At 35.6% G+C, this 140,171-nt stretch overlaps 16 protein-coding genes, 4 long non-coding RNA genes and 2 pseudogenes across 92 annotated transcripts; 8 read left to right on the forward strand and 14 right to left on the reverse strand.

Annotated features, from left to right (window-relative positions):
- Positions 1-7,869: 7,869 nt before the first annotated feature.
- LOC104771598 (uncharacterized) lies at positions 7,870-19,576 on the reverse strand. Of its 50 annotated transcripts, none has more exons than XR_015592436.1 (11): positions 19,311-19,527; positions 19,153-19,204; positions 17,417-19,032; positions 17,228-17,276; positions 17,018-17,115; positions 16,845-16,943; positions 16,614-16,741; positions 16,443-16,539; positions 16,249-16,344; positions 8,493-8,623; positions 7,870-8,270 (listed from the first exon to the last, which is right to left on the reverse strand). It is a non-coding gene; the product is annotated as an uncharacterized LOC104771598 (long non-coding RNA). The 50 variants fall into 50 exon arrangements; XR_015592419.1 differs by having other exon boundaries at positions 7,870-8,233; positions 8,479-8,519; positions 16,614-16,771; positions 17,228-17,315; XR_015592400.1 differs by having other exon boundaries at positions 7,870-8,233; positions 8,479-8,623; positions 16,614-16,771; positions 17,228-17,315.
- A 2,296-nt stretch (positions 19,577-21,872) lies between these two features.
- LOC147919644 (berberine bridge enzyme-like 26 pseudogene) lies at positions 21,873-22,538 on the reverse strand (annotated as a pseudogene).
- A 214-nt stretch (positions 22,539-22,752) lies between these two features.
- On the reverse strand, positions 22,753-23,576 carry LOC104771600 (berberine bridge enzyme-like 26). The gene is made up of 2 exons (XM_087504265.1): positions 23,083-23,576; positions 22,753-22,990 (listed from the first exon to the last, which is right to left on the reverse strand). The coding sequence occupies exons 1-2, from the start codon at positions 23,574-23,576 to the stop codon at positions 22,753-22,755; spliced, it is 732 nt and encodes a 243-aa protein (XP_087360391.1).
- On the forward strand, positions 22,863-23,812 carry LOC147919645 (uncharacterized). Its single transcript, XR_015592437.1, has 2 exons — positions 22,863-22,996; positions 23,172-23,812. It is a non-coding gene; the product is annotated as an uncharacterized LOC147919645 (long non-coding RNA).
- Positions 23,813-26,617: 2,805 nt separating this feature from the next.
- LOC104771601 (berberine bridge enzyme-like 24) lies at positions 26,618-29,218 on the reverse strand. 2 transcript variants are annotated; one of them, XM_010496149.2, is made up of 2 exons: positions 28,535-29,218; positions 26,618-27,863 (listed from the first exon to the last, which is right to left on the reverse strand). In XM_010496149.2, the coding sequence occupies exons 1-2, from the start codon at positions 29,041-29,043 to the stop codon at positions 26,747-26,749; spliced, it is 1,626 nt and encodes a 541-aa protein (XP_010494451.1). In that variant the 5' UTR covers positions 29,044-29,218; the 3' UTR covers positions 26,618-26,746. The 2 variants fall into 2 exon arrangements, with proteins under 2 accessions (XP_010494451.1, XP_087359488.1); XM_087503362.1 differs by lacking the exon at positions 28,535-29,218 and adding an exon at positions 27,961-28,236.
- Positions 29,219-39,533: 10,315 nt separating this feature from the next.
- On the reverse strand, positions 39,534-40,040 carry LOC147919646 (uncharacterized). The gene has a single exon (XM_087504034.1). It carries the CDS (start codon positions 40,038-40,040, stop codon positions 39,534-39,536), a length of 507 nt encoding a protein of 168 aa, XP_087360160.1.
- A 4,273-nt stretch (positions 40,041-44,313) lies between these two features.
- Positions 44,314-46,646, reverse strand: LOC104771602 (berberine bridge enzyme-like 25). Of its 2 annotated transcripts, none has more exons than XM_087503511.1 (2): positions 45,954-46,646; positions 44,314-45,746 (listed from the first exon to the last, which is right to left on the reverse strand). In XM_087503511.1, the coding sequence occupies exons 1-2, from the start codon at positions 46,460-46,462 to the stop codon at positions 45,431-45,433; spliced, it is 825 nt and encodes a 274-aa protein (XP_087359637.1). In that variant the 5' UTR covers positions 46,463-46,646; the 3' UTR covers positions 44,314-45,430. The 2 variants fall into 2 exon arrangements, with proteins under 2 accessions (XP_087359637.1, XP_010494453.2); XM_010496151.2 differs by having other exon boundaries at positions 45,954-46,592.
- A 9,517-nt stretch (positions 46,647-56,163) lies between these two features.
- On the reverse strand, positions 56,164-58,886 carry LOC147919647 (uncharacterized). Its single transcript, XM_087504035.1, has 3 exons — positions 58,364-58,886; positions 56,815-57,026; positions 56,164-56,748 (listed from the first exon to the last, which is right to left on the reverse strand). The coding sequence occupies exons 1-3, from the start codon at positions 58,884-58,886 to the stop codon at positions 56,164-56,166; spliced, it is 1,320 nt and encodes a 439-aa protein (XP_087360161.1).
- Positions 58,887-60,137: 1,251 nt separating this feature from the next.
- Positions 60,138-64,520, reverse strand: LOC147919648 (uncharacterized; annotated as a pseudogene).
- On the forward strand, positions 62,134-62,693 carry LOC147919649 (uncharacterized). The gene is made up of 3 exons (XR_015592562.1): positions 62,134-62,202; positions 62,302-62,377; positions 62,595-62,693. It is a non-coding gene; the product is annotated as an uncharacterized LOC147919649 (long non-coding RNA).
- Positions 64,521-69,954: 5,434 nt separating the features above from the next.
- Positions 69,955-71,782, forward strand: LOC109131115 (phospho-2-dehydro-3-deoxyheptonate aldolase 2, chloroplastic-like). Of its 6 annotated transcripts, none has more exons than XM_087506539.1 (5): positions 69,955-70,389; positions 70,510-70,626; positions 70,742-70,898; positions 71,004-71,249; positions 71,351-71,782. In XM_087506539.1, exons 3-5 carry the CDS (start codon positions 70,812-70,814, stop codon positions 71,597-71,599), a joined length of 582 nt encoding a protein of 193 aa, XP_087362665.1. In that variant the 5' UTR covers positions 69,955-70,389; positions 70,510-70,626; positions 70,742-70,811; the 3' UTR covers positions 71,600-71,782. The 6 variants fall into 6 exon arrangements, with proteins under 6 accessions (XP_087362665.1, XP_087362662.1, XP_087362661.1 ...); XM_087506536.1 differs by having other exon boundaries at positions 70,593-70,626; positions 70,729-70,898; XM_087506535.1 differs by having other exon boundaries at positions 70,593-70,626.
- Positions 71,783-74,682: 2,900 nt separating this feature from the next.
- Positions 74,683-76,209, forward strand: LOC104771606 (senescence-specific cysteine protease SAG39-like). Its single transcript, XM_010496153.3, has 2 exons — positions 74,683-75,371; positions 75,574-76,209. Exons 1-2 carry the CDS (start codon positions 74,921-74,923, stop codon positions 76,152-76,154), a joined length of 1,032 nt encoding a protein of 343 aa, XP_010494455.2. The 5' UTR covers positions 74,683-74,920; the 3' UTR covers positions 76,155-76,209.
- Positions 76,210-80,891: 4,682 nt separating this feature from the next.
- Positions 80,892-86,985, forward strand: LOC147919650 (uncharacterized). The gene is made up of 16 exons (XM_087504036.1): positions 80,892-81,020; positions 81,125-81,392; positions 81,465-81,561; positions 81,655-81,676; positions 81,759-81,768; positions 81,926-82,010; positions 82,118-82,253; positions 82,345-82,526; positions 82,659-82,740; positions 82,821-82,979; positions 83,066-83,201; positions 85,104-85,235; positions 85,323-85,508; positions 85,605-85,735; positions 85,984-86,108; positions 86,244-86,985. The coding sequence occupies exons 1-16, from the start codon at positions 80,892-80,894 to the stop codon at positions 86,983-86,985; spliced, it is 2,622 nt and encodes an 873-aa protein (XP_087360162.1).
- Positions 86,986-87,123: 138 nt separating this feature from the next.
- Positions 87,124-88,448, forward strand: LOC109131243 (uncharacterized). The gene is made up of 3 exons (XM_019241940.2): positions 87,124-87,169; positions 87,272-87,739; positions 87,976-88,448. The coding sequence occupies exons 1-3, from the start codon at positions 87,124-87,126 to the stop codon at positions 88,446-88,448; spliced, it is 987 nt and encodes a 328-aa protein (XP_019097485.2).
- Positions 88,449-93,237: 4,789 nt separating this feature from the next.
- LOC104771608 (uncharacterized) lies at positions 93,238-98,382 on the reverse strand. 3 transcript variants are annotated; one of them, XM_019241626.2, is made up of 7 exons: positions 98,070-98,382; positions 97,670-97,761; positions 97,311-97,584; positions 97,140-97,230; positions 96,928-97,052; positions 96,752-96,833; positions 93,238-93,787 (listed from the first exon to the last, which is right to left on the reverse strand). In XM_019241626.2, exons 2-7 carry the CDS (start codon positions 97,700-97,702, stop codon positions 93,754-93,756), a joined length of 639 nt encoding a protein of 212 aa, XP_019097171.1. In that variant the 5' UTR covers positions 97,703-97,761; positions 98,070-98,382; the 3' UTR covers positions 93,238-93,753. The 3 variants fall into 3 exon arrangements, with proteins under 3 accessions (XP_019097171.1, XP_019097170.1, XP_010494460.1); XM_019241625.2 differs by having other exon boundaries at positions 97,670-97,813; positions 98,070-98,370; XM_010496158.3 differs by lacking the exon at positions 98,070-98,382 and having other exon boundaries at positions 97,670-98,021.
- Positions 95,518-97,705, forward strand: LOC104771607 (uncharacterized). 8 transcript variants are annotated; one of them, XR_015592985.1, is made up of 5 exons: positions 95,518-95,617; positions 95,809-95,919; positions 96,026-96,088; positions 96,189-96,316; positions 97,392-97,705. It is a non-coding gene; the product is annotated as an uncharacterized LOC104771607 (long non-coding RNA). The 8 variants fall into 8 exon arrangements; XR_015592986.1 differs by lacking the exon at positions 97,392-97,705 and adding an exon at positions 96,644-96,808; XR_015592987.1 differs by lacking the exon at positions 97,392-97,705 and adding an exon at positions 96,644-96,808 and having other exon boundaries at positions 95,560-95,617; positions 95,750-95,919.
- Positions 98,383-98,697: 315 nt separating the features above from the next.
- On the reverse strand, positions 98,698-100,739 carry LOC104771609 (uncharacterized). Of its 7 annotated transcripts, none has more exons than XR_015592983.1 (5): positions 100,458-100,739; positions 100,097-100,164; positions 99,406-99,444; positions 99,173-99,331; positions 98,698-98,949 (listed from the first exon to the last, which is right to left on the reverse strand). XR_015592983.1 is itself a non-coding variant. In XM_087505227.1 (5 exons), exons 1-5 carry the CDS (start codon positions 100,461-100,463, stop codon positions 98,936-98,938), a joined length of 234 nt encoding a protein of 77 aa, XP_087361353.1. In that variant the 5' UTR covers positions 100,464-100,739; the 3' UTR covers positions 98,698-98,935. The 7 variants fall into 7 exon arrangements, 2 of the variants coding, with proteins under 2 accessions (XP_087361353.1, XP_010494463.1); XR_015592984.1 differs by having other exon boundaries at positions 99,173-99,279; positions 99,406-99,913; XR_015592981.1 differs by having other exon boundaries at positions 99,406-99,913.
- Positions 100,740-101,161: 422 nt separating this feature from the next.
- Positions 101,162-103,570, reverse strand: LOC104771611 (berberine bridge enzyme-like 26). Of its 2 annotated transcripts, none has more exons than XM_010496162.2 (3): positions 103,373-103,570; positions 102,527-103,097; positions 101,162-102,450 (listed from the first exon to the last, which is right to left on the reverse strand). In XM_010496162.2, the coding sequence occupies exons 2-3, from the start codon at positions 103,030-103,032 to the stop codon at positions 101,334-101,336; spliced, it is 1,623 nt and encodes a 540-aa protein (XP_010494464.2). In that variant the 5' UTR covers positions 103,033-103,097; positions 103,373-103,570; the 3' UTR covers positions 101,162-101,333. The 2 variants fall into 2 exon arrangements, with proteins under 2 accessions (XP_010494464.2, XP_010494465.2); XM_010496163.2 differs by having other exon boundaries at positions 102,527-103,100; positions 103,373-103,525.
- A 2,762-nt stretch (positions 103,571-106,332) lies between these two features.
- On the reverse strand, positions 106,333-108,051 carry LOC104772788 (berberine bridge enzyme-like 27). Its single transcript, XM_010497363.3, has one exon. The coding sequence runs from the start codon at positions 108,002-108,004 to the stop codon at positions 106,343-106,345; it is 1,662 nt and encodes a 553-aa protein (XP_010495665.2). The 5' UTR covers positions 108,005-108,051; the 3' UTR covers positions 106,333-106,342.
- Positions 108,052-115,953: 7,902 nt separating this feature from the next.
- LOC147919651 (uncharacterized) lies at positions 115,954-118,110 on the forward strand. The gene is made up of 7 exons (XM_087504037.1): positions 115,954-116,197; positions 116,277-116,284; positions 116,516-116,830; positions 117,022-117,063; positions 117,158-117,540; positions 117,597-117,720; positions 117,820-118,110. The coding sequence occupies exons 1-7, from the start codon at positions 115,954-115,956 to the stop codon at positions 118,108-118,110; spliced, it is 1,407 nt and encodes a 468-aa protein (XP_087360163.1).
- A 2,151-nt stretch (positions 118,111-120,261) lies between these two features.
- Positions 120,262-121,925, reverse strand: LOC147919652 (uncharacterized). Its single transcript, XM_087504038.1, has one exon. The coding sequence runs from the start codon at positions 121,923-121,925 to the stop codon at positions 120,396-120,398; it is 1,530 nt and encodes a 509-aa protein (XP_087360164.1). The 3' UTR covers positions 120,262-120,395.
- An 8,219-nt stretch (positions 121,926-130,144) lies between these two features.
- On the reverse strand, positions 130,145-133,832 carry LOC104771612 (uncharacterized). Its single transcript, XM_010496165.3, has 3 exons — positions 133,457-133,832; positions 133,172-133,350; positions 130,145-131,029 (listed from the first exon to the last, which is right to left on the reverse strand). Exons 1-3 carry the CDS (start codon positions 133,742-133,744, stop codon positions 130,372-130,374), a joined length of 1,125 nt encoding a protein of 374 aa, XP_010494467.1. The 5' UTR covers positions 133,745-133,832; the 3' UTR covers positions 130,145-130,371.
- Between the last annotated feature and the right edge of the window lie 6,339 nt (positions 133,833-140,171).

A 140,171-nucleotide genomic window follows, 5' to 3' on the forward strand; every position in this document is an offset into this window, starting at 1 on the left:
TTAAATTTTTTTTTTTTTTTTTTTTTTTTTTTTTTTTTTTAGATATTAAAAGTAAAAGAGGGAGTTCAAGAAATCTTCTCTCTACAAAGAATTCAGATCTATCTCTCCAAAAGCTCTCAATATCCTTCTCTCAAAAACTGCTAGAAAAATAGCTTAAGGGTTTCTAAAACCCAAAAACAATATATATACATCCTAAAATACGTCCAGGGGCTTATGTTGCAATTATAGAAGACTTAGGGCAAATTTGTAAAACTTCCAAATTTGTTGTTCTCTCGTCGGGTAAACACGAGTGTCGATCGATGCTCCTTAAGTGGTGTCGATCGATGCTTGGTCTCTGATCCGACTTCAACTTGATTTCCTTCGGTAAAGTGCTCCAAAATGATCCAGATTGTTCCATATTGCTCCATTCGTGCCAAATTCCTAAATAACCTGTTAAGACTCAAAAATAACCTAGAAACAAATCAAAAGACTCAAAAAGCACACTTATATCATGGCTAAAAACCGTAAAAACCATGATATATCAATGGTGGTGGTGAGTTTGTCAGCAAAGAGTTCACAGCTCATCTGCAGAAGCATGGTATCCAACAGCTCATCTCCTGTCCACACACACCTCAACAAAATGGATTAGCAGAGAGAAAACACAGACATATTGTGGAGTTAGGGCTATCAATGATGTTCCAAAGTAGCATACCTCAGAAGTATTGGGTAGAAGCATTCTATACAGCAAACTTTCTCATTAATCTTCTTCCCACTACTGCTTTGGATCAAAGTCGAAGTCCATATGAAGTCTTAACAGGTCGAACTCCTTCTTATACTGCTCTTCGGGTATTTGGCTGTGCTTGTTATCCAACTCTCCGTGACTACACTGCAACAAAGTTTGATCCTCGATCTTTAAAATGTGTATTCTTGGGGTACAATGAGAAATACAAGGGTTACAGGTGTTTACTACCTTCTACTGGTCGTGTTTATATTGGCAGGCACGTGATCTTTGATGAAGAGGTTTTTCCCTTCTCAACCATGCTTTCCAATGCCTCACAACGATGTACTCCACTCATGACTGCTTGGTACAAGAGTTTCCCTCAACAAAACCAGAAAAAGGGATCAGAAGCAACAGAAGATGAACAACAAAGCAATAAACCACTGTTTTCACCAGAAGATTTTCCACCATTACCTAGCACAAGATCGCAGGTTGTGTCTACTGAAGGATTGGAGGAAAGTCCTGAGTGTACGACAGGCTCCGATCCTGACTCTATTGGCAACAGCTTTTCTTCCTCTCCTATCAGGATGGATACTCCACTGCAGAATTCTCAGTGCTCTGACGCATCTGCACCTTCCACTCCCTCCGCTACTTCTCAGCAAGATCCTCAGGGTGCTGACACATCCATGGTCTCTACTCCATCCTCACCTGTGACTCCTTCTGTTAATTCTCCTACAATCACAACTGATCAAGCTCCCGTGACACATAAAACACCGAAATCAACAACTAAGAGTTTGAGTACACCCACCTCAGTTTCCTCAAGCTCAAGCTCTCCAACTCAAGTCCCAAGCTCCGTGGCATCTCCTGCATTATCTGTTCAAAGTTCTCAAAACACTGCAGAAGTGGTTAGTAAAACTATGCCAAGCCATGGAATGACAACAAGACTGAAAGATGGGATACGAAAGCCAAATCCGAGGTACGCCCTATTGTCTCATAAAGTATCTTATCCAGAACCAAAAACTGTGGCTGAAGCTCTTAAACACCCTGGTTGGAATAGTGCAATGGGAACTGAAATGGGAAACTGCAAAGTAGCAAACACTTGGGACTTGACACCTCCTACACCAGAAATGAACGTGTTAGGAAGTAATTGGGTGTTCAGAACAAAAAGAAATGCAGATGGGTCATTACAGAAACTCAAAGCTCGGTTGGTTGCCCAAGGTTTTAATCAAGAAGAAGGAATTGATTACCTGGAAACATACAGTCCAGTAGTCCGCACAGCAACAGTCAGAGCTGTCTTGGATATGGCTACCAAAAGAGGTTGGGACATAAAACAAATGGATGTTGAGCACGCCTTTCTCCATGGAGACCTCACCGAGACAGTATATATGAAACAGCCGGCTGGTTTTGTTGACCCTGAAAAACCAAACCATGTGTGTCGACTGAGAAAATCACTCTACGGGCTAAAGCAAGCCCCGCGAGCTTGGTATGACAAATTCAGCACTTTTCTATTAGAGTTTGGGTTTACCTGCAGCATACCAGACCCATCTCTCTTCGTTTACAAACGGGATGGAGCAGTCATCGTGCTTCTGCTCTATGTAGACGACATGCTTATCACAGGAAACAGCTCTCCTGCTATGACCACCTTCCTAGATTCTCTCAACACTCAGTTTCGTATGAAGGATCTAGGCCAAATGCATTACTTCCTCGGCATCCAAGCTCACTTCCATCCCTCAGGACTTTTTCTGTCTCAGCAGAAGTACGCAGAAGATCTATTGATTGTTGCAGCTATGAGTGAATGCTCCTCTGTTGCCACACCCTTGCCTGAACAACTAGAAAATACAAGGGCTAAGAATAAGGAACCATTCACAAACCCTTCGTATTTTCGAAGCCTAGCAGGGAAGTTACAATACCTGACACTTACAAGTCCCGACATTCAATTTGCGGTGAACTTTGTATGTCAGAAAATGCATGCTCCAACGTTTGCTGACTTTCATCTTCTCAAACGGATCCTGCGTTACATAAAAGGTACAATCACTATGGGGCTTAACTTCAACAAACACACAAGCAGCACCTTAAGGGTTTACAGTGACAGTGATCATGGTGGTTGTGCGGAAACAAGCAGATCAACAGGCGGATATTGTTCTTACCTTGGCACTAATTTGATCTCCTGGGCATCTCAGAAACAGGACTCTGTGGCTCGAAGTTCCACCGAAGCTGAATACAGAGCTATGTCCGATGCTGCTGCTGAGATCTCCTAGATTTGTAACATCCTCAAAGAACTGGGAATTCCTCAGTATCAACCTCCAGAGTTATACTGTGATAACTTGTCCGCAGTGTATCTCTCCGCCAATCCTGCTTTTCACAAAAAGAGTAAGCACTTCCTGAATCACTACCACTATGTGAGAGAGAAGGTCGCACTTGGAACAGTTTTGGTGAAGCACATACCTGGTCATCATCAGATCACCGACATCTTCACGAAGTCGCTTCCTTTCCGACCGTTCAGTGAACTCAGGTACAAACTCGGTGTGGTCCTCCCTCCCACACAGAGTTTGCGGGGGAGTATTAGTAAGACTCATCAAGCTCCAAACAAGATCGCAGCAACACCGATCGCTCGAGCTCCGACTCTCCCTGTCAAGATCGCAATAAAGAAGGAAGGTGAAACGATAACTTCAAGGAGTGAAGAAGATAAAACGATAGCGGGCTCTACCAAACATCAGTCCGTTATCGATAGGCCCATTAAGCCTGCTGAAGTGATTAAAACAATAACAGGCCTTACCACACATCAGCCTGCTACTGTCAAGCCCATTAAAGAAGAGCCCATTAACACTCCAGCTTCTCTACCTTTCCAACGGTCTCCTCCACCTGCACAAGTAGACAAAACCAGTAAAGCAAAGAGGACAATTGACTGCACGGAACCAATGCAATTGAAGAATAGATTTGAGTGTCTCAGCCTATGTGATGAGTGAGCTGTCATATGAAGGAAAACCCTAATGATGTAATGTCTATATAAAGACAAGTGATGTAACCTTAATAAATCAAGGAAATAAGAGGAAATGTTTCTTACCCTAAAGAGCCGCTGAGCTTATTATTTAGTTTCTTTCTATTAATCGGTAAAGAAAGTTGAACAAATCTATGCAGGTTTAGAAAATACGAGTCGGATGGAAATTTGGGTTAAGACAAGGGAAAAATTCGATTGAAGTATCACAATAAGATTTCTCGTAAGTCCTATGTTTACTTTAATTAATCATGTAATGATGCAGAGATAATTTAAGTAAACACAATTATTAAATTAAAAATAGTCAAACATTACATTTATAATATTCTTAATAATCCCTAAACCTAAACTGGACTTCCATCTCTATTTCCGGTGGTCGCGCTCACAACATCACTGACACCATCACTTCTCACTATCCTCCTCCATGTCGTTCTGAGCATTTCTTTGAAGATCCACACCAACGTACCTCCAAGAGCCACGATTATTGTGCCGATTGCCAATCTTCCCCACTTATATGCATGTTTTTGTGATAAATGTTTTATATGTTGAAGCCTAATTATATGTGATTATAGTTTTTCGTATCATGGGTTTTTATTTTGTTAACTAAAAGAATTTAAATTTGGTCATGAATGGATGATGTTTTCTATTTCGGTTTTAGGATTTGGTAGACCATGAATGGAATGATTTTTGGATTTTAGTTTTTGGTTTATACATATTTGATTTTTGTTAAAAGGTTTAGAAAATTAAAAATATGTATATAATAAAAACTGAAAAATTAAAGAAAAATACTAACGAGAGAAACCAATATAAAATGGTTTTGATTTTTCTTTGAAAATGGGTAAAATCTCCCAAAACTTAGATTCCTTTTTTTTTAAAGATTCCTTATTTTTTAGGCAAACCAATTTTTAAAAAATCTTAAAATGGCAATAAATTAGATTTTTAGTCAAATCAAAACTAAAATCTACTTTAAAAGTATTAAAATTTCAAGGCTTTAGTTTTTTGGATTTCAGATTTTAAATTTTGCTTTTAGATTTTTGTATCAAAAAAATCTAAAAAAACAGTTTTTGATTTTTGAGAAAAATAACATAGTTGAAGTAAAAACTAGAGTCCCTAAGTTATAAAATATCTAAAATCTTGAATGGAGGAATGGCAAAAGTATTTTGCTAAATTTTTGAAAACTTGATGGATATGACAATGAGTTTTTGAAAAACAGAAACCAAAAACTCTTCCAGAACTTGATAATGCATTTAATTATTATTATTATTTTTAAAAAAATTCTGAGAAACGGATCTTATTTTCTTATTGGGTTCCGTTTTTTTTAATTTTTATTGGGCTTCATCTGAACATAGGCTCTGATTGGGAGAGACTTTTAAGACTTTAAAATTAATTTGAAGTCTTAAAAGCCAAAATTTTACCAATCATGCTTTTATTGCTTAATTATTTTTAAAAGTCAAGTCTAACTGCCCACTTTTTAAGTTTGTACGTACACATTTTTTTAAGTCACAAATGTGAGACTTTTTGGCTGTAAAAAAATAAATCATATATATAAAAGTAAGGTTTCACTCTCTCCTTATTAGTCCACTTAACAAAAAAAATTATTTATATTAAAACACAAATTTAAAAATAATTAATTTTCACATTTAACTCACATAATATAAAACTGAAATCATATAAATTCTCCCTATAAATTATGCATTTACTTTATTTCTCCACTAAGTTGTATTAATCAATTGTATTAAAACAAAACAATAAATTAGAATTGTAATTCTCATTTTTCTAAATGTAATTTTTCATCATTTCTCTTCCTAATACTCATTATCTTATTCTCTTAGTCTATCACTCTTTCATTCTCTCATCTTCTTCCACTACTCTCAAATCTCTTTTTTTTTGTTTTTTTTTGTTATTGTTGTTGTATGGGTTATAAAAAATCAAATCAAATATCATTGTAAAAGCTTAGTTTTAGAGTTTGTATGATATGTATATCTTATATATATTTTTAAATATTTTAAAAGGTTTATCTCCATTTTCTATTTTATATTAACATCTTATAAGTCATTATTTTCATATTTTCTTACAATATTCACCACACAATAAGATCATAAAGTTGAAATGATCCATATCTAATTATCTATTATGTCTCTGGTTATCTCACATATTCATGTATCATTTCTAATAATTTATAAAGATCAATATAATATTTAAAGATCAATATAATTATCCATTTATAAAGACTATTTTGTTTTGTGATCCAATTGATAAATCTGCAAAGATCAATATAATATATATATATATATATATATTTTATGATTTGAGGTTTTTGAAAAAAAAATAACATAATTAAACAATTGGTTTTTTGTGTATTTAATCAAAATAAAAAATGATTCAAAAAACAAAACATATTCAACTGGAACTTAAATATAAAAATAAAATATCATTTCACTAAATTCTCTAAAGATAAAATCATTAGTATGAAATCTAGCACTATAAATTAAATTGATGAGTGAAAATCAAAAAAATATAAGTTATCCTTGGGGTTTTAAAAATTATTGAGATTGAAGAATTCATATAATTTTTTAAGAAAACTAATTTAGTTTATCACTTCAAAAGTAATATTTTTTATTTTGAAATATTATGTGTAAGTGTTGAGTTTATATCAACAAACAACCAAATCATGTGAATTTTGATTTGGCCACTTGGTATTCCTTTTATTTTAGGTTATAAAAAATTAAAATATTTATTTATAATTAAAAACATGTAACTCCATTTAACTTAAATGTAACTCCTATCCAATAATTGTACATTAATTCATTCCTCCTACTAACTTATTTATCGAGAAAATATTTTTGGTTAAATTTTAATATTTTTATTTATTTTGGTTGGCTAAACTTATATTCATATTTTGGTTGGCTAAATTAATATTTTCTCATGTAAAATTATTATTTATAATATATTTCTCATTTCAAAGTTTAAAGTAATATATCATATATATAAAAGTAAGGTTTTAGTTTCTCCTTATTGGTTGATTTTCTTTTAATGTTTTCTAATTTTTTTATTTTTTATTTGCTTTCTAATTGCTTTAAACAATATTTAAAAACACAATACATTGAACTCACACATTAAAATAAAATTATAACTGAAAGTAAAATAAATTATACATTAATCATATTCTTCCACTCAATTTTATTTAAACACAATAAATTACTATTGTAACTCCATAATTCTAAATGTAACTTCCATCATTTCTTATCATATAAATAAGCATTCTCTCATATTGGCATTCTTTTACTATCCATTTTCACATTCTCTCATTCTCTTCTACAATACCTCAAATCATTTTTCATATTTTTTGTTATTTTTGATTTCTTATTGTTGTTGTATGGGATGTAAAAAAAAAATGAAATATCATTGTAAATTTTTAATGCTAAATTTTAATTTTAGAGACTACATGATATATATTTTACATTGTTCTTATTTTAAAAAATTTATCTCCATTATCTAATTTGGATTATTATCTTATAAGTAATCATTCTCTCCTCCTCTCCCACCAATATCAAATGTTGTTATATCTCATATGTGTTGTAAGAGTTTGATTCTATATTTTAATTTAGACAGTATTATATATATGTATATATATATATATTTTACATTGTTCTATTTTTAAAGATTCATCTCCATTATCTAATTTGGATTACCATCTTATAGTAATCATTCTCTCCTCCTCTTCTACCAATATCAAATGTTGTTATATCTCATATATATTGTAACTTGTAAGAGTTTGATTCTATATTTTAATTTAGAAAGTATTATATATATTTAACATTGTTTTCAATTTTTATTTTATTTATATAAAAATAAAATATTTCTTTTATATTTCTTGTCTTTCTAATCTATTCATATTTATTTTTTAAATTTGCATAGTTAAATTTAAATTCACATATGTTGGTTTTAACAAAAAATCAACTTTATTTGAGAATTAGATGTTCCTATTCATTTTTAAACGATCAATGTGTAACATAATATATATAAGCATTTTGTCTTGCAATCACAAGTTCCATTTCCATTTCTTAACTCCATGGTTAAACTATAATATATGTTGTCATATTTGTAGGAACAACAACATACTTATTTAATATATTTAAAAGAGCAGATGATTAATCGAAATAAACATTTCTCCAAATTTTATAATTCAATCAGTGTGAGTGTACTTATTACTTTGAAAAACTTTTACATTGAAGTTCATAAAATCTATATATACATTTTCAGAAACATTTATAGAATAAATCCTGGACTTCCAACTTATTTACAACCCTGCCACAGTCTTTAATACCTTACAAACAAATATTCTTTTTGGGTCACACGATTTGTTGATTACAAAAAACAATTGGGCCAAGCCCAGCCTCTATCGAAAGTTGTAACATTCTCAAGAACACGATTACACCTTCTCCTCTCACCCGTTTATTCGTAACAATTAAATGACAAAGATTTTCTTGCCTTACAATCTTCTCCACGAATTCTGTTTAAACTGCTTGATTTCCAAAAATCTGCTCCAACAATTACGCTACTCAAATATCAATCAACCTAAACAGAAATAAATTTTAAATATAACATATCCCCTAAAGATTCCATAAAAAAACCAATTGACAAGATTTTCTCTCTAATTATCGTCTCATCATATCTTCTTCATATCTTCACAAATTTATTCTATGACCTAATCGGGTTTCTTTATAAATAATACCCACCTTAACGAAAATTAAACATAAGCAAACACATCAAAAACATCACTCACATTATGGCTGCTACCTTTGCTTTCTTGAAAGACGTTCGCCCCTACAAAACCTCATGGAGGGTTCAAGTCAAGGTCATCCATTCATGGCATCTAAATGGTGGTGAAACACTTGAGTTGGTGTTGTCAGACTCGATGGTAAGGTCTACTGTTTACGTTATCGAATGTTACAATTATTTTCTATTACTAATGGATCTTATGTCTTTCATTGATGCAGAGTAAAAAGAATCATGCATCTGTGAAGAAGGAATTGCTAAACAAATATGTCAATAGACTTCCTATTGGTAACTGGGTTTTCATTGAGACATTTTCACTCAGCTATGCAACTGGTCAATTCAGACCAACCTCGCATCTGTACAAGATGTCATTTACCAATGGAACTATGGTCATGGACAGTGACTGTAATACCCCTCCCCGGGGCCTAAAATTATGCGGAATGGCCGAGGGACGGCTATCGCGTAAGGATCGATCAAGACAAAGGGTAATTAATTTTTGGAGCTGAGCCAAAGTCTTCTTAGAGAATTATAAAGCTTTTGGTCGAAGAAAAATTGAAGATGAACGGGGCAAATCGGATTTTGGTACGGGGGTGAAGTTTCTGGCCGATGGCCGGACGTGATCACCAGCGTACCGTACCGTCCGCGTCCGTTAGCTACCAGGCAGGCAGCTCTACCAACGGGAATGGATAAGGACGAGAGTGGATAAGGATGGACGGGGAGATAAGCTTGCCCAAGCTTATCCGATAGGCGAGGATAGGGTTGTGGATAAGATCGGACAAGCTTATCCGATAGGAAAGGATAGGCTTTTGGATAAGTTCGACCGATCCTATCCGCCATGTGTCGCTGTCCGGAGCTGGATTAGTGTCCGCACATGTGTCGCGCTCCGGTGATGCCTATCCGCCACCTCATGCTTCCACCACCGACCTTGGGCACCTATATAAACCCCCTCACCCCTTCATTTGTTTCCTCACACCAAAATCAACCCAAAACCTTCCCGCTAAGCTCTAGGCCGTAGGAGTTCGAGTCGGGTAGTCCGGGTAGTCCGAGAAGTCCGGGTAGTCGGGTAGTTCGGTAAGTTAGTCCCTCCCTTAGTTTTATTTTATTTTTAAAATATTTTTATAAGGGTTTTGGTTCGGTCCAAGCTTAGATTTATCGCGTCGGCGAAAGCTTGGTCGGATCGGGGCTAGCGTAGGCGTCAAGGGTAGAATGTCGTTCTCGCGACATTAGGCCAAGGTGAGTTCTGGTTATGTGTGTTGCATGTGGTTGCATGTTGTTCGAAGAACGCATGTAACCAGCTTGTTTGTTTAATTGTTTGATGCGAACTAGAATTAAATAGGGATTTAATTGGTTGCTTGTGGGTCTTTTATTTATTGCTATAGGCTAGATTAGATTGAGGTTAGGTAGTATTACTTAGAATTATTTAGTAATGCTCTTAGGTTGGTTGTTTGCTATATTGTTTGTTGTGTTGCTTGTTTGCATTATTGTTTGCTTACATTGCATGATTGCTTGTTGATATAGTATCGCGATGGTATAGCCGTGATGCTGGACGTTAAGTCGCATTGCCGTTATGCTATCCGATTGCTATATTATTGATTGTTTGCATTATTGATTGATTGCATTATTGCTTGCTTGCATTGTTGTTATGCTGCTTGTATGATTGTCTGATATAACTTCGCGATGGTATAGCCGTGATGCTGGACGTTAAGTCGCATTGCCGTTATGCTGTCCGATTGTTATATTATTGCTTGGTTGCATTGCTTGTTTGCATTGTGTGATTGCGTGTTGATATAGCATCGCGATGGTATAGCCGGGATGCTGGACGGTTAGTCGCATTGCCGTTATGCTGTCCGGTTGCTATATTATTGATTGCTTGCTTGTTAGTTACTAGTGTTGCATGAATAGTAGATCGTGCATGTTAGTATAGTAGCGTACTTGATGCTTCCCAAAGGCCGTAGGTTAGTAGTGTGTGCATAGTGGTTAATCCCTACACATGAATGATACAATGACTCGGAGATGACGGGGTCGCACCCTAGGGCCGAGTTGCTGCATGACGATGTAGCCTGAGTTACCACCACAATATGGAACTCGGAACGAGTGATGTTCTGTACTTGTTTAGCCTGTGTGGCTACTCGTATAGGTGTTCACAAATTATGGGAAGGGAAGGTCAATACGTAGGGCCCTAGGTTGATTGATTGAGTAGATGATTGCATGCATGTTTAATTATATTGTTTGCGTATACTCGTTGTAGTATACTTTGCTTGTTGTTTGCATTGCTTGCTGTGTGTTGATTGTTATTTTGGGTTTTTGGGGATGGGATTGATTTCATGCTTAGGGGAGCCCGAACTCACTGAGTGATTAGCACTCATCCCTTACTCTCTTTTGCAGGTAACCTTAGTGGGGAGACCTTAGGGGTTCAAAGGACGTTAGGCCAGCCGGTGTAGATTTCCTTGCCTTTGTAAGATGTAGTTTTTTTGTATATATTATGTATTACTCGATTTAACATTATCAATAAAGCGATGTTTTCTTAAAACCCCGTGTCTCCCAATGATATTTATTGGTCTAGTCCGGACTAATCACAACTCGCGCATCGCGGTACGGGTTGCAAAGCCTTAGGCCATGGTACGCGAGGAACGGGCATCTGCGGTTGGACGGCTTGGGCGATCGGATGTGTTCCGGGGACCTCGGTCGGCTGACTGCGGGCGTCCTATACGTGATGCTCTCGGTCTGTTCTAGGCCTAGAACGGGTCGGGGGTGTTACAAGAGTGGTATCAGAGCATGGTTCGTCATGCTTACGGGACGCACAGTTTTCAAACATTTTATCGAGTAAATGAGTCGCAAAGGCAAATTAGGAAACCGGTACGTCCTTTAGTAGCTAGATATATAGGATAGGATGGGTTAGGTTTTACCCTTGGATGTTGACTGCAGATGTCTATTCAGAAGGTTGAAGAAGGACGACTATGGGGACTCGGCTCAATGGAAGAATCAGATACTTCCATTAAGCCATTGGATTAATGGATGGATGATCAAGAGTTGGGGCCAAGTAATATGATGGACCAAGGACATGATGAGTTGGAAACTCAAGAAAATCAGTCACTGGAATCATCATACAACCTTATGATGAATTCTTCGATAGAGGGAAATACACAACCTAGTGTATCAAGGTCATCTCAGTTCGTAGAGATTGCAACGATAATGGAGAATCTGGGAACAAATTATTTTAAAGGTGGAAGGAGTACATTCGCAGCTAATTCATGGTTACAAAGCCTAGAGAAGAACTTCTCCGTAACGGAATGCCCACCAGAGTACAAGAAGGACATTGCCGTATACCATTTGAAGAAAGATGCAGATAATTGGTGGACCAACTTAGAGAAACAGTACGGAGACAAGGAGCCAACGTGGGAAGACTTTAGAAGAGATTTCAAGACGAAGTATTTTCCACAAGAAGTAAGAGAGAAGTTAGAAGCCAAATTTTTGGAGCTAGAGCAAGCTAAGAGGAGTGTACGGAAATACGAAGCAGAATTTTCGAGACTTCAGAGATATACATCTTATGGTGATGAAGACAAGGCAGCCATAATTCGAAGATTCATGCGTGGCCTAAGACCGGAGATTCGAAGCAGACTACAAGCAGTAGTTTTCTCAAGTCTGCCTGAGTTAGTCGAAAGAGCAGTGAACGTAGAAGAAGCCGTAGCCGCAGAGAATGATGCATTACCGCGAGAAGATGGTGGACGTAGTTCGAGATCAAAAGGAGGCCAGTCAAAAATCAAGAAGAATGATAAGAACAAGAAAGGAGGTCGTAAATCAAGAATGAAGAACATCAAAGTCGGATGTTATCTATGTGGCCAGTTTGGGCATTCATATCGTGCGTGCCCAAGTCTGAGATAAAATCAACCATCTGCCCCAGTGCTTAAGATATGGTCATTACAAGGCACCCTACCCAACTACGCATCCATTCCATCAAGGGTTGTTATCATCTCGTCCCCCACTGGTCTGTCCTCAAGAAAGAGATAGATAGGCAGAAGGTAGAAGTGAATCGCAAGATTTTCCCTTAGGATTAGATTACCCAAACCTTCATGGCCTGAAAAGGTCCCACACCAGGTAAGTATGGGTTCTAACTATTCCTCTGATTGTGTGATTGTGTGGTTGTGTGGGAATTGCTTGCTTGCTTGTTTATTTTACTTGCATAGTGTAAGAGTAGGAACATTTGGGAATTGGTAACCCCAAGTGTGTGTGTTAGCTTAAGAGGTCGTTTTATTTTTGGGTGATCTGGGTAGGTAGAATGTTAGGATTGTAATTTTTGGGTACTCCCAAAGATTTAGGAGTCTAGTTCGGAACCTTAGAGGTTAGGAAACCTTAGTTGTCTAGGAAACCACCCTTGGGATGTGTGGAAGTGAGGCGTGTGGAAATGAGGAAAGTGGAAGTGGTTAGGCTACCAAGCGACATACAAGAAAGACCAAAGATTGGTCTAAGGGGAGGAGCCGCGAAGCCGATCAACAAGGAATCCAAAGAGGTTGCAAGAAGATCATGAAGATACTAAGGAACCAAAACTGATGAAGCTGACTAGCAAGGAGTCCAAAGGAGTTGCAAGAAGATCATGATTGAAGCTCCAGAAGAAGAATCCTGACCGGACGGGTAACTTTCGACGGGCCACCAGACGGGCAGTTTTGGTAAGTGGTCGATAGCGAGCGGTCAGGAAACCGGATGTAGGAGTGGTACGAGGACGTGGGTGACTGAGCCAGACGTGTTGATGGGTTAAGTGAACGCGTGGACCTTGTGTGGTCACGGTTCTACGAGATCATCACCGTTGGTAGCGGGAATGTCCCATAGGGTGTGGGATATGTTTCACCCAGTACCGTAGCCATTACTTCTCATCCCTTACTAGACGCTGCTTAGGTACCATTACCGAACAAGCCGCTACGTGTTCGCCAAGCTTTACTTGTGCCTAACGGATTGGTTGTCGGATCGATGATTCTAAGCCTTAGAATTCGAGGACGAATTCTTTTAAGGGGAGGAGAATGTAATACCCCTCCCCGGGGCCTAAAATTATGCGGAATGGCCGAGGGACGGCTATCGCGTAAGGATCGATCAAGACAAAGGGTAATTAATTTTTGGAGCTGGCCAAAGTCTTCTTAGAGAATTATAAAGCTTTTGGTCGAAGAAAAATTGAAGATGAACGGGGCAAATTGGATTTTGGTACGGGGGTGAAGTTTCTGGCCGATAGCCGGACGTGATCACCAGCGTACTGTACCGTCCGCGTCCGTTAGCTACCAGGCAGGCAGCTCTACCAACGGGAATGGATAAGGACGAGAGTGGATAAGGATGGACGGGGAGATAAGCTTGCCCAAGCTTATCCGATAGGCGAGGATAGGGTTGTGGATAAGATCGGACAAGCTTATCCAATAGGAAAGGATAGGCTTTTGGATAAGTTTGACCGATCCTATCCGCCATGTGTCGCCGTCCGGAGCTGGATTAGTGTCCGCACATGTGTCGCGCTCCGGTGATGCCTATCCGCCACCTCATGCTTCCACCACCGACCTTGGGCACCTATATAAACCCCCTTACCCCTTCATTTGTTTCCTCACACCAAAATCAACCCAAAACCTTCCCGCTAAGCTCTAGGCCGTAGGAGTTCGAGTCGGGTAGTCCGGGTAGTCCGAGAAGTCCGGGTAGTCGGGTAGTTCGGTAAGTTAGTCCCTCCCTTAGTTTTATTTTATTTTTAGAATATTTTTATAAGGGTTTTGGTTCGGTCCAAGCTTAGATTTATCGCGTCGGCGAAAGCTTGGTCGGATCGGGGCTAGCGTAGGCGTCAAGGGTAGAATGTCGTTCTCGCAACATTAGGCCAAGGTGAGTTCTGGTTATGTGTGTTGCATGTGGTTGCATGTTGTTCAAAGAACGCATGTTAACCAGCTTGTTTGTTTAATTGTTTGATGCGAACTAGAATTAAATAGGGATTTAATTGGTTGCTTGTGGGTCTTTTATTTATTGCTATAGGCTAGATTAGATTGAGGTTAGTTAGTATTACTTAGAATTATTTAGTAATGCTCTTAGGTTGGTTGTTTGCTATATTGTTTGTTGTGTTGCTTGTTTGCATTATTGTTTGCTTACATTGCATGATTGCTTGTTGATATAGTATCGCGATGGTATAGCCGTGATGCTAGACGTTAATTCGCATTGCCGTTATGCTGTCCGATTGCTATATTATTGATTGTTTGCATTATTGATTGATTGCATTATTGCTTGCTTGCATTGTTGTTATGCTGCTTGTATGATTGTCTGATATAACGTCGCGATGGTATAGCCGTGATGCTGGACGGTTAGTCGCATTACCGTTATGCTGTCCGATTGTTATATTATTGTTTGCTTGCATTGTTTGTTTGCATTGTGTGATTGCGTGTTGATATAGCATCGGGATGGTATAGCCGGGATGCTGGACGGTTAGTCGCATTGCCGTTATGCTGTCCGGTTGCTATATTATTGATTGCTTGCTTGTTAGTTACTAGTGTTGCATGATTAGTAGATTGTGCATGTTAGTATAGTAGCGTACTTGATGCTTCCCAAAGGCCGTAGGTTAGTAGTGTGTGCATAGTGGTTAATCCCTACACACGAACGATACGATGACTCGGAGATGACGGGGTCGCACCCTATGGCCGAGTTGCTGCATGACGATGTAGCCTGAGTTACCACCACAATATGGAACTCGGAACGAGTGATGTTCTGTACTTGTTTAGCCTGTGTGGCTACTCGTATAGGTGTTCACGAATTATGGGAAGGGAAGGTCAATACGCAGGGCCCTAGGTTGATTGATTGAGTAGATGATTACATGCATGTTTAATTATATTGTTTGCGTATACTCGTTGTAGTATACTTTGCTTGTTGTTTCCATTGCTTGCTGTGTGTTGATTGTTATTTTGGGTTTTTGGGGATGGGATTGATTTCATGCTTAGGGGAGCCCGAACTCACTGAGTGATTAGCACTCATCCCTTACTCTCTTTTGCAGGTAACCTTAGTGGGGAGACCTTAGGGGTTCAAAGGACGTTAGGCCAGCCGGTGTAGATTTCCTTGCCTTTGTAAGATGTAGTTTTTTTGTATATATTATGTATTACTCGATTTAACATTATCAATAAAGCGATGTTTTCTTAAAACCCCGTGTCTCCCAATGATATTTATTGCTCTAGTCCGGACTAATCACAACTCGCGCATTGCGGTACGGGTTGCAAAGCCTTAGGCCATGGTACGCGAGGAACGGGCATCTGCGGTTGGACGGCTTGGGCGATCAGATGTGTTCCGGGGACCTCGGTCGGCTGACTGCGGGAGTCCTATACGTGATGCTCTCGGTCTGTTCTTGGCCTAGAACGGGTCGGAGGTGTTACAGTGACCCTGTTTCTGATGCTAGCTTCCTTACCTTAACTAAGTTCAAATTCATCCACAGTGGTCGAGCTAATCCCCACATATTTGTTGGTAAGTATCTATATAGATACATCTGTTTAATTTGAGTCAATATATATTTATATGTTTGATTATGCAGAGGTTATTTGTCAAATTGTGAGTATGGATGAATTGGAGGACCTCGAAGCAAATAACAAGCCTACCAAAAAACTCTATTTTAAGCTACGGGACGAAACGTAAGTCTTATATGCTAATATGTCTATATGATTATTATTTGGGATAACATATGTAATCAATAAACTAACTTACGTGCGGGTCTGATGTGGGATAACATTTGTAATCAATAATCTAACCTATTCATTTTATATGATAGAGATGAAAGAATGTCATGTACCTTGTGGAGTCCCTTTGCCGAGCACGTATGGCAATCCTGCCAAGACTCTGATGGAAGCATCATCACCTGTGTCCTCAGATTTGTGAAGATAAAATCCTTCAAAGGTAATAATATTTAAATATTAGAATTGTAGAAATTTGAACAAATGCAAAATACCACATACTTAAATAGACTCGATGGTTTACGAAACATACAAGTATTTTAATGATCCATGCATCTTATGATTTTATTCTGTCAGGTGTAAACTTTTTGACTAATTCATTTGATGCATCTCAAGTCCATGTGAACCCCCTATTCGATGAAGTTGATGTTTTCAGACACGCGTAATATTATCTATTCCATGAACATTTTATTATATGTCTTACCATAATTAGTGAGTTCGAATTGTAATCACTTAAACATATATAATCAAATTGTCACAGGCTCCCAGATGATGGCCTGTCTCTCATATTTCGTCAGAGACAACCAAGGTGGGGGATGGCTGCTGTCCAAGCTGAAAATGCAGAAGAGTATCCTAGGAGAACTATTGAAGAGTTGAAGAGTGCTTTTGAGGTATTAAAAGCTTATGTTAACTCTATTGATTTATGCAAACTAACCAATAAAAAATATCTATCTACAGATTGGAAAAGCAAGGATTCATTGCACTGTCTACGCCATTGACACAGACTGGGCTTGGTACTATATTAGTTGTCGTTCTTGCAATAAGAAAGTAGAGAAAGTCAACGATGGGGATAATATTCAAAATCTACTTTGATGGAAAGCTACAAACCTGCGCAAAGAAGAGTCAATTCGATTATATATCTCGAAGCTCCACTCAAAAGCTATAATCAAACATCTTTCATTTAGTGTTCTTCATATTTCTCCTGACTTTTAACAAAAGAAAATAATTAACGAAACTTTGAACTTGAAAAACAACTAAACAGGTATCCATGTCAACCACAATAATATTCAAAATCTACTTTGATGGATAGCTAAAAACCTTTAAAAGAAGACAATTCGATTATATATCTCGAAGCTCCACTCAAAAGCTATAATCATACATCTTTGATTTAGTGTTCCTCATATTTCTCCTCATTTTTAACAAAAGAAAATAATTAACAAACGATGATGACTCTAAATTATTTGATAACTATGACGCAGAATTATAAACAAAAGATAGAGATATTACCTTAGTGATCCATTGTAGGAAAAATATTTCTCTACTTGCAAGGAAAAAGAAATCCAAAACTATATGGTAAGTTTTACGCCGAAATTAAATCCAATTGTTGTCTCTACACTTCTTGTAACATCCGCGAACCAATTTTTAAGGTTTTGGTGTGGGTGTCGATCGACACCCTTGGTGTATCGATCGACACCATGTTTTCTGGTTTGGTCCGGTTCGTTTTAATTGCTGTTTGGTTTGGTTTGGTTCAAGGAAAATCCCTAAATCGTGTTATAAGTGGAGAAGCGACAAATTAAGGTTTTTAGGGTGTCTTGTCGCCGTTTTTAGAGATAGAGAGAGAGGAGAGAGCCTATTGTGGTGTGAAGGAGATTAAAGGAGAAAGAGCAGAATCGTTAGGGTTTGGGAGGAAACAGTTTCGGCATATCAAATCGTTCTCAAAGTTTCGTGAGACACGTTTTCTCAGACGCGAGTTGGGACCATCGGAGATTGTAACTGAGATCGTGGTCTCGTGTGGTGCCTGATCGTGCTGAAATTTTGTGGGAAGCGTCGTGACGTCTAGGGGTAGCTTTTCACCGGAGCGATTTGATAGTTAACGGGTGTTTCTGGGCTGTTTCAGACGTTAGGAGGGTCTCAACTGGTTGTATTGGTTGTTATAATCAGTTGATAAGGTGAGTGCATGACCATGGCTTATCTAAGCCTGAGAATCCTTTGTTGTTCTTGCTTGATTGGTGGTGCTTTGTGGTGTTGTTCTTGCTTGATTGGTTGTGTTAGTGGTGTTGTTCTTGCTTGTGGTGGTTGTGTTATGGTTCTTATAGGTTCCTGAAGGTTTTGGGTGAGGTTGGAACGGATTGGAGATGATTGGAAACGGAGGTTCGTCGTTCGGATTCGTGCAGTTCGCATCTGCGAAGGGAGTGTCGATCGACACCAGTTAGGTGTCGGTCGACACCATGTTTGGTCAGTGTCGATCGACACCTCTCTGGTGTCGGTCGACACCAAGTTGCTTGTTTCGTGATTTTTCCTGGTTTGTTGTGTTTGGTTGTCATTTGTTAAGCATTGGAATCTCAGTTGCTTGTGTGTATAGCCCAGTAGATGGGAGGATTGCCTCACTAAGTATTTGTGATAATACTTACGCATCTCAATTGTTGTTTGTGGTGTGCAGGTTTGTGACGTAGAATCATGGCAATGAGGAGGAGGATGATTTAGGGTCTCGTTTGTGTGTTATTGGATTTGTTGGTTATGTTGTTGGAACCTTGGTTAGTGTTATGTTAGGTTGCCGGATAGAATGGTTAGGAATGTTATTGTATTGATGATGTTGTTGGTTTTGTATTATTGGTATGTTTCCGCTGTGCTTAATGTTATTGCTGGTTTAATGTTGAGTTGTGGTTTGGGTTGGTTAATTAAGTAGTATGGGATGCTTAATTATACATTGTATTTAATTGTTAAAAAAAAAAAGGGGGTCGGGTTGTTTCACTTCTTCTTAATGAAAGTAATTTAACCCTGACCAGGTAATATCAAAAAACAAAAAGATTAGAGTTTTTAGATAGAAAAGTCATACGTATTTACAAATCAAGAAATGGGTTTAGGGTTACTTATCTTTGGTTGAGTGGAAGTCATTAGAGTTCCTGATATGTTAATAAAGCCCAAAATTATTAGAAACAAAAAATTCAATATAAATCTAAACATTAGAAGATGAAAACAACAAAAAAAATAAAAAAAAAACCGATTTAGATTCAGATTCTTACCTTATAAAGAACACCCATATTCGTTTATAGATTTCGCTGCTCAGAAGAAACGCTGGAATCAGACATAAAAGAGCAATTCAAGCAGGTTTATTATATTCAGAGCTATAATCAGAAAAAGTTAGAACAAATCGGGATCTAAACAGTTTTTAGAAGATTACCTCTCTTATCAATTGAAGACGACATCCGGTACTCCATTAAGACAGATTGATGATGGATCTTACTCTGGGTTTTTCAATTTGGAAATAGAGGTTGTCTGATCCGAAAGAGGATTGAATCAGATCTATGATGTCGAATCGCTTTTTTCTCTTCAGACAACCTTTTTTTTTTTTTTTTCATTTTCTGTTGTTGTTGTCTTCTATTTTTCTTTATTTGGCCACCGATCAATTGTTTTGGTTAAGGAAAAAAAACACAATGGGCCTGATCTGATTTAGAAACCCATCAACGTTAATTTATAAGATTTACTTTTCCGGGTCCATTAGTATTTTCCAACAAACTTTATATTTACTGAACAAAATTAACATTTCAACTAATTATGAAAAATCAAACAGATATTTAGAAGACAAAAAAAACTTATGCCCACACAAAATATGGATTTCAAATTATGGTAAACTCATCTAATTATTTAAACAATAAAATTAAATTTATATTTCAATTACATTGTAAATACAAATACAAAGAAACATAAACAAAAAAACAAATAGTTTTTCCAATAGAATTATACAGAAGCAAAATTATGGTAAACTCATCTAACTATTTAAAATAATAGTATTCAACATATATTTAAACTACATTGTATATACAAATACAAAGAACCAAAAATAGACTACCCAAAAGAATTATAATAACAATAATGGTATTTTAAATTATTAACCCGTAGTCAAACAATAGATACACACAATATGAATTATACAATATATTAGAGCTGTGAAATTTAATACTTTATAAAGTATAAAACTAATTATTTACATATATAGAAAAATAAATCATTAATTTAATTTACGTATTCCTAAACAAAAATATAGCCCCGCGGTGTACCGCGGGTGTATACCTAGTCATATAAGAAAACTAAAATACTATGTCACTTCAAATTTGGAAGGAAACACTTGGTATTCCTTTTAAAAAAAGTTAAGACACATATAAAAATTTATTAATATTTAACTCACTTTAAAGACATTAAAGATCATTTAACTCAAAAATAACTACTATCCAATAATTCCATACATTCCTCCCACAAATAAAATACATATATATATATTTATATATATGTTCAAGATTATATTTAAATATTACAGAATTTTGTAGTTAGCTAAACTTATATTCAAATATATACAATATACATACATAAGAATTTATATTACTTATTAACAACATAATTCGACCCATTATTTGCGTAACTCAAAATTGGTTTCAAATCCAACTAAAGAAAAACATAAACAATCTTATTGATATTAGACCAAAACATGGGCATACAAACATAATCACTTACACGGAAGATAATTATTTTTAAAAAATAACTTATTATTTCAACATCAACGTATGAAGGGATTACATAAGCAGTTAGTTAGAAAATCTATAATACAATAAATGTATTGGAAACAATATCAGTCAATGATAAGATTGGATCCTCAAAAGCAAGAAACAACATCCTCATAATTCATAAAAAAATAAATGTCACAATGGTACACATCTAAACGAAATGGTATAAACATATAGTGTATAAATACAAGTGATGGCAAAGCCCGTAGATGCCTAACTAAAACAAAATAATACAAAAGAGAAAATGAAAAAGACCAAAAAAAAAAAAATACCAACTACACCACAACCCACGCGTTGCGTGGGGAAGCACCTAGTAATAATAAAACTATAGTTATTTTTCTCTTTCTTATTATCCATGATGATTAAAACATTCATTTTCAATCTATGTTTAATTTATCACAAATATATTATAATTCACTAAAAATAGATTTTTTATTTCTGTTATTTTGAGATCCATTTTTCAAAATTATTTTTGCATCAAAAACCATTATAACACATAATCAATTATATCATATCTTTATATTTTTTAATTTGTTGAAAATATTTATCTATTAATTTTTTATGATTTTTTGTATTTTAATTTTAAAATTTTTATTTTTTAAATAAAATTCATTATATTGCCACATAAATTTATTTTTAGTATAATTTATATCTATGAAAAACATACAATAAAAACAACAACCACTAAAGTTTTAACAGTTAAATTTTTACAGCAAAAGTCTCTACAGCAAAGTTACCAATCAGGGCCACAGTCTCTGCTATGAAAAAAACACTTTCATCTGTTTCTTCAAATTCATTGAATACATCTGAAGAAGCTTCGAGGTGAAACCCAAATCCAAAGACAATGGCGGATTGCTCTCTCGCACCGTTCTTCGTTCCTCTTCTGCCACTTTCAAATCGTCTCTCTGTGATTACAAAGAAGGACTCTTACCATCTCGGAATCGTACTGCAGGTATACAGAACTACCGATTCTAATCGAGAACAAGCCTTTGAATACGATTCTAGGGTTGATTGATGAATTGGGTACCAAGAAAACAACATTTCGATTTTTTAGGTGAAACAAAGTATTATTACACGCATGTCTTTATATGATTAGCTACAAGTACAACCGTTTGTGAAATACACAAGAATGATTATTATATGATTTCTTCTAGTTTATTCTTATTTGATTTATGTAGCTGTCGTTAGTGCATAAGTGGGATACTCTGCTCGTGTCTGAAAAAGTTATCTGGATCAACCTTTGTTTTAATCCTCACCAATCTATTGAAATTGTCTTTGAAGTACTTACCTCCCCATACTTGAGCTTTTTCATAGCTCGATCTCGCGTTTTTCGTGTTCTTTCCTAGGTCTAGATCACGGTAGTTCACGTAAGCTTGCCGTGGATTACTTGAGACATAAGGTTTCATGTAACTGTAAAGATCTCTGATCCAGTTGATGTGCTTGCTTGGTCTCTTATCACTCTCTGGCCAAACGGTTAGATACTGAATCTTGAAGATGACTCCTTTTCTATGCGGGAAAGGGATTTCGGATTCAGGGATCTTCGCCATCATTCCTCCGTAAGGGTTCCATATCATCAATGGGTTATCTTCTTTGAGAAACTTCTTGAAGATACCTTTGAGCCCTGATTCAGGAATCGGGGTTTTCACGAAATCTGATTTGGCTTTGAAGCTGATCTTTGGGAAAGGCGACTTCCCTTGAAGCAAAACATTAGTAGGAGTGCCGCTTGGGAAACCAGAAATGTAAACTATGGATTCAATCCAGCTCATTTCAATACAATCTTTAAGTGTTAGCCCTAGCTCTGGAAAACTGTTCTTCATAACTTTCATCAACGCGTCTTTGCCGCCAAGAAACAGGGCGTTGTATGACGTTGTCACAGTCTTGTTCCCATTGTTTCCAGCTACGTTAATGACCACTCTGATGAACAGCTCTTCAACAAGCTTGTCCGCTGCGACCACTTGCCACTTGGAAAGAATCTTGTTGCCAACGTCTTGTTCTAGCGTTTGGTGACTGTGAAGACGGTTACAGTCTTAGGAACAGGAACAAGTTTGATCTTCCATGCTAGGATTACTCCAAAACTCGCTCCACCGCCTCCTCTAATCGCCCAAAACATATCCTCACCCTCATGGTTCTGTCGAGTAATTTACCATTGGCATCAACGATCTTTGCGTCTAGCACATTATCTCCACCAAGACCGTATTTTCTCATCATTGATCCGTATGCACCACCTGTTATGTGCCCTCCTATGCCTAAGCTCGAGCACAAACCCGCCGGGTACCCATGGAATTTGCTCTTCTCTGCAATCCTACAGGTAACAAAACAGTTTCTATCAGATATACCACCAATGATTTAGTTCTTGTAAGATTGTATTAGTTTTTGTTTCCTTAGTCTATGTACCTGTAATAAAGTTCACCAACTGTAGCACCAGCCTGAACCCATGCACTGTTGTCTTTGATGTTAATGTTGACCTCTCTCATCTTTGACAGATCCATCAATATAAACGGTTTTTTAATCTGTGAGACAAAAGACAAGCCTTCGTAGTCGTGACCACCGCTTCTGAAACGCAGATGGATTCCGAGTTTCTTGGAACATATGATGGAAGCTTGGACATGAGACTCATGAGTAGGTGTGAAAATGAATCCCGGTTTAGGCATGGATTTTGTTAAGAACCGGAGATTCTGAGCCGTTGACTCGAGGACTTCGTTGAACATAGAGACGTTTTTAGCAGGAGCAAAGAACGGGAAATCAACATTTGTGTTTCTTTGGAGACAGTTGATGAATTGATCTTGCAGGGAGGCTGAAGAAGAAGTTGGTGTTATGGTGTAGAATGAAAAATATAGAGCTAGAAACGAAACAAAATAAATTGCAGGGAGTGGCTTTGAGACTCTCATCCCTGCAGCCAACAGGATATAGAACAGAGAAGCCAAACACACACACAATTAGGCTTCAAGAAGATGGAAACTATGTATATGATTATGAAAGGCTATGTGATAAAACAAGATCCATTAAAATAAGACTGGTGGTATGTTTACATTAATTAAGACCTTTTTTGTTCTCTTAATAATATATGAAAAATTGTAAACCGATTAATGATAATAATACGTGACATCCATCTTTCACGTGTAAAGCGTTGACTTTGTTTTAGTTTGTATCATAGGAAAACTAGAAAATAATGAGTGGACGATATAATGCAAATACTGTAAGTTAAAAGACTCATATGGATTCAGATTAGCTTCTTGTTCTGATAGTTACTTGTGATAAAATAGCTTAAGACATAAATTAACCTCTTTAAGATGTTGTCAGAGTCTTGTTCTGTACGATGTGGACGTCCGTAATGGCGCAATGTCATGTTCTAACGATGACCTTGAAGGCAGTGAAGGTGTAGTTTCTTTTAATGTATTTTTGTGTAAATCAGGGCACAATAGTTGATCGAATAGACTACAATATCAAAAATATTTATTACATCGATTGAGGAAGGCTATATAAAACAATTACAAAAGGTTTGACTCTTTACAAAAAATCGTAACGTTTCGTGAATATCACAGATTTGCGACCTTCAAGAATTCACATAAAAATTGTTTTTTTTATCGATGCTTGAATAGGCAGAGAGAACACAAAGATTGAATGATAGTGTTCTGTTCTTTTTAGGCAAAATTTTGTTGGCACGTAAAACTGAAAACGTTTGAAATAGCTACATCATCATATCAAATTAAGCTTGCATTATTTTTTAATAATAATACATGCATCAAGGAAAAGTAATACTAATAATAATCTATTAAGGAGATCAGTTCATAATGAAAATGAACTTGTATACGAAGAAATCTTCATTACATTTATTACTTGAAGGATCTATCTTCACCTCGTTCCCTAGACATTCAGCTTCTAGATTGTGCATTTAAAAGAGCAAATGTATGTGTCTAAGGTTCCAAGCATCTTTAAGATGATAGGGTACATACAATACAACGAGAGTTGCACGTAATGCAAAATGGGCGAGATACACTATTATTGAGAACCACCTCAAATGATTCGTCCGTAACCTTTATTATGCTTCTTGGCATGATCCCTGTAAAGTCTCCTAACACACACTCCAAATGCAAACTAGCTCAGTGGTCATTACATGTGTAAAACCATATCTTTGGATTGGTTACTTTCTCACAAATGTCACACCAGTATTTACCACTTGCTTTTTCGCCATAGCATAGTCAAAGTAAAAATCTTGCTAGAACTTAGAAGATATAAAGAACACATTTTCTTTATTGATTTAGAAATTCTCTCAAAACTAAATCTTTCTCTAAGTCTTGTGGAACATCTCTCCATAAATTTTGTATTTATAGAACTAAGCTACTCCTTAGTCTATTAAGTTTACACAAACTTATTTGGAGAACGCCCTTATTTGTGATTCCTATTTTTTTCATTATTTCTATTTCATTATTTCTATTTCCCTATTTCTAGAATCTTCTTACTCAAGAAATAGCTTGCTCTTCAAGTCTTGGAATTATCCAACACATAGTATGAGAGGCTGATCCTCAACTCTATGCTTTACCACTTTTGGTAATGTAGCACATCCAAAATCCAAGGAATATCCGCAATCATCTTTAATTCATCTAAGCATATCAAATGAATACTCATTGCAACAATTCCATTGTCTTCTTTCATTTGGTAAAGTGCAATATAAGGGGTGATGGGGATGACTTGGGTGGAAAAATGGCTCAGAAATTGAACCGCACCAAACATCGAACACCTTGTTTCCATCATGATAAAAGAAACCGTTGGAATTTCTATGACAAACATCACAAATAAAGAAGGCCTTGTTTGTAACTAGCTAGAGTTAGATGCTCATTGTGTAGCACATCCATTTTCTTCTAGGAGATTTAGCGCGGTTTTGGTGGAGAAAAAAATCACAATCAATACAACTATAGAAGGATTGAAGACATATTGGACGGGTGTATGCGTAGCAACGCTTGTTGTCCTCACATAGAACACCATCATAAGATGCTTGTGGATCGATGGTAGTGACACTCTCTCAGAGTCCATGATCGTATACTACGAGGTTAGGGAGAAGAATAAGAAGAAGAAAAGTTGGATCTGAAATACACTTTTCAAGTCTCTCTCTCTCCCAAAAAGAATTGGTTAATCTCAAAGATAGCTCTCTTAATTTCGACTATTGGTGGTCGTACATCAACGATTAAAATTATTATTATGGTTGAATGACAGTGACAATATAACTAAATTATCATTAGAAAATTCACAAGTTGATTAAAATATATAAAATGAGAAAGGTGGCTATTTAACAGTCTTGTCCTTTGGTAAATATTTTACAAGACTTTATGAAAGAAGCAAATGAAATGATCATCATATATACAAATTGACGAAACATACAAAATCTGACGAATATGACACAACACTAAAAACCAGCCAAAAAAACTGACGGCGAAGACTTGCTGAATCAAAATTAGGTCTTTCAATTGTTGTACAGTATAGTCCACTCCACATCAGACTAAAATCGAACCAATATAATCCACTTTTTTCCAGTAATGATATAGTTTCCCATATATTCCAGACCAACTTTAGACTGACTCCAAACCAATACATTATATGTTAAATTGCGTACGAAAATGTTGGTTCCTCTAGTCTAATCCTAAATTCCTACACAACTATTCAAATCATCTTTTCTCGACAAATTTCAGTTATGAGGTAAACAATATATTTTTATTACTGATTCCATCATTCAAAGTTCTCCACCGATGAACAAATTCAAATATATAAAAAGTTACTTTATTATATATATATTTTTGTAGTACATTTCCGTTTTCTCTTCGGAAACTTTTGCTCCTCTCTTTTATGGTTACATTTCTCAAAGATATATGTTTTTGAAAGCGAGAGTATGGCGTCTTCTTTCACCAAATATCTTGTGATTTTAATAAAAAATATATTTCGAGGAACACTTTTATTTCTCATGCATGACTTGATTATTTTTGGTACAACAATTTGAGAAATACACAAGAATAATTATTTGATTTCTTCTAGTTTATTCTTATTTTATTGATAAAGTTGTCGATCGTTACACCATAGGTGGAATGCTCTGCTCGTATCTGAAGAAGTTATCTGGATCAACCTTTGTTTTAATCTTCACCAGTCTGTTGTAATTGTCTTTGAAGTACTTAGCTCCCCAAGTTTTAGCTTCTATGGAGTTAACCTTTGCGTTGTTCATGTTCTGTCCCAGGTCTAGATCTCTGTAGTTGACATATGCTTGTCTTGGATTACTTGAGACATAAGGCGCCATGTAACTGTACAACTCTCTGATCCAGTTGATGTGTCTACTCGGTCTCTTGTCATTCTCTGGCCAGTTCGTTTGATAGAGAATCTTGAAGAGGATTCCGTTTCTATGCGGAAATGGGATCTCAGATTCAGGGATTCTCGCCATCATACCACCGTAAGGAGTCCAATTCAGAAACGGTGTGTCTTCTTTAATCAATCTTTTGAACATTCCTTTGAGTCCTAAAGGAGAGATAGGTTCTTTAACGAAATCAGACTTGGCTTTGAAGTAATTTTTCCCTAAAGGAGACTGGAGCTGAAGCAAAATATCAATAGAAGAACCATTTGCAAATCCACCATTGCGAAGGGCGGACTCAATCCAGCTCATTTCGGTACAATCCTCCAGAGTTAACCCTAGTTCTGGAAAAACCTTATTCATAACCTTCATCAAGGTGACTTTCTCGCCAAGAAACTGACCTTTGTAGGACATCATCACAGTCCTGTTTCCTTTGTTTCCAACGGCAGTAAATTCAACTCGGATGTGTAGCTCTTCCATAACATTGGATGCAATTCGTTGCCACTTTGAAATAATCTTCATCCCTGGGTCTTGTTTTGGCGTTTTGGTAACGGTGAACATGGTTAGGGTCTCAGGAACAGGAACAAGCTTGATCTTCCATGCTAGAACTATACCAAAACTAGCTCCACCGCCTCCTCTAAGGGCCCAAAATAGATCCTCACCCATCGAGGTTCTGTTGAGTAATTTACCATTAGCATCAACCATCTTCACGTCTAGAACATTGTCTCCCGCAAGACCATACTTCCTCATCAAGGAACCGTATCCACCGCCTGTCATATACCCACCTATGCCTACGCTCGTGCATAAACCCGCGGGAAATCCATGGATCTTGCTCTTCTCTGCAATTCTGCAGTTATAAGTAAAAAGGGTAACGTTAATTAATAATAAGCTAAGCGGAAATAATATGAACAAATAATTTTGTTTAAAAATAAATAAATACATACAAAGAGTTAAACACAAAATCCACTATGGCCCGTGGATTTCGGACCAGCAATAATTTATTCGGCTTATGCCATAATGCCATAGGCCGGCCTACTAGCAAACTCTTGTTCTCATGCATGCCTCGGCTAATTAGCTTATTTCTTATTTGATAAAAATGAAACTGAAAAGCATAATATATTTGGTTATAAATATATCTGTTTCGTAAATAATTCTAGTTAGTTGTTAAGTATAAGTATTTTTGTAATATGAACATGTATTTTTCTTGTAAATATATATATAGAGAATAATTTTCAATTAATTAAATAAATAATTGAATTGCTTGATGATGGCCTTTGTCAATATCATACAAGTTGTAGATGCAGACAACGACAGTTTTGGTCTATTGTGCGGCCAAACATATCTGTTTGACAGCTTATTCTGTAATCTTTTAGCATTTTAAACAAAAAATATTTCGTTTGGAGAGTTACGTTGACATTAAGAAAAGAGTATAAATTCAAACTAGAGAGATATTAAATATATCACATGATTGTACATCGAAAGATATCATATTATGCGTTTATTAGCCAATTGTATTACCTGTAGTAAAGCTCTCCAAGCGTAGCACCAGCTTGAACCCAAGTACTATTGTCTTCAATATCAACATCGATTTGTCTCAGTTTCGAAAAATCTATCAATATAAACGGTCTTTCAATCCGCGAAACAAAAGACATGGCCTCAAAATCATGGCCACCGCTACGAACACGGAAATGAATCCCGAGTTTCTTGGAACAGATGATGGAAGCTTGGACTTGAGACTCATGAACCGGCCTGAATATGAACCCCGGTTTAGGCATAGATTTTGCCAAGAACCGGAGATTCTGAGCCGTCGATTCGAGGACTTGGTCGAACATAGAGACGTTTTTCGCGGGAGCAAAGAGCGTTGTCTCGAGTGGGAAATCAACATGCGTGTTTGTTTTGACACAGCTGATGAATTCATCTTGCAGGGAGGCTGATGAAGAAGAGGTTGGTGTTATGCAATAGAATGAAAAATATAAGACTAAAAATGATATACAAGAAATTGTAGGGAGTGGCTTTGAAATTCCCATCCTTGAAGCTAAAAAGGTTTTGCAAGAGAGAAAGCAGAACACACAATTAGACTTCAAGATGGAAATGGATGTGTTTTAGTGTCAATGAAGAAAAATGTGTGTATATATATATATACACTTTATAAAGACTTATCAAAATAAGATTCATTTAATCATTGTGATCGAAAGAAGACCCGTTAAAATTAGTCAAGACTAACGTGCTTTAGTTAACACTAATGAGTAATGACGATTAATTTTTCATGATACGACCGGCGTTGCGTAAAGACGACTCGGCGGGCTATGTTTACATTATTTGACAGGTTCCGTGGTCAAACGATTCTGTTATGACATTGACGCGAAATTTTTTCGTCATAACTTGAAAATGTTGACTTTGTTTTAGCTTTTTGTTATGGAAAAATTGTAAGTTGACGAAAAAATGCATTCAAGTCAAAAAAATTCGTACAGATTAACGGCAGGCCCGGCCAAACAAATTTAATTACCCTAGAATAGGTCTTTTTCTCTAACTTTTTATTTACCGAATTAAGACTCGGTAAAATGGATTCTTTAAGGAAAAAGTTTCAAAAGAAATGAATCCTACTAACCCAACTTGAGAGAGTTGCCGGTCTTTGAAGCAATACTGGTCCATGAATGGGATATGTTTAAAGCAACAAAAAAAAAGACAAATTTAAAGCCCCTTGAGAGAGCGAGGGGAAAAGCCTGGTCTAAGCCTCCGACTTCGGTTTATCCGGACGATATCGTTTGGTTAGTTCGGTTGTTATTCGGTTATTATATATATCAGTATTAGCTAATTTAGTTTTTTTTCTTTTTTTTTTGTTTAAACATATGGATTCATTCATTCAAAACAAATCACATACAAGAAGGGGGATCAAAGCCCCAAGGTTTAAAAGGTTACAAAGAAGGGCTTTGGCGCAGCGTGGGAACCGGATAGATCAGCTCAACCAAGGAACTCATTAGAATCCTCGCTTGGAACCTGCTTCTCGTGAGATGAATCTAATCAAATCTGCACAAGGCTTCTTGTTTTGATGAACTTAATCGAATCAAGACAAGGGACAGAGAATAATCTCGTTTTATTAATTATCAAAAAGCTGCATAACAAATAAGCAATAGCAACACTTATATAGAGAACGATAAAAACCTAGCTACCCAAAGCAAAGGAAGTAATGATAATTCAAAAATAGAAGTTAAACATAACACCCAAAACCCAACGACAAAGAAGAAAAGGAAAATGGTCTTTTATGCAACACTTGATGCAGCAGCTGCATCAGGTCCCACCGGGTTGGAAAGATTCGACCTCGAATCAGAAGACGGATCTGGAGGAGCATAACGAGAGAGGTAACGAACATTAAAAACATCTGAAGTGTTGATACCATTAGGTAGACAAAGTCGGTAAGCATTATCATTGATTCATTCAAGAACTTCAAGAGGGCCGATCTTTTTCGCTTTTAACTTATTGTAGGCACGTGCAGGCATTCTGTCTTTAGTTAGAACTGCCCAAACGAGATCACCCACTTGAAATATCAAACGGCGACGATGAGCATCTGCAGCAGTTTTATACTTGACGGAGGAAGCATCAAGGTTGGCCTTTGTGTCTTCATGTATTTGAACAATATTTTCAACAAAATCTGAGGCAACACCATGAAGACGCGAACGATCTGGAAGATTGGAGAGATCAACTGGACCACGAGGAACAATGCCATAAATAACCTGAAATGGGCTGAAGCCAGAACTACGATTACATGCATGATTGTGAGCAAATTCAGCTTGAGGGAGCTTTGAATCCCATGATTTGATTGAATCACCAACCAAACAAAGTAAAAGGTTTCTTAAAGAACGATTTGTGACTTCGGTTTGGCCATCAGTTTGAGGATGATAAGCTGAACTCATATCTAGACTTGTATCCAAGAGTTTCCATAACGATCGCCAAAAATGACTCAGAAAACGTGAGTCCCTATCAGAGACAATAGATGTTGGCAAGCCATGTAAACGATAGACCTCTCGGAAGAAAAGAGTGGCAACCTGAACAGCCTCTGTTGTTCGTTTGCAAGGGATAAAATGCACAATTTTGGAAAAACGATCAACAACCACAAAGATATAATCAGAACCCCTTTGAGTACGAGGGAGACCCATAACAAACAAAATCCATACTTATATCAGTCCACGGCTGCGTCGGAATAGGCAAAGGTAAGTACAAACCAGCATTACTAGAATGTCCCTTGGATCGTTGACATATGACACAACGTTCGACTAAACGTTCGACATCACGACGTAGTGAAGGCCAAAAATAAGAGGTAGACACCAAAGAAAGAGTGCGGTCACGACCAACATGTCCTTCATTATGTAATTGCGTAATGAGTTGAAGCCGAAGGCTACATTCCGGGATACATAAACGTGAACCATGAAACAAGAACCCCTCATGAAGCGTATAATCAGAATTCAAACCAGCTTCCACATCATTCCAAATACGACCAAAAAAATCATCTGTGAGATAAAGATCAGCAAACGAGCTAAATCCCAGAACCGAAACATGTAGAACAGCGAGAATGGAATGACGACAATTTAAAGCATCTGCAACGCGATTGGAGACACCAGAAGTGTGTTTAATAACGAAAGTAAACTGTTGCAAATAAGCAATCCAAGAAGCATGTTGAGATGAAACTTTTTCTTGGCTGTTAAGGTGTTTGAGTGCGTCATGGTCGGTGTATAAAACTAACTCCTTATGGAACAAGTAATACCGCCAATGCTTAATGGCCTGAACAACAGCATAAAATTCCACATCATAAGTGCTATAACGAGATCTCGCACCAGCCAATTTTTCACTGAAATAAGCAATTGGCCTATTACGCTGGCTCAAAACTGCACCAATCCCAGACTTTGATGCATCACAATGCAATTCGAAGATGATACTGAAATCGGGAAGAGCCAAAATTGGAGCCGAACTAAGCTTCTTGCGAATCACGTCAAAGGCTTGTGTAGCTTCGGGAGTCCATACAAAAGTACCAGCTCGTATACAATCTGTGATTGGAGCCATGAGACTACTAAATTGAGGCACAAAACAACGGTAAAAAGATGCTAAACCATGGAAACTTCGAGTTTCTGAAAGCGTCTTTGGTAGTGGCCAAGATTGAATAGCGGAAACCTTATTAGGATCAACTGCAAGGCCCTGAACTGAAACGATTTATCCTAGAAAATGCACCTCAGAAGCACCAAACTCACATTTTTTTAAAGTGGCGAACAACTTATCTCGACGTAGAACAAGAAGCACCTCACATAAATTCTCCAAGTGAGCTTCCACGGAGAGGCTAAAAATCAGAATTTTATCAAAATAAACCACAACGAATTTACCAATGAAAGGGCGAAGAGCTTGGTTCATAACACGCATGAATGTACTGGGTGCATTAGACAACCCAAATGGTATAACCAACCACTCAAACAAACCCTCACGCGTTTTAAAGGCAGTCTTCCATTCGTCACCGGGACGAATGCGAATTTGGTGATATTCACTTTTCAGGTCAAGCTTCGAAAACACCGAATCAAACCGACAAGTTCTCAAATATCGTCAGATTTCAAGCCAACCCAAATTGCCATACCAATTTGATCCAACAAATCATCTAAACGTGGGATAAGAAATCGGTAACGCACTGTAATCTTATTAATAGCACGACTATCAACACACATTCTCCAAGAGCCATCTTTCTTCGGAATGAGTAACGCAGGGACTGCACAGGAGCTCAAACTCTCACGCAAAAATCCTTTTGTAATTAACTCTTCAACTTGCCGCCGTAACTCTTCGTGTTCATTTGGACTCATACGGTAGTGTGGTATATTAGGAAGAAACGCATCAGGAACCAAATCAATCCGATGTTGGATATCACGTAAAGGAGGCAAACCTGTAGGTAAGTCTTCAGGAAAAACATCAACAAACTCATGAAGCAATGTAGTAAATGCATTTGGGACAACAACTGAGACGGAAGATGGTACAATGACTGAAACAGGAGGTGACACGACGTCTGACACAGACAATATCACAGGTGATGAAACCATGGAAAGCTCAACCAACGAACATGGACGTGAGCAGCAGCTTGAACCAGAGGAAGCACCGGAGGAGCAGCTTGTACCAGCGGAAGCAGCGGAGGAAGCACTAATCGTTCCGGCGGGTCCTATAACAAGGTCACGGTCCAAGAGGTTCAACCAAGCCATCACTGGACTACTCAAGGAGCTGGACAAGAACCAAGAAGACATGGCTCAAACCACTATGACGTTGCTCACAGCTCAAGGTGCTCGGTAAAGGATAAAGTGTTACTTTGGTGCTCTTTTTCCCTTGGTCAAGTTTTGTCCCATTGGGTTTTCTTGACAAGGTTTTTAATGAGGCCTAAGTAACATTTTTAAGCCCCTTTGCCAGCCCAATTCGTGGTCCAAGGTTCCCCACAAAGGCCTTGGCCCATTTTCTATCTCTTTCTCATTCAAACTTTGCATTTATTGCTTTTGTAATTTTCTAGACATCTTGCATGAGCTTGAACTTGAACTTGCAAGTTGTCTAGGGTTTTCTCTCCTCTATCTCGTCCTCCCCTTCTCCTATTTAAAGACCATGTATCTCTTCTTTGTTTTTCATCAAACATTTTAATCAAAAACCTTTCTTTTACTTGTTTGATCTGAGAAGTGTGTAATATCTTCTCAACTTGTTTTCTTCTTAGTGTGTAATATCTAAGTTGGATTCGAGCCTGAAGTCTAAGAGATTTTCATCTCTCTTGGAAGTTCACTTCAATCCCCCTTTTCATCCGCTGCATCATTTCACCATTCTTCATCTTCGATCCGCTGCATAAACCACCCTTTCACCTTCCATTTCGTGGATCCATTGCATCTTCGGTCTCTTGATCTTCATCAGTCCGATCCATCTCCTTCAAAACCTTGCGAGTGTGTTCTTGGGAAGCAGATTCCTCACCAGGAGTCTATCATGTGGTATCAGAGCAACCACTATGCAATCAGGTTTTGAATTCCAATCGTCACTTTCTTTTATTTTCAGATCTGTCGTTCATCTTGCGAGAATTTTATTAAATGTTTTACTCGTTCAAAAATTATAAACTCAACTGTTTTAGAACCAGGAACGAGTCTAGTATTTTTGAAAATTAATTTGAGAATTTTTGGATTCGTTTTCATAATTTTCCCAGATCTGTTTTCATTTACGTGTTTTTAGAACTATTTACTGGTGGATCTTTGTTTTTCTTTTCAGGTACCATGGTGACATCAGAAGAGGAAGAGTCATCTACATCTAGTCTTGAAAGGAAGATCCTTAAGTCAGTCACCGCAGCCATGACAACCATGCTTGATGCTAGACTTGGCACTCTACACTTGAATCAACCAAACCCGGAAGCAAATCAGCGTCAAAGGCAGAACCAGGAGGGACCAAGGCAAGACGACGAAACCAGGCAGTACTATAGCCACGGTTCTTCATACAGCAGTCAGCGGAGGCATCGACGTGAACGTCCAGTACCAAGAGATCCATTAGGAGGTCTTAAGTGCAAGATCCCAGCCTTTCACGGAACCAGCAACCCGGATACCTACTTGGAGTGGGAACAGAAAATCGAGTTAGTGTTTGTTTGTCAAGAGGTCACCGAGGTCAACAAAGTTAAACTTGCCGCAACCGAGTTCTACGACTATGCTCTAAGTTGGTGGGATCAACTTGTTACCAGCCGCAGACGTACCGGAGACATGCCGATCGATACATGGAACCAGCTGAAAACCGTCATGCGAAGGAGATTTGTGCCGAGTTATTATCACCACGATCTTCATCAACGTTTGAGGAACTTAGTTCAAGGAAGCAAGACTGTCGAAGAGTACTTCAAGGAAATGGAAACCCTATTGCTAAGAGCTGATGTTCATGAAGATGGAGAAACTATGATGTCGCGATTCATGGGAGGTCTCAACCGCGAAATCCAAGACCGTCTAGAAACCCAGCATTATGTGGAAATTGAGGAGATGCTTCACAAAGCAGTCATGTTCGAACAGCAAATCAAGAGGAAGAACTCTCGATCCAGCTACAGCTCCGCTAAGACCAGCTACAGCTCAGGTAAGTCAAGTTATCAAAAGGAGGACAAGACCGGCTACCGGAAGGACTACAAGCCATTCGTCAAGCCAAAGCCATTTGAGTCAGACCCGAAAGGAAAGGGTAAGGAAGTGATCACGACGACAAGGGATATTCGTTGCTTTAAGTGTCAAGGACTTGGGCATTACGCAAGCGAATGTGTCAACAAAAAGATCATGGTTCTTAAAGATAATGGCGAGGTAGAGTCTGATGAAGAGTGTTCGGAAAACAACTCTGTGGAAGAGGGTTTGGAAGCCCCAGCTAAAGGAGAGCTGCTTGTTGCTAGGAGATCGTTGAGTGTTCTAACCAAATCAGAGGAGCAAGCGCAAAGGGAAAACTTGTTCCACACGCGATGTATTGTCAAAGACAAGGTATGTAGCTTGATTATTGATGGTGGAAGTTGTACTAACGTTGCAAGCAGGACTATGGTGGAAAAGCTTGGCTTAGAAGTGCTCAAACATCCAAAACCATATGCGCTTCAATGGCTCAACGAAAAAGGTGAGATGTCCGTTAAGGAGCAAGTCAAGGTGCCGCTTTCAATTGGTAAGTATCAGGACGAAATCCTGTGTGACGTACTTCCGATGGACGCTAGCCACATTCTTCTTGGACGTCCATGGCAATCAGACCGACAAGTTCACCATGATGGCTTTACCAACCGACACACCTTTGAACACAATGGCCGCAAGACGACTCTCATTCCCATGACGCCGCATGAGGTCTATCTAGATCAGCTTAGCATGAAACAACGAACCGCCAAACAAACTGAACCAACCGATAACAAGGGTAAGAGCAAGGTAAGTCATAATAGTTTGCTATTTGTTTATAAAGAAACTCTTGCTTGTTCTACTATCCCCGAACCGGTGCTACCGAGTAAAGTTGAGTTGGTTTTGCAAGAATATAATGATGTGTTTCCGGAGGATAATCCCATTGGTCTGCCACCAATCCGAGGGATCGAGCATCAAATCGACTTTGTGCCGGGAGCCGCTTTACCAAACCGACCAGCTTACCGCACCAACCCAACCGAAACCAAGGAGCTTGAAAGACAAGTGAATGAGCTGATGGACAAAGGACATATTCGAGAAAGCATGAGTCCATGTGCCGTTCCAGTGTTGCTAGTACCTAAGAAAGATGGGAGTTGGCGAATGTGCGTGGACTGCCGAGCCATCAACAACATCACGGTTAAGTATCGCCATCCTATCCCTAGATTAGATGATATGCTTGATGAATTGCATGGTTCTAGCATCTTTTCTAAGATTGATCTTAAAAGTGGATATCATCAAATCCGTATGAAAGAAGGTGATGAGTGGACAACAGCTTTTAAGACCAAACAAGGGTTATATGAATGGTTAGTCATGCCGTTTGGTTTAACTAATGCGCCTAGCACTTTCATGAGATTGATGAATCATGTCCTTAGGAAGCATATTGGCGTATTTGTTGTGGTCTATTTTGATGACATTTTGGTTTATAGCAAGAACTTAGAAGATCATGTCATGCATCTTAGACTTGTTTTGGATTTGCTTCGCAAGGAAAAACTTTATGCGAACTATAAGAAGTGCACCTTTTGCACAGATAATCTTGTTTTCCTAGGCTTTGTTGTGAGTGCAGATGGAATCAAGGTTGATGAGGAGAAAGTCAAGGCAATCAGAGATTGGCCAAGTCCTACCAATGTGAGCGAGGTGAGGAGTTTTCATGGCCTAGCAGGGTTCTACCGACGGTTTGTCAAGAACTTCAGCACTATTGCCGCCCCACTCACGGAAGTGATTAAAAAGGACATTGGTTTCAAATGGGAAGCTGCACAAGAAAATGCATTCCAGGCTTTGAAAGAGAAGCTCACTAATTCCCCTGTTTTAATTCTTCCAAATTTTATGAAAACTTTTGAAATTGAGTGTGATGCCTCAGGGATAGGCATTGGAGCTGTTTTGATGCAGGATCATAAGCCCATAGCTTTCTTCAGTGAGAAACTTGGAGGAGCTACACTCAATTATCCGACCTACGACAAAGAGCTTTACGCTTTGGTCCGAGCCCTACAAACGTGGCAACACTATCTCTGGCCGAAGGAGTTTGTCATTCATACTGACCAAGAGTCTCTTAAGCACCTCAAGGGTCAACAAAAGCTCAACAAACGTCATGCGCGGTGGGTCGAATTCATAGAAACTTTCCCATATGTGATCAAGTACAAAAAAGGTAAGGATAATGTCGTTGCCGACGCATTATCTCGCAGGTATGTTTTACTTACTTCTTTAGATGCAAGATTGTTGGGTTTTGAGCAAATAAAGGACTTGTATGCTGATGATTCTGATTTTAGCAAAATATTTCAATCTTGTGAGAAGTTTGCTTTTGGAAAATATTATCGCCATGAGGGTTATTTGTTCTTTGAAAATAGACTTTGTGTGCCTCACTCTTCTTTGAGAGAATTGTTTTTAAGGGAAGCACATGGAGGTGGTCTAATGGGTCACTTTGGAGTTGCTAAAACCTATAAGGTGATGCAAGAACATTTCCACTGGCCGCACATGAAACGAGATGTTGAACGACTTTGCGAACGGTGTGCGACTTGTAAGCAAGCTAAGGCTAAGGTTCAATCCCACGGTTTGTATACCCCTTTACCTATTCCTTTGCATCCTTGGACTGATATATCTATGGATTTTGTGGTTGGATTGCCTAGGACTAGGGCAGGTAAGGATTCTATTTTTGTGGTGGTTGATCGCTTTTCTAAAATGGCGCATTTTATTCCTTGTCATAAAACTGATGATGCATCTCATGTTGCTAGCTTGTTCTTTAGGGAAGTTGTTCGATTGCATGGCATACCTAAGACTATAGTTTCTGACCGTGATACTAAGTTCCTTAGTTATTTTTGGAAAACTTTGTGGTCTAAGCTAGGAACTAGGTTGCTTTTCTCTACTACATGTCATCCGCAAACAGATGGTCAAACTGAAGTTGTCAATAGAACTTTATCCACATTGTTGCGTGTGCTTATCAAGAAGAACCTTAAGACTTGGGAAGATTGCTTGCCGCATGTAGAATTTGCTTATAATCATTCTATGCATTCTGCGACTAAGTTTTCTCCATTTGAAATTGTTTATGGGTTCAACCCCACTTCTCCTTTGGATCTAATGCCTTTACCTTTGAGTGTGAGAACAAGTCTTGATGGCAAGAAAAAGGCAGATTTAGTTAAACAGGTTCACAAAAAGGCTAAGGAGAATCTGGAGGCAAGGACGAAGCTTTATGAGAAATATGCGAACAAAGGGCGTAGAGAAGTCATCTTCAATGAGGGTGATCAAGTGTGGGTTCATCTTCGGAAGGAGCGTTTCCCGGAGGAGCGAGCATCCAAGCTAATGCCGAGGATTGATGGACCATTCACAGTGCTGAAAAGAATCAACAACAATGCCTACCAACTCGACCTCCAAGGTAAGTACAAAGTTAGTGGCAGTTTCAACGTTTCTGATCTTCTTCCTTATTGTGCAGATAATTCGGATTTGAGGTCAAATCCTTTTCAAGTGGGAGAGGATGATGAAACCATGGAAAGCTCAACCAACGAACATGGACGTGAGCAGCAGCTTGAACCAGAGGAAGCACCGGAGGAGCAGCTTGTACCAGCGGAAGCAGCGGAGGAAGCACTAATCGTTCCGGCGGGTCCTATAACAAGGTCACGGTCCAAGAGGTTCAACCAAGCCATCACTGGACTACTCAAGGAGCTGGACAAGAACCAAGAAGACATGGCTCAAACCACTATGACGTTGCTCACAGCTCAAGGTGCTCGGTAAAGGATAAAGTGTTACTTTGGTGCTCTTTTTCCCTTGGTCAAGTTTTGTCCCATTGGGTTTTCTTGACAAGGTTTTTAATGAGGCCTAAGTAACATTTTTAAGCCCCTTTGCCAGCCCAATTCGTGGTCCAAGGTTCCCCACAAAGGCCTTGACCCATTTTCTATCTCTTTCTCATTCAAACTTTGCATTTATTGCTTTTGTAATTTTCTAGACATCTTGCATGAGCTTGAACTTGAACTTGCAAGTTGTCTAGGGTTTTCTCTCCTCTATCTCGTCCTCCCCTTCTCCTATTTAAAGACCATGTATCTCTTCTTTGTTTTTCATCAAACATTTTAATCAAAAACCTTTCTTTTACTTGTTTGATCTGAGAAGTGTGTAATATCTTCTCAACTTGTTTTCTTCTTAGTGTGTAATATCTAAGTTGGATTCGAGCCTGAAGTCTAAGAGATTTTCATCTCTCTTGGAAGTTCACTTCAATCCCCCTTTTCATCCGCTGCATCATTTCACCATTCTTCATCTTCGATCCGCTGCATAAACCACCCTTTCACCTTCCATTTCGTGGATCCATTGCATCTTCGGTCTCTTGATCTTCATCAGTCCGATCCATCTCCTTCAAAACCTTGCGAGTGTGTTCTTGGGAAGCAGATTCCTCACCAGGAGTCTATTAGCAGACCTCGACGATTACGTGTTGGACAAGCAGACTGCCGATGACCTGATTCTCCACAAGAAAAACACCGCAGAGTGCCCGAGCGATTAGGATGCAATGCGTCTTGAGGCACAATAGCAAGCTCACCTTTCGGTGCTGCAATATCAGAAACAAAAGTTGAAGAACTTGGAGGCAGAGAATTACGAAACGGTCGTGAAGAACTCCAACTTGAAAAATTTCCACAAATTTGTGCTTCAATTGTGAGTGCTTGTTGATGAGCTTCAGCAACTGTAAGAGGATTGAAAAGGTTGATTGTATGGTGAATTTTTTGTTTTAATCCACCAACAAAACGTGCCACAACTTGTTGTTCTGTATCGTTGATATCAACTCTTGTGATAAGCAGAAAAAAATCAGTGGCATATTCTTCAACAGAACGAGGACCTTGATGTAAATTGTGCAAACGCTGAAACAGCAAGTGGTCGTAGTTGTACGGGAGAAACGTCTTGCGCATCTGCTTCTTTAATTTATCCCATGATTCAATTTTTTTTCCCTAATCGAGCTCGAGATGCTTTCAATTGTGTCCACCAAGCGGCCGCTCTATTGCGGAATCGCATAGCTAGCACTAGAACACAACGTTCTAGAGGGACATGTTTGAATTCTAGAATCTCCTCCACATTAACAATCCAATCAAGCAGCTCCTCTACAGCTTGTCCACCATGAAATTCTGGAATTTCAGACTTGAATCCATGTTCCCAACGAAAGTCTTCTTCATCGGCGTGTTCGATCACAGGAAGATGGTGCTTATCATTGTGATTCAGTCCAGCAAAAAGGTTTTCATCAAATTTGTCATCATCTTCTTCTTTCACGACTTCCTCACGTGGTGTGGGAACCTGGCGCGAATTCATAGACGTGATTGCTAACGTGAGGTTAGCAATTTGGGTTTGGAGATCAAAAATTGCTTGACGAGTGATCTCAGCTTCGGTGGGAGGTGTAACTTTCTTTGCTCTCGGAATCGTAACTGGAACGTAGCAAAGCTCTGATACCAACCTGGCGCAGCGTGGGAACCGGATAGATCAGCTCAACCAAGGAACTCGTTAGAATCCTTGCTTGGGACCTACTTCTCATGAGATGAATCTAATTAAATCTGCACAAGGCTTCTTGTTTTGATGAACTTAATCGAATCAAGACAAGGGACAGAGAATAATTTCGTTTGATTAATTATCAAAAAGCTGCATAACAAAGAAGCAATAGCAACACTTATATAGAGAACGATAAAAACCTAGCTACCCAAAGAAAAGGAAGTAATGATAATTCAAAAATAGAAGGTTAACATAACACCCAAAACCCAACGACAAAGAAGAAAAGGAAAATGGTCTTTTATGCAACACTTGATGCAACAGCTGCATCAGGCTTTAAGCATAAAAGTAGAAACATAAGACATTAAGTAGTAGTCCATGAGAATTGTGATACAAATGCCTAAAGGTAGTTTGGAACATGTGAGGTCACGGTTACTTGAAAGCACATCCTTGAGGGACTTGACAGATGATATGTATGTCATGGTCATTAGACTCTTTGACGTTGAAGAGGGAATCATATCCAAGGGTCTCCGAGAGAGAGCTTTGTCAATGATGTGAGTACGGTTGATGGTGCTCAGGTTGAGGGTAATAAAAGGTTTGGTTACGGTTTTTGGAGCAGCTGTGAGACACTTAAAATTTTTGTGGTTACCCCAACTCCAAAGGTTTAGGATCATAATGCCACTAGTCTTCAAATGTTTTGGCGGAGACTTCAAAAAGTTGATAACTTGCAATTTAAATGGTTCGTAGGGCATAAGAGATAATGAAGGGAGCTTGAAGACACATCGGTAACCACAGTTCCGTATGTATTGGATCATAATGCCGACTGTATTCAAGCTACTAACTTCAAAAGCATACTCCCAAGGTGATACTTACAGCAGGTTGTCTAAGGAAACTTTAACCAAACTAGAATCAAAGGTAGTTCATTGTCCAATTGCAGTATTCAAACAAAAAGTTCCATAAATCTACACAAAGATTGGCTAGAGTGGGAAAGCTTGGAGTTCCGATCGTACCTGGATAGAAGCGAAGTAAGCTCTTGTGGGACACCTTGTGTTGATGGGCTCAAAAGCCTTAATGGGCCGAGATTTTGTAAATCCGTCAGTGGATACCCTAGTTTTCCAGATGGAGGCGGAGGATTGCTCATGCGGCGGCCAGGTTGAGACGACATCTAATTCAGGGGATCAGGCATCTCAGTCGCGGGGGAGGATGCTCGGTGAGGATTCATTGCGGGGCTGGAGACATCGGAAGGGGACACAGGGATCTCAAGATCTCCGGGACTCGAGGGCAAAACCAAGGTGAGATGGCCGTCGTGTGCCGTCAACGACTCCACCAGGCAAGGCACCAATGATGGACCAAACGGATCTGCTCCTGCCATCGCTCATACCTGGTCTGAGATCTCCTTCTGGTGAGTCAAGAGCCTAGATCTGAGGGTTGCTGGTTCTTCGGATACCATTTCCGGGTAGGAGGTGGTTTGCGGGTAGGAGCTGCGAAGCCCCAACCAACAGTGGACCTCCTTGGCTTTACAAGCGGCTATTTGATGCATGTTGTTGGTGGGGGTTCGGGAGGAAAATAAAGGAAGCACAAGCATAACTATAATTAAAAAGAAGAAAGAGTATTGAGTACAGGAAACAGGAAGAAGAGATCGTGATATGTCCCGACGCCTGCAAATTTTTCTTTCGCCGGCGTCGGAGAAAAGCAGTGGTGGGAGTTTCTCGATTCTTGTGTCTGAGAGAGAAAAGTCGAGTCAGACAATAGCTAATTTAGCTTTGTAGTGTTTTGTGTGTCTGAAAATGTTTAACCCCCTTCATACATACATACATACATCTCTATATACTTATTTTAACCAATGTTGTTAGAAGTTTAACCCTACTACATATTACAAAAAATGTCATTATATTTTAATTAATTTCATAACTAATTTATATTGGTTTATAAAATAATAAAAATTATTTTCAAAATTATTTAACAGATTTCAATTATTGTTTTAGAAATTTTCGGAAACAAAAAAACTATTCATAACTATTATAAAACTTAATTTTATTTATAAAACTAAGATAAAATATTTGCATCTCTAAATCGTTTAATAATGACATATATATTGTAAAACTAAGTTACAACATTGCTTATATTTAAATATATATAATATTATACCTAATTTATTAGATATTTTTTGCACTGCACATCGATACAATGATATCTTATTAAAATCTAAGGAATCACAAATGTTATATTTTATTCAATATAGTATATACAGTTAAAAAAAATAAAAAAGTCAAATCGAGGTTTCTAAACACGACCGCTTCAATACAGGTTTTGTTTTATTTTTTGGATTTTACCAAATTTAGATAATTCATGGATTTAAACATTATATCATGTACCAAAGTCGGGTTGAAATCAGAGTATCAAACTAGTAAATTAAATGTAAAAGGTTATAAAATGTATAAAGTAGATCAAATAAAACTTTTACTATTATTTATAACTAACAAATTACAGTATATTTTACGTAGATATTTTCCCATGCTATACAACACGGGTAACCATCTAGTATGTATATATAATTCTTTTCATAAAATTTTGATTTAATCTCACAATCATATCAATAAAAGCATAATTTTTCTTTTGCATATGCTATGATTTGGGATTTCAAAACGAATAAAAATTACTTATAAATGATTGTGTGTGTTTTTTTTCAAATTGAGAACTTGCCACTGACTGATAAGGTCTTAATCAGTGTTTATAAAAACACTAGACTTTAAATTTTTTTTCATCGTAAGATTATAAGTATTTATACATGTCAAGGGTGAAGATCCTAGAATAAAGAAGATGTACATGAGTCAAAGATTTAACCTAATCTACTCTAAACGTAAACCAACAAACATAATCGACTTAGTTAAGGAGACGTGAATTTGGCTTCTTAGCACATATGAGGTGTTGAGATATCTATGGCCCATCAATACTCCACCCTCCAAAATAACTTTGTCCACAAATTTCTAGAGAAAAGAACCTGCATCTTCGTGGATAGCTTCTTCCCATCTCCTCTGTCCATGTACGTCTCCATCGCAGCTTGTCCACAGTTAAAGGGTCGCTTCCCATTTCTTTCAAACGAAGACTCCTTAACACGACCAAAGCTCACATGGGATGAAACACTATTATGTTTCTTCACCATCTTCATCTTCTTCATCTCATCATGTAGGCCACGTTGAAGTGTAACAACATCTTCCATGATTGCATATAGAACAACCATATCGCTAGTTTTTTTTGTTTTTTGTTTTTTTTTTAAAAATACTGAAAAATAAAGAGTTTGATACCACAACCATGGTCTGAATCAAACAGAGAAAAATGATTGATACCACAAAAATGGTCCGGATCAAAACCAAGATAGATAGTGGATGGAATGTTGCTTTTGATACCACGAAGTGGTCCAGAACAAAAGCGAGATAGCTTTGATACCAATTGATAAGGTCTCAATCAGAGTTTATAAAAATACTAGACTTTAAATATTTTTCAACATATCTTTCATCAAAAAATTATAAGTATTTATACATGTCAATGGTCAAGATCCTAGAATAAAGAAGATACATTATACATGAATCGAATATTTAACCTAATCTACTATAAACAAAAACAAACAAACACAATCGACTTAGTTAAAAAGACGTGAATTTGGCTTCTTAGCACATATGGGTTATTGAGATATTTATGACCCATCACTGACAAAAAGAAATTATAGATTTTTAACAACTTGATTGAAAACAAGAACTAGCTTTAAGCACAATATTAATGATTGGGTCTAGGAAGGGTACAAAAGAACCAGTTGAGTGACTCATAAGAAGAAGCAATGTTTCGAAACTTGAAAATTGAAATAAAACAACTTACCTCACTCTGTCACAACAAGCATGCCTTTATATTATAGGTAGAACATTTTCTGAAATACAGAATAATCATTGTCTGATTCTTCTAGTTAATGTTGTACTCTTACCTTTATTTTTATATTGATGTGGTTATCATGTGCTTAGCTTCGAACGGGCCAAGTTGGGATACTCTGCTCGTGTCTGAAGAAGTTCTCTGGATCAACCTTTGTTTTAATCCTCACCAATCTGTTGAAATTGTCTTTAAAGTAATTAGCTCCCCATGGTTTAGCTTCTATGAAGTTAACCTTTGAATTGTTTTTGTTCTGTCCCAGGTCTAGATCTCTGTAGTTCACATATGCTTGTCTTGGATTGCTTGAGACATAAGGTGTCATATAACTGTACATCTCTCTGATCCATTTGATTCGTCTGTTTGGTCTCTTCTCGCTGTCTGACCAGCTCCTGTAATATTGAATCATGAAGATGGTTCCTTTCCTATGCGGAAATGGGATCTCTGATTCAGGGATTTTATCCATCATTCCACCGTAGGGAGTCCAGATCACTAAGGCTGCGTCTTCTTCAAGCAACTTCTTCATCATGCCTTTGAGCCCTACAATAGGAATAGGTTCTTTAGCGAAATCTGATTTCGCTTTGAAGTAAACTTTTCCGATCGGTGACTTCGCTTGAAGCAAAATCTCAACAGGAGGAGGAGGGCTAGTTGGGAATCCAGAGTTGTAAATAATGGATTTTATCCAGCTCATTTCTATACAATCCATCTGAGTTAGCCCTAGTTCTGGAAAACCCTTCTTCATAACCTCAAGCAAGGTGCCTTTCTTGCCAAGAAACTGACCTATGTAGGCCATCGTCACAGTCTTGTTTCCATTGTTTCCAACTACGCTAAAGAACACTCGTAAGAAGAGCTCTTCCACAAGCTTGTCCGCAACTCGTTGCCACTTGGAAAGAATCTTGAAACTTGCATCTTACTCCAATGTTTTCGTGACCGTGAACACGGTTAGGGTTTTAGGAACAGGAACAAGTTTGATCTTCCATGACAAGATTATCCCAAAACTCCCTCCACTGCCTCCTCTAATGGACCAAAACAGATCCTCCCCCATCGCGGCTCTGTCGAGTAATTTACCATTAACATCAACGATCTTTGCGTCAAGAACATTATCTGCAGCAAGACCATACTTCCTCATCAAGGAACCGTATGCACCCCCTGTTATATGTCCACCTATGCCTAAGCTCGGGAACACACCTGCAGGGAATCCATGAATCTTGCTCTTTTCTGCAATTCTACAGTCAACAAAACAAAGATTCAATAGTGAAATATTGTTCACTCTTGTTGCAAGTACTAGTTAAAAATTTGTTACCGAATACTTTGTTACACGTTAATGTGTAACACAAGGTTTACAAACTTATAAACCTCGTTATATAATTTAGAAATGTGATATTTGTATAGAAAACTATAATATATAAAATCAAACGACTTAATTATATTACCTGTAGTAAAGCTCACCAATCGTAGCACCGGATTGAACCCAAGCACTATTGTTTTCAATATCAACATTGATCTGTCTCAATTTCGACAAATCAATCAATATAAACGGTGTCTCGATCTGTGAGACATAAGACACGCCCTCGTAATCGTGACCGCCGCTTCTAACAAGGAAATGAATTCCAAGTTTCTTAGAACAGATGATGGAAGCTTGGACGTGAGATTCGTGAACCGGTTTAAATATGAACCCCGGTTTAGGCATTGAGTTGGTCAAGAACCGTTGGTTTTGAGCCCTTGATTCAAAGACTTCAATGAAGATGGAAGCGTTTCTTTCAGAAGTGAAGAACGTTCTCTCAATTGGGAAACCAACATTTGTGTTTCTTTGGAGACACTCAATGAAACCATCTTGTACGGATGCTGAAGAAGTTGGTGTTATAGTAGCATATAATGAGATACATAGGGAAAAAAACGAGATACAAGAAAATTTAGGAAGTGGTTTTGAAATTCCCATCATTGCAGGTTGCAGCCAATAGTATATGCATGCAAGATAGAAGCCAAATACATTAACTATATAGGCTTCACGCTTCAATATGGAACTAGACAACTAGTTGTTTTTTTCTTTTTTCTTCTTCTTCTTCTTGTCAACGAAGAAATGAGTTTACATTTTTTTTTTCTAAATATAAATGATTGTTATATATAAAATCAGATCCACTGATTTTTGTTTTTTATTTCTACACTCAACGATATTAGGTGGAAAATGATAGGAGCGTGACCACCAATTTTCACGTGTTTTGAAAACGTTAAAATACATCGCATTAAGATGGAAAAAAATGTAAAAAAATCATATGGTTTCAAGTTGTTTCAAATTCACCAGGATTTACTTTATTGTAACATAAAATCAGACAGAAGAAAAGAAAAAGTAGTTTACTTTACTTGTGATCCCGTGATAAAATAGTTTTAGACATTGGAAAAACATGTAATTTGACAAGTATGGCAACAGATAGCAAAACAATGTCAAGTAGGTGAATCTAAGATTCTAAATCCGAAATATATGATTAATGATAAAAATCTTAGATGGTTTTTCGATTTTAAGAGATTAAAATATTTATGTTTTGTAAGTTTGCCAGCTAAATGTAATATAGATATGCTTATTTTGGTTATCAAATGGTAGCAATATTAGTACATATCACTATATTGCATGACCAATTATCTCCATTTTTGTGTATATATATATATATATATATATAGAAGTGATTCTAACAAAATCTGATGAATTAAGAGAAAAAAACACATATGTATAAGTTTGTGTAAACAAGTTTATTAGTTTAGAGAAATATTTAATAAAAACCTACAGTTTGAGAGTATTATCAAGTATCAATTTTTATAAGACAAAAGCAAGATTAAAATACTTAAAATTTATATCCAAAAGTTTTATTGTCATCTTAAATAAGACATGGATGAAAGCCGGTTTACAAAAATTCAAATAAAATAATTCATTCAGATAACTTGATTCCCTGTCATTCAGATAACTTAATTCAAATAAGATAATTTCATTCAGATAATCTGATAAAAATTAATTACAACCTTAAAAATCTTTATAATTTTTGTTAAAAATTATTTAAGGTTTATGTGGGGGTCCGAGAAAATAAATGTTCTAAATTATCTCGGAAATTAGAGTGAAATCAGTTAATTTCACTAGGTTTATTAAGTTGGTCAATTTATTAATTAAACAAAAAATGGTTTAATTAATTATTTGTTTAGCTAAATCTTGATTTGGTTAAAAATTTAGGCCTGGACATTCGGTTTTTTCGGTTTAATGGGTTTGGTTTAATCGGTTTTTTAGTTTTTCGGTTATCTAAAAATCTTGCCGAATTAAACCGAATAAAAATTTGGTTCGATTTATTCGGTATTCGGTTTATTCAGTTCGGCTATCTGCTCTAAATTCTATTCCAAATAGAACCGAATTAACAAAAAAATTCGGTTCATTCGGTTAACCGAATTAAAATTACAATTATGCGTCCTCTAAGAAACGCATAGATACAAGCGAGAAGCCGTATCAAGGTTATAGAAATTTACCATGTACAAACAATCAGTGGCGGACCCAAGAAATTTTTTTAGGTGGGTCAATAATTTTTTTAAACAGTTGAAAAGAAAAAAAAACAACTTTTTAATGTGGTAATGGGGAATCGAACTCGGGTTTGGGGTGTCACACTTAGAGGGGAAAACCAACTTGGCTGCAGAATCTTCAAGAGTTTATATGCAAAACTACATATTTCAATAATTTAACCAGGTCAGTTGACCCACCTATTTCCTATGTAGGTCCGCCATTGCAAACAATAAAACAAATGAAAAAGGATTTAACATCAGACCGAACAAATCCGAGTTTCCAACACAAAAACTCGGGGTTGCAACCAGAGTTGGCGCTACATCTCTTAAGGACGCTTATCTTCTTCTCCATCTTACACCCCGGGGTTGCAAGTTGCAACCACCAACGGAAGGGGGAAAAGGGATGGAGTCGTTGTGGTTGTTCAGATAGTTCAGTGGTGGTGATAGAGGAAGGGAGAGTGAAGCTTCGGTAGTGGCGAGAGAGTAGAGAAGGCTGAGGTTGATTTCGGTCGAGAAAGGAAAGGGTATCAAGTCGATGTTGTGTTGATATGCTCATGTCATTGTGTGTTGACGACATTTGTTGTGAGTAGAATGACAAGGAGTTTGTTTTTATGCTTATTTTTCCGTTACGGCTTTGTGGTTGTTGCTTCTTTAACCTCAAGAATCATAGATCTACGGAATCCACTAGAACAAATGCTCAAGCTCGAGCTTTGTCTCTCTACAACTGTTTCTTCTTCTCTCTCACTTTCTCTCTCAAGAATCTAACAACCTTTTTCTAATGAGGAAGATGAATGATATATGAAGAAGATAAAAAACAAAGAGAAAAGAGACGATTGACTTCTGTTAGTCGCAGTCGGTCTTGATCAGCCCACGTGTCACAATCTGGACCGTTTATCCACCAAGCTGAAACCTTCTATACTCATTAGAGTCTTCGCCACACTTAGTATAAACGTCATAATACCACAAAACCTCCCCTTGACGTTTATACGACTTGTTCTAGTCTTCCTCTGGATTCTTACTCTGGTACCTGAACACACTCGTTCACCACACTCGTTCACCTGACTTCATATCTTCTGAGTAAACCCACTCAGCTGTTACTGGAGCTTCAGCTCCAAACTAGTTCTTAGTAACTCTGAGTAGTTCCGAAGCTTCTTGGAACTTACCCACTGGCAATACCTTAGTGAAAATATCCGCTGGATTGTACTCTGTTGCAATCTTCACCACTTGCACTACTCCGTCGCTGATCAACTCCCTGATAAAGTGATACTTCACGTCAATGTACTTGGTTCTATCGTGATACACAGCATTCTTCGCCAAGGCTATGGCACTCTGAGAATCACTATGAATCTTTACTGATCCTTGATCGTATCCAAGCTCATTCATAAGACCTTTCAGCCAAACTGCTTCTTTCGCAGCTTCTGCCAAGGCCATGTACTCAGCCTCTGTAGATGACAGCGACATTACCTTTTGTAGAGGCGATCTCCGACTGATAGTGTTACCTCCCAAAGTAAACACCATTCCTGTAATAGACCTTCTCCTGTCCTTATCTGTAGCATAGTCCGAGTCACAAAACCCTTGCAGTATGAACTCTCCTTCCTTCTTATTGCACAGTTTCCTCTCCAGAGCTCCATGAATATACCTTAGAATCCACTTCACTGCTAACCAATGATCTTTCAAAGGTTTACTCATAAATCTGCACACCAGACCAACTGCATAAGCCAAATCCGGTCGAGTTCCAATCATCGAGTACATCAAACTTCCTACTGCACTCTAATACAGAACCTTCATCATCATATCTTCTTGCTCCAGGTGCTCTTCCTCTGCAGCTGCTCTCAACTTGAAATGTGCTCCCAGAGGTGTATCCACACAATTCACTTGGTCCATTCTGTAGTTACCCAATACCTTCGACAAATACCCTGTTTGAGATATATGAAGTGTACCTTTCTGCCTATCCCGTGTGATCTCCATTCCCAGTATCTTCTTAGCATCTCCTAAATCCTTCATTTCAAACTCTGAACCCAAAAGAGCTTTCAGCTTGCCAACTTGTTCCTTGTCCTTCGAAGCTATGAGTATATCATCCACATACAGTAATAGATAAATATACTCACCACTTGATAACCTCCTGAAGTAGATGCATCAGTCATATTTACTCCTTTCATACCCATTACTCTGCATGAACTCATCAAATCTGTTGTTCCACTGCCTTGGAGACTGTTTAAAGCCATACAGTGACCTCTTCAGGAGACACACCTTCTCTGGGTACTTGCTATTGACATAACCTTCTGGTTGATCCATATAAATGGTCTCCTCCAAGTTACCATGTAAAAACGCTGTCTTAACATCCATTTGTTGAAGCTCCATATCAAAATGTACCACCATCGAAAGAACAAACCTTATAGACACGTGCTTAACAACCGGTGAGAAGATCTCCTGATAATCTATGCCCTCTTTCTGTGAATATCCCTTAGCCACTAACCTTGCTTTAAACCTAGGACCTTCGACTCCTACGATCCCTGCTTTCCGCTTGAAAATCCATTTACATCCTATCGGCTTCTGGGTTTCAACTCTATCAACTAGCACCCACGTATCGTTCTTCAGCAGTGACTGCATCTCTTCATTTGATGCTTCCATCCACTTATCACCATCTGGATCATTGACCGCATCTTGAAATGATCTCGGTTCAACAATGCCACCATCTTCAGTAACCAAATAAGCATACCCTGACGTTTCAGTTAGAACCTGATCCAGGGTCTCCTTGCTAGTTTCATAGTCTTGCAGTCTTTCCGGAGGTTTAGTCTGTCTTCTCACACGATCTCTCGCCAGTTGATAGTTGTCAGTTACAACTTGACCATGACTGACTGACTCTGCTACCTCCCCTTGAACCACTGAGCCTTTGTCCCTGTTATTACCTGCACATTCAAAACTAGACACCTTATTAGTATCAAAAAAAGTTTCTGAGGACATACCTGGCAACACCTCTGATATGACATCCTTGTACAGAACATCTTCTCTGAAGACCACATAATGACTAACAACACATTTTTCTTCTTCGAGAAGCCACACTCTAAACCCTTTTACTCCTTCTGGATATCCTGTAAACACTCCTTTCTTAGCTCAAGGATCTAACTTGCCCTCAGTAGAATGAACATAGGCAACACACCCGAATCTTCTCAAACCGGAGTATCTAATAGACGATGAAGACCACAGTTCTTCAGGAATTTAAAACTCGATAGCTGTCGATGGTGATCTGTTGATCAGATATACTGCAGTTGAAGCGGCTTCCGCCCAGAACTTCTTTTCCAACCCACTCTCGCTAAGCATACTTCTAACCTTGTTCATGATGGTCCGATTAAGCCTCTTAGCAATCCCATTTTGTTGGGGTGTATAAGTACACGTCCTGTGTCGAACTATTCCTTCCCTTTTACAGAACTCATCAAATTTGTGATTGCAGTATTCTAACCCATTATCCGTCCTTAGTCGCTTTACTTTCCTTTCACTATGCACCTCAACCATCTTCTTCCATTCAACAAACTTGTTGAACGCTTCGTCTTTGGTCCTAAGGAAATAAATCCAAACATTTCTTGACCAATCATCAGTGAAGCTAATAAAGTATTGGCTTTTGCCCAAACTAAAAGGCACACTCGGTGATCCCCAAAGATCTGAGTGAATATAGTCCAGCTTTTCCTTGGTAACATGTTGTGCAGCACCGAAACTTGATTTGTGTGTCTTCCCTACAATACAATCCTCACAAAACTTTATTTCTGACATCTTGTCACTTCCGAAATAGCCTTTCTTTGCCAATACCTCCAAAGCTTGTTGACCAATATGCCCCATCCTACTGTGCCACAGCTGTGTTCGATCCGGACCACCTGACATTACCATCAACGCTTCTGACAGTCTTGCACGTCCTTGAAGAATATAAAGAGACAACCTCCTGTTGCCTCTCATAACTACTGTTGAACCTTTTAACACCTGTAAAACTCCATTACCTCCTACAAATTCACATCCCTTAGCCTCTAAGCTACCCATGGATATAAGATTCCTGGTAATATCCGGCATATACCTGACCTCCTGCAACACAAACCCTGAACCGTCTGCATTGTCAAACCTAACACTGCCAATGCCTTTCACTTCTGCGTAGGAGTTGTTCGCCATCCTCACTCTACCATAACTCATCTCTCTAAACTCTGTCAAGTAGTCTCTCCTTGAAGTCATATGGAACGAACACCCTGTATCCATTATCCACTCATCCTGGTCCGACTTGTCCTCACCAATGTTAACTTCTGATGCCACCAATCCTAGCAGTTCTTGATCATCAGCTTTGACCAGAGCAGTCTCTCCCTTCTCGCTTGATTGAGACTGATTCTTGTTCCTCTCAAGCCACTTATAACATTGCCTTTTAAAGTGTCCTTCCTTCCCACAAATCCAGCAGATCTTCTTTCCTTCTCTGGATTCGAACCTCGAACCACCACTGTTACCTTGACCTGTTTGGCTTGTCGAACCTCTTGTGAGAATCTTTCCTTGAACATACAAGCCTTCACCAGCTTGACCAGATAACCAAGATTCATCTCGCAACTCCAACTCCTTTGACTTAGCAGCACTGATAACATCTTCCATCTTTATGCCATCACGTCCATACTTCAGCGTCTCCTTCAACATATCATACTTCTCTGGTAGAGAGCTCAAGATCAAGATTGTCTGAACCTCATCCGGAACCTGAATCTGAAGATTGTTCAGATCTGATATCATCTTCAAGAATTCGTCTATATTCTCGTCCAGTGATTTTGAATCCTGCATCCGGTAGTTGTAAACCTTGAGTTGAAGATAAACGCGATTTGGTAAAGACTTCACCAGATACAGATGCTCAAGCATAGACCATGCTTCCGCTGCAGTTGTACACTTGTCAATCTTCCTTAACACCTTATCTCCCACATTGAGTAAGATAATATCCATCGCCTTCCCACTGCAACTAACTCTCTCCTCTTCATCCTCGATCCACTTCTTCTTTACCGCTGGATCCGTTTCATCTTCCTTAAGCTGTGGAGCTACATCTTCTTGCTCCGTCAAAACATCCTTTAAACCTAGAATCCTAAGATGAGCAAACATTTGTGTCTTCCACAAAGAGAAATTGCCAGATCCATCGAACACTGAGATCTTGAGCTTCGTATTCTTCATGCTTCAATCAGATCTCGAACAGATACTCCAAGCGCCAAGCTCTGATACCAATTGTTGCTTCTTTATCCTCAAGAATCTTAGATCTACGAAGATTGATCTCTCTCTCTCTCTCTCTCGATCTCTCGTTTGTGAATGTTTGAACAGGAAGCGTAAAGGACACAAAGAGTTTTACGAGTTCGGATCCTAAGGTAGGATCCTACGTCTCGCCGGAGTAAGCTCCGGAATCCACTAGAACAAATGCTCAAGCTCGAGCTTTCTCTCTCTACAACCGTTTCTTCTTCTCTCTCACTTTCTCTCTCAAGAATCTAACAACCTTTATCTAATGAGGAAGATGAATGATATATGAAGAAGATAAAAAACAAAGAGAAAAGAGACGATTGACTTCTGTTAGTCGCAGTCGGTCTTTATCAACCCACGTGCCACAATCTGGACCGTTTATCCACCAAGCTGAAACCTTCTATACTCATTAGAGTCTTCGCCACACTTAGTATAAACGTCATAATACCACAGTGGTGGTAGGGTCGTCGGACTCGTGAGGAAGAGAACCAATATGGGCCTTGGAGTCACCTTAGTTATGATGTGGCTGTGAGTTGGTATCAGAATAAAGAGGGAGACAGGGAGAAAAGATAAATTCGTGAGTTGTGGGGAGGAGAGAGAACGTGTTTTGGCGGAGGTGGTGGACCACCAGTGGTTCTGTACAGCCCTACCATGGCTGTGGGAAGCTTCTTTGATGGTGGGAAAACAGAGCTGAAGAGGAGAAAGAAAGTGAAAGAAGGTTGGAGATAAAGGCAGTGTGGAGGAGCCGACTTTGGAGGCTCGCCAGCGCCGGATCTGACATTGGTTCAGAAAGGTGAAGTTACCGGCGTAATATACCAAGAGTGCATAGCAATTGGCGGATTGTTATTCGAAGTTAAATTGAAGGAGTTATGCGTGTTACTTCCTGGACAAGTAATCGCTGAAACTCTGAAAATCTGGGTTAAGTATGAACCCTAGAAACTGTTAGAATTACGGAATCAAGACTTGAGAGAGAGAGAGAGAGAGAATCGTAAGAACACAAAGAATAAGAGAAAAGAATATGACTTAGATTAGACAATTACAAATGTGTGTTATTACAAAACAGTATAGAGCCGTTAGGGAAGAATTAATGAGGAAAGGGACATAAAGGAGTCTTCTCTTAGACGAGGTAATAGTGAAAGCGACGGCTCCTATGTTGACTTTTCTTAACGGTCACATGTGACTCTCTTCCACCAACCACTTGAGATATTTTGTGTCTCTCTTTCTCGATCCTTCTTCTCTTCCAATACAATCTCCTAAGGCCTCATTTCTTCTCCCATGTAGATGGATCGCAGCCCATTAGCTCACACTTGTACGGACGGTTGTACGGTCGGTTGTACGGACGCCCTTGTCACATAGTCATACTCTCCCTTGATCAATACTCCCCCTCAAGTTTAGCCGAGTAAAGTGACTAAACTTGGAATGCCGTGATGTATTACCTCGTTAAAAACCTCAATATACAAAACCACATGGGACAAAAATATATTGAGGGAAAAAGAGTGTAATGACCACGGCTAGAGGACTTGAGATCAAGGGTGTGTCAAGTCCACAAGTCCAAGCTTGTTGTGGATGTGATCACAAACTTGATGACTTGCGGCCTTGGTAAAGATGTCGGCCAGTTGATCCTTGCTTGGCGTGTAATAGGGAAGTGTGACTCCTTCTTCAATCTTCTCACAAACTTTGTGACAATCCAATTCGATGTGCTTAGTCCTTTCATGGAAGACTGAGTTTGTTGCAATTGGAATGGCGGCTTGGTTGTCGCAGTGCATGGGAATAGGAGTGTTCATGCTGATGCTGAGTTCCTCAAGTAGACCCTTGAGCCATGTAAGTTCGGTTGTAAGCTTCCTCATTGCTCTATACTCTGATTCGACACTTGACATTGACACCACCTTTTGCTTCTTTGACTTCCAAGTAACAAGATTGCCTCCTATATATGTGCAATAGCCGGTTATTGACTTCCTATCTGTCTTGTCACCACCCCAATCAGCATCACAATATCCCACAAGGTCAGCGTTTGAATTCTTTCCCATCCAAATGCCTTGTCCATGGCTCCCTTTGAGATAATGTAGAATCCTCTCCAGTAGGCTCCAATGATATGTTGTAGGGTTCTTTATTTATTGACTTACCTGATTCACAGCATAGCAAATATCAGGTCTAGTGAGTGTTAAATAAATTAGCTTACCTACAAGTCGGCGATAGCGAGAAGGATTATCATAAGGAGGATCCGTTTGCTCCCCCTTTCGCTCAGGTTGGTAGCCATCGAGAAGTGGTGTGTCCACAGACTTTGCTCCTAGCTTCCCTGTCTCACAAAGTAAATCAAGAGTATATTTTTTTTGTGAAAGGAATAAGCCTTCCGGGGATCGGTAGACTTCAATTCCAAGAAAATACTTAAGTTCTCCAAGGTCTTTGATATCAAACACTGAATTTAAATGAGCCTTAACCTCTTTAATACCTTCTTGATTTTCTCCTGTGATGATTAGATCATCTACATATATGAGAACAACCACTATACCTTTAGTATTTTGTAGTGTAAAGAGGGTAGCATCCGAGTGTGATCTCTTGAACCCATGATCTTTCAGTGTGGAGCTAAGTTTGTGGTACTAGCCTCTCGGTGACTGTTTTAAACCATATATTGCTTTCCTTAAGCGCAAAACCTTTCCAGGTTTGATCGTATCTTCAAGACCAGGCGGCGGTGTCATATACACTTCTTCCTCTAATTCTCCTTGTAAGAAGGCGTTTTTGACATCCATCTGCCATAGATCCCAAGACAGATTCGTAGCAAGAGAGAGGATAACCCTTACAGTGGAGAGCTTAGCTACCGGTGCAAAAGTGTCCTTATAATCTTCTCCATAGGTTTGCGTGAAGCCTCTTGCTACCAGTCTAGCCTTGTACCGTTCTATATCTCCATTGCTTAAGAACTTGATTGTAAAAACCCACTTGGAACTCACGGATATCGGCTTTGTCCCATGTATGGTTTCGGTCCATGGCTCCCACTTCATCATCAACTGCATCCAACCAGACTTTACTCTCTTTAGCTTCTTCATATGTTTGTGGTATATGGTTCTCATCTATTTTTCCAAGAAAAGCTTGGTGATCGGTTGGGAGAAGAGCAAGTGAGCAGACAGCTTGAATTGGGTGAGCAATGGCTTCATTGTTATAGTAGACTCTTTTGTCTTGTGACTTGATTCGTGCACTCCGTCTCGGTTGTGGATGTGGATCGGTGTGTTCAGTCGAGAGAAGTTTGTCTTGTGACTTGAGTCGTGCACTACGTCTCGGTTGTGGAGGCGGATCGGTGTGATCGGTCGAGAGAAGTGGTGATTCTACCAGTTCTACTTCTTCTTCGATCATGCTGTCCTCCCCTTTCGGCTCAAGAACCGTAGTATCATGTGACGCATCAGTTGGAGCAGTCGTCTGCGGTTGAGGTAAAGTCGAAGTGGGCTCGCCAGTTGAGTCAGGTGTGGTATCCTAGGATATAGTTTGATTTAGAGTTGATGATGCTCCAAGGTGATCTAGAAGGAACCGGAGGCTTGCCGACTGATCATTTTGTGTTGCAAGGTCTTTTAAGTCCTCCCAATCTTTCTTATCGAAGTATCCTTGTTCTTCAAGGAATTTGACATCACGAGAGACCCAAGTGCGCTTGTTGATAGGATCTAAACATTTGTATCCCTTTTGAGTTATCGAATAGCCAAGGAAGATGCACTTGATGCTCTTGGCTTCGAGTTTGTTTCGGAGCTCTCCACGTACTAAAACAAAACAAACACACCCAAAAACTTTTAGATGACTAATGGATGGTTTAAATTGATTTAATACCTCAAATGGTGACTGATCATCTAGAATTCTTGTTGGAATTCGGTTGATGAGATAACATGCTGTCATCACCGCTTCCCGTAATATCTCTTAGGAACATTGGTGTGAAACATCATTGATCTCGCCACTTCCATCAAATGTCGGTTCCTCCTTTCAGCGACTCTGTTTTGTTGAGGAGTATATGGGCAGCTTGTTTGATGTATAATGCCATGCTTTGCTAGATGTTCTTTGAATCGATTGCTAGTATATTCACCTCCATTATCTGTTCTAAACACTTTATTCTTAGCATTAAATTGGTTAGTAACATAATTTTGAAAGTTTGTGAAGGCATCAATCACTCTATCCTTAGAGGGAAGTAAAGTAACCCAAGTATATTTTGATTTTTTCATCTATGAAGCTCACAAAATACTTGTTGTTATCCCTAGAGACACAAGGGGATATCCAAACATCATAATGAACTAAGTCAAAGCATTTTTCATAGAAGGTAGTAGACTTAGAAAATACGGTTTTGCAATGTTTGCCAAGAATACAAGCTTCACAACTAGAATGATCAAAAGAAACATTAGGAATCATCAATTCAAGTGCTCTAGAATGAGGATGACCTAGTCTAGCATGCCACATAATTATAACATTAAATGAAACTCCAAGATGAGAGCTAAGAGAAAAAGATTTAGGTGAGCTTGGTGAAATATCTTCAAGAACATAGAGGTCATCTTTGGCTCCACCTTCACCAATCAATTTTCCAGACTCAATATCCTGAAAGTAAACATCATTAGGCCCAAATATAGCATAGCAATTAAGGTCATTAGTGGCTCTTTTAACCGACAAGAGATTAGAAGTGAACTTAGGCATGTAAAAAGCCTTAGACTCTTTGTTAAACAATTTTAAGTTCCCAACACCTTGAATTGGTATTTTGTCACCATTTGCAATTATAACACTACCTCTAGCCGGTTCAATATTTTTTTGGAGATTCGAGTTACTAATCATGTGGTGAGAGGCACCCGAATCTACTACTAGAGAGTTATTAGGCTTTAGGGTGAAGAAAGTTTTACCACTTGACTCCTTGAGAGCCAAGGATTTGAAGAAGGCTTCTAGGTCCGACTTCTTCACATAGTCTCCTGAAGTAGTCTCTTCTCCACCTTTTGATGATCCGGCTTTACCTTGTTTTACTTGGCGTGAGTGTGATTTGCTCTCGGACCATTGTTGTTTTGATTCGGACGGAGGTGAGGGTGAAGAAACCAGCATTTATCTTTGGTGTGGTTCTTCCTCTTACAATGTTCACACCCTCCCTTAGCTCTCTGGTCTTCTGGTTTGAAAACTCCTTTGTTCGCTGTGACAAGCTCCCCTTTTCCACTAAAGAGGCCTAGAGAACCTTGTTCTTTTTGAATTTGAGAACAAACGTCGTCAAGGCTGGGAAGGTTGTCCGACCTCAAGATATGCTTGATGAGGTCGTTGAACGTTGGATTGAGAGTTAGGAGAAGAGCGAACACTTTGTCTTGTTCCCTACATTCATTGAGTACAGCCGGATCCATCGTGTTTGGCCTAAGCATCTCAAACTCGGCCCAAAGAGATCTAAACTTGCCGAAGTGCTTGTTAAACTCCATATCTTCTTGGTTTAAGTCATTTATTGCTTTCTTGACCTCAAAGACACGGGTTAGGTTGGAGATGTTGCTGAAGACATTCTTAAGAGTCTCCCATAGCTCGCTTGCTGTCTCACAGTATGAGTACGCCTCGAGTATTGGAGCTTCAAGAGAGTTTTGGAGAAGGAGAGGACGGTTTGATCTTCTTCGAACCATTTGGCTTCTTCTTCGAGTCTAGCCTCCTCTTCATCTTCTTTGATGGTTTCTTTTCCATCTTCCTTGGTGGCTTTTCTTGGAGCTTTACCACCTTCGATATGGCTCCATAGTCCTCGACCACATAGTGCGGTTTTGGTGGTTCTTGACCACAGGAGGTAGTTTCCCCCTTTGAGAACGGTTGGTAACACATGTGGTTTTGAGTTTTCCATACTTGTGTGCTATGGACCGTTGGATAAAGACTTTACCCGGAGAATAAAACGAAAAGAGAATGAGAATCGAGTGAGAAGAATTGAAGAATGAGAAGAATAGAAGAGTTAGATTGTCAAGAACAACAACCTAGCTCTCATACCATGTTAGAATTGCAGAATCAAGACTTGAGAGAGAGAGAGAGAGAATCGTAAGAACACATAGAATAAGAGAAAAGAATATGCCTTAGATTAGACAATTACAAATGTGTGTTACAAGGCTTGATATAGCCATACAAAACAGTATAGAGCAGTTAGGGAAGAATTAATGAGGAAAGGGACATAAAGGAGTCTTCTCTTAGACGAGGTAATAGTGAAAGCGACGGCTCCTATGTTGACTTGTCTTCACGGTCACATGTGACTCTCTTCCACCAACCACTTGAGATATATTGTGTCTCTCTTTCTCGATCCTTCTTCTCTTCCAATACAATCTCCTAAGGCCTCATTTCTTCTCCCATATAGATGGATCGCAGCCCATTAGCTCACACTTGTACGGACGGTTGTACGGGCGGTTGTACGGACACCCTTGTCACATAGTCCTACTCTCCCTTGATCAATAGAAACAATCCCTAGACGGCTCTTCTACGCAACGTTTGGAGGTCCAATCCTTGTCTGATTGGGATGAAACTTGGTGGAGGGACTCATGATAATACAGGCTCCTTATCTAACGGCGGGATTGCGTTTTTAACAATTAGTCTATGTTTTATTCGAGTGTTGATATGAAGGTTTTTTTTTTTTTTTTCTTTTTTGAATGAACGTAAAATTTTATTCATAAAAAAAACCGTTTCTTTACAACAAGTGCAGTAAATGCCAAGTGTTTTAGTTTAGTGCATAAAGTGTAAACTTAAATCCTGGTAGAAAACCAGTTTACAAGGATATCGATGTAGTCACTATGGCCTGAGTGCAGAAGGAGTAGAAGCTTGTTTCGAATGGTTCGGTCTATGCGTTTGCCTAGACGCTGAGCTGAAAGGGGATTTTCACCATGTCTGCGGTTATTGCGCTCCTGCTAGATGGAGTAAACCGAAACCTGGAAGGAATATCGCAGAAACATCAGAGAAATCTTGTCGAGAGACGTGCCGGAAATGAGATTAGCAAGAGTGTCCCAGTCTGCAGTCGAGTGGGTGCCAAGGAACCCATTAGTTAGCTGACTCCAAATCTGATTTGAATAAGAACACTGGAAGAAGATGTGATTTCTTGTTTCCAGGGGAGTGTTGCAGAAGGAGCATGAGGAGTCAACAGTGCCGTTCCACTGTAGCATACGATCCCTGGTAGAGAGGCAGTTAAGCATACCCAACCATGTTATGAAAGCGAATTTAGGTGTGGCCTGTGGAAACCATACACCCTTTGCCCAAGGACACTCTGGTTTCGCTATATGCAGCTGAGACCATGTATCACGAGTCGGGAACTTTGGTTTGAACCTCGTTCTCCACTTCCAAAGGTGGACGTCTGCAATGTGCGGTCTTTGTTTTTCTTTGACGGTTTCAATGGCTGCTTCCACCTGATTGAGAACATCCACGCGACGCCTTTGGGTTCTATGAGTAAGCATTACTGATTTAACTGTCTCATGCTTAAGAATACCAAGATCAATACAACCTCTGCTACCTAACAACTCGTAGAGTGATCCCATGGACGACCAGCGATCATACCAAAAAGATGTGGATTGGCCGTTGTTTATTTCCTTGTGGTGAAAGTCTTTTGCTAAGTCTCTGAGCTTAAGTAATTTTCGCCACATCCAAGAACCTTGCGAAGACGAGTCTACCACTTCCCAGAGAGAACTTTGGCGGATCAGGTAAGTGTGAACCCACTGTCCCCAAAGTGAATTTACTGAAAGTAAACGCCAGATGAGTTTGAGACCGCAGACAATGTTTATCTCTTTCAGTGACCATAATCCTAAACCCCCTTTACAGTGAGGCAAGCAAACGACCACCCAGGCTACCTTTGCAGAATGAGTCTTTAAGTCGGGTCCACTCCAAAGGAAAGCGGAGCAGAGTTGCTCGATCTCCTTCATGCATTTACCTGGTAGACGGAAAGCAGGGGACCAAAAATGTGTGATACTCATGAGAACCGATTTTATGAGTTGTAATCATCCCCCATAGGACAGAAAACGACCTGTCCATGTACTTATTCGATGTCGAATCTTTGCCAGCAACGGAGCATAGTCTTGACTTGTCATAGCCTTAGTGAGGAGAGGCAAGCCAAGATAACGGACCGGGAGTGTACCAACCTCGAAGGGAAAGCTTGTTTGAAGCGCCTCTTGAACTGCAGGAGAATTTCCGGCTATGGAGAGGGTCGACTTCTCGAGACTAATTCGCAACCCTGAATATTTAGCAAACTCGTCAAATACTTGGATTACACCCTCTATGGATCTTTGAGTACCATCCGCAAACACCATAAGGTCATCAGCAAAACATAAGTGGGTAAGGAGGAGATTGTGACATCAAGGGTGATAGCCAAATCTATTTGCAGAAGCTGCTTTATTGATCAAGTGGGAGAGAACATTCATACAAATGACAAATAAGTATGGAGGGAGGTGTAACATCCGTGTTCCGGGAATAGAGTTTGGGTTATGTTGAGTAAACCAAAAGAGTGGATTTTAATTAATTTTAGTTTAATTAAATCTTGGTTTAATCTAATTAAACCAAAAAACCCTAATCTCTTTCTCAACTCACTCCTCCTCTCATGCTTATGTGTTTGGGTCGACATTTTCATCTGAGAGAGGGAGAGAAAGACAGTTAAGTGTTGGTTATTTGGTGCAAAGGAGAAAGAGAAGGAGAACAAGCTTTTTCCTTAGTGTTAAGAGAGAAACAGAACTGTCAGGGTTTGGGAGAAGAAAGATTCGACTGGTCAAATCGTTTTGAAAGGTACTGATTTTTGGTATGGTTGTAGCTAAGAGATTTTCGTACACTCGCCTTTTTACAGAAGTGAATTTGGGTTAATATTCACAGATTGATACCAGCGGGTGTTACGGGATCGATTGTGGTTTCATTTGAGATCCGATCGTGCTGAAATTTTGGGCGAAGCTTCTGGACGTATAGACCTTGCTTTTCACCGGAGGGATTAGAAAGTTAACGGTTTGTTTTGATTTCGTGGTTTCACTTGTGAGGTTGTTCTTTCTTGTTTTTTCTGGCAGTTTGTTTTCAATATTTGTTTGTTGTTGTGATTGGTTGTAGGAACAAGTTTGGTTGTTCTTGGATATTGGAAAGCCTCTCATTTGGTTGTATTTAGTTTTGTGAATCACTTGTTAAGGTAAGTGCAGGACCATGGCTTATCTAAGCTGGAGATTTCTCTAATCTGCTTGTTTATGTGTTGTTTGGCTTGTTGATTGTTGATTGTTGATTGATGATTGTTGGTTGATGGTTAGAGATGTCTCTATTGCTTGTGTGTATAGCCCAGTAGATGGGAGGATTGCCTTACTGAGTGTTTATTAAATACTCATGCATTGCAATATGTGTTTGTGGTGCAGGTAAAGGCAAAGTGTGACCGTGGAATCAGGGCGATGAAGAGGAGGATGTTCTAGTGGTTCGTTTGATTGTCTGGCTTCTGTTAGGTTGCTAGAGTGGAGTCCTAGAATATTGTTTAGGATTGCTGGTTCTTTGGATGTTGTTTGGATCATTAGTTTATGATTGGAATTAATATTGGCTATTTATATTTATTGGATATTTGTAATGTTTTCCGCTGATGATTGTGATTGTGGTTAGGTGGCTAGTGGGTATGGGACCACTAGTTGTAGTTTATTATTATATTATATTATATATTTATTATTTATTATTAAAACAAAAAGGTCGGTCTTTTCAAGAGGGAGCAGCCCTGTCTCAGTCCTCGTGCGCTTCCAAAGAACCCTGCTAGTTCACCATTAACTTGAACCGAGAAAGTTGCAGTAGAGATACAGAGCCGTATCCAATGGATAAACTGATCGGGAAAGTGCATAGCTTGTAGAGTGTTAAGCAGGAAAGACCACGGGACTATATCAAAAGCTTTTGATATATCTATCTTCATTGCACAACGAGGAAAGATGTCCTCCTTGTGATAGTCCTTGACCAGCTCAGAGGCTAAGAGGACATTCTCCATGAGAAGTCTATCCTTAACAAAGGCAGACTGATTTGAAACGATGATCTCCGGTAGCAGTCCTTTTAGACGATTGGCGAGTATCTTTAAAATCACTTTGTAAATAACGTTACAGCAGGAGATAGGTCTGTAGTCCTTCATCCCTCTTGGCATCTTCTTTTTTGGGGATCAGTGCAAGAATGGTGGTGTTAGCACCTTTGGGAAGAAAACCAGTCTTAAAAAAAGACTGAACCGCAATAATAGGCCAAACTGCTTTATAAAATGCAGTCGTATATCCATTTGGACCAGGACTTTTGTTTGATGGCATAGAAAATAATACACACCTTATTTCATCAGCCGTAACTTCACGTACAAGCATGGCCGCATTTTGTTCACTACAATGAAATGGCAGTAAATCAACGAGAGAATCCACAGTAAAACCCTCATAATCAGGTGGAACCTGGCCGAGGAAATCCAAAAAGAAACTAGCCGCTTCATGCTTGATAGAATCCTGAGTGGTAGCCACGAAACCATCAGCACAGTGGATTTCACGGATAGAATTATGAGCTGCACGGATCTTTAATGCATTGTGAAAAACACTATTGTTTTGATCACCAACTTGAAGCCAATGGAGTTTTGACCGCTGCTTTAAAAATTCCTCCTCTAATCGTGAGACGCGCTGCCAATGTTCAAAAGCCTCCGCCTCTGCTTGAACTACAGCGACAGACAGGTGTGAGAGGGTTTCCTCTTGCTTAGCACACAACTCAGCATGAGCAGCCCGAGAGCGTTTAACCAAGTCTCCCATACGATCACAAGTCAAGTTACAGATACTCTGCTTCAAATCCTTTAATTTCTTTAACAACCTAAAAAGAGTAGAGGTGGAATGAAATAGCGGTGTAGTGTCATCCCAGTAAGAACGGACCAGTGGAAGAAACTTAAATGGTTTCTTAAGAGCTGGTGTTCCCACATCTAGTTGCAGCCGACTGCGTAGATGATCAGAACATCCAACTGCCTCAAAAACACAGTAGGCCCGTGGGAAACGATGAAGCCCCACATCATTGATTAGAACACGATCGAGTTTTTTACAGATTAAACCAGCTTCTCTCTTGTTGCACCAAGTGAAAAGCGGGCCATGGGATCCCATATCAGTTAGATTGCAGTAGGAGACTACATCTTGGAACTCAATCATACGTGGTGGCAAGACCTGAGTACGAGGATAGTCTGAATGCTCCTCCCCATCAAGGATTTCATTGAAATCCCCCATAAGGAGCCATGGTTTATTTCTGAAAAGTGGAGAGTCCTGATGATTCCTCATATCCTCCCATAAACTCTTTCTTTCCTCCATTGTGTTTTTTGCATATATGAATGAGCAAAAGAACTCTTCTGTTTCACCTTGCAGTAAGACAGAACAAGTAATGATTTGATCACTTTTGAAAACCGGGGTGAGCCGCACAGAAGGTCTCGAAAGCACCCAAATAGTATTGAATTGTTGTAAATTGTATTGAATTGTTGTAAATTGTTGGATATGAAGGTTTTATAGTTTGAATTGTTGTAAATTGTATTGTTGGATGAGCCAACAAGCTCGGTACAAGCTGGAACCTTGCATGAGCTTTTATGGCTTATGGTGTTGGGTCATGGTGATTGGAGAACCAAGTTATAGCTCAAGAGTGCTGGGTTCAAGCTAAGAGCGTGAATCGAAGAGTTCATCGGAAAAGGGTTATGTGTTGGGAAGGAATAAAGTATTCCAGCCCACTTCTCTTGTTACTCGGTCGCTAGGGGTGGTTGGTTGTGCGACTCAGTAACTAGGTGATGTGGTGTTTGGTGATACATGAATAAGCAAAGCTTGCTCGGAAGGTTGAGTCAAGTGGCTTGTCCGGTCGGATGTCGAAGGAGTATGATGGAGGGTGATCGGAGTCTACGAATGTGAGGTTCTTGTGGAGCTGAAGTACGCTCGTATGACAATGGTTGGTTGAATTTGTGGAATTGTTGTAAGGAGTAATTTCTATGTCAGTTGTCTCATCAGAATTATGGGGTTCCGGTGAGATTGTTTTCCATGTGTCATGTGTGAGGATTGAGAATCCGGATGCGGTCGTTTTAGTTTCTAAATAAACTCAATTTCGAATTTTGTTTATATATATTTCATGTATATCCTCAATTTCCATTTTAGAAAAAGTGGAAAATATTCTTTTTAACAAGTTATAAATGTTATAAATATTTTACCACATAATAAAAATAGCATTTTCCTTTTATATAGAAAAATAACTAATTAACTCATTCTTCTTTTCCAAGGATCCTCAATATTTTATTCTTTAACCTCACGTTCACTTACTTCATAACTGTTAGTTCTTCTCCATGTCATACTTTTTTATTTTTATTTTCTGGGAAGTTTTTACTTTCTCATTTTCTTCAATAAATCTACATCTCTTGAGGCTTGGAATCCATTTATCTCAAATGTTGTAATTACACTCATTCTCATATTTTGCTTTGTTTATGTTCTAATCATGATTTTATGAACATTGAGGAGATTGATATGTATGTACTCCTAGATGGTTTTGGAAAAGATAATGTAAAAGTATTCTTATACTTTCAAATAATTTTTCTATATAAAAAATATTCAAAAGATATAATCCTTTAATATTTTTTGTAGAATGAAGATATTTTCAAGCACCATGATAATTCAAATACTCATTTGCCAGAGTCAACTTACAATCATTAGTCTACATGTAGAAGTGGCAACGTACAGAAGAAAACCTTTTTTAAGGTAAAGGAATAATGTCCGCAAGATAATGGAAATGAAGAAACATGGAACAAAAGCAAGATGTGTTTCATAAACGCAGAAGAAATCATCGCTCGATTATAATCTTAGATCATACCACTATTTTTTCTATAAAGGGTTGATGATGATGTATATTACTAGGGTTTGAATAAGATTTGATTTACTAATGAGGTGATGTATTAGTAAAGGTTTTAATATAATTTTATTGAGATTTTAATAGATATTTTAAACGGTTTTGGTTATACAAAAGTCAAAATATAACAATTACTAATTTTTTTTATGAATCAAATAAATTAGTAACACGAAAATTATATTAAAAATTGTAAATAACATATTATTGGAAATAAATTATAAAAATTGGCATTAATTTTAACATTACTACTTATAGCTGATACAAAAAATTATTATCATTTATAATAATTGTTACAAATAATAATATTACTTATATTAATTGATACAAATTTAACAACATTTATAATATATGATACAAAACTTAACATCATTTTTTTTACAAATGATACATATTAACAACGATAACAATAATTGATGCAAATATTTTTTAAACTGATGCAAAATATTTGCATCACCGAATCATAAATGATACATGATGCAAATATTAAAGGATTATATTTGCACCAAATCATCACCAAATCATAAATGATAAAACTTATTTGCATCAATTATACATGATGCAAATATATAAAATAAGTGATGTAATACAACTTTTTTTTTAAGCGAATAGTCATGCGATTAGATTTGTGGGTATGCTTTAATTTTTTTTTTTTGGTGTGACTCAAAATTGGTTCGACTGTAAAACAATAATATTAATTAATGCGAGGATAATTTGCTCGTAGAAGTTTTGACATGGGTTTTCCTTTCCACTTTTATTTTCTTAACTAGATGATAACCCGCACTGTGAGGGGAAATATATATGTAAATTTTGATTTATTAGGTATAAAATAATAGTATTATCTTTATTTGATTTATTCTATATATTTTATAATTTATAATTTTAATTTACTTAGTTTCATACTCCGGTTTCAACTATATTAGCTACAATAAACTTAACGACTTACCATTATTAGGTTTTAGGTATAATTGCTTTAATTTTTTAGAATTGGTAGAATCAAGAAAATTCTTATTTACTCGTGATCCGCTTTACAATTTGTACCGGTATTGAGTCAACGTAAAAAATGAATTAAAGTGCAAGAAAATTATATGAGTGAGAGGTAGAATGGAGTATAACAAAATATTTTTGTTACTAAAACTTATTGACCTCAGTGCAAAATCATAAAATTTGAATATTTATAAATAAGTTAACCCGTAAATATATATATATATATATATATATATATTTGAATAGTATGACAGAACAATATATTACCTATCCTATGATAGAAAATTTTGTCAATTTGTTAATCATCTCATTATATTAAATTATATATATCAAATCTTCTAAAATTTTGAATTAATTTGTGATAAGCGAAATCTTTTAGAAAATAAGATCATCAGTTGTAAAAAATTTGCTAAAAAAAATTGTAACCCGCACTTTTTAGATAGTGGAGGTTTAATAGTTTTCCGTGGATAATTATTTTTATTTTTATTTCGAATTTTCAAAATAATTATTTAAGGAAAAATAATATTATGATTGATCAGAATTATTATTTATGATTTTCTAGTAAATACATGTGTGTAGATGTTTTTGAAAAATTAAGGTTAACATTATGTGTAAGAAAGATTGGATTTCTAGTTATTCAAATATCATATGTTATAATCTAAGAAAATTTGTTAAAAATACCCATTTTGATATATCCCTTTTCAAAAATACCCTTTTTTTGGCCATTTTTATTTTTGCTCTCCTTTAATTTTTAATAACCATTTTACCCTTAGATAAAAAATATTTTAATCAATAAAAAGTAAAACAAAATTTTCCCGCCAAAAAAATTTAGGACATATTTTCCCGCCAAAAAAATTTAGGACATATTTTCCCGCCAAAAAAATTTCAAAAAAAATTTCCGCCAAAATAATTTTCGACAAAAAAGTTTCCCGGCAAAAAAAAATTTACAAGATTTTTCAAAAGTTTTTATAATGTTTCTACTTATAAAAGCCTTATAAACATCTTGTAAATGCTTTTATAAGATTTTTAAAAGAGTTTTAAAAAGTTTTAAAAGGTTTTTCAAAGGTTTTCAAAAGGTTTTTAAACACTTTTCTTAACATTTTTAAGGTTTTTAAAAGCGTTTACAAGGTTTTTAAAAGCGTTTACAAGGTTTTAAAAAAGTTTTTAAAGACCTTGTAAACGCTTTTACAAGGTTTTTAAACACCTTGTAAACACTTTTACAAAGTTTTTAAAAGCGTTTACGATGTTTTTATAAGGTATAAATTTCAAATTTTTTGGCGGGAAAAAAATTTTGGACGGTAAATTTTTTCAATTTTGGCGGGAGAAAAAATTTTTTGGCGGGAAATTTTTTTATTTTTTGGCGGGAAATTTTTTTGATTTTAGTGACTGTACATTCTTGTTGTCATTCAATGAAAGGATAATTTGGTCATTTTGTACATAAAGAGGGATAGTTTTAAAAATGGTCAACATAAAGGGGTATTTTTAAAAAAGGATATGAAAAAAGGGTATTTTTGAGAATGCCTAATATTAGTGTTAAGAATAATTGTTTTATGGGGCATTCTCAAAAATACCCCTTTTTCCATACCCCTTTTTAAAAATACCCTTTCATATTGACCATTTTTAAAACTACCTCTCTTTATATACAAAATGACCAAATTACTCTTTTTGAGTGACAGCAAGAATGTACTATCATCAAAATCGAAAATATTTTCCCGCCAAAAAAGTTTGCCGCCAAAATTTTTTTTTCCCACCAAAAATCGAAAATTTTTCCCGAAAAAAAATATTTTATCCCGCCAAAAAAAAAAATTTCCCGCCAAAATCGAAAATTTTTCCCGCCAAAAATATTAAAATTTATACCTTTTAAAAACATTGTAAACGCTTTTTAAAAACTTTTAAAAGCGTTTACAAGGTTTTTAAAAGGTTTTTAAACACATTGTAAACGCTTTTAAAAACCTTGTAAATGCTTTTAAAAAGCTTGTAAATGCTTTTAAAAAGCTTGTAAATGCTTTTAAAAGGTTTTTAAACACCTTGTAAACGCTTTTAAAAACTTTTTAAAAGCATTTACAAGGTGTTTAAAACCTTTTAAAAATCTTATAAAAACTTTTACAAGGTTTTTAAAAACATTGTAAAAGCGTTTACAAGATGTTTAAAAACCTTTTAAAAATCTTTTTAAAAACTATTTGAGAACCTTTTAAAAACCTTATAAAAATCTTGTAAAAGCGTTTACAAATTGTTTAAAAAACCTTTTAAAACTCTTTAAAATATCTTGTAAAAGCCTTATAAACACCTTGTAAAGGCTTTTACAAGATATTTTATAAGGTAGAAATCTTATAAAACCTTTTAAAAACCTTGTAAATTTTTTTTGGCGGGAAAAATTTTGGCGGGAAAATTTTTTTGTCGAAATTTTTTATCAAAATTTTTTGTCAAAAAAATTTTTGGCGAGAAAATTTTTTCAAAAATTTTTTGGCGGGAAAATATGTCGGAAATTTTTTGGCGGGAAAATTTTGTTTTTCTTTTTATTGAATAAAATAATTTTCATCTAAGGGTAAAATGGTCATTAAAAATTAAAAGAGGGCAAAAATAAAAATGGCCAGAAAAGAGGGTCTTTTTGAAAAGAGGTATATCAAAAGGGTATTTTTAACAAATTATCTTGTTTTATTGATACTATTGACAAAAGTAGATTTTTTTATTTTAATTGATTGAAATATCTTTAGAGAAATTAACTAGAATATTACATAAAAGTAGGTTTATTATTAGAACAATACGTTTAGATCTTCAACTTTACTCAAACAATACAGAAAAGTTTTATATTACTTCTAAACCAGGATTGTGTGTTTTATTACGGTTTATATTATTTATAATTAAATTTGGTCGCAAAAAAAACTTGAGATATTATGCTCTTGCTCTTGTTTTCCTGTTTTTGTTTTTATTTCTTTTTGAATTGATGTTTGTTTGATTTTTGTCACATCCTCCTTTACTCTGATTCTGCAAAAAAAGAATGGACTGTTGGATAAATTCTCTTAAGATGCAAGAAAAGAAGCTTCACTTCTCCACCAAATAAAAGTTTCAATCTTTTTTTCTTGTTAGGGTTTCCTCTCTCTTTTCTTTGGGATATTTCAATCGGAGGAGAGATATCAAAAAAATGATAGATTTCAGTCGAGTCCAGAAAGAGCTTCAAGATTGCAGCAGAGACAACGATTTTTTCGGATATCCGGGTCAGCCCGAAAGCCGATAATCTCACCCGACTCACCAGAACCATCCCTGGTCCTATCGGTACTCCTTACGAAGGCGGAACCTTTCAGATCGATATCACCATGCCAGGTCCGATCCCAAATTCTTCTACTTTAAGGCCTTTGATTGTGAAAATTCTAATACCCAGAACCTAGTTTTTGGGGATTATGTAGTTATTGGATTCACTTGATTTTGTTTCGATTGGTGTAGGAGTTGAGATTTTAGGGTTTATGGGTGTTTGATTTGTATTGTGTTGGTGTTCCTAATCGATCTTTCTAAATAAAAAATTGCAGAAGGGTATCCATTTGAGCCTCCAACCAGAGTTTGGTAAGAAGATGTTGACTCTGATTCTTATGTTAATCATTTGCAAATTTTATGAATCTGTGTAGTTTTCTTATTGTGATTGATAAATGTGTAAGAGAACTTAAGCTTGGTACTACAGAAGTTCATATGAGCAAGGCCTCACTAGAGAAGATTCAACATCCGGGCTTTACTATGATTGTTCTGCGCACATGGTTTGGGTTGGAGAACGAACTCGCCAACTTGATGGTGCTCATGTTGAGTTTCTGAGGGGAATAGCTAACCCTCTTGGAATCAAGGTTCGTGATTATTATAACTGTGCTCTTTAGGATTATCAATTGCCTCAGTACAATGGATTTTTGTATGAGAAATCGTCAGATAGTGATTGGTGTACTTTGATGTAGGTGAGTGATAAAATGGTCCCTAGTGAACTGGTTAAGCTGATAGAGATACTAAACCCTCAGAACAAGCCTGGAAGGATTACAGTTATAGTGAGAATGGGAGCTGAGAATATGCGTTTTAAGCTTCCTCACTTGATCAAAGCAGTACGTGGAGCTGGTCAGATTGTGACTTGGGTTAGTGATCCAATGCACGGAAACACAATCATGGCTCCAAGTGGGCTAAAAACTCGTTCTTTCGATGCAATCAGGGTAATACTTCCTACTTACTTCATCTTCTGACTTTTGATATAATTTTGTCTATGATTCATGTATTTGACATTAAATAAAATGAATTTCATGGTGTGTATCAGGCTGAATTGAGAGCATTCTTTGACGTGCATGATCATGAAGGGAGCTTCCCTGGTGGAGTTCATTTAGAAATGACGGGACAAAACGTGACAGAATGTGTCGGAGGGTCACGCACCATCACTTACAAGGACCTAAGCTCACGTTACAACACTCACGGTGACCCAAGGCTCAACGCTTCTCAGTCTCTTGAGCTTGAGTTCATCATTGCAGAGCGTCTGCGAAAAAGAAGGCTCTATACTAAAAGTTGCTAAGTTTTCAGTAATCGAGTTTATGTACCAATGTGAAACATTGTTGTTTGTATGTTGGGGCTATGCTTTGTTTCATTAAAATATTGTGAGTGGTCGACTTGTTAAATCAGTTCTAAATAAAGAACGAAAGTTGTAAAATTTGACTCTGTTACAACGAAAATTATTTGACTCTGATTTTGGTAAGAAGATGTTGACTCTGATTCTTATGTTAATCATTTGTAAATTTTATGAATCTGTGTAGTTTTCTTATTGTGATCGATAAATGTGTAAAAGAACTTAAGCTTGGTACTACAGAAGTTCATAGAGATTGAATCATTGTTATGATGCACAACTGTTTGTCTACGTCCTTGTGGTATTTGTTTGATAATTGTCTTTATCTGTGGTCAAAAGTTCAATCTCTGGTAAAGTTGTTTTAAGGGTCACTACTGATGTGATTGTATGTTAGTTTGTTCAATCTTTGTTGATGATTCATGTTAATCGAACCTACATGCACCCAAATATTAGTAGCGAGAACCTATAGGCACCCAAAAATTGTTCAATCTTTGTTGATGATTCATGTCAATCTTTGTTTGGTTGTAATTAATAGAATATTAAGGTGAATGTGAGGTCTTATGTATAACTAGATTACTTAGGTAGAAAATTTCATTATAACTTGAACTACTTGGTGCAACTGTAGTAGAATTATTAAAATAAATTTCAATATGGATCATATGAAAACGAATAAAAAATAGATTTTGGCTGCGGAATATTCATTTAAAATCATCACACTGTGGTAAAATGAACCAAAGATATCATGATATTAGTAAAAAATTATTTGGTATACACATAATTATACATAGTTATCCAGTTGTACAACTGTCACAAATGCCAGCTCAAACAAATTTGTATTATTCTGGTAAGATTTTACAGCTGCCAAAAATACCTACTATCTACCACAGACTAGAAGTCTACCAATACATTACGAAAACTATTGAGAAAAACAAACAAAGTATACCAAAAATATCTGTAAAGGATGAGGTCTGTCCCATAACTCTGTCGCAACAGGCCATTAGCCTACCATAAATATCTTTACTCCCTTTTACGTCTATCGATATACCGGCTAAAAACATAAGTCTATCATCAAGGGCAATTCCTCTACCAACTTAAGTGTACCAACAATACAACTACAAATAAGTGTACCAACACTACAACTAAGTGTACCAAAACAATCGTACGTACACCTTGAATCAGACACCTTACTATACAAACTATAACTACCGACTTGATGTACCAGATAAATATACCGTCAAAGGATCGGTAGACTTACTCCCAGTTTCCAATGTTTTTTTTTCCACTAATGGCATTAGCCGTAATTACGTTTTTTCCCAATACTAGTTTGAAGGGTACTAAGGGTACACAATTTAGTCTAGTAATTACCAACAATTGTTTGCTACTTTTGTAATAAGGAAGCTTTTATGTAATATTCTAGTAACTCTCCCATATCTTTATTATAAAATTGAGATTTTCTGAGATGATTTATGAATATATGTATTATGAACTATTTTTTGTATAAATTCTATTAATACGGATTAAGTTCAAAATAAAAAGCATTAACTTATGTAAATTGGAAACACTATACTTTTGATACCTTGTTAAGATTTTGATAATTTGTAATAAAAAATTGGAAAAAATTGGTTGATAACATGATTTAAGCCTCTTTATTATTTAAATGTTAGACAGTTCTTAATATATTATATAAGTAATATGTTGAAAAATAAAAGAAAAACAATTAAAAGAGCAACTATAATGAGTATATCTTGACTGAAGAATATTTCATTCTAGATAGTTAGCACATGGAAATGTATAGATAGTTTCCGTGCTATACAATTTATAATCTTTTACATTTTATTTACTTAGTTTCATACTCTGATTTTAACCCGTTTTGGCTACATGATACAATGTTTAAATCTGTTTTATCATATAAATTTGGTAAAATCTAAAAATAAAACAAAACCTGTATTAAAGCGATCATGTTTAGAAATCTAGATTTACCTTTTTGATTTATTTTTTAGTTATATATATTAGATTAAATAAAATATAATATTTGTGATTTCTTAGAACGTCTCTGCGTCGATGTGAAGTGCAAAAAAATATTTAATAAGTTAGATATAATATTTTATATTTTAAAAATATAAACAATGTTGTATCTTAGTTTTAAAATATGTATGTCATTATTAAAAAATTTAGGGATGCATATATTTAATCTTAGTTTTATAAATAAAATTAAGTTTTATAATTGTTCTAAATAGTTTATTATTGTTTCCTAAGATTTCTGAAATAGTAAATGAAATCTGTTAGAATAATTTCATTAAATAATTTCAAAAATATTGGGCTATAATTTCATTAAATATTTTTTATTTTTCTAAAATATTGTTGTTAAAATATATATAATATATTTTTCACGTAAATATTTATTGTTCAAGATTTTTTCTGATTTTATAAGATTTTTTGACTTGAAAAATAAAAAGAAAATAATTAATAAACACTAAAGAAATAACTATATTAATATTTACGTGAATAATTTTTTCTTTTAATAACTATATTAATAAAAAAATCTGTTTTCTGGTTACAACAAATTAATATTAAGATGAGGTTATTATATTTGGTAATTAAATATAGTGGCATTTTGTGTAATATACCACATGGGAGTAGGGTTATTTGTTTAAAAGGTTGCTTAAATAATATAATAGAGATATAAAGATAAAATACTTTTAGTCAAACCATATTTAAATGAGATATTTTTATTCAAAAAAAAAAATATGAGGTACAGTATTAAACTTCCAAATAAAAAATAGATGAAGTATTTTAAAGTTTTTTCCATAAAGTTAGTCAATGAAGTATTAAAGGTGATGAAAAATTTGTATTGACCAAATTATATTCACTCTCATAAATTCATAATCATAATCTATATAGATTACATAGTTACTTAATTACAACATATATATGTAGTAGAAGAGATTCCTAAATTATATGGAAACAAATACAAAAAGAAATCTAAACAATAAATGTAGATAATATTCTTAAATTATATGGAAACAAATACAAAAAGAAATCTAAACAATAAATATAGATAGATAATATTCTTATTAATTTGATGACCTTCTTGATATCTTTCTATAACATCACCACAATAGAGTCAACTTGCATTTGCTTCCATCATAGCAACTAGCAACTCACATTCCTCACTCTATAAAATACCCTTACTTTTTATTCTCACTTCTTCACTTCACTAGTAAACGTGACTTTTTCATATTACTCTAATTCTTTTATTCAGCAAACCCGAAAATGGTTTTAGTAGTGTTTAAGTTCGTGGTACTAATCATGTTTACCATGGATCTAAGGATCTCTCAAGCTACATCTCGTATCACTTTGCACGAGCCATCCATTGTTGATTACCACCAGCAATGGATGCTTAAATTTTCTCGAGTTTATGATGATGAATTCGAGAAACAAAGGAGGCTTGAAGTGTTCAGTAAAAACTTGAAATTCATCGAAAACTTCAACAACATGGGAAATCAAAGCTACGAGCTTGGTGTCAATGAGTTCACGGATTGGACCGAAGAGGAGTTCCTTGCCACCCACACCGGTCTTAGGGACGTTAATGTAACTTCACCATCTGAAGTGGTTGATGAGACGATGTCATCTTGGAATTGGAACGTCAGTGATGTCGTCAGCACAAGCAAAGACTGGAGAAAGGAAGGAGCTGTGACACCGGTTAAATCCCAAGGAGGATGTGGTAAGCTTGTCGTAATTGTGATTATAATATAAACAGTCACTACACATAGCTGGTTCAAGTAGTCATTTAATGTGACAATTATACACATTTCACATGCGAAGCTTGATCCCCAAGTTATGATTATCAATCTAAGTTTAGAGTAATTAATACAAGATTTGTTTTGTAAATTAAGTAACCAATATATATATATATGCATGGGCAGGAGGTTGTTGGGCGTTCTCATCGATTGCAGCGGTGGAAGGTCTGACAAAGATTGCCCAAAGAAACCTTGTATCACTGTCCGAACAGCAACTTCTAGATTGCGCCAGAGAGCATAACCAGGGTTGCAAGGGCGGAACAGAAGTAGAAGCTTACAATTACATAATAAAAAACCGAGGCATTGCTTCAGAAAATGAATACCCTTTCCATGGGAAAGAGGGCCAGTGCCAGACCAAAGCTAGACCCGCCGCAGTAATCAGAGGGTTGAGATACGTTCCAAGCAACAACGAACGTGCGTTACTCCAAGCCGTATCAGGACAGCCTGTCTCAGTGGCCATTGCCGGGACTGGTTTCTTTCATTACAAAGGGGGAGTGTACAATGCGCGCAACTGTGGTATTAGCGTGAATCATGCAGTGACGTTAGTTGGGTACGGCACGAGCCCAGAAGGGATCAAGTACTGGTTGGCTAAGAACTCTTGGGGTAAGACTTGGGGAGAGAATGGTTACATTAGGCTTCGTAGAGATGTTGAGTGGCCTCAAGGCATGTGTGGTTTAGCTCAGTATGCTTCTTATCCGGTTGCGTAACTGATTCGGTTAATTAGAGGATTTATATTGAAGTGATCATATAATATTGTTTAAATGTTGTCTAAATCTACATCGAAACTTGAGTGTAGCCTGTAACAATCATTTATTTCTCCATAGATATGTACCCCTAATACCTCTTTTCGCTTTGATGGCTTTAGCGAATTTTAAGAAATCGATTTTATTGTTTGTATTGAATCATATGGTGAAAACTACTTCTAAAACGGGTTATGGAAAAAACTGTTTGTTTGGAAAATACGATTCCCGATGACAAGTTTGTTGGCATGTCGCGATCTCCAACATTCTGTTGGACTTTATCACTTTAAGATAAATCTGTTTTTGGTGGATTTCTCTTCATTCGATGGGAATGTTATACGCCACAACTCTGTTTTAGATTTTTTTGGCTGAGTTTTAATTCCTTTGTGTGATTTGCTCCTTGTCGTTGTAAGCATGGATCTGTGCACTTCACAAACATTACAAATTTGAGTTTTTTTCTTTTTCTTTTAATGTTCCTTAATTTTCATAAAATTAAATTTTGATATCATATGTGTGTTACGTTTTGCCAAACTTGAGACTATCAAAGGTTTGTATTATTTCTAAACGTTAAAAATATTATTGCTTAGACTATAAAATATGTTAATTAATTATATATTGTTAATGTAGATACATTGATGGCAACAACGGTGCACAATTGTACAATGGTCATGATCAATCCTAAATGTTCTCAAGTCACGCAAATGTTTGAGGATTTTGCCTTAATGGAGAACTGATATTAAGAAATTTTAAAGTGTAATTTGATATATCATAAAATATTTATGATATTTGAGCTTGGATTTTATTTTGATATTTTAAATTTACAAAATTATCTTGTATTAGATATATATATATATATATATATATATATATATATTTATATATATACTAACAACTAATTATGGTAATTACATAAAAATTATGAAGATAAATAGAATATAAATATGAAATTAAATCTCTTTTGTAAATAAGGTTTGCAATCAGGATAAAATATATATATATATATATAATATATTTGAATTTTTTGATTATCCCAAAATGTTTGTGGTGATAACATAATTTGGAATGTACATATCTAAAAAATATTGAATACTTATACAAAACAGAATTCTTACAAAAATATCGGGAAACATAATAATAATAATTTAGTAAGTAATGTTTATTTTACAAATACCATTAAAATTTTGACGATGATAAATATTATGAATATTTGACAATATCTTTAGATGTAGGAATTCCAAAACATATTTCTGTATTATGTATATATAAATACGTTTTAAAGACAGAATGTATTATCCTTTTATAAAGGTTTTTCAAACAAAAATATGGCTAACCTTCTATCCAATGCTATAAGAAAAAGGTTTGGGAAGAGAGACTATTTTTTTGATGTGGACGATCTAAATCCCTTCGTTCATGAGTGGAAAATTAACGTAAAACTTATGAGCAAATTTGAGTGTCGTCATCCTCTTTTCAAATCAACAGACTTAATCGTAGTCGATGAGAAGGTATATTTTTCATTATATAGTGTTTACTTAAATTTAATTTAGTTTTATGTAGTTATGTATAACATTTACGTAGGGTACGAACATCCATGTATTGATGGGTTCTCCTTATCGTGACATCTTTCTAAACAATTTGGAAGAAGGTGAATGAATAATGTTATCAAGTTTCTCATTAAGCAATGTTGATGGCGGTTTTAGGCCAACTGACCATCGTTTTAGAATTCATTGGAGAGATGGGACATGGTTTAAGAAAATCCTTCCTTTGTCTTCAGATCAATTTTTCTCTTTTGTATCATTCAATGATATTAAAAGTGGATATTTTGATTCTGATTATTGTGTAGGTAAGGGTAACAATTTATTATTATATTATAAGTTAAGTTTGAAGTGTTTGATTAGTTTAACTATTGGAAAATATTAGTGTTAGAAATAGCTTGGAACAAGGTCCACCATACAAAGAATGGAATGAGTTATTTGTTGTTCTTGAAAATATTAAGTAAGTTGTTCTAAATTATTAGCTTTATATTTAAAATTTCCGATGATTTGAAAGGTACTCAATGATGATAATTTGTAGGGGTGATCGTTTCTCATGTCGTTTACCAAAGGACTACGCGAACGGCTTCTATGATCATTGGATACATCGTGACAATGATATTATCATATGTGTATTACGTTTTGCCAAACTTGAAAGTAATCAAGGTTCGAATCATTTCTTACTGATATATTTATAATTGCTTTCTTTATAAAAAAAGTTAACTAATTATAAAATTTTATTAATGTAGATACATGGATGGCAACCACGGTGCATAATTGTACCAGTGTCATGATCAATCCTCCATGTCCTCAAGTCACACAGATGTTGGATGCCTTTGCTGAAATGGAAATTTAATTTTAAATTTAAACTGCATGTTTTTTATATTTCATATTTACAAAAATGATACTTTAAACCCCTATGATAATGTGGTTGGAATTAAAATTGATTTATAATACTATTTCATTTATTATATATTACATAAATCAAAGTCTTATATTAGATTAATCCCCCTTTGTATTATAAATAGTTTTCCCGTCTGTATAATTCAATGATATCTACATATTCATGAATCTTTCAATTATTTAGTCTACAGGTGTGAGTGGTAACATCCCTTTGAGTCAATACTTTTGATGCAACCATTAACACCTTATAAATACTTATAGTCGAGTTAAAAATCTTAAAACTAAACAATTACCTTTTCAACTTCTACATTTCACTCTCTTTTAAAACTTCTCTCAAACACAAAAACTTTTGATTTTTTTTTTTAAAATGACGAGATTTGTAATGCTCGACAAATTGAATCCTTGGACAACGAGATGGATGATTTGTGTCAAGGTTTTCCGTTCATGGAGAGTGAGAGATTGTTGAATGATGTATCGACTGAGCTAATATTGGTAGACAAAGACGTATGTTTTACAAATTTATTTCGTCGTTTCTTCATATGTATGATGTGTCTAATACCTTGGATAATCATACTTTGAATTAGGGTACATTTGGACATGCTACTATCCCGGCAACATTCTATGGTGTTGCGGAATTTAATATGTCAGAGGATCGAACTTATGATATAGAGAAGTTCGAAGTCAAGGACGACAGAGAACAAATCCAGAAAACTAATCTCGGTTATCGGATTTTCTTCACAGAAAAAACTATAATCAGTTTTGCAAGAGATCCTGTCATTTGCAAACCTTTTGATAATAAAGATTTTAAACGTGTTTATGATAATGCGTTTCATGGAAGATGGCCCAACGGTAAGTCATACTTTATTATGTATTGTTTTAGATAACTTTTATTTGTTATTTATAATACATATTAGTCCTTTTTATGGTAGTTAATTTAATTGGATGCATTACCAATATGGGTGAAGTTAAGAGTTTCAAAAAAGAAGGTAGTGCCGTTCGTTGGAGTTTGATTGATCGATACATAAAATTTACTATCGAGTCGATTGAGTAAGTTTATATATGAATGGAAATATTTTTTGAAACTGTTATATGTACTTGATAAAATGCGTTGGTTGACCTTTTTTGATATAAAAAATTATTGTTTTTTAAGGGGATATGTACTTGACTGCTTCTCAACATGAGTCTATGCCAATCATATGTTCAAAACTTTCAAACTGCATAACATGAAGAGGGTCTGTCTGTTCAAGATGTGGAAAGCACTAAGATTTGAAGGTGATTACATTTGTTTATAAAATATTATTTTAGAAATTTAATGCAATTAATTATGATAATGAATAATTTATTTAATTTATAATCGGTGATGCTAGATGATAATGTTCTCCTAACCAACGGTGATGGATGCTCGGAGATTATCGAGGACCCAAATAGTCAAGAATTTGCAGACTACATGTACATGTAAGTCAGAGTCTTACTTCGGATCATCTTTCGATAATATATTTTAAATATGTGGATATATCTAATTATCTTCAAATATGTAGGTACAATTACGTTGATCATGTGTCAAGAACCAAAGATTTGGATGATACCGACTATAGGTTCGATATGGACCTAAGGTAATAAATATATCTAACTTTATTTGTTTAATGATTAGTTGATTAACAATACTGATCAAAATTTATCCTTCTAAAAAATATAGTGATGCACTTGACTCCTATATTCATCTTGCTGTTGAGGACTCCTTTGAGAAACATCAAAATCCTTATTGAGAACTATGTTCAGATCCGATTTTCGATATTCTGTATTTTTAGTTTTTATTGATAAACATTTGGTTAATTTGTATTTCAAAATATGTTGAGATTTTATAAATTAATTAAAATAACATTTTCGGGATTATTTATAAAATTATGTTAATTGCAAATGATAACATATAGAGATTTGTGTAATTTTAAAATTTAAAGTCCATTATTATAATTTACAAAATAATGTTTATTTTAAAGATCGACATATGGTAATTTACAACTGCTTGATGATTTTCATTAAATCTTCAGGAGTAAAAATATATTAAATTTATTTTTTGAATAATGATATTAAGCATATTGAGAATATTCATAAATGATATGTTTACATTCCTCATCATTATCGTCTTAAAAAAATAAAGTAAGAAAATATTCTAAAAAAATATAATCAATTCGATTGTATAACATCTTTATAAATATTGATTCGCTAATGTGTTAAAGAGTCGTATGCACAACTCAATATGACTTCTAAAAAGATGAACGTTTGTCCTTTTGTTCAGTTAGGCAATCTCAACCCTGCGTTAGACCATCAAAAGATTAGAGTCCGTATCATAAGACTTTGGAAGTCATTCAATTCCCTACAAATGGTCTTCGTTGACAGTGATGTAAGTTTTAATAAAATATTAAAACGTGATGTTTATTTGAATTCTCTATGAATTTTTTAGTGAATCTCGATAATAGCTTATTAACTTCAAATCGTTATATATAGGGTACAAGGATACATGCATCTATTGAAGATGGTTTGGTTAGCAGATTTCAGAACCAACTCGCTGTCGGCGAGTCTAAAATAGTTGATACAATCAGCTTAGTAGATTATGGTAGTAGTTATAAGACAAGTTCCTTGGAATTTAAAAACGTCTTTTATAGAACCACTGTTGTGAAACCATGTGATGAATTCCCAGTTCGTGTTCCAGAAAAATATTTTCAGACTTTTACTTCTATCTTGGCTGGAGAATTAGACAAGAATATATTGTTTGGTGAGTTGTTAACTTCGTTTAAAAGTTAAATTTACGAGAAAAAAAATTATTAATTCATATGTTTTTTTGTAGATGTAATCGGCCAGATCGTTGGTGTCGGAAATCTTGATAGCGTTAAAACGAAAGGGAAGGATAATATCAAATTGAGTTTTGATTTGCAAGATTTAACGTATGAATCCTTAGTAAATATTTTGAAAAATTAAAATTAATTTGAAATATCATATCTAATTTTTTATTCTTATTTCATGCATTCGTAATATAGTGGAACCCGGTTAAATTGCACGGTGTGGGGTGATCTTTGATACACAAGTAAAAGAACATCAAGATATTGTTGTCGTTTGTGTAATACGATTTGCATGCTTGAAGGAATGGAAAGGTAATATCTGACTTTCAGAAGAAATCTTAAAGCTTATGATTGTTAAATCTAACGTTGCCAATTAAATCCGTTAAATCTAACGTTGCCAATTAAATCTAACGTTGCCAATTAAATCTTAAAGCTTATGATTGTTAAATATAACGTTGCCACGTTACAGGGAATTATAGTATTTCCAATGCGTTCAACTCTACCGACATTCTGATAAATCCAGTCATGTCTGAAGCAGACGCGTTTCGAAAGAAGTAAGTATATATATATTATGTATATATATATATATATTCCTTCTATATTATTCCGCAAGACATGCTATATTCGTATACATATTCTTATTATTATCATAAATTTACAGGTTGCCCACTGATGCTGTTGATTTAATACAACTTGATGATGATCCAAGCCCTCAAAAACCAAAAGTGACATTATATGAGGAGTTTTTCATTATGAACAAAAAGAGTACTATGGACCAAATCGTTTATGCACTTGAGGTAATGTTTCTAAAAAAAAATTGATATCGTGAAACTTAAATTGTTTCTGAATTATCTATGGGAGAACGAATGTTTGATTTATTCTTTATAGGCGCGAACATGTGTGACAATCGCGGCAATTTATTCTATTGAAGTGTTGCCTAAATGGTATTATATTGCCTGTAAAGTTTGCAATAAGAAGGTGCAACCGTATCCACCAGAATCTCAAACTGGAAAAGATTTACTTTATAGTTGTGGAGTTTGTGATACTGATGTTACGGATGTTGATTACAAGTAAGTTTCACTTAGTTTGTTAAAATGTTTTTAAGAATTGTGATTTGGAACTATACGCACATTTTAAGTGATGCCAAACTGTTTAAAAGGTATAAATTCATACTTCATGTTGGGTACGAAAGTTCTCAAAAGAATAAGCTGCTCTTCTTTGACGGTCTTGCCCAACTATTTATTGGAAATAAAAGCAGAAGAACTGGCTTTGGAAATACCTAAAGTAAGTATAGTATCATTTGAAGTCCTTTTGGTTTTAAAATATATAAACAAGTATTGAATCAAGCGTTCACCTTTGGTCAGGATGATACTGCAGCTAGTCCTGGAAGTCTCTCTGTCTTAGTAGGGAAGACTATGCTGTTTAAAATTTCGATTACAATCGAGAATTTAAAAAGCGACAAGTCTGCTTATGTTGTCGAAAAGTTTTGGGAAAAGGATGACATGGTTGTGCAATTTGGCAAGGTACTAAAGTCAAAAAAAACAAATACCCATAATACCATTATGAATTCTATATCTTTAAAATCTCAATGTATATAATTTCAATGTAGGAACTATATGGAAGGAATGAACTTTCAAATAATTCTTCGGATGTCGACGATCATAAGTTGCAAATCGCACCAGCTGAAATGAGTTTGATTTTATCTACGAGAGATCATACAGAAAGCAATGTTGGGTCGAACGGAGGTCATAGCAGCAAGACAAGGAAAAAAATCAAAACTGAACCCCGAGATTGAACAAGTTACATCACTTCAAAACATGATATTGGTTCAAATTTATTTTGGACTTTTTCTTGGTTTAATTTTGGAAATAAAAGTTTAAATTATTTTAGACAATTACGAACGCTTCAAAACATCTTAACGTTTTGGTATTGGTCAAAATTTATTTCAGACATTTACTATAATTATGTTAAAAATAAACAAATATTATAATTATATATATAATGTGACATAAATAAAAAACATACTATATAATCGTTTGGGAAATAATGATAGTTAGGATATCTCTAAACCCCAAAGTAAAACTTTTTTGAAATAAATCAAAATTCTAGAAATAACGATAATACGTTAAAAATAAAAGGCAAAATTTAATAGTCTGAATATTCAATATGAGAATTTAAGAAAATGACCATTAACGAATATGTTAACAAAATTTTTTATATTAAAAACATAATGGTGAATATTGTGCTTATTCAATACAAAATTTTAGGAAATATAATATTATCAGATGTGAAAACTTATCTTCTACATGTTATATATATATAAGTCTTATTATTTAACCATGACAACTAGAAAAAAAAAACTGAACCAATTCTTGAGTTCTTGCTGTTTGACGTAAAAGGTACAGCATAAATCAAGCATTTACATTATTTTGTATTATTGTAATTTACATTCACATGTTTCAAATGTATACGTGCAGAATCATAATGAAACGTTCATCTGGAGTTCATCTATCCACCAAGAAAAGTTCAGGAGCTGATGAAGATGCACTCCGTTCGCAACTTCAACCAGAACAATTTGTTTTCTTTTGTGAGGATAACATTCCGGAACCAGTTAAAAAACAGAAAAACCAGTAAAGAATCAAGTTCTTCTGTAGAGAACTCATTCGCGCATCTTAACGTTCAAAATTCCATTGTTGATGGTGAAGATAATATATTAAAATCAACGAACAAGAAATCTCAATTTCATACTTGGATGGAATACAATATCATGACTATCAATGAGTCAATTAACACATATGATAATGGTGTTACTGGATCTATCTGGTGTGAGAAGAACAAAATATGGACGCAAAGATCTAACATGAAAAAGGATTGACTTTCGAATGTCGTTTTTGAATTTAAATTTTAATTTAAATATTTAATAATAATATCTATTTTTATTTATAATTATTATCATGATGTTATTATAATTCATTTTGATTTTCTAAGGGATATTATCACTTTCATATGTTTCTCAGTGTTAGTTTTGATAACAAAATTAAATTACCTTTTTAATAATAATTATGATATGACAATCCAGCAGAAAGTTCGATAATAGTATAATGTTACTAATGGAAAAAATAAATTATAAGTTGATATATTTTTTTAATAATAATTATGATATATAAATTAGGAAAAAAAAATATATTGATAAAGACCAGGAAAGTAAATCTCAAAAAATTCGAATTAGAGATCCCCATACATATTTAGAAAGATAAATAACATATTTTTAAAAAATATTTCAAAAAATTTAGAGGATATATAGAAACATATGTCAATATTTGTATATATCAATAACTAGTACATTTTAGTTTACAGAATATATATGGCACCGTCTTCTTATATAAACAAACCTAACAACAAAATTTAGACTAAAATGGTCAGGATTACTCGATTATATGAATTCTTGATCGTATTTTGAATTTCATTTTGCAGATTGCTACACTTGATGTATTATAATGAGACCTTCGAAGATTCCATATCGGAGGAATAATGTAACGACACATGCCATCTCTAGAAAACGTACAGACATTTTCTATTCTTTACATTAAGAGATACGTTTCATTCAAAACTAATAGATTGTACGCAACAACATTATTAAACTACAGGTGTTAATTCTAAGATAAATCTACCTGCTTTTACGAATGCATTGAATTTACAGTATCCTGATCCACATAAGACGGCAAGGTTGAAAAGAATGCAAATACTGAAGTCTAAAAGGGCACAAAAGAAGATAAAAGGTTATATGTTCGGGAAGGAAATTTAAAATAAATTTATATAAATAAATATATATATGCTAGTAACTAATATAATTGTTACCTATGCAGAAAATTTTCTTCTACCCGGATTACAGGAAGATTTCGCATATTTCTTCGCAACTGATTCCGATACGAACGATGAAAGTGATTCAGATAGCTCTACTGATGGGATTTCATTCAAGATTAATGATAACGATGCGACATCTGATATGTTTCTTGGCTTTCCTCCCGTAAAAGCTAAGTTATTAAATAATGGTATAACTCGATGCATATTTGATTCGTTATAGATAGTTTTGTAAATATGTATTTAACTAACATATATTAAAAATAATTTTTAAAAAATATATGTAGGTTATTATGATGATGGAGATCCTTCTTTTTTATGTGATAATTGTGGAGCATATATGTTGTATGGAGAATGGATGAATAAACGAACTAAAAAGGCAAAGCCGGATTTTTCACTGTGTTGCCGTCGCAGCAAAGTAATACTTCATACTTTGAAGACTGCACCTAAAACGTTATTATCGTCGTTTTATAATAACGACGATAGGGGTAAAAACTTCTGCGATAACATACGAGCATACAACATGATGTTTTCGTTCACATTGTTAGGTGGGAAAATTAATCATTCAATAAATAATGGTAGAGGACCGTGTCCAGTCGTACCCAAACAATAATATTCCAGAGGAAAATGCACCTAAGATCAAATATTTTGAGCTATCTATTTCAGATGTGCGGAGAAAACTATCATCATATCGGTGATATCTTACCAGAACCTGGCAAGGAACCAATGTTTTTGCAATTGTATATACATGACGTATGTAACGAGATAGCTAATAGAATCTCTGCATTTAGGTAATTATCAATATTGATAAATACGTATTTAAATATTATTCATATCTTTAATATTTGTTAAATATCTTTAATATAATTTGTTATATTCTACAAATCATGATTATTATAAATTTTTGTGTTTTGTTGTTGATATAGAACATCAGGATCTTCTGGAGATTTAAGACATGAGATTGTTGGGCTATTAAAAAAGATGCTTGATAGTCATAATCCGCATGTTAGGGAGTTTAGATCGGCACGTGAAAGATTTAATATGGAAGACGGTAGCAAAGGTTTGCGATTAATGTTACCTTCAGAAAGAACTACTGATGCAAGGACTCATAATCTTCCTACCAGCAAAGAGGTGGCTGCTCTAATACCCGGAGATTTTACGGCTGGTGTGAATAAACGTGACATTGTTATAGAAAGTCGTTTGGGTAATTTACAGAGAATAAGTGAGGTTCATCACGCATACTTGCCTTTACAATACCCATTGTTGTTCCCTTATGGTGAAGATGATTTCAGATTAGGCATCGATATAGGATTCGTGGATACTCGTGGACGTAAAAGGAAAACAGTCACTATGAGGGAATTTTATGCGTATATAATATTTGAAAGATATGAAGAGTCTTCGACTATTGTTATGGCAGGCAAATTATTCCAGCAGTTTTTAGTCGATGCATTCACTACTATCGAGTCAAACAGGATGAACTACATTTGGATGAACCAAAGCAAACTCCGAACTGAAAGAGTCGATAAGATAATTGAAGCTGCTGAAAAAGGACATGGAGATCTTGCACAACATGGAAAAAATATATTTATTCCGTCATCGTTTACAGGTGGAAAGAGATATATGATGCAACATTATCTAGACGCCATGACTACTTGCAAGTATTATTGATTTCCTGATCTTTTCATAACTTTTACGTGCAACCCAAGGTGACCTCAAATATATCGTTATCTAGAAAGGCATCGTCTTAGTAAAGAAGATAGACCTGATATATGTAGTCGAGTTTTCAAGATGAAACTTGATAGATTAATGGACCAAGTGAAAAAGAAAAATACTTTCGGTATCATAAATTCTGGTATGTATTAAATTATTTTTATTATTATTTATATTAATCTTCCAAAAAATGTAACTTATTAATGTTTAAGTATAAATGTTTATTTGTTTTCAAAATTTTCAGCGATGTATACAATAGAATTCCAGAAGAGGGGTCTGCCTATTGCGCACATGATTCTGTTTTTACACCCAGACAATAAGATGCGTACAACAGACGACATTGATAAATGCATAAGCGCTGAAATTCCTGATAAAGAGGTGGATAAATATTTATACGAAGTTGTTTCTGATGTGATGATCCATGGTCCGTGTGGTCCTATGAACAGAGATAGTGTCTGCATGAATAATGGGCATTGCACTAAATTTTTCCCAAAACCATTCATGAATAATACTATTGTCGACAATGCTGGTTATCCAATATATAGACGACGAAACGATGGGAGAGTTGTGGAGAAAAGGGGTTTTCAATACTATAATAGTTACGTTATTCCCTATAATCGTGATTTATCACTCCGTTTTCGTGCTCATATAAATGTTGAGTGGTGCAACCAGACACGTTCAGTAAAGTATTTGTTTAAGTACATCACTAAAGGTCCGGACTATGTTAGAGCCAAAGTAGGAGAAGAAGATCAAGAAAATGAAATTTAAAAAGTTTTTCAATTGCAGGTAACAACTTATTCGAATTGTCAAACATTCTCATATTTAATTATTTACAGTTTTTAAATATTTTAAGAACGTGTCAAACTAATCCAAGCTTTTTTAGGTATGTATCTGCATGTGAGGCTTCTTGGCGAATTTTTGCTTTCCCGATTTGTTATCGTACTACAGCCGTAGAAAAACTCCCGTTTCATCTTCCAGAACAAGAATTGGCTATTTACAACAAGGATGATCCAATAGAAGATGTTTTGCACCGTACAACAAATAGAGCTTCTAAATTTTTGGGCTGGATGGAATGCAACAAGATTTATCCCCAGGCCAAAGAACTCACGTATGCTGAGATTCCATCTAAATTTGTGTGGAATAGCAGAGAAAAACTTTGGAAGCCAAGGTCAGAGAAACGGAAAAGTTTTGCAATAGGCAGAATTACGTATGTACCGCCTTGTATAGGGCAAGCCTATTACTTGCGAGTTTTGCTTCATAAAATTCCAGGACCAACAAGCTTTGACTATTTAAAAACAGTCAATGGTGTACTTTATAAGGATTTCCAAGAAGCTTGCTATGCATTGGAATTACTGGATGACGATAAGGAGTACATTGCAGCTATAAATGAAGCAGGTGAATGGTGTTTTGGGGAATTTTAAGGAAGTTATTTGCGATCCTACTGCATACAAAGAGTTTAACTGTTCCTCTTGAAGTTTTGAATAAAATGAAAGACATCTTGTGTGAGGATATTTTGTTTAAAGAGAGGAGAAACAAGAACGATCCAGGTACTTCATAAACTTATTTTATTTCATGAAAATATTTCATTTTTTGAAAGAAAACATTATGATAAAGTGTTTTAAATTTACTATGGTAGGTCTAATGTTGTCACGGACTCAGATAGAAAATATATGTTTAACTGAAATAGAACTTATGTTATGATCGAATGGGACGTCTCTTACGGCCTTCGAGAAAATGCCTAAACCATATGATAGTATAATGAACACAAGAGTAAATAGGCTTATCGTAGATGAGAGAATATATAAGCCTCATAAACAACAGGAATTGTACGATAAGTTGTTACCTATGCTAACTGGTGAGAAGAGACGTGTTTATGAAGAAATTATTCACTCTGTGAATCACAACAAAGGTGGTATGTTTTTGTCCATGGTTTTGGTGGTGCTGGAAAAACTTTTATGTGGACTATTTTTGGTGCTGATATAAGGTCTAAAGGTAATATTGTTCTTAATGTTGCTTCAAGTGGTATAGTTGTTTTGCTTTTGGAAGTTGGTAGAACGGCTCATTCAAGATTTGGTATTCCAATCAATCTTAATGAATATTCTGTGTGTTCGATAGATGCCGAATCTGATCTTGCTAATTTAATTAGAGAAGCAAAGCTCATAATATGGGACGAGGCTCCAATGATGAACAAGCTTTGTTACAAAACTTTAGATAGGAGTTTGCGAGATATCGTGAGGTGTGACCAGATTTTTGGAGGTAAAGTTGTTGTGTTAGGAGGTGATTTTAGACAGATTTTACTAGTTATTACGGAAGGAGGAAGGGTAGCGACAGTTTTAGCATCTATCAACTCATCTGTTCTTTGGAATAGTTGTAAAGTTCTTAAACTTACCGAAAATTTGAGACTTCGCAAGGCATGTAATAGTATGGATGCGGGTGCTCTTGCTACTTTTTCTAAGTGGCTTCTTAATATCGGGGATGGCAAAATTAACGAGTCGGATAGTGGGGATGTGGAGATAGAAATTCCGGATGATTTATTAATTAATACAAGTGGAAATCCTATTGAAGCAATAGTTAAAGATATCTACGGAGAACATTTTACAAGGAGGACTGATCCAAAATTCTTTAGTGAAAGAGCTATTCTAAGTCCAAAAAATGACGATGTTGATAAGATAAATCAGTTTATGCTTACTAAGCTTCCAGGTATGCAAATTAAATAGGATATGGAAATTCTCTTTTTTTTTTTAAATTCTAATATTAAAAACATATAAAAAAATTCTAAAAATTTCTTATTTACAGGTGAGGAGAGACGATATCTTAGCTCTGATAGTATTGAAACGTCTGATACAAGCGGACGTGATGATATGATCTACACTCAGGAATTCCTAAACAGTATTCAAGTTTCTGGACTGCCAAGCCATGTTTTGACGTTGAGAATAGGAGCACCTGTCATGTTGCTAAGGAATATAGATCCTAAGGGAGGTTTGTGTAACGGTACGAGGCGAATTATTACTCAGATAGCCAATCATGTAACCGAAGCAAGGATCGTGACAGGAAAAAAGGTTGGTGATCGAGTACTTATCCCTAGGATGTATGTTAGTCCACCTGATGCAAAGTTTCTATTTCGTATGAGGCGACGACAGTTTCCTATTACCATGGCATTTGCAATTACTATAAACAAGAGTCAGGGTCAGACGCTAGAACATGTTGGATTGTTTCTTCCGAAACCGGTTTTCACACATGGACAGCTTTATGTTGCCTTCTCTTGAGTCACAACCAGAAAAGGATTGAAGGTGTTAATTACAGATAAAGATGGGAAATGCCAGAATAAAACACTTAATGTTGTTTTCAAAGAGGTATTTGAGACTGTTTAATTATTATGGTTTTTAATTGGATAATTGTTTTGGATTCTTATATCTATATTTATTTTCTATAATTAAATAAAAAATTATTATGATCTTTAAAATACACTGTGTGTCATAATACTCATTACATTTTGTTGTAACATATCTAAAATGGTAATATTGCTATGTAATTAGATAGAATATATATTTCATGTAATGGTAAATATAATTGTTGACTGTACATAAAGTCTATATATTAACTATTAAATCTCAAACACATTTAAATTATAATTTTGCATCATATCTATTAATAACAAATTCTGTCTTTCATCTGTTATCATAATTAAAATAATAATATTTAATAGTGAAAAAGGTGAAACACTAAAACGTTAAGACGCAACGTTTAATCGTGACTGTTTGTATTCTTACAATTCCGAAATCCCCTTTTTTCTCCGACAACAGAGAATAAACAGAAAAACCCTAATTTGATACAATCATGAGGATCAATTATATTTCTGATCTTCATCGGGGAATAACGAACTGGTGTATCCAAGCCAAGGTCTTAAATTCTTGGTATGTCTACGAATTCTTCAGCAAACGTGTTCTTCTTCTCGTGGACGAAAAGGTTAGAGAATTTGCCAAATGACAATTCTACTTAAATTTGTTATTTTAACAGTCTTATATATTAGATTACTAACACAATTTTTATCAAATTTTGAAGGGTGACACAATTGAGGTGGCCTTTGTTCCAACAACACTTAAAAAGCTCCGGAAGTATATTTATGAGGGTGAATGTTATGAGATTAGGACTTTCAAAATCATCAATCCAACCCTAAGGGAGAGGAATACTCATCATCCTTTCCAAATCAAGTTTATGGATGATTCAACCATGACTCAGTTGGAATCAGCAAATTCGAAAAATTACTTCCGATTCGAAGATTTGCATGATATATATCGTTCAAGAATCCATCATCCCATCTCTTTTGGTACGTTTTTAAAATATGGTTTATAATAATTTCAATTATACCCCGTGGATATAGATATTTGCTATCTTTGTGTTGGTAAATCTTTAGACTTTTAAGAATTTTGGAACTTTGTGAATTGGTCTCTTCCATATAAAAGTACAAATAGAACTTTTACCTAAGTAGTTTTATGTGGATGATAGATTTGGAAACATTTATTCATAGATATTTGCTATCTTTGTGTTGGTAAATCTTTAGACTTTTCATAATTTTGGAACTTTGTGAATTGGTTCCTCCTATATAAAAGTACAAATAGAACTTTTTAACTAAATAGTTTTATGTGGATGATAGATTTGGAAACATTTATTCATCTCTTTGGAATAAAAAAATGTCTTTTTGGCAAAAAAATAGATGTTTGCGGATGTGTAGTAGCTGTAACGGACAACAGAGAACATGCTAATGAAGTTGTTTTCACGCTATTAAATGGCAGGTAAAACACATTTATTCCACATATCATGTTGCTAAGAATTTTAAGTTTGACTCTTTATAAAATGTTTCTACTATCTTCATCTGTAGGAATGAATCTATAAAGTGTCGTGCAGTAAACAACTTCAAAATGAACCGGTATTTTGTGTACTGCGTTTCTGGAGGGTTGGAGAGTATGAAGGTATGACTGTTAATAACACTTAATAGATTTAATAAATGCTAAAGACTAGCTATTTTGTATACTCATTTACCAAACTTTTATAACACTTTGAACATCTCTAGGTAAACCGTGTATTGAAAACACTTTGGCCTCCTCCAAGATCTTTATAAAACCAAAATTTGAAAGACTTGAGCATCACAAGGCTATGTAAGTTTTAAATTTTTATTAATATCAAGTAGTATATAATGCTAGGGTTTAACTTATGAATGTGCTTTCTATATATTAGCTCCGAATCTGTTGGACGCTATTACATAAATCATATAATGGAGCATGAAGGGTAATCTTAAGGGGTTTAAGGTGAAGGCAAATTAGGTAAAAAACTTTTTTGGATATGTAAACTTTATAACTATTTGTAATGTTTGTATGACCTCGAATTTATGTTGCTTTTCTGTATTATCTATATTGTCTAAACGAAGTAAATTATTTTGACGCAAATCCTTATCCAACATAATTTTAATTAACCATAACAAATATATTGGGCTCATTAAATTCATGAAAATTGCAAATGAGCTTCAAAAACTTATTTAAAAGTTTACATATATAGAAAAATAATAAAAATCTTATTAACTACTCTTATTCATATGTCCATTTTAAAAGGTGAAATTAAATACTTTAGATACAAATTAACTGCAAATTATGAATATTTCTAAAAATAACAAAAATTTAATTTAATTATTAATCAGGATCCGACTTTTCTCTCTTAAAAATACAAAAGTTTAATAGGTTTTAAACATTTTATCTATTTTGGTAAGAACATTACTTCTTTAAAAAGTCAGATATTAAAATTATGGAAAATAAAATAATGATGAAACATTCCCAAAAAAAAAAAATAAGACAAACAAAAAAATGACTTAGCATATGAACTACTATAAAAAATTAAAAAGATCAAAGTTGTTTTCAAAATATAACAAAAGAATAGATTTAACATTTAAAATTTGCCATAATCCTCAATATTAATTTTTGGTGTAACATATCAAAAATGATAAGATTGCTATGAAATTAGGATATAGAATTTCATATTGAAGAAAATCATTTTGTTATTATTATCAACAATGTTGTATGAAAATAAATAATTGTTATCTGTATCATAAAGTCTATATATTAACTATCTATTCTTAAACACATTTAAATTCTGAAATTGCAACATATCTATTAAATATAAATTTGTCTTTGTTTGTTATTATACTTATAAAATAAGATAAATTAGTCAAAAAAAAAATGAAACACTAAAACGTTTAAGACGCAACGTTTAATCGTGACTGTTTGTATTCTTACAAATCCAAAAGCCCCTTTTGTTCTTTGATAGCAGAGAAGAAACAGTAAAAAAAATCAATTTGATAAAATCATGAGAATTGATTACATTTCTGATCTTCATCGGGGAAGATCGAACTGGTGTATCCATAACGCCAAGGTTTTAAATTCTTGGCATGTCAGGGAATTCGTCACAAAACGTATTCTTCTTCTGGTGGACAAAAAGGTTAGGGAAACTAATCGAATGACAATTCTACTTATTTTTGATTTTTTTTTACAGTGTTTATATATTAGATTACTTACACAATGATTATCAAACTTTGTAGGGTGATACAATTGAGGTAGCCTTTGTGCCAACTACACTTAAAAAGCTACTGAAGTATATTGATGAAGGTGAATGGTATGATATTAGGTCTTTCAAAATCATCAATCCAACACTCAGGGAAAGGAATACCCATCATCCTTTTCAGAACAAGTTTACGGATGATTCAACCATGACCCTGCTCGAATCAATTAACTCCAAAAATTACTTCCGATTCGAAGATTTGGATGATATCTATCGTAGAAGAATCAATCATCACATCTCTTTCGGTACGTTTTTCTAATTTTTATGTAATTTTTTATGTTGGACTACATGAATATGGTTAATGCTATCTTTGTGTTTTGTAATCTAGAAACTTTTAAGGAATTGTGAAACTTTGTGTACTGGTCCCTCCAATAGAAAAGTACAAAATTGAACTTTTTAGGAAAATAGTTACATGTGAATGTTAAAAAGCTTTGGAGACATTCATTGTAAAGATAATTCCTGTATTTTTCCAAAAAAATAGATGTTTGCGGATGTGTAGTAGCTGTAGAGGACAGAGGAAATAATGGAAATGGTGATAATGAAGTAATTTTGACACTATTAAATGGCAGGTAATACACATTTATTCAATCTTTACTGATTCTAAGAGTTATAAGTTTGGCTTTACTATAGTATGTAACAAGTATCTTCATCTGTAGGAATGAAACTCTTATGGGAGCCTTTTCATGTCTTTATGGGAGTCATCTGGATGCCATCTCACATATCAAACTGAACCGGTGTTTTCTGTACTGTGTTTTTTGAAGGTTGGAGAGTATGAAGGTATATACTATTAATAACACTTGCTATATTTAACAAATGCTAAAGACTAGGTTATATACACATTTACCAAAGTTTTATAACACTTTAAACATCCCTAGGTGAACCGTGTATTGTAAACACATTGGCCTCCTCCAAAATCTTTATAAAACCGGAGTTTGAAGGACTTGAGCATCATAAGGCTATGTAAATTTTTAAAGTTCATTAATATCAAGAATTGTATCATGCTAGGGTTTAACTTATGAATGTGTTTTTATATGTGTAGCTCCGAATTTGCTGGACGATATTACATAAATCATATCATGGAGCATCAAGGTGAATCTTCAGGGGCTTAAGCTGAAGGCACATTAGTTTGAAAACGTCTTTTGTAAATGCAAACTTTAAAATTATTTTGAATGTTTGTATAAACAAGTACTAGAAATGTTTTTATGGGTTGCTTTCCTAATTTAAATTATCCATAAAAATGTATTGGGCTCATTAAATATTTTAAAATTTGCAAATGGGCTTCAAAATCTTAATTAAAAGTTTACATGCATATATTATAGACAACTATAATAAAGATCTTATTAACTATTATTAATACTAGGGATGAGAACCCGCGCGTTGCGCGGGGTTGTATGCTAATGATGTTTGGTTTATAGTTATGTTGATTCAGTGAAATATCTTTAATATAAAACTTATATATATATACTGTTTTGTGAAATAATTTTTAAAAACCTGTTTTTTTTTTTTGTTTGGACCTAGTGTTTTTTATCCTTAGCACATATGCTTAGCCGGGACCAATGCTAATTTATCTTGTAAGGGGTTTTTTTAAAAAAAATGTTTTTGATTATATGTATTTGGTTGGAGGTTTGGCTTAGAGTGTGTGCTCGTGTCTAAGTACATTCTATTATTTTATCTGAAATTATTAGTAGCTCAAGGTCCAACTTTTAAGATTTTAAAATTATAGAACGAAAAGCATTTATTTATTTACTTTAGTATATGTTTTTTTTTTAGCCAGCCCAGTTGAGGTGTAAAATTTAATCCATTTCGTTTATAAAATTTTGTCCACTTTTGTTATTTAAGTGACTATTGGGCTTGTTATGAGAGTTAGGCCTATTAGCAAAAGAAAAAGGGTCAAATAAATAAAGTGTGATTTTTTGAGCAACGGATAGAAGATTTTCCTCTAACAATCGTGAGCTGGAAGCACACCGACGACAAAACCTTATAGGTGAGCCTCGCAGCTCCGTTTTCTTATTCTTTCTTTCTTCTTCATCTATTATTCCTCTGTTTCAATCGTTCAGCTTTCTCTTTATTTGGGTTGCAATTTTTGATGTATTTGTTTATGGATTTGATTGTCGAGGATTCGTTATTAGTTTTGCCGAGACAGTTGACAAAATCCAAATCGATTTGTGATATCAGCCTATTAAATCAAAAAGCTGGACAAAACCTTATCGTCATCTTCCCGATATCTCTGCGGAGATTAACGATTCTACTTCTATGGATTTTTCTTCGTCAAGGTCCCATGGCTTGGTAAGTTGTTTTTAGTTGAGATTCCTCCTGATTGCAGTTTTGAAATTGAACTTAATATACATACACATTGACGAGTGTCGCCGTAAAACCTCTCCTTTTGCTCCAGCGAAACCCTAATCAGCTTCTCCGTCTCCAAAAAAAATTCAGAACCAAGAAACATCTCTCTGAGGTATAATCTCTGTTTTAGAGTAGGAATTTTTCTTAATTTAGGATTTCTTACTGTTGTGTTTTTCGTTTTCATCAGCTCTTAACTTTAATTATCTCCACAGGGATTTGGATCTGTTTTATGATTGGCGCTACCTCATACATTGTTGATGTCAGGTTCTGCGGGATGATGTTTGCAAAGAGCCTTCCTTAAGAAGCCTTCCTTAAGAAGTATTCTATCGGATCCAATTTCGTGAGTACCATTTTTCCCTTAGTGTATAACTTATCTATGACGAACAAATCTCCTCTCTTAATATTGTTACTTTGAATAAATTGCTAATCTATGTTAATCTGATCACGTAAAAAGGACCCTAGCTAGGTTTTCTTGAGTGCTGGCAACTGACAAGACCTTTTCCAAACTTATCGTCTAAGTATTTTTCTATTGTTATTTAGCAAGTAGTACTCTAAGACTAATCTTTTCGACACATTGAGTTCAGTTTTGCTTTTGTGGTGTGGGCGTTGACTATGTGAGTTTTTGATTTCTTTGATTGCGAAATTTGTTATTTTTGTGTTGATAAAGCTTGCGAGATTTTTAGGATGAAGAAAGGAAGTACAGATTTTGGAGTGTTTGTTCGTTATTGTTAGATTTTTCAGTACCATATTAAAGAAGTATTGTTAACAATCTTACCTGTTGGAAAACTGCTGGATTGGCTGAATGTCGGTATCAAAAAAGAACCTTGTTGCAGATGTGGAGTTCAGATAAAGGTTACCTTTAAAAAGGCAAATAAGTATATGTCTTAAGATTTGAGTTTAGTAGCTACAAATAAATAAGAAAATGGTTTTAGATTTGAGATTAGTACAAACCTCCAAACATCTTTGGGTTCACGGTAGTAACCAGCATGACAGAATTCATGGTATTGCCAGAGCTGAGATGTGCACGGAAGGTAGCAGCAACATCATCCCATAGTGATAAGTATACAATAACAGACCTAATAATTTTAAAAATGTAGTTATAGATTTTGAATGTGAATTTTCTGCCATACATGGTACTTTTGAAAGAGTATTAGTAAGCTTACGTATCCATCCGGTATCGTACTACCAAACGCTGAGTGGAAGTTGGATCATTGAGGTTAGATCCTTGAACAAAGCAGATTTGGCCAACCACATCTACATAGGGGAAGGGGTAAAGTTATTTCATAGTTTTTGATTAAAATTGAGGGACAGAGACAATTTAAGTGAAATATTACCAGGGAGTTCATTGTTGGTGTTAGCAAGAACTTTCAAGTCGTCAAAGTTTCGTAACATGAATTTTTCTCGCTCAATTGAAGGGCCAACATCTGCAACCTCAACAATTGATGTGGCAGGCAGGAAACGAATGACGTAAGGATGTTCAGTGATCTTGTAGAGCTTTTGGCACCGACCCACTTCAATTCCTCCAACATTGAAGATTACACCTTCACGTAAAACATGACGGAATTGACTGGCAGAAGCAGATGGGATGAAGGCATTGATTACTGAGCACTGAAAAGAAAAAAGAAAGGGTTTAGCTAGTAAGAAGAGACTAAGAATAAGATATTTATACATCAAAACATATAAAAAGTTCAACCTTTTCATCGAGTAAGAGAAGGATTATTCCCATAAATTCATTATCCTTCTTGATATTGCGAGCATCCCAAAAACGAAGTAGACGGCCAACAACTTGTTGGGAGGAATGACCAAGACGTAAGCCATCAAAGCTCACATAGTTAGCCTCAGCAGAAATCGCAACAACATCGACATTAGACATTTTCTCAAAAATAAAGTTTTGGTTTTTTTAATCAAGATGCAAAGATGGATTCGTGTTTGTGGGTGATGTGAAAGGATTTATAGTAGTCATATAGAAAGGCTAATCGACATCAGGTTCCAATTTCAGTTTCAATAGTGGACATTTAAAATCTCAAGCACGATATGAAATTCAAGTAGTGGAGTTTAGGTTAGAAATGAATAAATGTATTTAAGAATCTTACTTGTTGTAACGCTTGATGACAGTTGCTTATCCAAGAATTAGACAGTGGAAAGAGAATAAGATCAGTCTCAAGAATTCCCAGACGAATTGAGATTTTTAGGTTTCAAATTTTGAATTAACAAAATTGAATTCGCTAGAATTGGGGGTTTAGAAGGAAAAAGGATTGGGTTTTAGCTTTAATTGATGCAATTAAAGATTAGAGACTAAGGATGGTTGAAGTCATCATCGTCGTGGTGGAGAAGAAGAAGATTCGAAAACTGATCGAATATGAAGAGGAAACAATTTATAATGTTATCCTGTTTAATTGTTGACCTGAAATTTTTTCGATTATTTGCCTCGTCAATTAAATCATCAAACCGAAGTTGAAAACAAAAAATGGGCCTGTGGCCCGTTTAATTGTTAACATGTGATTAATTCGATAAAAAGATTAACACGTTAATTAAGCTTGTGTTTTATGTTTTATGTTTTATTATCGTTTCAAGGATGCAATGAAGTGAATAAAAATTGTGAATATGTATATTAAAATGTGTAGTTTATATATTAAAAATACTACTCAAAGCATGTATACTAAACTTGAAGGTAGGAGAAGGCTGATAACAATAAGAGCAATAGTGCATAAGCGTTCCAAATAAAAATGTGAAATTTATTTGGAAAATAAAAGTGTAAGAAAACAAAGAAAACAGAGTTTGAGTTCATAACAGAGGCAAAAAATACAATTATATCTTGAAAGGGATAGTCACCAAAGTGAATGAGCTTTTCAACAAATCTTTTCACCATTTCACTTGTCCCATTAGTTGTCTCCATCTATCAACCCTCTTGCATAACATGCTTCTTTAAAAGTTTCATGTACAACACCTCCTACAGTCTTCAAATGTTCGAAACTTGTGGCACCATTTACATTGTTGAGTAATGGTTTAGTCCAATTTCCGTTTCAATAGTAGAAAATTAAAATCTCAAGCATGATATGAGAGTCAAGTAGTGGAGTTAAGAATATAAATGAATATACGAATCTAAGAATCTTAAATTTTATAACGCTTGATGACATGTTGATGATGCATTTTCTTAGTTGACCAAAATAAATGAGAGGTGAGTGGAATGGATAACCTTTTTCACCCTTTATAACATGGATTCTACTAATCCAGTTTTCTGCTCCAAAATAGCAGGGAACTGCATCTTCAGATAAGTGCAAGTGCAGATCAGAAGCAGCACCACTGTCAGGAATGAATGGAAATTGAACAAAGCTGACTGTGGTTATCCAAAAGACTGAAAAAAAAATCTTAGCTCAAATAGCTGAAATAAACAAAATTCAAAATGTATCTTTATAATGCATATATTACCATTGTATCTTATCACTGACGCACTTGCCCTCCTTGAATCTGAAATAACCAGATGAAACAATTATATGGATCATATGAGAACCGACTGGAAGACAGAATAAATGAAACTCTATAAACATAAATGAAACCAAGCTCATTGTGTATCAAAATGCTTCTATATATAGAATAAGAACTAAAAAAAGAACTCAATGTCCGAAAGAACTTCTATCTTCCTAGGTTTAGACAAAACAAACAGCAAATGTTAAGACTAAGCAGACATGACAAAAGCAAAACTGAACTCAATGTGTCGAGAAGAGCTTATATCAAAGCAAAACTGAATTCAATGTGTCGAGAAGAGCTTCTATAAATTTTGAAGATAAATTAATCAACAAAAGTTGCTAGTGTGTCCCTTCTCGATACAAAGCTGCATAATGAGTATGACAGAGAAGAGATGGCTCGCATGGTTGCTTGTGCTGCAGCTTGTATCCGCTCTACAGCTCGCCGTAGACCTCGCATGGACCAGGTAATTCTCAAAAGAAAAAAAAAGGGTTTGAATTAAAACTACACACACAAAAATCATCAAAAAAAAAAACCTTACAATTCAATTCTATCCCCACCGATACTGCAGACACAAAAATCTACAAAAAAAACCTTACAAAACACAAATTAAGCATACAAAAGAGAAGAGATGAGTATAATAAAGTGAAGGTACCTTAGTGGTGTAAACCTTCTCACCCTTCTCGTTGATATAGCACTGAAAATACATCTTCGTTCAAATCCCTGTGGAGATAATTAAAGTTAAGAGCTGATGAAAATCATCAAAAAAAAAACCTTACAATTCAATTCTATGCCCACCGATAAATCACTACACACACAAAAATCATCAAAAACAACCTTACAATTCAATTTTATCCCCACCGATAAATCACTACACACACACAAAAATCTTCAGAAACAACCTTACAATTCAATTATATCAACACCGATAAATTAAATGTAATGCTCATCTGTTCATCACTTCTAAATAAGATTGAATATATAGACGGATCATATAGCGAATCGAACTCCATAACCTTCATATCTTTTTACTAAGTCAGGTGACGCGAGAAATAGAACAAATCAATGATAATGGCGAAACAAATTAGGGCTTCGAAGCTTGAATTTAGCAAACAGATCAGCGAGACCGAGACGTCAAGGGTTTGGATCCGAAGAGAGGCCGATTTAGGTTTTAGAAGGAGAAAAAACGATTTGAGATTTAACATATTGGGGTTTTAGTAGGAGAAAGTATTGAGGATTGTTGCAGTCCATTGTTGAAGGAGCTCGTGGTGGAGAAGAAAGAGAAGAAATCTGATAACGTAGAAGACGAGAAAGGGAAAAAGTTCAAAAAGGCTTTGATCAATTGGACTTAGAAAAATTATATTTGGGCTTACAAAAAGCCCAACGAAATTGATAATTTATGCTGACGTGGACACCCTAGAATGAGAGAAAACTCTGATATTATATATATGATTTATTTGACTATGGAATTTAGATTTTTAGATACAAAATTAAATTCAAATTTTCAACATTATTAAAAATAACAAAATTTTAATTTAAAAAAATGGTCAATTAATTTAGTTTTTTTTCTATTTAATTCTTGCCCGCACAAGTGTGCAGGTAACTCTCCTAGTAAGTTTTATAATGCCTGATGGTGGATCCTAATTCTCTTATTCGCCTCCGTGGTTATCTTATAGGAGTTACAGGTATAAGATCTTAAATTCACCAAGAAGAACAAGCCTTTAAATAGGATTCTAAACTTGATTGAGGAATTAGGTTCTAAGAAGCAACATTTCGAATTATAGGTGAAGCAAACTACTACAAGCGCTAGAACATTTTTGTTTTCTGAAATACAGAAGAACCATACTCTGATCTCTTCTAGTTTATTCTTATTTGATTTAATAAAGATGTCGTTAGGGCATAGGTGGGATGCTCTGCTCGTGTCTGAAGAAGTTCTCTGGATCAACCTTTGATTTAATACTCACCAATCTGTTGAAATTGTTTTTGAAGTAGTTAGCTCCCCAGCCTTGAGCTTGTTTGTAGCAAGTTTTTGTGTCTTTCGTGTTCTTTCCTAGGTCTAGATCTCTGTAGTTCACGTAAGCTTGTCGTGGATTACTTGAGACATAAGGCGTCATGTAATTGTAGAAATCCCTGATCCAATTCATGTGTTTGCTTGGCCTCTTGTCGCTGTCCAGCCAACTCGTTACGTACTGAACCTTGAAGAGAACTCCTTTCCTATGCGGGAAAGGGATTTGGGATTCGGGGATTTTCGCCATCATTCCACCGTAAGGGTTCCATATCATCAATGGAATATCTTCTTTAAGTAGCTTCTGGAACATCCCTTTAAGCCCGGATTCGGGGATTGGGGTTTTAACGAAATCCGATTTGGCTTTGAAGTTGACCTTTGGGAAAGGAGACTTCCCTTGAAGCAAGATATTAGTAGGAGTGTGGGTAGGGAATCCAGAAATGTAAGCGATGGATTCAAGCCAGCTCATTTCGATACAATCTTTCAGTGTTAGCCCTAGCTCCGGGAAACTCTTCTTCATAACTTTCATCAATGTGCCTTTCCCGCCAAGAAACAGACTGTTATACGACATGGTCACAGTCTTGTTCCCACCGGTTCCAGCTACGTTGAAGAGCACTCGGATGAATAGCTCTTCAACAAGCTTGTCCGCAACTCTTTGCCACTTTGAAATAATCTTGTGGCCAACGTCTTGCTGTAACGTTTTGGTGACAGTGAAGACGGTCACGGTCTGAGGAACAGGAACAAGTTTGATCTTCCACGCTAGAATTATCCCAAAACTCCCTCCAGCGCCTCCTCTAATAGCCCAAAATGTATCCTCACCCATCGCTGCTCTGTCGAGTAATCTACCATTGGCATCAACGATCTTTGCGTCTAGAACATTGTCTGCACCGAGACCGTATTTTCTCATCATAGCACCGTATGCACCGCCAGTTATGTGCCCTCCTATGCCTAAGCTCGAGCACAAACCCGCAGGGAACCCATGGACTTTGCTCTTCTCCGCAATCCTACAAGTAACAAACATTTTGATCAAATCTTGTTTTTTTTTGTTTTGTTTGGTATGGTCATTGTTGCGTTTATTACCTGTAATAAAGTTCACCAACTGTGGAACCAGATTGAACCCAAGCGGTGTTGTCTTTTATATTAATGTCGGCCTGCCTCATCTTTGACAGATCCAGCAATATAAACGGTTTGACGATCTGTGAGACATAAGACAAGCCTTCATAGTCGTGACCACCGCTTCTAACACGTAGATGCAATCGGAGTTTCTTGGCACAGATGACGGAAGCTTGGACGTGAGACTCATGAATAGGGCTGATTATGAATCCCGGTTTAGGCAAGGATTTTTTCAAGAACCGGATATTCTGAGCCGTCGATTCAAGGACTTGGCTGAACATAGAGACGTTTTTAGCAGGAGCAAAGAACGTTTTCTCGAGTGGGAAATAAACGTGTGTGTTTCTTTGGACACAGTTGATGAATTGATCTTGCAGGGAGGCTAACGAAGAGGTTGGTGTTATGGTGTATAATGAAAAATATAAGGCCAAAATCGAAAGAAATGAAAATACAGGGAATGGTCTTGAAGATCCCATTCTTTCTAGAGTAAGTTTCTTCTGTTGCTTTATGGTTGTTTGTTACTCTTTGCTCCCAACAGCATCTGCTGAAGTAAGTGTATTAATATGGAAAAATCTAAACCTTTTTACACGCTCTCTTCTGTCTTAAAGTTTCCACAAATGTACAACTTTATTTTTTCTACTCTATGAAAAATCATTGCGCAATGGCCTAAACTCTTTACATAAAGTAGTCACTGAACAAATAATATTTTACCAAGTCAAGTTCTTTCATCATGGATCGTTTGATTTTACTGATACCACAAAAACTCAGTGCCATTTAAAGTTGAAACAAAGAAAGGCCATTCTCAGAGAGACTTACCAACTTGACCGTAAGCGTTGTGGAGATGAGATGAGATGAAGGCGACAAAGATGGAAGAACATTCAAGGGTGTGACTGGTGTGGTGTGTTAAGAGTATTGAAGACTAGAGAAATATATAGTAATAGAGAAGAAAAGAAAAAGACTAAAAGAGATGGGAAACGAAAAAAATTCACCCAACCTCATTAAGCCTTTTTCTATATTCTAAATTTCTAATAATAAATTAAGTATAAATGTTCACTCTAGAACAAATTATAAGTTTATGGATAGCAATTATGTGACTTAATATAATTTGGATGATTTTATCATTCATTAAACTGTTAGAAATTGATTATTATTTTTTTTTGAATAAAATGTAAAATTTATTCGAAAAAAGGTAAAACGGTTTTACATCAAGTGCAACATGTTTTTAAAATTTTTAAACAAATTGAGCAGAGAATAATGAACTAATGAACTAATGTCCCTAGTGTGTTGCGAACCAAACAACCAAGCAGTTCCCATAGCGAGCATCACCTTGCTCCTGTATCGAAATCAATCTTTTTTTATGTAGACGTCAAATTTATCACATGGTAGTTATGCTTTACAATTCCAAGTTTATTATTTATTTTTATTAGATAGTTATATGATATATTTAGACGATTACAGTACATAATAAATACTATTAAAGCCGTTCACTATGTGGTAGATTAGATATCTACTAACACAAAAATGTGGATGAAAATAAAATATAAAAAGACTGTTTAATGGCAAATTGACAATGTTGACTATTATTACTATACTTTTTAAAACTTTAATATTTTCTATTGTCATTTGTCAAATTTACTATTTGTCATTTACCTAACTAAATTTTGTTTATTTGTCATTTAACCAACCCACTATTATATTCGTGTGTTTTGAGTCAAATTCATATGTGTAAATATGAAAAATAGGCCATAGATTTCCTCATTTTTTTCAGGTCAATGAAGACGAGTGAGATTAGCCAACTTATTCAATGGTGTAAATGTGACGAGAGCCATTGTCTCAAGTGACGCAACGTGACGGACATTTTCTCCTCTCATGGGCCTCAAAAAACGTTGCACTTGTGTTTGTAGAAAACTGAAAGTATACGTTTACTAGTAGTGGTAGCAAAATATTCATGTTATCCGTGTTTTGAGCTGTTTTATAGTTTACATGTAATTCAATAATTTCCCGAAAAACTAAAAACTTCAATGTTTATATTAAAATTCAACTTTTCTATTATAAAAATCAAAATTTTAATATCTGATTTGCTCTAGATTTATAAATATGTATATTAATATTTATATAAATATGCATAAATGATAAAACATGTATGAATTAATAGTGTTTACAATTGTGTTAACGTTGTTGAAAAACATAACCACGATGGATGATAAATTGGAAAATCGTAGATTTTTTATCAACTATAAAATAATATGAATATTTTTAGTAATGAAAAATTTCGTATTTTTTTAGCAAAGATTAAATAAATTATGTTTTTTAACTCAATTTAAAGACTTTTATAATTATACAAGTTGGAAAAAATTAAACAAAAAAAAAAGTTCTCTTTTTGTGAAGCTTTGACAATTTTCAGTTTAATTGATTCTCTAAAATATATAGCTTATTATTATTATAATACAGTAGATCGAATATCCCGATAGTGATAAAGATGCTAGTGGTACTTAAAAGCCTAGAACTCTACAGTTTAGTTAGCAACCCCAATTACTGATGCTAGTGATACTACAGAAGTACGGATATCTAAGCACACTAGAAAAAATACCGGTTAAGACTGAATAAAACATTTGATATCAAAAGAAAAAGGACTGAATAAAACATCAAGATGTTCATTCTGCTCTCATCCTCTAAATTTAAGAAGGTTTTTTTTTTTTTTTTCATTCTTCTGTTTGTGTTGCATGGTTGGTGAAAATCCCATATACCGACACGATCTTGTTCTCCTAGATTGACTTTTGGGGTTAGGTCGATGTTTACGGTCCTACCTAGGTACAAACTCCAAACCCACCAAATTCGCCAATTTGTTTTTATTTTTGGTGGAAAAATGTGTGGACTGGTCCACATAACCAGACATGATATAAAAAAACAAAATCCGTTCACAGGTGCCGATATTTATATCGACCAGTCCATTGCAAACGTTTTCAACTAATTTTGTGTCAATTATGAATCATGCTCAAAGATCAGATAAAGACATTATTTGAAGAGAGCATATAATATTAGAATTGGTGATTGACACAATTATAAATACTTTTGAAATATCAGGTGGGGCGTTTTACATTTTTTTGTTAGCACTCAGCACATTTTATGGATATGAATGTGTGTCTGTGTGGGACATGTCAATTATTTCCATTGATGTCACTCTTTTTATAAGTATTCAAAATTATTAGGTGGTAATCGGATTTTTGGATATTGCTTATCGTCTAGAACGTTTAAAGACTTTAGATGTTAATCAATCATACACAAATCGCAAAAAGTATTATTATACGCCGTGTTCGAATTTTGATGTTTTGAAACCTGTCATTTTGAGCCATCAGGTGAGACACAGACACGGATTGAGCATTCATATTTTATATGTATAGCAAGTTCTCTTTGTTTTTTCCTCTCTACCATAGTGTCATGAGTTGAACCCATAAGATAGAGCTAATCAGCTAAGCCCTTAATCCAAATGTGCTACAAGTCACAAGATCAGCTTAGAGCAAATTAATCATTTGAAAATATCTATTTTTAATTTAATGGTGGAGTATGGGACAATACATGTCACTCATTTCCCATTATTTTACTTTTTGTACTTTATGTATAATACCCTAATTATTTTGTTCGACCAGATTAGACTAGACTAGACATGTCCACTCAAAATTTGACATCCCGGTTTGAATATTTAGAACAAACCGGTTTACAAAAATTCGGTTTATTTTTGTTTCACTTGGTTTAATTCGATTATTAAAGGAAACAAATTTGAAAATTTTAAGTAAAAGATTTCAGAATTGGAATACTTTGTTCATCACAGAAGAAATCCATTGGATCAACGTTAGTTTTAACTCTCACCAATCTATCGAAATTGTTTTTAAAATACTTAACTCCCCAAATCTTTGCTTCCTCGTACTTTGTCTTCATACTCATCCCAAGATACATCCCCAAATCAATGTCTCTAAAATTAACATAAGCTCTTCTTGGAGATTTTGAAACATAAGGAGTCATAAATTTGTGTACGCTCTCAACCCATCTGAAGTATGTTTTCGTATCAGTCACATTCTTATCTTCTTCTTCACTCCAATAAGCCAAGTATTGAATCTCATAAAGATTCCCTTTTCGATGTGGAAATGGTATTTTAGATTCCGCAATTTCACTCATTTTACCACCAAATGGAGTCAATATGATCTTAGCACGCTGAGCCTCTGGTGCGTAGAACCGTCTCCAGAGATACCGAATTGCGCTTTTAGGTATGGGTTTTTGAATAAAATCGTCTTTCCCTTTAAAAGATCTCGAGGTTCGTTTCCGTTTCGCAAGACTATCCATCGAATCTTCTTTGATAAAATAGAGAACAGACTCAATCCAACTCATTTCTCTACAATTTTCAACCTCAAGACCTAATTCCGGAAACTTCTTCTTCATTAACACTAATAGATCGCTTACCGGACCGAGGTAAAGTCCCGGGAACGAAGCGTAGACCTTAGTTTCCTTCTGCAACATAGCTCTTATGAACAGATCATTAGGAACCTTATCTGCTATATACTGCCACTTGTTAAAGACCGAGACAGCCTCTTCTTCTGATGTTTTATTAACAAGAAAGACAGTTACTACCGTTGGAACATCAACCAATCTAATCTTCCATGATATGACAATGCAAAAGCTCGATCCCCCACCTCCACGGATAGCCCAGAAGAGATCCTCACCCATGCCTTGTCGGTCAAGAAAGCTTCCGTTCGCGTCCACAATATGCGCGTCAATTATATTATCCGCCGACAAACCATATTTTCTCATCAACGTACCATACCCTCCACCTCCGAATTGCCCTCCAACGCCAACCGTTGGGTAAAGACCGGCCGGAAAGGCTAAAGATTTGCTCAACTTCCCAAGCTCGTAGTACAATTCCCCAACTGTTGCTCCGGATTGGACCCAACCGGTCCGGTTATCAATATTTAATGTTATAGACCGGAGATATCTCAAATCAATGACAACGAACGGTCTTCTTTTGGCGATGTAAGAGAAGCCTTCGTAGTCATGCCCACCGCTCCTGGTCCTGACGTGGACACCGTGAAACCGTGCGCATTTAACCGTGGACTGAACATGCGTGACTTGAACCGGAGTAATGATTGAGACTGGTTTAGGTGTTTCAAGAACAGAGAATCTTGGATTTTGTATGGAAGAATTCAAGATTGAGTAAAAGGAAGGGTCTTTGGTTGTGTGTATGATTCTTATATCAACGGTGTAGTTGTTTATAGTGTAAGAAAGACACTTGAGAAAGTCTTCGTGGTTAGTCCACTGGGCTGAAATCGAAGGAACATGAGAAAGAAAAAGATTTAACAGGAGAAAATTTGCAAAGAGAGAAAGAAAAGTTCTCAAAAACTCCATTTTTGATGCATAGATAGAATCATAGAAACGGTGACTCGGTGAGGAGACAAGCATAAGGTTCCTTTTGAAGAACTTTATTTCGTTTTTATATATCAAGTGGCTATGAGTTAAGATGATTTTTTATATTTATCAAGATAAGCTCTAAAAGTGGTAATATATTGTCGAAGAAAACGACTGATTGGGTGTGATTTCTGAAGAAGAAAATTACTTCAAAACTTTTAGAAAAGAGAAAACTATCAAATGTGACATGAACAATGTTTTTTCTTTCCAAATCTGCCATATTCGATTAAGTATTTCCAAATGTGTCACAGCGATGACAATTGATAGACAATTTAATTTGGTAGACAATATTTTTGATATTTGGTGAACAACTTTAACCTCTTCGGTAGACAACTTAAATTTTTTTGGACAGTTTTAACTTCTTAGGTCGCCAACTTTAACATTTTTGAACAATTTTAACCTTTTTGGTGGACAACTTCAACCTCCATGAACAACTTTAACCTTTTTATTTTCATTTTGGTGGACAACAATTTATGCCCTAATGCCAAATATGACACATTTCGTAAGAATGAAAACAATATGGCACATTTGGAAACTTTTTTTAAAAATATGGCATATTTGACAAAAATCCCTTTTTAAAACATTGTGGAAAATGTGGTTTGAGGCCAATTCTAAATTTCTAATTTTATTCTTTAAAAGGGAAATAAGAATCTAATATATTTAATTGGTAATGAGACGAAAAAGCTTTATAAATGAAATTGGAATGTGTTCATAGAATCTGAAAGTAAGAAAACTTTAATTGATACAAGGAATATATATAACAATATATATATAGTCAAAATTTTAAATAAGAGAACTTTTAAGAGAAAGAAAATTTGAATCTATATTAGATACAAGATTTGTAGAATAAATCATAAAAATGCAACAGTGATACGTAAACATATAAATTGAGGGTTATAGACACATTATTATTTATTGAAAAAATAAGTTTTAACATATTAATTTTATGAATTCCAAAATATTCAAAATATTCAAAATATTCCCATGATCGCTGCCTCTTTTGTCGGACCTTCTTGTTAAGCTTAGAAAGTAGATTGTGGTTGGACCTTTTTTTAGGGTGCAAGCCCACTCCTAACATTGGTCATCTCCACTTCCATATGCGACATGTAATTTCCGCGAGGTTCAGCTTTTTCAAGCTTTAACAAGGATTATAGTATCAGGGTATGTTGTTGTAGTAATATAGATAAGAAAATTGATTAAAATTAAATTCTGAAAATTTAATTAAGATAAAATAATATATTTTAATCGTAAAAAAGTGTTGGGTAGAGTAGTTTGATAATAAAATATATTATATTTTAATTAGTTAATTATATTCCAATATATACATTATACTTAAAAATTTTAATAACGAATGTTATAAAGTTTGATATTAGAACCATATAATATACTTTTCATGTGAGTCAATTTTTTTAACTTCAAGACTTTTGATTATATATGTAACATAATTAGAGTGTGAGTGGTATATTGCACTCATAGCTTGAGGAACTTGTTGCCTGAGAATGTGAGGGGTGTGGTTGAAGTTGGAAGAAATTAATATCTAAGACATGAGTATCAGCATATGACTGGATGTGGATCTTGTAGGTCGGTAGTGTTAACCTTGGTATTGGATTGTGTTGGTCGGTTGGTTTAAATTTCTACGGACTGTTGCAACAATTGCAGAACGTGTGTTGGCAGTTGGACTGCGTTGCAAGATTCGAGGAAGAATTTATGTTAAATGGAGAAAGTTAGTGCGCATAAAGTCGAGAGAAGTCGAGAGAAGTTGCGCGCGTGTACTCCATTCGCGGTGATTTTCTCTCCCAAAAACCTTTCTCTTCTGACCATAATCTCGTGCGCTGTCGGTCGGGTCCTCCGTTGATTCCGGCGATGAAGAGGACCCTGTGGCTCATGGTGCTTCATCCGTGAACCGGCGCATCAACTAGGCAACTTTCTCAGATCGGAATCAAGGGAGAAGTGGAGAGGAGAAGCTTCTGCGCGACACTGTTGGTGAGAGCTCCACCGCCGGTGTAGCGACGCGGTGCAGAAGAAGGAGATCCACGGCGAGGTACGAGTGAGAACGGCGGTTAGATCTGCATGCCGGAGATTCTGGAGGTTTCGCTGCGCCGCTGTTCGATGGGGGAGGTTGTCTGCGGCAAGGCGGAGCTAAGCCACCGTCGAAGGTTTGCGGATCTACTCCCTACCGCTATTTCTCTCTCACGGCTAAGCATCGATCTCCTCGACAAAGGTAAGCTCGGTCATCTTCTTCCTCCTCGCCCACAGCTCTACGGTGGCGGAATGGCAACGGATCCTGGATCACCATCTCCGTTTGACTCACGACGTTCAGGCACACCGGAGGTCCTGATCCGGTGTGAATCCGCAAATCTTGAACGGCGGCTGCAATGAGTTCTTCATTTGCAGATTAGGGTTTCCTGAACCGGTTCAGGAAACCGAGTCGGTTCTGTTTTCTGTAAATTTTGTTTGGTTTGATGTACCCGGTTTAGGCTCTAAGGGGATTTTGATGGGCCTAAATCCGGAAATAGCCCATTGGGCAACTATTAATATTAATTGAAAGCCTTTTAACAAAAAAAAATTTATGTTAATGGGAAAGAACACTTGTAGCGTAAAAAGTGGATTTTTTGTATGGGTGTCGATCGATACCATTAGTTTTTAGGGTTTTATGTTTGATTTTGTTTCCTTCGGTTTGGCACGGATTTGGGCAAAATCCCAAGTCTCTAATCAAAGGGGTGATGCCCTAGTGTTTTGAGTAGAAAGAAACTTATGTCGTCGTCTTTGTAAAAGAGAGAAAGAAGTCTCCTTGTTGTGAAATTGTTATGTGACCAACAAAGAGCTTTATGTGTTATTTCTAGTGAGATATGTATGTGGGGAAGAGATCAAGGTGTGATGTGACGTAAGGAGGATGCTATGCTATGCTCGTGCTTGTATCGTTTTTGGTCCATCAATCATTCTTGTTTTGATATGAGTGTGTGACCATGACTTATCTGAGCAATGGTGTTTATTTGATTCGTTTTGGTGGTTTGTGTGACTGATTACTTGTTGGTTTTCTAAGCTTTTGTGGTGTTTCTATGTCCTTGTTTGGTTGTGCCTTGGATGTGTCGTCGTGAGAGATGATGTGATGGAAGAAAATGATTGTTGATGGGGGAGATCGTCAACGAATATGTGGCAGGGTTTGGGTGTCGACTGACACCAATAAGGAAGATTAAACACCTTCCTGCCTATCACCTCGATATTTTATTCCCAAGGGAATTCTACATATCAAGTCACTTGTTAAACTTTCACTGTATTATAGTAAAAAATAACGTAAACACACACACCTTAGACTGCCTCCAAGATTCTCCATATGGGAAAAGGGTTGTTAATGAAGGAGATCGTCAACGAATGTGTGGCAGGGTCGGGGTGTCGACCGACACCAGGAGGGTGTTAAGATAAAAAAACCCTCTTGCCGGTTCCCTCTATTTTTTCTTCCCAAGGCAATTCTACATATCAAGTCACTTGTCAAACTTGAATGAAGTCCGCTTAAGCTAACCGGTGAAGAAGAAGAAACCGTATTTCTCTACCTTCTCTATCATTACGTTTATCTCCTTTTCCCTCATATGGAAGGACCGAACCATTTTTTGGCTGAGGAGATGCATAACACACAGTGCCTTGATAAGATTAATTGTGGTTTAGGACATGTAAAAAAATGTGGCATTATTATTAAAAAATCTGAAAACTGGAATAAAATAATAATAATCTAAAATGACAGCTGCCTAAAGTTTACAGCAACGGTAATATAGTTTTAATAGGGAAATGGGTTAAGTTAATTGTGAAGTATAAAAAGATTTGAAAATAAAAAAGTGTAGTGTTTAAGTAAAGTTAATTATTAATATATGTAGGTAAAACAAAGACGGGCGTCAAACCAAACAGAGTAGTCAAATTATGTTAAAAACTTACCAATTACAGTAATTAATTAGTTGTAATTAAGCTAACACTAGAAATTTCTATGAAGCAGTATCTTTTTTCCACCGTAAGCTTCCTCAGTCCCACTTTTCTTTGTCTTTATTTTGAAAAAACCCACTTCCTACCTCGAAACCCTCAACTCGATTGTCGCTGTGATACGCTTCCTGGCGACCTGAAATCGTACGCTGAACCTTCTCTTTCTAGTCTAAGCACCTCCAGCTCATTGTTTTGCTTCTGCATTGATTTGTACGGATCGACGACGACTCAGCTCTTTCTGGTAAAGCTTTCTCCTCTCTCCTCTTCTCTATACAGTCTTCTAATTGTGGCTTAGGGCATGTACAAAAATGTGGCTTTTAAATAGGGACAATTGCATTTTTTGTACCTTTATTTGCATTTGAATTAAATCTTAGACCCCATATTCGACATTCGAGAAACATAGCCACTAAGGGTGCTGAAATTACAGTTAACTCCCTTACGACCAAACAAAAAACATAAGGCGAAATGACAGATGTAATCCGAGGAAGTCTGCAATAGATTTCTTTATGGTGGATTTCAAATTGACGTCTAATGGGAAATATAAAAATATGTCTACTCCTTAATTATAGTTTAAATTTTAATTAAAAAAATTATAATAAATAATTTGGTAAACCTATTGACCAAATAATAACCAAATAGACTTACTACATTGAAATAAAATAAATTTACATATAAACTAGTCAAATTAAGGGAGGAAAGGCTGATTTAGTAATTTGATTTAGGGTTTGCTTAAGTAGACTTCTCTGTAGACTATTGGTGGTTGATTTTGTAATGCCATAAACTATTAATATTATATTATTTTAATTTCACCGATAATTTAACCAAACCGATAGCTGAACCTAACCGAATGCGCACCGATTCCTTGATTTTAACCTAACCGGATTCGGTAACCATATAAATACTTATTTCTGTAAGTCAACCCTAGTTTGTATGTGCTTTCTCTCTCTCCACAATTTCTCTCTCAAAAATTCTGATATTGTTGCTCTCGAAAATTCAGATTCTATCCTCATCATTTATCGTCTTCGAAACTCAAGGACATCTCAAATCAGTATTCTCATCATTTATCGTCGGCTATTTGCTTTTGTAACGCTTTAGCTAATTTTGTTCGAAAATATGTTCTCATAGTTTTTTGTTCATTTTGCACACATATATGGGGTTACACAGCTACACTCAGCCATCTTCTAGTTCTTTGCAAGTATGGAGTGAAGGTCCACCCGAAGTAAACTTTCTTGAGCTGACAGTTGGAATTCCTGACAAATGTTTATGCGGAAGGGAAACCGTTATGAAATGTTCCACCACAGCCGACAATCCTGGAAGGATTTCTTTGGATGCAATAACCATGAGATTGTTAGATTGTATGATGGTTTATTAGTTTGGTATAATTATTATTTGAGTATAGATAATATTCTTATGGTATATTTATTTCTATGGTAAGGTATAGGATGGAGAGGACCATATTATGAAATGGTGTGATGAGGCTATTATGCAAGAACTTCAAGCAATGAGAGGTGGACTTGCTGACCAAAGATTTCTATTACAGCCATCCAGGAAAATGATGAAATGCTATGGGTTCAGCAGGAGCTAGACAAGGTGAAAGATCAGATGAAGGAATTACGTCTGTCAGTTCGTCGTGTACGCGGGGTGGTCGAGAATGTCTTAATCGCCGGTATAATCTTAATTGTTGTATTAATCTCTTTTGCTTCGTAGATCTTTTAATTAAAATCTGTGAACCTCTCTTTATCGTGGCCGTTTGTTTGAATGGCGTATTTATGTCTGTAATCTGTGAACTTGCTTCAGTTTCTGTAATATTTGCACAATATCGTTGACTTCATTAGTTAACCTATTTATTAGACTTCTCCCGTTACATTAAGAAGTCAGTCGATGAAGTCTACTCGTTAATGATTTACGACGCGGCGGTTTGCGTTATTAATTATGTAACTGTTCATTTAACCGTTTCGTCTCGTATAAATAAACCAGCCCGGGGTCTTTTGATTATTTTAGAACTGCAACCAAAAAAGTTATCAGTAAATCATTTACTTTCTCTTTAAAAAACATAGTACGTAGTTCATCTTCACGACAGAGAATTGGTGATTGAAAGTCTTTCAGTACTTGTATCAGTCAATATAAATCATCTACGCTTAATTGGAGACTGATCACGGTTGGGTAATTGAAACTTTCTCTATATCACTTCACTTCATCATATAAGTGTATAATCATCTATCATTCACGGTTGTGTAATTATTAGAAAGTTTCTATATCATATCACTTTATACTTATAAGTGTAGAATTCTATATTCACACGCAACTTTTGTCCCTGTACCATAGATACTCGTTCATCGTCGGTAACGATGTATTAATTTGGTTGATCAGATAGATCTGCAGTTTAAAGTACGTTTTAGTTTCCCAGAACGAAGTCTACTTGATAAGTCTTTAGCATAATAGTACAAAATTAATTTGATTTGATGGATTTGCAGTTTAAAGTACGTTTAGTTTCCCCAGAAAGAAGTCTACTTGATAAGTCTTCAGCATAATAGTACAAAAATTAATTAGATTTGATGGATTTGCAGTTTAAAGTACGTTTTAGTTTTCCCAGAAAGAAGTCTACTTGATAAGTCTTCAGCATAATAGTACAAAAATTAGTTTGATTTGAAGGATTTGCAGTTTAAAGTACGTTTTAGTTTCCCCAGAAAGAAGTCTACTTGACAAGTCTTTAGCATAATAGTACAAAAATTAATTTGATTTGATGGATTTGCAGACAGTTCAGTTTCCCGTGGAGAAGTCTGCCAGAGAAGTCGTCAACATAATCATTACAAGGTATAAATTGATTTGATGTTAGTTGGCAGTAATATTTATATGTTTAATATTTTACCGATAAGCGGGATCCGGTTTTAATCGGTTTCTTTATAATTTCTTTATAATTTTCTGGTACTGTTTCTAATAAAACGGTTTTGGTTTTATAAAACGGGATTATTATAATTATTGTAATTTTATACAACTTAAAAACCGAGATAACATAGGATAGTTATCTCTAATTCTTCCTCATAAGGAACTAGAAAACGCTTCTCTTCCGCTTATCTCTGTCGCTTATCACTAACGGTTGATTTTCCCATTTTTTTGTTCATGTTAAACCTAAATCTCTATCTTTCGGATTGTCATTTGTTTAACTTATTTTTACTAGATCTCGATGAACTCTGTATTCTTCAACCCAGCCGCTTCATCTTCATCTTCGCTGCATCGTCATCGCCGCCATTGTCCTCTTCGATTAAACTGAAGCTTGACTTCTTTTGCAATTCGATAGTAGCCTCTTTTTCAATTTGACGCATAGACTTATTGGATTAGTCTTCCTCTTTCTCAATCTCTCGTTTTTTAATTTCCCCGCCAAACGTAATCTTATCTTGCAGAATGGATGAGGAGAGAAAACCAGAATTTTCTTGGAGGTTTTACATGAAAGGTGATGAGCCGCTTCCTGAAAAAAACATCAGCTATTACTGCAATGATACGAAGCTGTTTGATGAACTGTACAAAGCTCTCGAGCCGGATGAATGGGATGAGATTTATCAATCTCGACTAAGTGTCTTGTTACAGTTCAACCGTCTCCAATTCGAATGGGCTTCCAGACTGGTTCACCATATGCTCACCTTAGAGATAGTCTGCAACAAAAAGTACGAGATCTGGAGTCTGGTTGGATCTAACCCTTTATGATTTTCTTTGAATGAGTTTGAAGTCATCACTAGACTTAACTGTGAAGATGTTGAGTCGTTGGAGCAGCCACAGGTTGAGGTTTCAGACAAGATGGAAGAGTTTTGGGAGAAGCTTGGAGTCAATTTAGACAGCGGTCCGAGTGTTGAGCAACTGGTCGCAGCATGTAAGAACTCAAACGATTGGGATAGAATAGAGCGTGTTAGGTTGGGTTATTTAGCCTCTATGCTGGGTTTATAGAAGCTAGGAAACCATCAACGCCCACCCGTCTAAATATGGCTAGGCTAGTCATGGATTTTGATGCATCTCTTGATTATCCCTGGGGAAGAGTTGCTTTCAAGAACCTGATTCAGTCTGTTAAGGAGAAGGACTTAAACAAGCAGAGTTACACAATAGACGGATTTGTCGAACCTCTGCAGATATGGGTGTACGAATCTATGCCTGATTTTGCCAAATTAATTGGGGAACCGTTGCCGAACAATCCAAGTCCACCGTTGCTTGCTTACCGTGGTTCTCGCGGTAGAAAATATGTCAAATAGGGTATTCTAAAACATGTACACATCTCTGTGATTTGTGTATAGTTTATCTACGATATTAGATGAGTTGGTAACCATTATTGTGTTAGATTTGAACTAGTATACTGTTTTATATAAGTTGTAGACAAACTTCAGACACTTCAAAACCATTGGTGGCATGAGTAGTCCTGTTTGGGAAGAGGATTAAGCAGATGACAAGATTGATAACATTTTGAGAGCATTCAATGGGATTTTGGTCCATGGAAGTGGGGAGAGTTTTGTGGCAGACAGTTGGTATTTATGAATCAAAAACAATTCGAAGGTTAAGATTGAAGAAAAGGGATCGAATAAGAGAGCCGGTGAATTTGGTGAACCAAGTGGGAAGAGGCACTGTCCAGGTCCTTCGACTGACTTGGAAATCAACATTTTGGATTCTATTAAAGATGAGCTCGGCATGTGGGGAGCAGCTCTGCTCGATCAGATGAAGGAAGGTTTCAACAGTTGCGATTTGCGGTTTAACATGTTGAATGAGAAGATTGAAAGCCTGGCTTCGGATCTTACCAAAATGAAGGGAGATATAACTGGTACGAAAGAGGCTGATCCTTTATCAAAGGAACAAAAGGACTCTCAGGCACTGGTACGAAAGAGGCTGTATCAAAGGAACATAAGGACTCTCAGACGGATATGGTTAGTTCTGAACACTTGCAATTTCCTACTACGATCCCTCACAATCACAATACCAGGTACAAGGCGAAGCAAAAATAGACTTCCAAAAGTTGTCAACTTCGATGACATAAAAACAAGTGATGTCTTTCTTATGTGAAGTAGAATTCCTTATGTGAAGTAGACTTCTATATCCGTGTTATCTTTGTTTGTTTTATTCGAGACTTTTAAACATATGCTGCGACTTTAATATTATTTGTTTTCATAAATGATAATGTAACTTTTAAATCGGAATTTGCAGAACAAGCCATGTCAATCTCAGACCCCAAAACCATCTCCATCTGTTACTCGTTCGGATACAAAGGTGCCAAAGATAGTCAGCTCTGAATCATCTGACATTGAGTCAGACCCACCTGTGTTTATTCGCACGGATATCCCAACAGCTGCCGACTTGACTGCTAGAGCCAAGAAACAAGAACCAAGGAAAGAAGCGGCTAGGATTGTGGCACATGGAAAGGTTGTAAGGGTTAAGAGGCTGGCATCAAGTCAACGTTCTCCGTTCGTTGGTGATAACACATCCAAGACTATCATGGGTGATAAGCCAGCCACGTCAGCATACAATCCTTTTGATAAAGCAGACAAGGAGTTGAAGAAGGTTTTGCTTAATTTCTTAAAGAAAGATCCGTAAGTCTACTAACTTTTATGGTATGTTATAAAAGTTCTATTTTTTGAAACTCTAGTAACTTATATGTATCCAAACCATTCATCACCCGTAGGACGTACAAGAACAAGGTCCCAGAGAAATCCCGATGTTGTCTGTCGTGGTATGAACTGCAGACAAAAACAGTCTGGCTACGAGATTCGGTAAGTCTACTAGAAAACTTCTTCTTCAAGTATACTAGAAAACTTCGGGTCAGTCTTCAATATTATATAACTTCGTTTCAAATCCATGTGGTTATCCAGCACATGGATGCGGGGTTGAATCTATTGAGACATCGACACGCACAGCATCCTGAGAGGTTTAAAACGAGTAGAGTGGCTTTCCTAGACGCTATGTTCACTCATATGTGGACAACGAAGTACCTTGACTTTGTCAATTCTAAGGCAAATGATAATGGATCTGGGAAACTGTTGCTGGTCGGTGCCTTAAGCTACAACGCAGGGGAGTATCCACCATATGCTCAGACTAACAAGCAATGGGGTCTGGAAGTGGACGACTTATACGCGCCTTTAAACGTGAAGTCGACACACTAGGTTGCTTTGTGGATCTTGATTCCCATGAGACACATCGTCGTCTGGGATAGCATCCCGAGTGTCACCAACGACGAAGAGCTTGCATCTGTCATCGAGCCTATTGCCGTGTTGGTTCCCTACGTGCTGCGGGAGTTAGCCAGCCCTGACCACAAGCAAATGTGGTCATACGAGAAGTTCACTCATGAGCGGGTTATAAAGGGAGGGCCTCCGAACAGGAAGCCAGGTGACTGTGGTGTGTATACTTTGAAGTACATAGAATGTCATGCTCTTGGGATAACCTTTCCTACTGCTTTGTGTGACGCAAACATCACATGGATAAGGGAGAAGATGGCTTGTGACTTATTTCACGAGATTAAATGCCGTGGACCAAATGAGGAGAACTACATGGACGACTTTGGGCTCTATGATCCTCCCCCAATCCGGGACTAACTATAAACTTTGTTTGAAAGACTTAAACTCTTGTTTTAATTATGTATGACTCATTAGGATGATGTAGGATGATGTTTTGTTTCTGTTGGGGATCTTTATATTTTGTGGGTGGGATCCTACTGATTAAACTCTGATGATGGGCGGGGTCTTGATATTTTTTGTGGGATCCTCCTTTTAAAACTCTAATGTGTAAGGATGATTCTTCTTGTTGTCTACTAGTTATATGTGGGATATTGGTATTTGTTGTTCAGTTTTTCGTTACATATATATACTTCAAACGTTAAGCTTAAAACAGGGTGAAAGAGTGTAGATGGCCAAAAAAAAAATATACTTAAAAAAAGACAAGTAGCGTATAGAGAAAGCTTAGTAAACATAAGTAGCGTACAGCGAAAGCTTAGTAGACACATGATTAAAGTTAACCAAGAGACTTCTTCTGCAACCTACTTCATACACATCCCAAGACACATGGCCATGACAACAATGAACCTTATCCAAGACAAATCCAAGAATTGTTGAAGCATTTTTTCCCTTTCATTGGCTGCCAGTAAATCACATTCAAACTTCTTCTTGTCTTCTTCATATGTGTTAACCACCCCAGAGTTCACCAAACCGTTAACAACTTGTTCTTTCATTTCTCTTATAGATTCTTTAAGTACCTTTATTTTTTCGCTCTGCCGACGGATCTCATCCCTCGCATCCAATAAGCTCCGCCTTTGCCAACCACGTGATGGTTCTTCGTCTGACCAATGGGAAAACCCATGAACAGTGCATCTGAAGAAATTTTTTTCCGGATTTGCATCTGTCCATGATTTCACAAGTATCGTCGATCTACCGCAGTAGTTGTAGACTGACCAGTAATATGTATTTGCGAATTTGTATCAGAAACTGACCTTGAAATTTGACTCATCATTCTCTAGCTGATGGTGCTTGGTTAAGAAGAGGAGTATCATAAAATGGTCTTACGAGTAAATGATAGTTAAGTACTAGTCTTTAATAATGTCGACTTGAACACGTGGGATAATCCCTAAAAATATTACACAGACAAATTATTGCTATGGAAATTCTAGATGACTTCACGATGAAGTTAACTTCTACTCGCCGTCTTCAGCAACCTGAACAAATAATTGTTAGTGTAACCGACGATCATATACAAAACATTAAAAATGTATCAAGTGAGATTGTTACTTACACAATGAGGTCGAGTATGTTCAGGCTGTCTGCATTTTGAACAAGCATATTGCTTATGAGACTTCCTCGGCTTGCTCCCCTTTTTACGTGACAGTTCTAGCCATGTTAGCCAATGAGAATTTTTTGCCTACCAGGCTTCCGCTTCGGTATGGGAGGTATACATCGGATATTTGGCCCAATTGGACCGTGCTCAACATTGGGCATGATGTTAGCTGCGTACTACGCTTAGACATAACATTTTCTATAGTAAGCTTCGACTACGGTAGACATATGACATCCGCTCGACTTGGCAGCCTTAATTGCATGTGAACATGGTATTTTCTCAACATCAAACACCCGCATGAACAAGATTTTGCTTCCAAGTCAACCAAACAGTCACGTTGCCAACCCCTAACGTAGAAACGCCAACCATCAATGCGTTCTACCGTCATCATATCTGCGTAATGCTCCATTACGGCCAATAAGAACTCAACACCCTAGTTAAAAGTGGTTGTCAGACTAAGTGCATCCTCTTGCTTTTTCCAATACCACCTACCTAACTTTTTCGTAATAAACTCAATGAGATATGTGATGGGATAACCTTTGGCTTTCTTTAGCATGGAGTTGATAGATTCCGCATTGTTGCTAGTCTTGATGTTGTATCTATCTCCTGGACAGTAAACCCGAGACTATAAAGCTGGATCTGCCTCATTCAAGTACGCTGCAATGGCCGGATTTACGTTAGTAAGGGAAGCCATGTAGCGGTTGTAATCATCATGCGTATGCGCATATGCTGTCCCTTTCACCAAGTATATCAGTTGCTTCCCATGGAAATTAGAAATTATGTTTTGTTGGAGATGGTAGTAACATATCCCTTGTGTTGCCCATGGCATAACATTGCGACATGCTTTAGCTATTGAACTGCACCTATCCGAAACTACTACCAGTGGATATTCATCCGAGATACACTCACTTAATTTGGTGAAAAACCAATCCCATGAAGCATCACACTCTGAGTCGACAATTCCAAAAGCCAACGGAAATATCTGAAAGTTACCATCCTGTGTGCAAGCGACTAGCAATATACCTTCATACTTTCCGGTGAGATGGGTCCCATCAACCACAATAACTCGCCTCACGTAATTGAAACCACGGATTGAAGCATCGAAAGATAGGAAAAGGTACTTAAACCTATGCTCGTCATCAACAACAAGGTCAACGACACTTCCTGAGTTTGACTGCTCTATTTTTCTAAGACAATAAGGCAACTTCGCATATCCAGATTTGACGTGTCCTCTCACATATTCCAAGGCATATTGTAAAGCCCTGTACGAAGTTGTGTAATCCAATGTCATGCCGAACATTGTCCTCATTGAATCTTTGATATGTTGTGGGACAACACCATCTACTATTCCTACCCGCTCTACAAAAAGCATCCCAATATATTTGGAGGTGCAACGCTTACGGTGGGCTACACGGTCCACAATAGAACATGTATGCACGTTCAGATATTTGGTGACCCAAAAAGTGGTTGGATCATTCTTCACAGTGGCCACGACCCTCCACGTGCATCCTGGTACAGAGCATATTGCCACCAACCGAGACTTTGTGGACTTCTTAATTTTGAAAGAGAATTTTAACATAATAGCGGTCAAACGTACCTCTGTTATGACATCATGTTTGCATGGAAAGCATTGACCTACTTTCAGTTGGTCTATCCAAGGATTATTTAACTGTCCATGAATACCACCAACAAACGGTTTCCTTTCTTCAGCATATACATCCAGGTGATCTCCATCTTCATCGTCATCTTCAAATTTCCCGTACTCACTGTAATCAAAATCCATGTCATCAACATCTTTCGGCTTCTCATTTGTAGTATCATGGAGAGCTTCTTGACATTCTTCTACACATTCATCGGCACCTGGATCTACGTCGTTACCAAATTCATCTGTTGGCTCCCCATCGTCAATAGAACGAGAGTTGTTTATATCATTAACACATTCCTTAACCGGCTGTCCATCCATGCATCGCGTAGAGACGCAAAGGCGAACAACATTCCTACTACTAAAATCTATCAAGTTCTGAACTGATCTATCATTTGTGACATAGACATGAGGGGTATCTTGGGGCAATTGCTGAAGCATCATCTCTGTTAAGGGATACGATAACTGAACCATCTCTGTTTTTTTGTCAATCAGATAATCTTCTACAACCATTTCAAGAAGCTCAGCGTATGTACAACCGTGTCGCTAAAAAAACATTCTCCCACCTTTGCGTCCATCCATATCAAAATGCCAAGACCCATTTCTCGTCACCCATACTTTGAAAACAACAGGTATTTGCGCCATTTACCTGAAAGAGTAAGCAGCAAGTCAAATACTCATTACATAGCTGACTATCCGTAGAAGTCTTAAATCAATAACTTAGATGCCTAACAAAACCAAAAACATGATTGATCCAAAAGTATAATATATTATCATGAAAAAAATAGACATAGGCAAGTACATAACCGATACAAAACAAATGAACTACAAAATCAAAAAGAAAAATTTATAAATTTCAATTAAACACTATTTCAATTATACAGACTTCACAGATAACTCCAACATTTTAACTTCCTAAATTAGTCTACTTTAATGACCTAACTGCCTATGAAAACCAAAAACTTGATTTCTCCATATGTATAATATGGATTCATGTAAAAAACATACAGAGGCAAGTAAATAACATATATCAAAGAATACAACAAGAAAATCTTAAAAATTATTCACCAATTTGCAATAATTTGGTTTTCAAATTTTGCTGACTTCATGTTGACGTCAAACGGATAGATATAAACTAGACTATACGAAGATAACTTCAAATGAAGTCTATTTTTTGTGGTCTATTTTTGCAATTACAATTTAACAAAGCAGACAGCGGATGAAGTCTACCAGAACCGGTTGACTTCTTTTGTGGTCTTCCTTTGTTAATTTTTTGGTCAGTTTTGCAATTAAATAGATAAAACTAGGTAGACTTCAATGGAAAGTTCAATCTGTTAACTTCAATTGTAGTCTACTCTGGTTATTTTTGTAATTGACCAATCCATTGACTTTACAGTAGACTTATGTCTAACAAGTAGACTTCATCTATCCGTCAACAAGAAAATGTAAACTTCGTCGTGGTTAGTTTTGCAATTGACCAAGTTTGACTTTTGCCAAGTAGACTACGTACGAAGTCTACAAGAATGATGACTTCGTTAGCAGTCTGCCGTGGTCATTTTTGGGGTTGACTAACATTTTAATTTTTTAATTAGTAGACTTCTTTTGCAGTCAACTAATTATTTTAATATCAATAATATTACGGTCAATGCTTAAATATTTTGGTTAACTCCAAAAATAGTCAGTATAGAAGTCTACTCGTTTATTATCGTAAGAAGACTTAGTCTAGCAGTCATCACTAAAAAGTCAAGAATTTGGTCAATTGCAAAAATACACCTTAGTAGACTGCAAACGAGGTATCGGTTGGAAATATTATAATGCAGTCTAAACTATATTTTTTTTTGTTTTCAAATGAAATTAAGGAGACTGAAATTTTAGTCTACGGGCTCGAAAGTCGATAAATTTTAAATTACAAAACTGACCACATAGTAGACTTTACATGATATTATGACAGTTGGACTAATAAATGAAGTCTAATTTCGACAAAAAAAACAAAGAAAATCATGAAATCTACCGGAAAATAACCTTATCGGTGGTGGTTTCGCAATGTCAAGCACCAAGGACGTCGTCTTTAGTCACCACTGAAGAAACACAACACCAATTTTCCTTGTTCACGAGATATAACAAGATTAACGAACTTTCAATTTTTTCGATTAAAATGGAGAGGAGATGGAAGAAAATGAAGTTCTCATAGCATTGGATGTTATTTAAGCTCACAAATTGGGTTGTTGAAGCATTATGAGCTTCAAATTTAGTTGTTCATGGTTGTTGGAAAATTGATGTCGGTGGCACAACCGTAAATAAGAGAAGAAGATGAGGATATGAATGTAATAAACATTTTCGCAAGAAACTCAAATAAATCAGAAATAACGGCATTTCTGTGAAAAGGGTTTTCCATGAGACGGGAAATGAAAACTATTAGCCCCACACGAAGTATGGCAGAGGATTTAGTAGGGCGAAAGTGACAAATGTTGGAGAGAGAAAAAGAGGGGTCTAGTCATGCAATTGACTCAAGTTAGGGGTCCAATTTTGTAACCGTCCCCTTTTAAATATCAAAATTTTAAAAAAGATTGTTTGAAAGAGAACAAGGATAAACGGAAACAAATCCTAAATCAAAATTTTGCTATTTTTTTTTTAAATCATTTACCAAACTCACATTATGAAAGTGAAGCAAAAAAAAAATTATATATGATACAGCGAATAAGTTTTCACTTGTAAAATTATTTTGAACGATTGTGAACGATTCTTAAACCTGAAAACTAATCTTGCTTTTAATAAATTTTTTATAGGCGATTAGTTTTTTTTGAAGAAACAAAACTCAAAATCAGTTTTTTTTTCTTCCAATTACCCTTTTTTAATTAATATGCCGATTATTCCAAAACAGATTTAGTTTATTCTTAATTATATTCCATAAGTATTATTATCATTATATTATATTTAGAGAATAAAACATGTGTAGAAATTTCCTTATAGATATAAGGTATTGTTTTTATTAATAATGTCATGGACTTTATAAACAAAAGACCTATTTTACATACACAATTATCCTCAACTTATAAATACAGCCTAGATACAATAGAAGAAAAAAATGTGGCCTAAATATTTTAATTACTAGATTAGGACCCGTGCTAGAGCACGGATTGAATCCTTTTATATATATTATAATTTTAGAATAAAATATGATTCCGAAGATCACAATTAATGCTAAATTAGGACCTTAAAAACTTTTAAAATTAATTATATAAATTATATTTTATTCTTAAATTATAATATAAATAAAAGGAATTTCAACCCATGCTCTAGCACGGACCTAATCTAGCATTAAGGTTTAATTTTTAATTTCTGAATACGATCCCAAAGATTATGATTAATATTGTTAAATTAGCGAGATTTGATTCCTTTTTATGATTAAGAGTATATTTTATCTCTTTAATAACTTTTTTATTGATGTAGTTTATCAATAAAATCTGTGAAAAATAAATTGGTAATATTGTGATTCTAGATATTTGGAACTATATATGTGATCTTCCGAAAATAAAGTTTGGAATATCCATGAACTATCAATTTAGAATAACCCGTTTAAGATTTTCTGTTACAATTAAGGTTTTATTTGTTACAATTAGTATATGGATTAATTTATAATCTATGGATAACCTATTTGTAACTATTTATTAAAATTATAAAATCTACCAAAACAATGTTGTGTACTTTCATTTTATTATAAAACGGATTGGTGGCTTAGGGCAAATGCTTTTTCCTCTTAACCTTATGCACGGCACTGATAACACATATACTCTGAACGAAAATTTGAAATATGTTTGTTTGTTAATTACTGTTACAATACATTAGATAGATAACTCGTTAAGATGTACGTTTATTATTATTAATTATGGACAAGTTCGCAATGTTGCACGCTTATACGTAAATTCCATTAACATTATTATGGGGATATATAAACATATTGGAGACAAATAAATCACAATAATTATTAGCGAGTAGATAATAAAAAACTTTCACTGTATAATAAAAAAAAAAACGTAAAAACCTTAGACTGCCTCCAAAATTCTCCATATAGGGAAAATGCCACATCTGTCCACCATTCAGGAATGTAGCAACAGCTTTTCATTTCGGGCGGCTGGCGTACTTAAGATCGTGTGTTTTCATGACATTCATGAGCCATCTCGGCGGATGAGACTACGAGGGTGGAGACGCGGCCGAAGTGAAGGAGCATGAGCGGTCCATAACAGAGGCTGAGAGAATGGAGGAAGCGGTGAGGGTGGAGGCTGAGCTTGTGAAGGTTTCCTATAACTGGAAACCGCCACGGAGACGGTGGTGGGTCCAGTTTTGTTGTCGATCGTTCGCCTAGATTGTGATTTTATGAAAATAAGTGCTAAGAAGGTCGATACGCATAGTGATATTAACAACGTCATTTCCATTTTCGTTCACAACAACTATTTGAACATGATTCACGTGGTATTCGTAGCTGTCGCATACAGTAAATCAAATGTCATTGTTTCATGATATAACATAATATAATTAGGTCCCGACCCTTAGTGTTACGGAAAGTTCAACTTTTTTTGTTCTTTTAAAAGTATGAATACCTTTCAGTTCTAAAATATAGCTTTGTAAAAGCCACTCACTGTACATACAGTAGTTTTCTTGGCAAAAAAAGAAGTAAAAAGTAAATAAATTTAAACAAGGGGAAAAAAAAAACCGCACTTCACTATCCTGTTTCTTAATTATGGGCAGTGCTACTACTGTATATTCTCCGATACCATCATTTCTATGTCTTCTCTGTTCAATTCTACCATGACTGATGACTACTACTCGGTCTTGAACTCTTGATTTAAAATATTCCTCGAGTGAGAACCATATATAATATCCTGATATAAATCTTGTCCAATACAGATGATATCCTTCGCTAGAAAGCTTTCATTATCATTTGACACAAGGGAAAAACATGATACCTCTAGGTTAGTTGCAAACGCATGTGTGAACTCCGTTAGTCCTTTCTTGTATATGTGTTTCAAATATCTCCAGTCTCTTTTTCGGTTTTTCCAAATTTTTGTACATCCTGATCCACTCTCTAACTTTATATATCTTGTGTCCAACTTTGTAGCTGGAAATGCGTCGAAATTAACCAATATACTAAGTACTAACCCGCGGTAGATCGCGAGCTGAATATTTTTTATGGAAATCTATAATAATTTATTTGTCATTATATTATTTATAATAGCTTGTAATTGAAAATTCATAAGCGCTATTCTCGAATTTTTTGATTAAGTCCTTTTTAAGGCCAGTTCCCATCCTATCATCCTATATACTCCCTCCGCTTCATAATATAAGATATTTTAGAGATTTTTTCTTGTTTCGTAATATAAGATGTTTTCAATTTTCTAGATAACTTTTAGACTGTGTATTGAAATAATGATTTTGAAGGATTTTATGGGATTTAGGAAATTTGAAAATTTTGATAAATTTTAGGGAAGTTGATATGATTTATGGTAAAATTCTTTCAAATCCCACCTAAACCATGATATTTGGATTTCTGTATTCTTAATTAAACAAATCCTCACAAATCCTCCAGAATCCCTAAAACTTATTAAAATCCAAATCCACAAACTCTTTTGAATAACAGTGGATTTTAAAGTAGATTTTTAAATCATCAGTTCAATATCAGTAGATTTTAGAAGACATTTTAAAATCCATGATTGAATAACATAGGATTTGTAACTTTTACACAAATCACTTAAAATGTCAAGTTGAATACACCCCCTTAGTAAATATTTGTATGTGAGATTTGATGATTGTATTCTAGTAATATTGTGGTGAGTAGTTTTTTTAAGTACTGTATTTGTTTTATTTATTAGTATATTCTTATTTTTAGTTATGAAAATATTATGCGTGTAATATCATTTTCGGTTAAGGAAATAATCGTTCAATCTTATAAGATTTTTTTGTTAAGGGGATATCTTATGAGATTTTTTGGTTAAGAGGATAAAGATTTGTAAATAGATTTAAATTAAGTCGATCAATTATCCATGTAACCCGCGATTTTGCTGATTAATAATAAGATAGTAAGATGATTAATTATTAATTATCTTTTATACCCTCAACAGTTTTAATCTTTATTTAACAATTTCTAATGGCATTTGTATGTAAATTTTACACTTTTTAAGGTTATTTTTATTTTTGTACTTCTCAATTAATATAGTAGGATATAGGACCATGTCTTGATAATTCTATTCTAACAAATTACCTATTATTTTTCAAAGAAATTGTTTTGTCGGTAGTTCCTGATGAAAATAATGGAGATATTAATAACAAAAAAATAGTCTATAAATAAACATATCCTCTATATAATAAAACGGAAGTACACAACATTGTTTTATAGACTATGTAATTTTAATAAGTTGGTTACAAATAGGTTATAGATTAAGTTTTATATTATTTGTATAGTCTGGATTTATTGTTTCCAAAAATCTTAAACAGAATATTCTAAAAAAAATCATTTGATATCATCTAACTTACCATATTAATTTCCTTTATTAAATTATTCATCAAATAAAATCTTTTGATATCTTACTTAACATATTAATTTGTTAATTATCATTATACTTCACCTCTCATTTTTATATATGAGTCTATTTTGTGAAACAAATAAATTATCATATTATTTATTATAATTAAAAATAGTTTTATTTCCGGATACACCATAAGTAGAATTTTTAAAAACAAATATAAATGACTCAATCTATAAAATATTCAAGTTTTAGTAATATTATTCTTTGAAAATAATATCTATTGAATTAAAAAAATTACTGAGTAACGGGTCAAAATTTGAATATTTAAATTCAATTTTATACCTTTTTGTTGAATTTTATATAATATAATAAATTTTAAATAATTTATTTTGAAATACTTTTAAAATATTGAAACTTGATTTAAAAGTTAGAAACTATAAACACTCTAAATTGGTTTGTTATAGCAATATCAATAATATGTCACTATAATATGAAAGAATTTTAAAAAACCAAGTATATTAAAACAAAAAGTATAACAATATATTAGATTACTCATAATATAATAACTCGCTTTAAAAAAATCAAATTCACAACATAACATTCAAGTCTTTATGTCTTTTTTCAAGTCATCATATTTAGCATATGATTTTATTGCATAATATTTTATTCAAAGAAACTTTTTTAAAAAATCAAATAAATTATATTTAATATAAAAATTACAATATAAATAAAATAAATTTTAACCCGTGCTCTAGCACGGGTCTTAATCTAGTATACTATTAAAGCAGAAATACTCATGGACTAACTTTTGGACAATGACTTTGTTTTGATAGATTTTAAATAAAATGGTTAATAATCAAGAATTATTAATACATTAGTATATCATGGAATTAAAATTCTCTAACCATTCAAATTAGTTGAATCCTGTACGGGTCATTTAATACCCGATTAGTTGATCTGATTTTCTCGTCAAACATTAACCATTGATTTTCAAAATTAAATTAAATCTTGGCCATTGATTTTTTTAATGTTTTTAATTTAATTCATATATTTTGATTTCATTAACTGCAAATCTAAAACAATCTTTTGAGAAAATCTTGCAAAAATTTTAGTTGATTAGAATATTTAATTAACGAAAACATATACATCAGAATTAAATAACGGAAAGGTTTAAATACATAATAAATCAAATCTAAATTTCTATTTTTTTGTAAATATTTTAAGAAAAAACGAAAAACAAGAAAAGAAAATTACTGTTAATATTTGTGCATATTTTTCCTCAAAATTTTAGGAACATATAAGTAAATCCAATTTAATTTTGAAAACAATTAACTAATTATAATTTAAGATAAAAATTAAATTACTTTAAAAGGTATTTTAAAATAGTAAAGTATTCATTGTAGCCTTAATAATAAAAAATTAATTAATATATAAGATATGTGAAAAAAAAACAGTTATGGGACATTAAAAATTTTACAGATAGGGACGAGATTATATAGGACGGGACAGGACAAGACGGGATGGGACGAGATGTATTTACCATTCTAAAATATTTACGTGTAGGTTAGTCCTAACTAAAACCAAATTAAAATCTGTTATTTGGATTTAACACCTATAAGCATACCACTACTACTTAAAAACTGCAAAACGATCATTGTGTATCTGTTACCGTGCAAAGGATTAGCGATGTCTAAATAACGTATTTATCTAAATATATTTTAATATTTATCATGTAAGTAAACCAAATATACTACTGAACACTATTTAAAATTTTGAAATTATAAAAACACACATAAATCAAAATATTTTATGCATTCGAAATATACATAAACTAATTAAAATATGTGTCATTCCATGCTGTAGCACGGGGTATCACCTAGTAATGATTAAAGTTCAAATACTTTAATGATTTATATTAATATGCAAATAAATTAGCAGGTATCCTTAAACTTTATATTTCTGGTTTCAGTCTGGTGTTAAATTGCATTTAATATATGTTCACAATGTTTATTTTTCCATTTGAAAAACACAATGGATTTAGTAAAAATTAAATCTTTATATAGAAATCATTATTATTTGAAAATTTGAAAAAAAAAAATAATTATGTGGTAATTTTAGTAGATATTTATTTATATCTGAAAATATATTTTTGTATAATAAGAATAACTTGTATATTGAATTAGAAGTGTTTGACAAGAAAAACTAATAGAATTATACAAATGAAAATTAATTAAAATGTTGAGAATAATTGTATTGTAGGTTACGTTTGATACAAACATCAATGACTCTCGGATAAATCAAATATCACTCCAACGTTGATATTGATACTGGAAGGTCTTATACATGTAGCGAATTAAAGCAAAATCAAGTTCTAATGAAATCTGACACAACTTTCCCCTTTTTTAAGTCCTTCAAGGGTTCTCTTTTATATCTTCACCTTAAGCCCACCCATTTGTCCCAGTAAATTGGAGGTTACTCCTTGAAGACTTGTTGGGTTTCTTAGTATTGTTGTTGGTCATAGAATAAGTTTCCCCTCTTCCCCCAGTTTCATGGTTGCCATATCTCATTGGAAAGCCGTCATATTCGAGGTTACTCTTTGAAGACTTGTTGGGGTTCTTAGTATTTTTGGTCATAGTAGAAGGATCTCCTTTCCCCCCAATTTTATGGTTGCCATGTCTAACTGGAAATCCGTCATATAGTGGTCTTGTACCGCTGAAACCTGTGGCGTGACTAGGTTGAGCCACCCCTATATGAGGGCCTTGTACCAGTGGCACACAGAGTCCCAATGCGTTAGCTGGAGAAGCTGCTTGTGTAAATTGAATTGTGATACGACTGCCTTGTACCGGGGTTTGACTGTGTCCTGAGGAAATGTATTGAGGAGCTAAAGAGTTGCTTGCATTGAAACTTATGATCTCATTAGGTTTAGGTTGACTCCCTAGGTTTCCCTTTTGATCCTTGAGGGATTTTTTAGAATTCTTGTTCAATGAAGTTTCTCCTCTTTCGAGATGTTTGTCGACATGAGAGTTTTTGGTTATCTCCTCTAATGAGATCAAGACCTTTTTGACGATATTTCCGATGAAATCACTCTCTGACAAGCTGCAAAAACGAATGAGAACCAAAAAATTGGGACTTTTCTATTAGATTTCACGAAAAAAGAAAACACAAATATGTATAAAGAGAGTACTACTATACCAGCTTAATTATCCAATGAACCTAGCGTTACATACTGTATATAGACATACTTCGGAAGCTCACATTAAAATTTAAAATGTGATAAAAACGTAAGGTATACTATATATCAAATAATCTACTCATCAGAAATTGAACTCTTTTTTTTTTGGTTGTCCCTCGAGAAATTGATTTTAATATAGAAATCCGTAAATCTTAACATGATAGTATGGACCAATTTAGTTTTTAGCTACAAACTCGAAGAAGTAGCAATGACTAAAATATGTCAAGTACATTTCCAATTATATCGAGGAACTTAATTAGTAAAAGACTACGAAGAAATATGCTATTTATATACTTAGAATTCTCGTGAGTGTAGAAGATACACCGGTTGTTGAAAGAGAAGTTCTCTTAGAGAATGTTTAGTCTTCGCGCTGCTTAGCTACTATAGGGACAAGCAAAGCTGTCTGAGGCATTGGCAGTTGTATCAGGGGATAATGATTAGACTTAACTATGGCATAGTAAAATATGATACATTGGTAAACAAGCTCTATATATGTTGATTAAGAAAGGGTGTTTTAGAGAGGATACGATATCAGAAATCACGTTATGCGAAGATTGTGTGATTGAAAAAAACACACAAGGTTAGATTCTGGGTAGTTCAACATGTTACAACTGAGAAATTGGACTATATATACATTCAGATTAGTGGGGTTCAACAATTGGTCCTATGAGTTTGTGTAAGTTCCAATATTTCATTTCAATCATAGATGAATGGTCAAGATAGGTGTGAATTTACTACCTTAAAACTAAGGGGGATGTATTCAAACCATGATTTTGGAGAATTTGATGGGATTTAGGAAATTTAGAATTTTGATAGATTTTAGGGAAGTTCATATGATTTTCTGTAGAATTCTTTCAAATCCCACCTAAACCATAAGATTTGGATTTCTGTAGTTTTAACTAAACAAATCCTCCAGAATCCTCCAGAATCCTAAAAATTATTAAAATCCTAATCCACAAAACTGTTTTGAATAACAGTAGATTTTAAAGTAGATTTTTAAATCATCAGTTCAATAACAAGAGATTTTAGTAGATTTTAAAGTAGATTTTTAAATCATCAGTTTAATAACAGTGAATTTTAATAGACTTTTTACCATCCATGATTGAATAACATAGAATTTGTAAATTTCACACAAATCACTTAAAATGTCAAGTTGAATACATCCCCCTAAGGCTAAGTATATGGCCTTAACAATAATAAGAAAAGAAATTTAGTTTAAAGGTCTTATGAATGAACAATTTTTTGTGCAAGGATCAATGAAAATTCACTGTGATTCACAGAGTGCAATATCATTGGCTAAAACTGCGATTCATCATGGTAGGACTAAACTATTGCAATGAGCTATCATTTCATAAGAGACTTGATAAATGATGGATCAGTACATGTGGTGTAAATTTCAATAACACACAACCCTGCATATATGCTAAATTAAGTTCTACCTATAAGTTCCAAGAGGCTTTGGAACTACTTGGAGCTACAGAAAACTAAAGGGAGTTTAGCCTTCTATCTAAGTTGAGTGGGTTTACTCAGGAAATATGAAGCCAAGTGGATGAGTACATGTTGCTTTGATTTACTTTACATGCAAGTACAAACGAGCGAGTGGGAAAGAGTGAACAAAGATCTAGGTCTCTAGAGGTTTCAAGGTTAGCAGAGTAATTCTGAACCCCGATAACATTGTTTCAATTCGTTACAGACAAGCAGGACATTTCAAACAACGGTTTCATCTCGTAGATGCTTTACAAAGGAATGGGATTAAGTAATACTTCATTTGTTTCTTATAGATTAATGTTTTGGTTTTCTTTGTTTTTTTAACACATATTTATTTAAAATATATTATACTCTAAATTATATTTTTGTGGGAATAGAAAAATAAACTATAACCTAATATACCATGTGGAAAAAACATCAAGAAAATGAATTATTTCAGTTTTAATCTATCAAATCAATCTAATGAAAACAAGGAAAAAAAAAATCCAAAACCAATCTCTTAGGAACAAAGAAAATACCTTTTATCATCGAACACCATCCCAATCTTACCAGAGACACATGCCACAGCCTCTTTCCATCTATCGATCCTTTCTTGCTCATACCGATATTCCCATTCTCGACGCCTAAAATGGTCACCAAACACTCCCACAAGTTGTTTCACACTTTCAGTAGGCACTTTGTAGAAGATTGGAATTGCCTTGTGAAAGTCATATGCATTCGAACAGTTAGTATACCATTTTCTCAAAGTATGCATATATATACAACATTAAGCTTCAACATATATATATTGTCATAGATCACACCTTAAGCTCGCCTAGATCTGCACGTTCACTTATCTTCACAAGCTCATCCAAGCACCATCTTGATTCTGTGTACCTTTCCGAGAACACAGCTAGCGCAATCTTTGAATCTTTGATCCTCTCGAAAAGATTGCTTATATTTTCACCCGTGCTCTCTTGCTTGTCTGTAAAGGTATTTATCCCATTCCTTTGTAAAGCATCTACGAGATGGCTGATGAAACTGTTGCGCAGCTCCTCCCCACGAAAATTGATGAAAACTTGATGTTGTGGAGGCTGGACTTTACCGTCCATTGGAGAGTTAGTGAGAGTACTTTTACCAGACGAAAATAAGAACTAAAAAAAGAAGAGTACAGTATTAGGGTTTATTGGGAGTACGTGGCTAACCTTTTATAACCCAACCAAAGATGTATACGCTTAGCCGTCAACTTTGAAAGGAGTCATAAACACTCAACAAAGTCTTTCTTTAATGTAAATTTAATTACAAACAAGAGAGAATAAGAGATATATATATATAATGCTTAGAACTAATGGTTCTTCCATTGGTAAAAATATTTTTAAATAGCAACATATAAAGAAAGAGTGTGATAAAACATTTATACAGGCACGCCTATAACTATCTATATATTTTGATATTAAACATATATGTTGATCATAAAATTCAAATAAGTGATTTTAACACAGTTTTTGTTTTGCACTTACAACGGACTAGTGTGAATCAAAACCTTAAAATCTACGAAAAAAGCTTTAAGTGCTTTTAATGAAAGCTTGGATTTGGGTGCACATATAACAATAATTTAATGAGAAATTTTCGAGATCCGATCTTAATTTATAAAGTTATATCCGACCGAACACATTATTAATAGACTAAAATGCGCAAAGAAAAGAGTTGCTTTTGTTAATGTGGCGCACATGGATTGAAATCATCTTGTCTGCTGGTGGTTACTCAGTCCTTACATCGGATTATTTAGACTTAAGTTGGTAAACGGAAAAAAATGAAGATTATTCAGATCAATGATAATCTAGATCTTAATATTGTTATTAGATACCAATATAAACTCGTTTAATATAAAATGTTAGTTATCTACATGATAGAGAAATACATGGTACAAAAATTGATGGATTATGAGACATTTAAACTATATGGGTAAAACCCACATTAAACTCTTTTAGATAACATATATATGTTCACACTAAGCCAACTTTACCATGTTAACACGATGAGTGATGAGTCACCCACTTTGTAATAGTTAAATTATCCTTGTCTTTATTTTATTTTCTTTTGTTTAATCTTGTCTTTCTATGTCAGAAACCCTCTTGCTATTTTCTAAATGTAAGTATTTATTTGTTATGGAGTGGAAATAGTCATTTTGTTTTCCTATAATCCTAGGTGCATGATAAGTTATAAGGATAGACACTACTAATGTAAGATGGCATAAGAGGAAGACAAATAAATAATACTTTCTTAAAAAAGCAACCAATACTTGACTCATGTCATGATTTTCCTTTCAAAAAGTTTGTTTAAAACTCTAAGCTTAGTAGATTCAAAAAAAAAAAAAAAAAAATTAGGTAAGACGAATAAGAAAAAAATTAGTTATTTAAACAACAAGCATTCAACTAAGTTTGTATCGAATAGTGACAGATAACGACACTAATACAACACACAAGCGATATCTCCTAGCAAGAATATATTTATGGGAGAATTACTAGTTTGACCCAAATTGAGCAGTTAATTGCTAGATTAGCTCCTAAAATTTGAAGGTCAGTTGGATTAGTTTTTTACTGAAAATACTCTTTTTTTGCTTTGTTAGGAAAAAAAAGTCAATAATACCCTTGGTAAAAAATTCCTTCAATTTCGTTTTTTATTTCTTTTATAAAAGTCTACCATACATATAATAGCAGATTAATTTGTAAGTGGCATATTTATTGTTGATGGCAGTTTTTTTCGGCAGACTTATTTTAGATGGCAGATTAATTTGCAGAATTTAACGGCAGATTTGTTTTCTATGGCAGATTTATTTGAAGTGTGTAACGACATATTTTTTGTGGACATCAGATTTTTTTAATGCGACAGACTTATTTATAAAGTCATGACAGATTTTCATTGTTTTAGTCAAATTTCTAGGAATTTTGTGGCAGATTTTTTATGATTGTTGTAACAGTTTTATTTTTTACTTAAAAAATCTGTCACATTGCGACAGATTTATAAACGTAAAAATAATTGTTAGTTTGACATCTAGTGGTGATAGATATTTTTTATGTTATGACTGATTTTTGGATTGAAGGAAAAATATGTTGTTTGGTAACAGATTTTCGAAAGTCTTTTTAAAATTGCTATATTGACTCACATGAACAATATACGTTATGGCAGATTTTCTTATGTTATGACAGTTTTTTTTTTCCTACTAAAAAATCTGCTGCTTTTTTTTCTCTTGTCATCTGATAGAATAAAATATGAGAGTTTGGAAACAAAGTATAAGAAACAAAAACAGAGATCACACTTGATACTGAGGTCAGTCGACCCTCCAAGCGAAAAACCAAAAAAAACCAGAAAACATCAGCAATTAATTGCTCCCTTCATTGTCTCTTCTTACTTGATCATGCAGCCAGGCCGGTCCACCCAGCGACAAATAAGATTGGAATCTACCCTCGCGTGTCACACTCTTCGCTATAGCCATTGCAACCTTATTCGCTGATCCATTAACATGATGGCATTTCCAATAATCAAAATTTAAGCACAGCTGTTTTATATCCTGCAACAAAGCCTCATATCGTGACCACTCACCCGGGTTATTGATAGCCTTAATTGCTGCAGCATTAAATTCACACAAATTATTTGTTCATGTCAAAAAATAATTTTTTTTTTAAAATAGTAACAAACTACTAACCTGTCCGTGCAAATCTGAAACAAGATCTTTTTGGTGTGGGTGATGAATGATGATGAATGTATGCAATGAGATATGAATGGATGGATGGTAAGGTGTTTCAATTCCCCTTATGCAGTTGCAGTATAAGAGGTGTCAATCCTAAATGAGTGTTTGTGAACAATTAAGATATGTATATGAATCTAAGTTAAGCCAAATGCAAAGATTGTTTGTCACTAACAATCCTAATATGAAAATGTAAAATGCAGAAAGTAAACTACAAGAACTAAGAGCTAAATGCAAATAGAACAGAATGATTGCAGTAGTTATGAACCAAGAACAGAAATAAAACTATGCTAATGAACTGATGCAAGACAATAATGAACAGGACAATGAGTAAATGAAACAGAAATGCAAATAGAATGATACTAGAGATAAGACAGAACAACTACAAATCATAAACAAGAGTTCTGGGGATGAACTCGAGCTAGCACTCGATCGAGTGTAGATCGAGTGCAGGGTCGAGCTAGATAAATCCGGGAAACAGAGCAACACAATAAAAACAGAGCAATGCAAAAACGAATCAAACAACAAGCAAGCAACAGGATTAAGACTTAGAAATCAATAAACAAAGAAGGCCTTGAGGAGGGATTCATGGGCTAGACTAATGATTGAGGTTATCACACTTTGGCCAACAAATCTCAAGCAAAGCTTTGAGCTAATCTCTAGACATATAAATCTAAGACAAGTTTCTTCCACTCTCATGGCAAGAATCAATCAAACCTATGCATCTCTAGACTTGTTCTCACAAAGTAAAGAATCTACACAAGCAGGCATTAAGCAATACATCTCATACCAAACAAGACCTCTAATCTCTTAGCAAGCCTAATGGTAAGCTCTCGATCTAGCCTTATCTATGCTCCTTAAACATTAGTGTGATGCTAAGATGCTTGAAATCAAACCCTAACCTCTCAGTTCAGGATTAGCATTAAGAACATCTAGCCTAGAAGAGATTCTACCACAATCAAGCTTGACCAAAGCAAACAAACCTCAAACACAGCCTAGCCTAACCCATCTACAAGATCCTAAGCACTACTCACATGAACACATGATTAACATCAAAGTCATAAACCCAGAAAATCTCGAAACTTGCATCAAATGAAAGATAAGAACAAGATCTACAATGTTGCAAAAGGAATCAAACCCAAATTCTTAATATAATTAAAGTTATGGAACCAACAATATTGAAGAATCTTAGAGTTTTCTTAAAAAGGGTACAAAATCTAAGAAAATAAAAAGGCAAAGGGAATAATTACTTAAAAAGTAAAAACTAGGTTTCTGACTCTCTAAAAAGGTTGCACACTTTGGTGGCTGCAGGTACAAGGCTTTATATAGGAGAGGAGGTGAAAGCCCTAAAAACACTAAAAGACAAAATAGTCAACGGCTCGGTCAACTCGACCTGTGCTCGGTCGAGTGGCAGGTCGAGCTGGCTTCTCTCGTGCATTCTCCACTCGGTCGAGTCCTCCTCAGCACACGGTCGAGTGTCTGGTCTAGTGTGAGGTCGAGTTGGACTCTGGACCTTGGTTCTTCAGCCTTAACTCTCTTGCTTTCCCTTCATGATTGGCTCACTTCTCCTCAGCATTGCTTCCATGCTCCTTAAGCTCCAAAATCACCTGATTATGCATGAAAAGATGCAAATGCAATGCAACTAAACTCTAATGCATGATTAGTGCTAAAGCTACACAATAATGGCCTAAATGGATAGAAAAAGATGCAAAAGATGTGAATAAACTAAGGGAAAACATGGTAAAATATATGAATATCAACACCCCCAAACTTTGTCTTTGCTTGCCCTCAAACAAATAAGCAAGACATAAGAAGGTAAGTGAGGTGTGAAAGTGGGATCTCATCTCCTAAAGCTTGCAAATAGACCATCTAGAATCAATGTCCAAGTTACTAGTACTATCATGCAAGGTGAATGAGCTGTACTTAAAGATTTTAGACAAACATATCACAACCTTTATTGATTTGAGCCTTAGTTATCCACATGCATTCAAATCAACCATTTCCTTTAACATTCATTAATCAAGAACATGAATCAATTCTATGCAAAGCTTAAACTCATTTGGCTTGGTAATAAAGGGTTTTGAGACAATGATGGTCTCTTAGAGTGGGGCTTGTCAAAATCAAGGTTTTCTCATAAAAAAATGGATTGAGCTTTAGAAGAATGCTAAAGGTAAGAACACCTAGACACATACAAGAATAAAACCTTGTCTACCCAAAGGCACCCAAAGTGTTTATCCTATCAATCTAAACCCAAATGATCCTAGTGCTACCCTTTAACTTCTTCTTTTCTCTTTCACCCTTTTCTCTTTTGGTTTTCAAGTCTTAGGAGAGGTTTCTTATTTGATTTTTCTAGTGGGATGGGGGATTCTCACTTATTTGCTATGGTTCTCTTTTCTTCTTATTCTTAAGACATACACGCTTTTTGCTAGACTTTTCTTTTTTTCTTTCTTTCTTTTCTTTAACTAGAACCAATTTCAATAATCTTTACTTCCCATCCTTTCACTAGATTTTGCTTAAACACACTCTCCTCTTTAAAGACTCTACCCTTTTGTTTTTCTTTTTCCTCTTTTCTTTTCAAAACAGCCAAGTCCCAAACCCAACAAGTGAACCACCTAGTCCTATCTAGTTTGAAAAATGCAAACTAGAACTACACAAGGTCTTACTCTTGTCAGTTCAAACCTAACACTTTCTACCAAGCTCAATCCCAAAATAGGTCTTACACACTCAAGAATAAATTTGGCTTGAAAGAAGGATAGGTTAAGGGTAGGGAAACTGATTCTTAATGAGAAAATCAGCTACTTGGATCAACAAGAGTGGTAAAAGGAAAAAGATGATCCAAATATGTATATGGTATCCATGAGTTTAAAGCAATGCACAAGTTGATAATTGAAAGTCAATATTAGGTTCTTATAAGTAGGAAATGGCATCAAATCACAACATGCTTCAATTTAGACTAAATGCAATGCAGGAATTCAAGGCTTGGTTCAATCTTATGCTTCTAACTACTCAACTAGCATCAAAGTACTATTAACTTGGGCATTGATCCTAGTCTAGTGAATAAACAAGCTAACAAGGAAATACTCATCACAGATCCCTAATGCAAATATTATACAATCCTAAATGAAACATGCTAAACAAGATCCTAATATGCAATGCAAACTACATGAACACTCTTTTTTTATAAGGATTTTTTCAAAAAAATTTCAAATTTTTAGGGTTTTTCTATGCCTTAGATGATTATGCAAATACTAATATGAAGATGCTAAAAATTTGAAATAAGAACACCAAACACAATGTCAAATGCTATCTCAAACCCTCCCCCAAACTTAAATCACACAGTCCCTTGTGTGAAAGAAATTTGATTGAAGATTCAAGACTAAGAGAACTAAACAAAATATGAAATGCAATGATATTTACAAGTGAAGGTGATGGTGGTACCTTAGGGATTGTGGAAGAAGTTGTCCACATCCATCTGCATGCTGTCATAGGAGTAGTTGGGGTCTTGTTGGTGACCTGGAGATGGAGTTTGGGGCAGCTTGACGATGGCGATCGACCGTGACTCGGTCGAGTGCGTGTCCGAGTAGGGGGGTCGAGCTGGACCGCGAGTGTCAAAATGTTGACCTTGCTGCTGGCAGAACTGCTGGTAGAGAGCTGGATCCATGTAGTATTGAGGTGGGATGGGAGGGTATCTTGGATAACCTGGATAAGCAGCTGGAGGTGGGAAGCCATAGGGTGATCTGGGAAGGTGCTCGGTCGAGTACGTCGGTGGTGCTCGGTCGAGTGGGTGCTCG

The sequence above is a fragment of the Camelina sativa genome, chromosome 20, assembly GCF_030686135.1.
Source record: "Camelina sativa cultivar CO46 ecotype springtype chromosome 20, ASM3068613v1".
In the NCBI taxonomy this organism is placed as follows: Eukaryota; Viridiplantae; Streptophyta; class Magnoliopsida; order Brassicales; family Brassicaceae; genus Camelina; species Camelina sativa.

Bases quoted from the DNA above. Each gene is read 5' to 3' on its own strand.
- LOC104772788 (XM_010497363.3), bottom strand. From the start codon at position 108,004: ATGCTTGTCTCCTCACCGAGTCACCGTTTCTATGATTCTATCTATGCA.
- LOC104771612 (XM_010496165.3), bottom strand. From the start codon at position 133,744: ATGGACGGTAAAGTCCAGCCTCCACAACATCAAGTTTTCATCAATTTT. The intron at 133,351-133,456 runs GTGTGATCTATG...GACTTTCACAAG, and splicing joins CAGATCTAGGCGAGCTTAAG to GCAATTCCAATCTTCTACAA. The intron at 131,030-133,171 runs GTATTTTCTTTG...TCGTTTTTGCAG, and splicing joins ATGGTGTTCGATGATAAAAG to CTTGTCAGAGAGTGATTTCA.
- LOC147919652 (XM_087504038.1), bottom strand. From the start codon at position 121,925: ATGGTTGTAGAAGATTATCTGATTGACAAAAAAACAGAGATGGTTCAG.
- LOC104771611 (XM_010496162.2), bottom strand. From the start codon at position 103,032: ATGGGATCTTCAAGACCATTCCCTGTATTTTCATTTCTTTCGATTTTG. The intron at 102,451-102,526 runs GTAATAAACGCA...TGTTACTTGTAG, and splicing joins GTTGGTGAACTTTATTACAG to GATTGCGGAGAAGAGCAAAG.
- LOC147919651 (XM_087504037.1), top strand. From the start codon at position 115,954: ATGGCTAGGCTAGTCATGGATTTTGATGCATCTCTTGATTATCCCTGG. The intron at 117,064-117,157 runs GTTTGTTTTATT...CGGAATTTGCAG, and splicing joins TCTATATCCGTGTTATCTTT to AACAAGCCATGTCAATCTCA. The intron at 117,721-117,819 runs GTAAGTCTACTA...GTGGTTATCCAG, and splicing joins CAGTCTGGCTACGAGATTCG to CACATGGATGCGGGGTTGAA.
- LOC147919650 (XM_087504036.1), top strand. From the start codon at position 80,892: ATGAACGTTTGTCCTTTTGTTCAGTTAGGCAATCTCAACCCTGCGTTA. The intron at 81,562-81,654 runs GTATGAATCCTT...TTCGTAATATAG, and splicing joins TTTGATTTGCAAGATTTAAC to TGGAACCCGGTTAAATTGCA. The intron at 86,109-86,243 runs GTAATTATCAAT...TTGTTGATATAG, and splicing joins AATAGAATCTCTGCATTTAG to AACATCAGGATCTTCTGGAG.
- LOC104771609 (XM_010496161.3), bottom strand. The intron at 99,445-100,096 runs GTACCTTCACTT...TGGTTATTTCAG, and splicing joins AGAAGGTTTACACCACTAAG to ATTCAAGGAGGGCAAGTGCG. The intron at 99,280-99,405 runs GTAATATATGCA...CATTCCTGACAG, and splicing joins GTCAGTGATAAGATACAATG to TGGTGCTGCTTCTGATCTGC.
- LOC104771600 (XM_087504265.1), bottom strand. From the start codon at position 23,576: ATGAGAGTCTCAAAGCCACTCCCTGCAATTTATTTTGTTTCGTTTCTA. The intron at 22,991-23,082 runs GTACATAGACTA...TGTTACCTGTAG, and splicing joins GTTGGTGAACTTTATTACAG to GATTGCAGAGAAGAGCAAAT.
- LOC104771601 (XM_010496149.2), bottom strand. From the start codon at position 29,043: ATGGGAATTTCAAAGCCACTCCCTACAATTTCTTGTATATCATTTTTA. The intron at 27,864-28,534 runs GTAATACAATTG...TTATAACTGCAG, and splicing joins CTTGGAGAGCTTTACTACAG to AATTGCAGAGAAGAGCAAGA.
- LOC104771606 (XM_010496153.3), top strand. From the start codon at position 74,921: ATGGTTTTAGTAGTGTTTAAGTTCGTGGTACTAATCATGTTTACCATG. The intron at 75,372-75,573 runs GTAAGCTTGTCG...ATGCATGGGCAG, and splicing joins TAAATCCCAAGGAGGATGTG to GAGGTTGTTGGGCGTTCTCA.
- LOC109131243 (XM_019241940.2), top strand. From the start codon at position 87,124: ATGGACCAAGTGAAAAAGAAAAATACTTTCGGTATCATAAATTCTG. The intron at 87,170-87,271 runs GTATGTATTAAA...CAAAATTTTCAG, and splicing joins TTTCGGTATCATAAATTCTG to CGATGTATACAATAGAATTC. The intron at 87,740-87,975 runs GTCCGGACTATG...ATCGTACTACAG, and splicing joins GTTTAAGTACATCACTAAAG to CCGTAGAAAAACTCCCGTTT.
- LOC104771602 (XM_087503511.1), bottom strand. From the start codon at position 46,462: ATGATGGGAATTTCAAAACCACTTCCTAAATTTTCTTGTATCTCGTTT. The intron at 45,747-45,953 runs GTAATATAATTA...TGTTGACTGTAG, and splicing joins ATTGGTGAGCTTTACTACAG to AATTGCAGAAAAGAGCAAGA.
- LOC147919647 (XM_087504035.1), bottom strand. From the start codon at position 58,886: ATGGTTCGAAGAAGATCAAACCGTCCTCTCCTTCTCCAAAACTCTCTT. The intron at 57,027-58,363 runs GTAAGAGGAAGA...GTTTTGTTTTAG, and splicing joins TAAGGGAGGGTGTGAACATT to TACGTGGAGAGCTCCGAAAC. The intron at 56,749-56,814 runs GCAAGCCTCCGG...ACTATATCCTAG, and splicing joins CAACACAAAATGATCAGTCG to GATACCACACCTGACTCAAC.
- LOC147919646 (XM_087504034.1), bottom strand. From the start codon at position 40,040: ATGCGCAAGACGTTTCTCCCGTACAACTACGACCACTTGCTGTTTCAG.
- LOC109131115 (XM_087506539.1), top strand. From the start codon at position 70,812: ATGGTTTGGGTTGGAGAACGAACTCGCCAACTTGATGGTGCTCATGTT. The intron at 70,899-71,003 runs GTTCGTGATTAT...ACTTTGATGTAG, and splicing joins CTAACCCTCTTGGAATCAAG to GTGAGTGATAAAATGGTCCC. The intron at 71,250-71,350 runs GTAATACTTCCT...GGTGTGTATCAG, and splicing joins GTTCTTTCGATGCAATCAGG to GCTGAATTGAGAGCATTCTT.
- LOC104771608 (XM_010496158.3), bottom strand. From the start codon at position 97,849: ATGTCTAATGTCGATGTTGTTGCGATTTCTGCTGAGGCTAACTATGTG. The intron at 96,834-96,927 runs GTTTGTACTAAT...GCCTTTTTAAAG, and splicing joins GAACCCAAAGATGTTTGGAG to GTAACCTTTATCTGAACTCC. The intron at 93,788-96,751 runs GTAAGATTGTTA...TGATTCGAGCAG, and splicing joins ATCCAGCAGTTTTCCAACAG to GGTCATGGTTGAATCATCCG.